General features: G+C 34.8%; 11 protein-coding genes across 19 annotated transcripts; 7 read left to right on the plus strand and 4 right to left on the minus strand.

Annotated features, from left to right (window-relative positions):
• Positions 1-15,117: 15,117 nt before the first annotated feature.
• LOC115952946 lies at positions 15,118-16,117 on the minus strand. The gene is made up of 3 exons (XM_031070318.1): positions 15,687-16,117; positions 15,477-15,598; positions 15,118-15,367 (listed from the first exon to the last, which is right to left on the minus strand). The coding sequence occupies exons 1-3, from the start codon at positions 16,015-16,017 to the stop codon at positions 15,305-15,307; spliced, it is 516 nt and encodes a 171-aa protein (XP_030926178.1). The 5' UTR covers positions 16,018-16,117; the 3' UTR covers positions 15,118-15,304.
• A 499-nt stretch (positions 16,118-16,616) lies between these two features.
• LOC115952945 (2-Cys peroxiredoxin BAS1, chloroplastic) lies at positions 16,617-21,308 on the minus strand. Its single transcript, XM_031070317.1, has 7 exons — positions 20,943-21,308; positions 20,094-20,168; positions 19,601-19,682; positions 19,423-19,502; positions 18,886-19,011; positions 17,219-17,332; positions 16,617-17,076 (listed from the first exon to the last, which is right to left on the minus strand). Exons 1-7 carry the CDS (start codon positions 21,153-21,155, stop codon positions 16,960-16,962), a joined length of 807 nt encoding a protein of 268 aa, XP_030926177.1. The 5' UTR covers positions 21,156-21,308; the 3' UTR covers positions 16,617-16,959.
• Positions 21,309-23,966: 2,658 nt separating this feature from the next.
• On the plus strand, positions 23,967-26,229 carry LOC115954230 (transcription termination factor MTEF1, chloroplastic). The gene is made up of 2 exons (XM_031072141.1): positions 23,967-25,057; positions 25,782-26,229. Exons 1-2 carry the CDS (start codon positions 24,104-24,106, stop codon positions 25,800-25,802), a joined length of 975 nt encoding a protein of 324 aa, XP_030928001.1. The 5' UTR covers positions 23,967-24,103; the 3' UTR covers positions 25,803-26,229.
• Positions 26,230-48,946: 22,717 nt separating this feature from the next.
• Positions 48,947-54,585, plus strand: LOC115953809 (transcription factor E2FA). The gene is made up of 14 exons (XM_031071607.1): positions 48,947-49,260; positions 51,159-51,351; positions 51,636-51,686; positions 51,803-51,888; positions 51,962-52,050; positions 52,171-52,225; positions 52,516-52,568; positions 52,655-52,705; positions 52,797-52,845; positions 52,962-53,027; positions 53,115-53,191; positions 53,311-53,545; positions 53,687-53,753; positions 53,847-54,585. The coding sequence occupies exons 1-14, from the start codon at positions 49,054-49,056 to the stop codon at positions 53,981-53,983; spliced, it is 1,416 nt and encodes a 471-aa protein (XP_030927467.1). The 5' UTR covers positions 48,947-49,053; the 3' UTR covers positions 53,984-54,585.
• A 2,567-nt stretch (positions 54,586-57,152) lies between these two features.
• Positions 57,153-61,668, plus strand: LOC115953839 (zinc finger HIT domain-containing protein 3). Of its 2 annotated transcripts, XM_031071648.1 has the most exons (8): positions 57,153-57,303; positions 57,401-57,432; positions 58,150-58,191; positions 58,559-58,603; positions 58,696-58,782; positions 60,884-60,972; positions 61,115-61,165; positions 61,302-61,668. In XM_031071648.1, the coding sequence occupies exons 1-8, from the start codon at positions 57,230-57,232 to the stop codon at positions 61,335-61,337; spliced, it is 456 nt and encodes a 151-aa protein (XP_030927508.1). In that variant the 5' UTR covers positions 57,153-57,229; the 3' UTR covers positions 61,338-61,668. The 2 variants fall into 2 exon arrangements, with proteins under 2 accessions (XP_030927508.1, XP_030927509.1); XM_031071649.1 differs by lacking the exon at positions 58,559-58,603.
• Positions 61,669-68,986: 7,318 nt separating this feature from the next.
• On the plus strand, positions 68,987-71,095 carry LOC115953841. 2 transcript variants are annotated; one of them, XM_031071652.1, is made up of 2 exons: positions 68,987-69,713; positions 71,001-71,095. In XM_031071652.1, exons 1-2 carry the CDS (start codon positions 69,174-69,176, stop codon positions 71,088-71,090), a joined length of 630 nt encoding a protein of 209 aa, XP_030927512.1. In that variant the 5' UTR covers positions 68,987-69,173; the 3' UTR covers positions 71,091-71,095. The 2 variants fall into 2 exon arrangements, with proteins under 2 accessions (XP_030927512.1, XP_030927513.1); XM_031071653.1 differs by lacking the exon at positions 71,001-71,095 and adding an exon at positions 70,036-70,126 and having other exon boundaries at positions 68,990-69,713.
• Positions 69,645-73,113, minus strand: LOC115953840 (HVA22-like protein j). 2 transcript variants are annotated; one of them, XM_031071651.1, is made up of 8 exons: positions 73,006-73,113; positions 72,769-72,883; positions 72,555-72,622; positions 72,341-72,439; positions 71,537-71,593; positions 71,356-71,419; positions 71,057-71,269; positions 69,645-69,730 (listed from the first exon to the last, which is right to left on the minus strand). In XM_031071651.1, exons 3-8 carry the CDS (start codon positions 72,584-72,586, stop codon positions 69,698-69,700), a joined length of 498 nt encoding a protein of 165 aa, XP_030927511.1. In that variant the 5' UTR covers positions 72,587-72,622; positions 72,769-72,883; positions 73,006-73,113; the 3' UTR covers positions 69,645-69,697. The 2 variants fall into 2 exon arrangements, with proteins under 2 accessions (XP_030927511.1, XP_030927510.1); XM_031071650.1 differs by lacking the exon at positions 69,645-69,730 and adding an exon at positions 69,833-70,297.
• Positions 73,114-83,021: 9,908 nt separating this feature from the next.
• LOC115953842 (lipid droplet-associated hydrolase-like) lies at positions 83,022-90,413 on the plus strand. Its single transcript, XM_031071654.1, has 13 exons — positions 83,022-83,125; positions 83,310-83,411; positions 83,523-83,596; positions 83,689-83,760; positions 83,869-83,897; positions 85,036-85,086; positions 85,495-85,545; positions 86,760-86,819; positions 86,927-87,009; positions 87,364-87,511; positions 87,993-88,043; positions 88,795-88,899; positions 90,024-90,413. Exons 1-13 carry the CDS (start codon positions 83,064-83,066, stop codon positions 90,165-90,167), a joined length of 1,032 nt encoding a protein of 343 aa, XP_030927514.1. The 5' UTR covers positions 83,022-83,063; the 3' UTR covers positions 90,168-90,413.
• An 8,446-nt stretch (positions 90,414-98,859) lies between these two features.
• On the plus strand, positions 98,860-108,181 carry LOC115953843 (lipid droplet-associated hydrolase-like). 6 transcript variants are annotated; one of them, XM_031071657.1, is made up of 13 exons: positions 98,864-99,088; positions 99,181-99,254; positions 99,357-99,428; positions 99,538-99,566; positions 101,518-101,568; positions 101,902-101,952; positions 102,910-102,969; positions 103,079-103,161; positions 103,816-103,963; positions 104,292-104,342; positions 105,825-105,929; positions 106,803-106,935; positions 107,823-108,181. In XM_031071657.1, the coding sequence occupies exons 1-12, from the start codon at positions 99,021-99,023 to the stop codon at positions 106,932-106,934; spliced, it is 924 nt and encodes a 307-aa protein (XP_030927517.1). In that variant the 5' UTR covers positions 98,864-99,020; the 3' UTR covers position 106,935; positions 107,823-108,181. The 6 variants fall into 6 exon arrangements, with proteins under 6 accessions (XP_030927520.1, XP_030927517.1, XP_030927518.1 ...); XM_031071655.1 differs by having other exon boundaries at positions 98,867-99,088; positions 106,791-106,935; XM_031071658.1 differs by lacking the exon at positions 105,825-105,929 and having other exon boundaries at positions 106,791-106,935.
• A 1,656-nt stretch (positions 108,182-109,837) lies between these two features.
• Positions 109,838-110,685, plus strand: LOC115953756 (transcription repressor OFP6). Its single transcript, XM_031071528.1, has one exon. It carries the CDS (start codon positions 109,932-109,934, stop codon positions 110,457-110,459), a length of 528 nt encoding a protein of 175 aa, XP_030927388.1. The 5' UTR covers positions 109,838-109,931; the 3' UTR covers positions 110,460-110,685.
• Positions 110,686-121,927: 11,242 nt separating this feature from the next.
• Positions 121,928-123,142, minus strand: LOC115953557 (transcription repressor OFP13). Its single transcript, XM_031071289.1, has one exon. It carries the CDS (start codon positions 122,872-122,874, stop codon positions 122,086-122,088), a length of 789 nt encoding a protein of 262 aa, XP_030927149.1. The 5' UTR covers positions 122,875-123,142; the 3' UTR covers positions 121,928-122,085.
• Positions 123,143-144,179: the final 21,037 nt, after the last annotated feature.

Consider the following 144,179-nt stretch of genomic DNA (forward strand, 5'->3'; position numbering starts at 1 on the left):
GAGGCTTTGGAGCTTGATTCTGGCAAAACTTCTAGACTTCTAAATATGTTCATGTAGACTGAGGAAGGCCTCTATTTAATTATAGGAGTTTTGAGGGGGTGTGATGACACATGATTGGCTATCATTGATAACATGTGTCATAATTTAAATGGATGGACTTTACTCCTTGTTCTCCAAGAGACATATGACATTATTTATTTAGCCAAAGTGTTCTAATTTAAAATAACACATAATAGTATTTAATTTGACTACTTATGTCATCTATATCTATATAAATATATATATATAAATATATATATATATATATATATATATATCTATCTAAAAGTTAAAGTATAGCATTTATTATTGATACGCTCCAGTTGAACCACATCAGCGTCCATGTCATTATCTTTTTTATTTTCAATTTTCCTATAATATTTTTTTAACATTACTCATTTTTTTTTAATATTTACACTTTCTCAAACCTTTCTCCCTCTCTTACCTTTTCATCTCCCCACTACCCTCTACCTTAATTTCACTCTTACTCTTTCACTTTATCTTCCTTTATTTTGTCTATTCTTATTCTCTCTATCTTATTATAAATTTGTCATTTTCTCTTCCATTCTATGCATAGTTTCCTCTCACAAAAATTTCTCTCTCTCTCAATTTTTTGGTAGATTTTGTTTTTGTTAATTTCTGAGCCTTTATGATTATTGTTGAGGCCCATTTTGACAAAAATAGAAAAAGCCCAACAGCAAGAAGAAGCCCAACAATATAACAAGGGGCCGGGTGAAAAAAGAAGAATTAGCAAAGTAAGAAAAAGGACAAAGTTTAGCTACAAAACTAGTTGTAGCCTAAGGCTACAAACTGCTCTAATAAACTGACATGTGTAAAACATGGCATGTGCATTGCACATGATTTCCTAAGTAAACTTAACCCAACTAACATTACTTAACTACACCACCTATTAAGAAAATAAAAAATAAAAACTAAAAAACCAAAACGTATAATCTCTTTCTCTCTCTCTCATCAAAGAAACCCATCTCCCACCAGTCCCAAACCCTCCTATCTCCACCACTGACCAACCTCAATAGAGAGTACCAATAATATCATCGACTGTCACCTCTACCCTTGTGTGGCCTAAATTTATTGTTTCACTCTTGTACACAGGCAACTAGCCAGCAACAATTTGCTCATGTTGCAATGTGATATCAAGGATGAAGCAGATTTACTTGCAAAAGAAAATGATGAAGCAGAATTTGAGATGCATTTAATGATGAGGAAAATTACAATTCCAATCATAGAAGGGCTTTTGTCCAAACAAGAGCACCACAATTTATGAAATATGTAAAAAGCTTCATCTGCCATAGTTGTTGACGACAACAATGGGACCAGCAAAAAGTAACCTTACAAATAAAGAAAAGCATATTCTTGTCAAATATCAGAAACCTTATCCAAATTCCTGAAGAAGTTAAAGCCACAAGAAATGATTCCATGTATTCTCATTATCTTCTCACTACGAGCCTAAAGTTTTTCATTTATCAAAAATTCAATGGCACCTATTTTGTTGAATCCACCAAATCAGCTCTCCTTCGAATCAAATGTAGCACAAACAATCTCTGCTTGAAAGATGTACACCAAAACAACTAAATATAACATCACAAAAACAACACTAAAACCACAGTACAGGAAGGCAAAACCACAGTATAGCAGTACTGGGAGGATTTGAGGTGGGCTGGCAATGGGTGGGCAGGCGGTGGAGACAGAGGAGGATTTGAGGTGGTGAGCTGACGGTGGAGACAGTACAGGATTTGAGGTGGTGGGCCTTCAGTGGAAACAGTACTGGATTTGAGGTTGGCCGGTGGTGGAGACAGAGGGTTTGAGTTGGCCAACCAACGGTGGAGATAGGAGGGTTTGGGACCAGTGGGAGATGGGTTTCTTCGATGAGAGAGAGCGAGAAAGATTACACGTTTTGGTTTTTTAGGTTTTTAGCTTTTATTTTTTATTTTTTTTAATAGGTGGTGTAGTTAACTAGGGTTAGTTGGGTTAAGTTTACTTTAGAAATCATGTGCAATGCACAGGCTATTTTTTACACATGTCAGTTTATTAGAGCAGTTTGTAGCTTTAGGCTACAACTAATTTTGTAGCTAAACTTTGTCTTAAGAAAAATCATTAGGCTCGAATGGCAGGAATAATGGTACACAGGCCCACCAAATAGTAAAAGAACCCCAAAGAAAGCAAATGGGCCCAAGGAAGCCCCAAAGAAGAAAGTAGTAAGGCCATGAGAATTGTAAGAAGTAAAAAACAAGCAAAGATGGGCTGGAGGAGCCCAAAGAAAAGAATTAGTAAATGAGGTTGGTTCAAAAGCTAATAAACCCAAAAGTAAAGGATATGGTAATTGGGCCGGGGAAGCAAGAAAGGTTTAGCAAAAGCCCATAGGATGTAAGAAGTAGGAAAGAATGAAACGGGCAAGGATGCCTAAAGGAATGAAACGGGTCGAGGTTGCCCAAAGGAATAGAATGGGTCGAGGAAGTACAAGATGATGTGAAAACTGACCCAGCAAAAATACTGGGTAACGTAAACTGAGTAGGGATGGCAATTTTTCCCTACCTCGTTTAACCCGCCTCTCCCCGCTTCGCCTTGCGCGGGTTTTCCCTGCTCCACAAAGGTGGTGGGGCGGGGATAGGGCAAGATTTTAGCCCCGCACCACGAGGCAAGGCGGGGATGGGTTTAGACTTTTTAGACCCACCCCGCCTTGCCCCACGTTACTAAGGGAATTGTAAATTTTTCATACCCTCAAACCGTACTATTTAAACAAAAATATTAATATTATCATATTTTATTCTACCCAATGTGGTTCTATGTCTTTATTTTGTTTTGTGTTATACTATGATATTTTTTTTTTAATGATTTTCTTGTTAAACACTTAGATATATTGTTCAAATTTTTCTAAAAATTGGTTTGATTTGATGAGATAAATTTAATAGTAATTTCAAGTATATTTTTATTAATGAAATAGATTTCATTAAAAAAATTGTACTAGTTGTAGGGCAAATTAACAAAAAGTAGAGTTTTAAGGGGTGGGGCGGGGCTTCGCAGGGCTCCAAGGGGCGGGGATGGGCTAAGAAAGTTTTCTCTGTCATGCAGAGCGGGGCGAGGCGGGGATGGGGCAAGACAAAACCATGCGAGGCGGGGACGAAGAACCCATCCTTCAGCCCCGCCCTGCCCTACCCCATTGCCATCCCTAAAACTGAGGGAAGAAATAATACATGGCAGGCTCGGAGGAAGCCCAGCAAACAAAAGTTAAACAATGTCATGGTAGGAACAATGCAGTGGCATAGCAGGAGTACTAGTCAACCTACAAACTAAGGGTGAAAAGAGATAGGGCCGAATTGAAAGAAACAAAGGCCCATATCCAAGAAATACCCAACCCAAAGAAGAAACAAGATGCAAGGAATAAAGACCCAATGACTCACCCACGTCACAAATGGTTAAACAAATGGCAGAACACACAGCAATACCAAAAAAACCCATAGGCAATAGCAAACGCATGAACACCAGACAAATAATGGACTCACATGAGAGTGGAGCACGCACAAGACTTAGGCTCCACCAACCTGTACCCAGCCATTACTAGGGTGGTGGGCCATGGGTCAAAGGTAAGAGAGGGTGTGGTCTAGCAATGGGGAGAAGGGGAAAGCCTATTCTGAGGTTTCCGCTCAAGCTTTTTTGGGGGAAATGTCTTATTGGGATAACATATCACTTAAAAGAGGCAAAGATGAGCTGGAATCACTAGGTGCATGCCATAGGAGTTAGTATAAGAGAATGTCCAGCCCTTATCCGGATAGGAATGCCACAAATAGCAAGAAATTAAGACAAAACTCCCTTTGTTTAGGAATGGAACGTGGCACAGCCAACACAAGGTAGTGGTGGTGGCTGGACAGCTAGCAGACCAATGGGTAGTTCGGGAAGGACACCCACAACAGGCCAGAAGTGGTTGAGGGGTACAACGAAAAATCTAACCATGGCAGGTAGTATAAAATGGCCTTACCCGTGCACAGTGAAACAACAACGAGGAAGAACGGCAAGATACATAGAAACAAAGAGAGAAATAGAAAGCAAAGAAAAACAGAAAGGAAAAGCAAAAAGAAAGAAAAGAGAGTAGCAAGGAACAAGAGTGTGAGGAGTGATAGAGCATGCACCAATAGGCTACTCACTTCTCTCCCTCTCAATAGCCCATTCTCTAGCAAGTTAAGAGTTTGAGATTAAGCCATTTAGGCCTATTTTCCAAAGTAGACAATTTTTGTGGCAGAATCTCCCTGTGAGATTTCCTACGTTGGAAATTGGTTCCCTTTTTGGACTTAAATTTGCCAAGGGGCCAAGTTTAGCAAACCAACCCCTTCCCTTCTTTTATCATAGTTGTTCAAGTACTAATGTTTTTTCCTTCTGTTGCTTATTCATTCCTGCCATACTCATATTGTCGTTTATTTTTCCTGTTGCAAAATCGTTTAAACATCATCTTTGGTACTTTAGTTAGAATATTGTAACTATATTGCCATATTATGTTTCTCCTGCCATAACTTATTTGTGAAAATATCTTTTGTCGTGGGCACGTGACCAAGATCTTTGCCAAAGGTCTTAGCTTGCGCACAAGCTAGCTTAAGGTGAGTTTCAGCTGAGCCATTCCCAACTCTCTTACCCTAGAATCATTAGGCCATAGTATGGCAAGAGTAGTCCAGCCTAGGATACAAAAAAGGCCCACCACAATTATTTAGTGTAATTTTTGGTCCAATTTACAAATGGTTTGATAATTTATGCACAATACAAGCTTAAAATGATAATTTCTATCTTTTTTGTTTGTTGCAATATGGTGTCTCCAATGCAAAACTGATGAATATTAAAATTTCAGGTTCATGGGGGCTCAAGTAGTATTGGTACATTTGCAATTTGGATAGCTAAATACTACGGAGCAAGATTTTTTTATTGCAAGTCCAATATCACTTTTCTTCTGAAGTATAAGTTTGGTTTCGAAGTATTCGTATAGTTTTAGAATGTGATTGGCAAGAAGTGATGAAAAATTAGTTGTTTGAAGGATCTTGGAGCTGATGTGTGCATCAATTACAAGACGAAAGACTTTGTTAAAAGGGTGAAGGAATAAACAATTAGTCTGATGGCAGGAATAAACAAGTGGAATAAACAATTAGTTTTCCTCCATGTTTGTAGAGATTGATGTTTTTCATTATTCTTTTTGCAATGATTATTAGGTGATAAACAAAAGAACAACTAACTAAATGTTTAATGGCAGGAGTTGATATTATTCTAGATCATATTGGAGCATCCTACTTAAAATTTTATGGAGATTGATGTTTTTCATTATTCTTTTTGCAATGATTCATTAGGTGATATAAAAGAACAACTAACTAAATGTTCAATGGCAAGAGTTTATGTTATTCTAGACCATATTGAAGCATCCAACTTAATGCAAAACCTTAAGAGTTTAAAATTTGATGGGAGGCTTTTTATTATTGGAACTATGAGTGGCTTTGTTACAATATTTCTATCATGATCATTCAACCATGATCATGACAAAAATATATTGATATATGGAAAGTAAAACATGACATCTAAAAAGTAACTCTTTGTGTTGAAATGTACTATCAATGTAAACCGAGCTGTATAATATAGATATTAAGTAAACTAGACCAACAATGCTTTTTTTTTCTTTTTCTTTTCCTTCTTTTTGCAAATTAATATTTTCCCAATTATCACTCCATCACATAATAAATAAATAAAATTACTCCTTCAAACCTAATTTGTGAACATCAATAATTCTTCTCCCTCTCTCTCTCTCTCTCTCTCTCTCTCTCAATTAACATTTCTTAACTTTTCAACTCTCCATTTTGTTAATGCTCATTTTGGAAAAGCCCAACAGCAGGAAGAAGCCCAACAATACGGGCAGGAAGGAGTTAGCAGGATTGAGAGAAAACCCCACTAAGCTAGAATGGCAAAAATAATGGATTATAGGCCTATGAAATAAACAAGTGGGTCTTGAGGAAAGCAAATGGGCCTAAAGGAGCCTAGAAAAGGAAGTAGCAAACTCATGGGCATTATGTGATGTAGAAAAGTAAAAATGGACCACAGCAGGCCCAAAGTAAGAAAGTAAGGGGTTGATAGAAGGCCCATGAACCCAAGGATGAAGGATGTGGTAATTGAGACGGGGAAACCCAAAAGAGTTAGTAAAAACCCATGGGAATATAGAGTTAGAAAGTGGGCCAAGGATGCCCAAGGAAAGTAAACAGGCTGAGGATGCCCAAGGAGAAAGAAATTGTCCAAAGGAGCCCACAAGCAATGTAATGGGTCAAGAAAGCCCAAAGTAGCATGAGTATAAACTCAATGACCATACTAGGCCATTGTAACCAATTGAGAAAAGAGTATACAGTAAGCCCGAAAGAAGTCCAACAAGTATAGATCAAATAGCGCCACAGTAGAAATAACAGAATGGCATGGTAGGAATACTAGCAAGCCCACGGAAGGAGCAAACAGTGGGCTAAAAGGGAGAAAGGCCCACAATCAAGAAATGCCTAGCCCTTGGAGGAAGCAAGCCAGAAAGAATGGAGGATCAGAAAAAAATTCACGCCACAAGGGACCAAAAATGAACTGCAGAACGCGCAGACGAACCTCCAGTCCATGGCAAACGCATGAGCAGCAAACAAGCTTTGGACATACACGGAAGTAGAGCACGCATAAGACCCAGACACTACTAACCTATACCTAGCCAATATAGGAGTGGTGGATCATGGGTCAGAGGTAAGAGAGAGTATGGTCTGGCGGTGGGGAGAAGGGAAAGCCTATTCTAGGGTTCTCACTCAAACTCTTTTGAGGGAAATGTCTTGCTGGGATGACATACCACTCAAAAGAGAGAAGGATGAGTTGGAACTACTAGATGCATGCCATGAGGGATAGCAAGAGAGAATACCCACACTATGGTGGATAAGAATGCCACGATGAACAAGCAAACAAAACAGTTTTCTTTGTCTGGTAATGGGAAGTGGCACAGCCAACACAGGTAAGTGGTGGTGGTTGGGCAGCTGACAAACCAGAGGGTGGTCAAGAAGGACACTCTAATCCATACAAAAGTAGTTAAAAGTTAAAATGGTAAAAACCAGTCACGGCAAGTAATATATGAAAGGCCCTCGCCATGCACAGTAACATCATCGCAACAGTAGTAACCACTAAGAGAGAATTACAACACCACCATCACACTACACGAGTAAGCACTAAGAAAGAAAGAAAAGAGCGGGAAAGAATTAAAGTAATAAAACAGAGAAAAAAGAAGAAGAGGATCAGGAAGAGAAATAGAAAGTGTGGAATGGCAGGCACACACCAATAGGCTAATCCCTTCTAAAGCCTACCATCTGTTGGGGATAAAGATTCGTTTGGAGCATAAGTTATTCAGACCCGTTCCCTCAAAGTGGATAATTTCTACAGCAGGACCCTCTTGCGAGGTTACCCATGTTTAGGGGTGTACACAGTTTGGTTCGGTCGGTTTTAAAAATGGTTTTTGCACCACACCTATAGGGTGCGGTTTCAACCTATGCTTGACCGCACCTCATTTTTGGAATGTAAGAACCGACCTACACAAGGTGCAGTTAATCTTAGAGGCTCAGTGCGGTTCGTTCAGTTATTTGGGCTAGACTTTTAAAAATTACTATTCTAAGTTTTGGGCCTTTAAGCCTTTAAAAAATAGCATTTTGAGCCCATTTTGACTTCTTTTTAACTGAGCCTTTCTTTATCAAGTTTCAACCACAAGAACACAAAATCTCAACCTGTCACAAGACTCACAACATTCCAAATCAAATACACAATTATAGAGTATAGTCTCAACTATAATATGACTTAACTCTTAACCTGTCAAATTAAACATGTGTTTATTAAACACATTAACACATATTAATAAATCTAAACTTGTCACAACATTCCAAATCAAACACACAAGTATAAAGTATCAAGTCTCAACCATAACAAGAGAAAATAACCCTTAAAACAAAATCAAACAGCATAGGAAAAAAAAAAAATCAAACATTAGTGAACTCAAAAAAATATTATAAATAGTATGAGAAAATACCTAGGAACTCTTTAAGCCTTTTGAGATTTAGTCCTTTACTAAGCTGAAAGCTGAATCTCTTAAATTACCCTAAAATTACAAGAAAATAACCCAAACAAAAAAAAAAAAAAACAGACAAACAAACAAACATTAGAATCAACAAGAAACATTCAGTGAACTCAAAATAAAACCAAAAAAATTAGGGGTTAGGGTTATCAAAGACAGAACTACATAGTGGCAGAGCCACGATGGAGAACGGAGATGAGAAGGAGACTGACTGAGGGCAAAAGATTAGAGAAAAATGGTTAGGTGGGAGCCTGAGAATCTGAGATTGAGAGGGAAACTTTAATATTTGTTTGGCAGGATTAGGGTTTGGAAGAAAATGAAGGTAAGTTGGTGACTGAGCTAAGTGACTGAGTGAGTTGAGTATGAGAGCAAAAGTCTAAAAAAGAAAGAAAGAGACAAGTTAGACAACTCAATCTCAGGGTAACGGGTACGTGTGTGGCTGAGAGTAAATAAGAAAAAAAAAATCTTACACACAGTGACTTTAACACTAACCAAACGGCATTTTTTTTCTTTTTTCTTTTTTTAAGTGCTAGACAACTTAGACAAGACAACTATTCAAACTTTTATTTATTGATGATAGGCACACTAACGTTATTTTTTTTTTTACTTCACACGCGGGTGAGAAACTAAGAGTCCTCATAAAAATAAAAAATAAAAATAAAAAAGAGAGAAAAAAGAGAAAAAAAAAAAAACTGAGATAATAGAGCACGGCGTGCTCAGTTTAAACTGAGAAACAGAGAGCATGGTGTGCTCACTGCTCAGCACACCATATATTTAAAAAAAAAAAACAAACAAACAAAAACAAAATTAAATAGATATTAAACATACTCGGTGCGGTTTGGTTCTTGGTGGTGTGCACGTCTCGGCGTCGATGGCCGCACTGGTCCGAAATCAGTACTGAAGAAATGCCACCGACCACCATGCTGGAAACCTTCGGTGGAGCCCTGAGAGGGGCGGATCGATGCGGTCAGACTGGTTTAAGTCGATGCCGGTAGATCAACGAACAAGCCTACCCACGTTGAGGAAGTGGTTCCCTCCTTGGTATTAGTCCTATAACACAACTGAACATTGCAGACTAACCTATTCCTTCTTTGATTTCATTACTTATCATTATTATTTCCTTTCTTGTCTTTTGCAATTTCACTTATAATGTGTTCCTCGTTGCTATATCGTTTTTCTTCTTATTTTGATTTAAGATCCCTTATTTGTTTTGCCTGGCAGTAAGCACATTTCTTCTATAATTGTTTTATTATATTTATCTGTCGTAACTCTTTTGCAATAGTTTTGTTTCATCTGACAGTAAGTGTGTTGTCTTTATTATTATCCCATTGTATCTGTCTGCTATAACTCTTTGTAACAATTTCGCCTGCCATGAGCATGTGACCAAAGTTTTAGCAAAAGGGGGCATAGTTTGTGCATAAGCCGGACCAAGGTGAGTTGCAATTAGACCGGTCCTGACTCTCTTACCTAGAATACTTGGGCCACAGTGTAGCAGAAGGCAGCCCAGCCCAAAGGTGCAAAAAGGCCCACCACACATTTATTATTCCATCAAACTCAAATCTGATAATAATTCAAACTCCCTTCAACTCTATGACTCTCCTTCTCCCTAATCAAGCAGCTATGAAAACCGTTCAATTGCCATCCTATTAGAATTCCCAAAAAAAGAAAAAACCTATTGATTATATATATATATACACTTTTGCAAATTTAGGAAGTCCCTCTAAAGTGAGTTTTTTTCCCCTCCATATTCTTCAAGTATTTTCAATAAATTTTGTTGGTGATGTGCCATTGAAGATCTCAAGTGCCAACAACATTGGTTCCCATAAACTAACCAAAAAAATCTCAAAGTCATAGTGAAGAATAGAGCAAAAGAATTGCAATGAGTTTTGACTTCTATAGTTTTTGTGGTCGTTAATCAATGTTTAGAAAGTGGTGTCTCAGATAGAAATGTATATTAAGTTTTCCAATAAATTGTAGATGGATGAGTTTTTTTCCACTAATGGATACCTCTTATGTGCATTTGTGTGATGTATTCTTCATTATGGATAAAGTATTCTCTTTGTATATGCGCAGCATAAATCAGTTTTGTTGTATGTGCATATTAGTTGTGACATGGATGTAGATGCATAACTTAGTACAAGTTATGCTACTCTTTTTTTGGTTTTGTGTTGTAACAAATTTAGATATTATTATGGGATGCCTTTGCTAGAAGACTTTGCAAAACTGCAGAATTTGATTCAATGGAAAGAAAATCAAATCAAAGGAGATGTAAAAAACTAGATAATGTAGCAATAGACAACCAAAAAAATGTCAGGGTGAAAGATTATCCAAGTTTGGACAAAGCCTCAAAATCTATGAAGACCAATTGGATGTGAGAAATGCCAAGAAGATGTATGCTTGGCTATCTAAAGAAAGTGAAGTTGGATAAAATATGAAGAGGACCAATGAATTGAATTGAGTTCCCTATCACAAGTCATCTCTCTCCCTCTTATAGTTTTGATTTTTTTTTTTTTTTTGAGTTAAAATTTAGTCATTTTGAAAGTGAGAATTTTAATTTATATCAAAACACAATCTTGGCTATGTTTTTGAATATGTCTATTGGTTATTTGAGTAATATCAAGTGTATTTTTGTGATGAGTTTTGATTATTATGATAAAATCCTTTAAGGGAATGAGAAATTTGAAATATATATTTGAAACTTAAAAAGTTTAGTTTTTAAAGAAAAAAAAAAAGGAAAACATAACGTACTATGATATAATTTAAAAGAATATGAACCACCCACAAAATGGATAAACAAAAATAATAGAATTATATATTTGTAGAGATAGAGAAATGGAAAATGGTTTTAGAAATTTTTTAATTTTTAGGGAGAGTAAACTATCTTCAACAAATTTTGGAGAACAAAAAATACATAATATCACAATTACAAAATAATTATATATTCCCACGCATTGCATGGGTCTGAGACTAGTTTAAATGAAAATATTAACCCTTGTCAACATGTGATTATTTCTTAAGTATTCTTTGTAATTTTTATTTGGTGACACTTGGAAACTTCCCGTTAGTAGCACATGATGTCTTGTAATTGGTTGGAATTTTCACTCTCTACAGATACATTCTTAGAAAATGCGTAACATAGCTTTGATAGTACAATGAAGTATTTGAAAAATAACGAAGGTAGAGGGAAAGAAAGAGAACCCAGTGAGTTCAAATGGTTTAACCTTACAAGCCTACATTCCTAACAAAAATCCCCTTATAGCTTCATCGGCACTATTAAGTTCTATGTTACAATGAACTAATTGAAGAGTATTTATAATAGGAGAAATCCTATACAAACTAGGATTACAACACTTGAAATACAAGTAGGCTTAAAATTACCTGTATTCCAAATAAGATTAAAAGTACTTTACTTGCCCTCTAGGTAGGATTAGATGCAATGAAGTATAAAGACAACAGACCTGGGACTCGATATCTTTTAAGCTTTAACATCTTCAATTCTTAACCCTCACCCCACCTGACTCCTCCATGTAGTAGAGTGATTAAAGACTGAATTGAGTGAGATCCAGATAGGTAAATACGTTGTCATCATAAAATTAGTAGAAGTCTCTTCACTGTATTGTTTCTTATCATTCTTTTCTATACTCTTTATCCTTTGTCAATAGAATCTTATTACAAATATAAAAAAATCCCATCATCCTTTTGTTGAACACTGCGAATATGAAATTATGACACCCCTAGCTTATTTTAGAAAAGAATTTGACAAAATAGTGTTTCATTGTCATGAACATTAGTTCTCTGATCTTGAAGCAAGAGGAACAAGGGGTTACTGAACATAATCAAGTTTTCTTAATTGTCAGCGATCGTGAATAAATGGTTAAGAATAGTGGCATTTTCTGTGCAGAAAACTTTGTTCATCTGTAGCAGAGTATGCAAAATAAGAACTTGGCTAAATTCTTAGGAAAAACACTTTCTTTTGTTTCCGCGTTTCCAGGTTTATGGATCGGATTTTGGCGGCTTATGGTTTCCTTTTATTTAAAATAAATGTCATAATTCTCAGCCTACCTGCCTAAGAATTATTTACAACTCACAATATTAATAATCCATCTTCTGCATGACATGGAGAATCAGCAGGAGTACTAAATCGTTGAACAGCAAGGATTTGAATTCAGCCTAATTATTATTTGTTGCTAAGCATAAACCAACAACTCCAAGGTGGTCTATGGATGTAATTTTTACTGAGTGCAAAAACGTTGTGAAAGCTAGTCCTGCTTTACTAAAGATGTTGACAAGGGAATGAGAAGGTGGCAACGAGTACGTCCATAGAAATCAAAATCCAAGCGTAATGAGATATGAGAAATACCGAAAAAGGCCAACAGCAATGAATAGATGATAATGTGGAGTTTGAAAGGATGAGCAGCCAAGCAGGGCCTTACAATATGCTTTCATGAAGGTCAAAATGCAAAGTGTAAAAAGAAAATGGAAAAGAAAGTTCTTATTATTGTAGAATCTGTAATTGGATATTTAATGCACGATATTGGAGCCTCAAAGAAATGTGAGAAAGCCCATGTGATGAATATATGGAATCCTTTGATCGTCTAGTAGAGATCATATTCACTTACAACCCCCCCTCCCCCCTTCTGCCGAAAAAAAAAAGGTTCCTTGCATTAGCTCACTGCTAGTCTAAAGGGATTTCCTCGGTTCCAGAAGTTGGGTATATGCTGCTTTGCCAGTGACACACAAGTAATATTGGTGTTTATACCCAAGGATAGATGCCTGCAAGATTTAAGCTTTGCTTCAGCGAACCTTACTGAACTGGAAGCAGGGTTCAGTTCAATGGCTCGGTGAACACTTTAGTAAGTCACTACCAGGAATGCCTTGGAGAAATGTGAACTGGAAAGACCGAGTGAAGGCTCATCATGTAAGGCCTTCCCATGGCACCATTGTATGAGAAGATCAGAACATTTCTCAAGTGACCCTCCATTGCCCAATGACATCAGAATAAGGAAACCTGTCATAAAGCTCCATGAATCATGCTTGAATGCACAAAAGGACACTCAAATTCCTCTAAAAATACTCCTGCACCATACTCAGAACCCAAAGACCTTTTGGCAAGGCCTGTGCAGGCCAGAAATTTCCTTGTCCTGAACTCCCTTTCTTTGAGACGCTCTAGAAATTCCCAAACTGCCATATCTGGTAGTCATACAAGAGAATTCACTTTCCCCTCCTGGCCTCCTCTTATTCCATTCCTTAAGTCCATTTTACAGTTGATTCACCTTCATCTGATTTTCTGAACTCTCTTATAAACAACTTGTTATATGTTTCAGCAGTTGCACTTTGACATTCTTTCCTCCTCTAGCATCCATAGAAAAATAAAAGCTGCAAAGATTCTTCACTTTGGAAGAATCGGGCAATGCCATTCAGCTACAAGGCTCTTGGCTCAACTATTTCTCAAATTTTTTACCTTCAGCTAGCTATTTACAAGGCGCTATAAGCAACAGCCTTATAGTACATTAGAGAATGAAGTTGCTGTTGCAATGAAGAAACTTCCTTTACAGGTTCACAGCTAAACTTAGTTAAACTTTGTAACGCTCTCCTCTGCTAACCCTAAAGCGTTTCCATCAGATGGAAAACAGGCAACTAATACAATTGAAGTTATAGGTTGCCACACCCTACCTACGTCTATTGAATTGTGTAGAAATTCCACAGATCTCTCTAACACACTCACACACAAACAGACATTCTAGACAAATTTCTGAAGGAGTGGGGAACAAAAGTTTTTGTAAAATTAATGAATCTCTAAACAAGTTTACCATATACAAGAGGTGGAGAATATATATAATAACTCATTTATTCTTCATGCACCCATCTTTGGGTACGCATTCCTTCTTCACATGCTGTCAAATTACATCTATCTATCGAAACTCCTGCATTACACCAATACATTTGCAATGCCTTTTAAGCTTAAAAATTATGTGTGATTTTCAATTTTCCTTTTTGTTAAATTATTAATTGTCTCAAAAGCTTTAACTTTTAGGAAATTGTGAATTTTTAATCATTTAAACATCCCTAAAGGACATATGTTCCACAGGTTTGGCTAGAAAGCAATTTATGATGCAGCAAGTTCTTATGATGCTACAGTTTCTAGTACACCGAGGAACAGTAATTGGTTTTGGAATCATGCTAGGTCAGATGATCTTGTTACCATTCAAAGTAAACTGTGTCTGATTGAACTGCAAGATGAGGATAAGCCAATCTGGTTCCTTGAAAATCTGGTACGTAGACTTGTGCAAATGCATAGAATTGTAATAGATCTAAACACCTGAGGTGAAATGGTGGAGGATGCTTTGGTTTCCCTAAGAAATTCCTAGACACTCTATTATTGGTTGGTTGGTGAAATAGGCTTACCACTAAAATTTAGTTGATGCAGTGTGGTATTAAGAATAAGATAGAGACACAATATGCAATCTGTAAGCTGAGAGTTGGATGTAGAGAGCATTTGTTTTTTGAATACCCATTCTCAAGAAGTACCTAGAGATCTATCATAAATTGGTACCTCATCAAGCATACCAAATTCTGCTGGGGTGACATATTAGAATGGGGAGAAAATCATCTCAAAGGGAAAAGCTTGAAATCTATTGTATGCATACTTGTGGTGTGGGCTGCCATTTATCATATATGGTAGCATAGAAATGTAATAATAATTATCGTGGGAAAATTAGGGCATTGCGAGATAGATTAGATGAGAGATAAAGGGTAGAATTGAATTTCAAGGAGATTTATGAAACTCTGTTCAAAATAGAGTGCGTTGTAGTTTGTGATGTATGGCTTATCTGATAAAGTGTATCTTCTGTGTTGTATCATGTAGCTTGCTATAGCTAGTTGACTGAGTTTCATCAGTAATTCTTTTTGTTGAAACAAAAGCCTCATTCATCTTTAAAAAAAGTCATTTAACCATAATTCTAACATTTCTCAATATGTCAATAAAACAAGTCATCCATTGATGCACGATTATTATTCGAATTTTGTTTTAATAAAAATATCTACATGTTATTGCTCTTCCATTTTGCATTCTCATCCATGGAAATGCCAGAACAATTTTCTAAAAGGACAATGTGGCTGAAAAAAAAAAAAAAAAGTAGCCGCTAGTATACCTCAAAAGTTTTGAGGACTATCATCCAACTGTTTCTCATCTTCTATATCCACCTCCAAGATTTCCTGAGAGAAAAAACAAGCGCATGCTATTACCAAAAGAGCAAATAATTTAATTCAGCTAACATTTCTCAGTTATAAAATAAACAAAACAATCAAAAGTGAAATGACTCACAGGGATCCTCTGCTTCAGATAATTACCGACTCTAGCAACTACAGTACTACGTTTGTGCCAAAACCGACCTTTGAGACTAATCTTCACGAAAGGTCCATCTAACTCCGCAAGTTCAACTTGTCCTAAACACAAAATTTCAACACTTTAATTCAAATCTTAGAATTAATGAAAAAAGAGTAGTGTAAGTGTAAACATATGGAGTAAACTAACCTGTCATGCCAACAGAAGTGTCGAAAATCTGAGCCAACTCGACACGAGCATCGACTAAAACCTTTCTAATGTTGTCTTCTGTCAGATCGAGTGGTGGTGGTAATGAACCTGAAAGAGATGTTGCTGAAACCCGTAATCTCATACGGCTTGTTGAAGATGATGTTAGAGGTGGTACTGATACCATTAGCATATTCTTACTGTTAAGCCGTGGCCTTTGCAGAACAATTGGGGTTCGGATATTTGAGATGGAAAAAGCATTACAGGTTGGTATGGATAATATTGTTGTGTGATTATGGTAGCTACGGTGGAGAACAGCCGCCTCCAGCGACATCCCTTTTCTCTTTTCTTCTATTAAAGTCTTTCTATTTTTGTATCTGGTGAAGGGAACCACAGTACTCCAAAATGAAGAGATATAGATTATACACACAGAACAGAAGTGGATAGAATAGTGGGACCCTTTATAGGTGGCATATGTAGCATCACTAATCTGAAATATAATTCCGACAAGCCATTGTTTTAGCACGCCGAATGATTCCAGTATGAACTATGAAGTGGGAGTTTTGTTTTTTGGATGACATTTTTTTAAGGTATAATTTGCTCCTTTAAAAAGAAATGCTGATAAATAAGAAATCTGATATTGAATTGATCTCATTACCCACACAAAGGGGGAAAAAATAGTATTTTCATAGAACAGACATTACAGGTTCAAACCTTATCATATGTATTCAAAACCAAAAAGGAGTTGAGAAGGAAGAGAAAAAAAGAAGTATCCCGGTCACCCTTCCCATCTCTTCTTACAAGATGCAACATGACACCATCCCACAGGAGGATAATTTCAAAATTCACACTCACATAATCACATAATTCGATCAACTAGACAGGATCGGGTTTATATTAACGAAGATTCATCCAAATTGCTAGACCCACCAGTACACATCCAAATCAAGTTTCTTCTCTTAGCTATAATCCTGAGACATGCCTAATCCTGGCACCCAAGTTTCAATGCTTGGAGGACTAACATAATTGGATTATGATTGAAACTCTAATAATAATGGATGTAATTCATCAATTATACATAGCTACAACAATAAATTCCAAAAAAAAAAAAAAACAGGATTTGTCCCGTCAATAACGCATTTATTCCCACAAACTGCAGCTCAAAATTCATGAAAACTGAAAATACATTACATGAAAAACAAAACTCGATTACACCTCACTAATTTAAATAAACATGCAACTGGGGTCATGATGGTAGAGACCCGATCGTCCCACTCTATATTGCTGAGAAGTACTCTTTGCTGAGCTTGGGGTCTGGCTTCATGGATTTCTCCCCAGGCTTCCATCCAGCAGGGCAAACTTCATCTGGGTTATCCTGCACATACTGCAAAGCCTGCAGGACATAAAGTGACAATGATCAATTTAGAAGGTGATAAAGAACAACAAGAAAGTAATGCTATTCTAAACAATAAAATAAATCAACGGAAAAGTCTTAAAATTATATAATCAGTCATTGACTTGTCCTTATTGAATACCTGGAGTGTTCTCTTCGTCTCATCAACACTCCGCCCAATGGCAAGATTGTTAATGGTGGAGTGTTGTATAACTCCTTCCTTGTCAATAATGAAAAGTCCCCTCAATGCAATGCCCTAAAAAAGATTGAAAGGAAACTTGTAAGACAGAAAATAAATGCAAGATATAATGCAAACCAAGTTGTAGCTAATGGAGAAAACTGTAATTTAAATAAGAAAGCATCTACCCACATTCTACAAGCACTACGTTGTAAACTTTTGAAAGCAAAACGTAGACTTTTATCAGAATTTTTTAATTTTTCCAAACAAAAAATAATTACCAAATCGAAATCTAAAAACTCTCATCAATGTTTGCCAATTTCCATGGCTAAAACTCTTAAGTAATGGCACATGTTGTTTCAATTATACAAAGGAAACCTTCAAGGTTTTCAGAAATACATAGGTTAGAAAAACCACTATGCTTTTTGTCACGATAAATTAAAACTTCACAGCCACCCCCCACCCCCAACAAAACTTGTCAGCAACCATGGAAACACAAAGAATTCTTTTGATATCCTTCTTTTTTCTCCCTGAATCTTGTTAATCGAAAAAATAAACATAAAAATTAAACCAGAGGGAGAGAGTTTGTTAAGAAAATTGGATGATATATGACACTAAATTGAAAAGATAAAGAAAACCAACTCTTGTGAAGAAAATAAAATAGATAGACAACTGATGAAACACAAAGGATATAAGAGTCAGAAAAGCAGTGACTACTGTAGAATAAGAAGCAGAAAACACTAAAATTATGGACCCACTTTCTAGACCTGAGTCCTTACCATCCAACCATAGACTTTATCAATTGAAGAACAAAAGTTGCTGGTCAAATTACAAAACCAAAGAAACAAAAACATGTGCAGAATTAAGCACAACAGGTTTTGAAGCCAAGACATATAATACAGCTATTCTGAGATAGGCATATATCCATATGTGGAGATCATTTTAAAAAAAGAAAACCATAAACATTATAATAGAAAGCAACACACTAATAGCCATTTCAAGAACAAATTCATTATTTTTGCCTCGTGTGCCACCTTTTCTGATAAAAATTTTAGAAGTCATCATATTTTATCAAGGTTAGATAATTTTTATTTTTTTTTACAGCAATGAGTTGGCAAAGATTATCCAGAGTCCACACGCCTCTCTATGAATAAGATCATACCACTTCATAATGTTACAGAACAGTTTTTGAAACTACATGAATAACCTGTTTTGGCTTCAGTACATGTAGCAGCATATCATCATATCATAATGGTATTATTCAACACAATACAGATAAAAATGGCATGGTCAAAACTCATTGGTATCATTTTATATTTTATAGGTAAGAAAAATTTTATTGATAAAAAGGACTACTTTATGTAGAAGGATGAAGCAGCCAACAAAGATGAAAAAAAAATTAAAAAAAAATTATGTACAAGAAAAGAGAGAATCTATAAACTTCTGAATGGAATCACTGGTATCCTGTGTCCACTACAGAACTTAGCATACCATGTTCTTATTAACTCACCCATTATGATTTGGTTCTATTATTAAAAAAAAAAAATATATATATATATATATATATTAAGAAAATCCTCTCCTATATGCTATTTTAGGATGAGGCTCTAGCCAAAACAATTTATTCATACCTGATCTGGGATTAGCACACCAAAGGATTTTGAGATTGATTTGGTGACATCAGAAATCAGGGGGTACTTCAGATCACCAAGCCCACCAGATTTTCTGTCTGTTTGTACCCACGCAAGGTGCGAGAACTACACCAAAGATAACATAAGACCATCAAGATAACCAATAATTTCCAAATTAAGGCAAAGCAGTAAGCTAATAAAAAAACTTATAGTAAGAAAATATAAGAAAACATAAATGGCCACACTTCATCCAGACAAAAAGCCTATAAAACGGCAGCCATCAGTTGACTCAAAATTTTTCATTGATAAGAAAATAAGAATTCAGTTTCACAATCTAAACCCCATATTGCAATACACAAACTAAGCCTGCTGATCTAGCAGACAACACAATATAATAATTTTTGTTGAACTGAAATATAAACAATATACACCAACTTATCAAATTCAAATACACTCATTAAGCAGGGAAAAAAAAAAAAGAGTTTTGCTAGCCACTAGCTTTAAGAGTGTTCAAGATAAATGGAGGAAACAACTTACCACACTGTCTACTGAAACACCCAATATTTCTGTATTTAGCTGCTCAAATTCTGCATGGCGATCGCTGAAAGCAGTGATCTCTGCAAACAAAGGAGAAGTGAGGCGAGAATAAAGGAAAGCTATAGCATCAACTAATATCTAAACTTCAAATTTTAGATTTAGTTAGTGTCAAACAAACCTGTGGGACAGACAAATGTGAAGTCCAATGGGTAGAAAAAGAGAACCACATATTTCTTCCCAATGTATTCAGAGAGTTTAACCTGAAATTAAGATGCTTTAGTTGAATGAAGATTTGAATTATAATTATCCATGCCAGCAAAACAACATCAATCAGATAACGTTTTAACAAGCATGAAAAGTGAATTTGGGTCCATGAAGCTATCGCTCAATTAAGCAAGCTACCTATTTCTCTCCCACAAAACATGCTATACATTTTCTTCAGATAATTATCTATGAAAAGTGATGCTACAGATACTATAACTTTTACTACGAAATTAATTTATAATGTTGTTTATGTGACACCAAATGACATTCATTGCCACCTGAATTTGCAAGCCTTTTTGTAGACAAATTGGCTAAAAATCCACTTAATCAATTATATATAAATTTGAAATCACAAGAATCAACCATTACTATTACCAGGATTCTCAACATTATTTTTTATAAACTACCTTGATGAACTCCTGATCAAAAACAGCCTCCGCCTCAAAATCTGGTGCAATATTTCCAACCAGTGGAAGTTCGTTCTGCAAAAAAGAACAACGAAAGCAAAACATACCTCAGAAATTAAAACAGAACAGAAGGAAATATTTATCTTCAATAGCATTTCATCACTGCCGTTAATAGATGGCATAAGTACTCAAATTCCCATTTGGCATTGTTGTAAAAAGTAGAACTTTAACCAAGAAAGCTCAAGCGAGCTTTTTGCTTTTTAGCTTTTATGTTCAGCTTTTTAAAAGCTCAATTTTTCTTACTTTTTCTCACATTTTCAAAATACAAGTATAATTTAGCACACTTTTAGCAAAAAGCTAAATAAATTGTTCCTAATCGGACGTTCTAATATGTTTGGCAAAATACAGTGAATAGTGGTTTAAAGGTTTTTTTTCTAAAGCATGAACAGTGAACTGTAGAGATTTTTCCTAAAAGCTCTAAATTTCAGCTTTCCCTACATTTGTTTTCAGCTTTTAAAGACCCCATAAAAAGCTCTTTAGGAAAATTGCCAAAAGTTTCCAGATTTTGGCTAATTGAGCTTTTTAAGGCTGGTAAACAATGTCACTAACTGCATAAAACCCTTGTAATAATATCAAATCTTTGAAATTTCCCAGTAGTGGAGCAGAAAATCAATAGCTTATTCAAATTCAATATTCTCCACAACGCAATTGTCATTCAATGAAGCAAATTCTTGGCATGTAAACATTGCACATTACGAACCCCAAAAAATTGAAAGAATCTAGAACAGAACGCAGCGCATAATTAACAAACAGAATGTACAAGAAAATGGATTTAAAAAAGTGACATACAGACACAGAGGCCTTGACAACGAAGCTGGTGGTGCGTCGCGAGTGAGAGCGAGAAGTGAGGGAAATGGAGCGAGAGGGTTGGGATTTGAGGGGTTTGCGGAGGCCATTGAAGGATTTGGGAATGGTTAGGGTTTGAGAGATGGGGTTGGTAGAAGAGAGAGCCTTTGGTGTTGAGGATAAGAGAGTGGCGGAGGTGGCTGAACAAGAAGCCATTTTTTTTTTTGTGTTTCTCTACCAAAGCAAAAGCTTCACTCACTATAACTCACTCTCACAGTCTCTGTGGGTTTGGGTTTGGGAAGTGTTGTCTAAATGGTAGGTGAGACTTGTGCGTTGAGAAGATAAAGAAAGAAAGACGGGTGGAGTTGGTGGCACTCTACTCGATTAACCGGTTCCATACATTTTGGGAAACAGGTAATCTAGGTAATTTTTCGCTGGCATATGATCTACACCTTATTTTGTGTGTGTTTTTTTTATTTTTTTTTTTTTTTTTTTTTTTTTTTTTTTGTGGGGTTAAAATTGTATCCAATAAATTGGTTGCACTAGACACGTTAGAATGAATACACGTGTCTAGTTTTAGACACATGTCCATATTTCAATGTATATGCACTGAACATAAGTCATTTTTTTTTTTAATGTATATGAATTTTAAAAATCTAACCATTGAATGACATGTTCTTTATATTTTAAACATCTATGTCAAATTTCTTTTCAATCGAATGTTATTTACTATAAAATCAATTAACTTAATTTTTATTCATAATTTTAGACCAAAAAACTTGAAATTTAAACACTAAATTTATGACATAATTATTGATATTTGATTTTCTTAAAATTTGCAAGTATAGGGGATATAATAAGAATATTTAATCCAATGGTTAGATTTTTAAAATTCATATTTCAATACAATAAGAGAAATGTTATGTCCACGATATTTTCACAACAAATCTTATGTGGCAGGTTGTTACTTGCTATTACTAGTGGGTAAGAAAGTAATTTCAGTGGTGGATTTAAATTTAAAACTTGTAACAATCGGCCAACTAGGATTTTTTGTGAAAATGTTGTGAATATAGTACCTCTCAATAAAAAAAGAGTAAAATACTATTTTAATAACAAAAGTTTGTTTTTGTCCCTAAACTAAAAATTAAAATAAAAAATAAAAAATCATCCCTAAAATTTGTAAAAAGCATTTTCAATATTTTAGAGACAAAAATAGGGATAAAAAAAAAACTTTTTTCAATAGTTTAGAGATGAAAAACAAACTTTTAGTAAAATTGAAGAATATAAATAAAACATTTTTAATAGTTTAAGGGTGAAAGATTCAATAGTTTAAAGGAACGAAAAATAAACTTCTTAAAGTTTAGTAATGAACAACAAACTTTTGGTAAAGTTTAGGAGCCAAATAGTATTTCATTCAAAAAAAAATTGCATGAGGAGTTTGATTTTTTTGTGTTTTGCAATTGCAAACCCTTTCTTTTGGGGGGGGGGGGGTGTCAGGAACCTTTAGCTTCGACCCATTGGGCTTTTTCTGTCCTTTTTTATTTTTTGGTATTTTATGTTGTAGGAATTAGGATTTGAAGACCCAACTTAGGAAGAGAACTAAAAAGACACGCATACGTGTGGGTTCCAGTCAGCTCAACTAGTAAAAATTCTAATAATTGTATAAGAGATTTAGGGTTTAATCCCTACCTACACCAAAAAACTGATTGGTATCTTGGTCTAGTAATAATAAAGTTATCATCAGAAATGGATGCCATAAGTTGAAACTCTCTAAAAAAAAGACATGCACATGTTAGACTCAGCTTATGAAATTGATTAGAGGAAGGTACCAGTTGATTGATGCGGGTTTGAGTTGAAAACTAGAAATGAAAAGCAATGGTTTGAAAAGTAAAGCTTACGAAAATAAGATTGATTTCTTCTCTTGTACTGTTGTACTTGTACCTCATTAGAAAAATTCAAAGTTACGGGGCGTGTATAGGTGGGGATACGAGATTTTTTTCAATCAAACTCAGGGCACATGAATCGAGTTAAACTAATAGATTAGCCCTTTTTTTTATAATAAAAAAAAAACATTAAAAAAGAAAATTTTTAAAATTTTTAACACAAGTAATAGCAAATTTACTAATCAAACTTAAACATAGTACTAAACTAACCAAACTATTTGATTAGTGCATTAAACCAACACAAATAACAGTAGATTTAGGGTCTGTTTGGAAACTAAAAACTAAAAACACTGTAGCAAAATAATTTTTAAATGTGTGAATAGTACCATGGGACCCATTTTTAATTTTTTTTTTTTTCTGAATAAAGTGGTTGTGGGTCTCGTGAACAGTGCACTTTGTCTCCTAAAAACTAAAATGCGTGCATCAAAAAAAAAAAAAAAAAAAGAAGAGGAAAACGCAAAACGTCAGAGATAGGAAAATAATTCCTATCCAAATGTATACTTATAATCTTATAAATCTATTGGTAGTTTATCAAACTAAAAAAGTAAATATAATATATATTCTAAATACAAATCTATCTAACCCAAACGGCTGTAAATAAAAAAAAATTGGCAACCCAACCCAACCCACTAACTCTTCAAAACTGATCTAACCTGCCAAGTGTATTGGATTGGGTCGGTTTTAATAGATCAGTGTATGGGCTGTACACTCTTAATTGTTGGTAGCTCATCAACTATTTTTTCCCTTTAAAGAATATGGACGAGATTAATTTTACCCAAATAGAGAATGTACAACTCTAAAAAAATTTATTTTTAAAAATATAAAAATACTTTTACACAATATACAAAATAAACAAATAAAAACATGCTCCTTCAAAACACACTAACTCATCCCCTTTTTTGGTTAGGAACTTATACCATATGGCCTTATGGGCTCATAGGCAATAACTAAGCCTGTTAATAGTCTTTGGGCCCAATTTTTTTACTTCTCTCTTGAACAGTGGGCACCCTTATCACCTATTTCCCAAACTTTGTTGGTACTCACTTTAGCAATTAGGATTTCAGATAGCACATAATCTTCAAAATCATAATTTTTGGAGCCTTATCCACTTCCCCCACACAGCCTTCTACATCCCTCCCATCCAAAGGAAAATAAAACAAAGAACTTCCCACTCTTCACACTCCTCACCAATCAGCCATGTAGCAACCAACCCCCAAAATAATGCAGCAAAAACACACAATCCATTTCCTCTCCACCACCACCACCACCAAACCCCATTTCCTTTCTTCCCTCCACCACCACCATGACTATTCTCAAAGGAACCTCCACTTCCCTCCTATCTTTTCCCTCAAAGCCACCACCACAACAACAACAACAACAACACTCTCTCTCCCTCTTAAACCCCCCAAAACCCCTGAAATCCCAACCATATCCCCACCTCCTAAAACCCACTCTCACTCTCACTTTCAAGAAAAAATGCTCTACCTCGACTCAATAGGCCTCGACTTCTTATCCTTAATCGACCACCACCCTCCGATCATATCCGTCTCTCTCCCAGACCTCAAATCCACCGTCGATTTAATCACCTCCACGCTCTCCCTCACCTCCGTCGAGTTCCGCCGCATCATCAACATGTGCCCAGAAATCCTCACCTCCCGGGTCACCGACATAGTCCCCATCTTCACCTTCCTCCTCCGCGAGGCCCGCGTCAACGGCTCTGATCTCAAGCGCGTCATCAACCGACGGCCTAGATTGCTCGTCTGCAGCGTCCAGCTCCGGCTCCGCCCCACCTTATATTTCCTCCAGAGCATCGGAATATCCGAGGTTCACAGACACACGTACTTGCTCTCTTGTAGCGTCGAAGACAAGCTCATTCCCAGAATCGAATACTTCGAAAAAATCGGCTTTTCGCGCCGAGACGCGGTCACAATGTTTCGGAGATTCCCGCAGCTGTTCAATTACAGTGTGAAACAGAACTTCGAGCTGAAATTCGACTACTTTGTGGTGGAAATGGGGAGGGATTTGAAGGAGCTGAAAGAGTTTCCTCAGTACTTTTCGTTTAGCTTAGAGAATAGGATTAAGCCTAGGCACCAGTGTTGTGTAGAGAAAGGTGTGTGCTTTCCTCTACCTGTGTTGTTAAAGACGAGCGAGGAGCAATTCCGTGATAGATTGGAGGTATGTTGTAATTCTTCGATACCATTCAGACATTCTCCTTTGTGGTGTACAAATTGTGATACTATTATTCAATCCAATATTATAGAGTAAATTTGGGTTCATTTTTGTTTGCCCATGTTTTAATTGTTGGGTTTGGTTTGTCATTGTTTTTATTTAGCTCTAGCTATGGTTTTTGATAAATGGGTTGTGAGTTATTGGGGTTTTGGGTTTGGCTTATGTTTGAGAAAGTCAGAGAAACGCCAACTAGGAAGTGAAAATTTAGGCCCAGGTGCTTGGAAATTCGGCTCAACTCTCAAAATCTATTTGAATTATTATGATCAACCTTGTGGATTACCCGTAATTCAAAAGTTTAAGATCATTGAAGTGATAGACTCATAGTATTCCCGGGGACTGAATTTGTGGGCGCTTATACATGTACATACTTTTATGTTGTCTAAAACCTCATGTCTTAAACGAGGCGAAAAACTATTTTGATGTGATGTTGATGGTTCTATTTCCAACCAGGTAGAAAAGAATTGCTATCTATGTGATACAAGAATATGAACGGCGTCTGTCATTTCTGTGCTTTATAGAATATGAACCAATATCCATCTATCTTGTACTATATGCGATTTAGGAATGAGAGATTAGAAATGTTGCTTTCGGATTAGGTCCAGTCATACTAGTTGAGTGCCAAGTTCTTAGATCTGAATATCTGATATTTTGACATATTTTAATATCACAGGTACTTGAACCTCACCTGTAACAATACTAAGATTGGTTGCATAGTGTCTTTGTAAGGATGAATTTGAGGCCAGGGAGATTGCCTTGGCGACTAGAGTTCCAACAGTTTGGGGACACCCAATAAAATTGGAACAATATGAAGAAATTACACAACTCTATCCCATATTTTTAGCTTTTCTCAACTGATGGAATACGGATATGGTGACAGTGAAGGCCGAAAGTTAGGTAGTATAAAGGTTATTGAAAAGGAATCGGAGTTTGCCATGTTTCAATATGTAGGCTTGTGTTTTTAGGATGGAAATTTTGGGGGGAGTGTGTGTGTGTTGCCAAATTTTATTTGGAAGTTTGGCTGCATATTGATTAGCCTAAAATTTGAAGGTTAAGATCACTATAATTATATTCTTCCCGTGGACTGAATTTGTGGGTGTTGGAGAATCTAAAAGATTCACACAAGTTTAAACTATTCTAATATGATGATGTTAATGGTTCTTCTATAAACCAGGTAAAAAAAAGATTGGAATCTATGTGTCAATCCAAGTACTATGTAGAATATTAGATAATGTTCGTCTGTTCTATCCTTTATCTATGTGACTTCGGAATTTGAGACAGTCTGAGATGTTTGTTTGCAGATAGGGTCCATGCAGGATCCATCATATTGTATATAGTATACTGGTTGAGTGTCAAGTCCTAGAATCTGAGATAAGATCACTTTTATTCCTATAATCATTTGGCAGTGGAGCCAAGTAATGCCAACAAGACTTTTGGCAGTGGAACACTTACTAGCGTTGTGCTCTATATGTTGTGAGAGGAAAGAGTGCATCTATTCAATGCATAAGATACCTTCTCAAATCTCAATGCAAAGGGCCTTAATTGGTTTTGACTGTGTGCTTATTCATGCAAAGATATGATGTTTCTTACTTGCCTTCACAATTGAGTATATCTCCGCCTTGAGGAAGGTGGTTTATGTTGGAGATGAAAGGAGTTCTGGTTTTACATGAAATAATTTTTACATTGCCGGGGACAAAAATGTTTACGTTGTGTTTCATGCTCATCTAACACAAATGGATCTTACAATAGTGTATTAGTGTGTTTAGATGAATGGTATGTGAAGTGTTTAATTAAACTTGTTTGAATCTTACCCCTCCAAACCAAACCTGTCATTTTTACTGTGTGTTTCTGGATGAAGCGGGGTGACTAGGGAGTTGGATGCATGGTGGCGTTTCATTAACTTTGTTTTGCTGTTTTTTCAAGGGGAAGGGGAAAAGGATTTAAGGGAATTGAAGGGGTAAAAGATGTCCTTCCAAAGTCCAAACCCATCACTTTTGGAAAAATGATCCTCTCCATTCAAGTTTTGTCTATTTGTCAATTCCATGGTTCAAATAAAAATTTTAAAAATTCAAAGGTGTGCGGATTGTCATATCCTTTAAAATTATAATTGACATGACAATCTTTTGATCAAAAATAAATAAATAAAAGAACCTTGAAATAGATAAAATGGTCGGGCCTTGAAATGAAGAGGATCTTGTTCATTTTTTTGTCAAGGCATGCCTTATTTGTGATATTTTTGCTTATTTGATGCTAATTTAGTGTGATATAATTAACCATAAAAAGTTGGAGTGATACAAAATAAATCATATGGAGCTTCATATCTTAAATGCAAGTCATGAGGGAAATAAATGTAATTTCTATGCACTTAAACATAATGTAATTGTTTAATGAAAGTAATTTTAGAGATATTACAATTTCTACTACATAATTTTATAAACTGATATGTTAATTTTTAAATATGTCACAAAAAAATTAATTAAGAAATTTTTTTTGTTATAATAATAATATGATATCAATCGAATCATTGTCACAAGCATTTTCCTTAATAATTTTTTTGGACACGTTCAAAATTTTGCATTATCCTTAATAAGTTTTTTTTTGGCATATTCAAAATTTCATATTTACTTTTAGAGTACAATTGATGTACAATCCCTTAAATGTTGTATATTATGATCCCTTAAGAATAGTATATTATGTACAATACTTTAAGTGCATTATATTATGTTTTATCGGTCAATTTAACTATATATTTAAATTAAATTCAGAGGCGGCTCTAGGAATTTTGTTTAGGGAGATCATTAAAAAAATTTAATAAAAAAAAAAATTAATACATGAAGTTTTATAATTTTTTTTCTACAAGTTTTCAAATTTTGAATTGTTATATGGTAGTTCATTATAAGTATCTATTGCCAATGTGGGTAGTTATGGATAAATTATACAGTTTTCTGGTAGACCGCGTCACTTGTCCACTATTCCACTAAAAGACTCTCATTTGTTTAAAATTGATAGGTCAATAATCAGTTTCTGTTTTTTTTTTTTTTTTAAATTAACTCAACAATTTTAAACAAGTGTAAGTTTTTTAGTGAAATGGAGGACTACATCACTTATCCACCATACGGACCTTATAATTTCTCGTGGCTATGAGCCTATGACCATTTTATTTTTTTAAGTTCATCTAACATTTTTATTTTTATGCAATTATTATTATCTATTTATTATTGTTTTTATTAAAATATTTTAAACTAAACTCATTGGTTTTGTATTAATTATTGACGCATACAATCACACTTGTTCATATATATTTTGTAAGGACTCGATTTGTAACGACCCAAAACGATACTGGGTTCGCACGTAAATAGGTCCAAACAATATAATTTGTAGAGCTTGGGTGTTTAGAACTAAGTTAACTTTTTTGTAATGAAAAGATTCACTCTCACGTATATTGGAGGCACAGAGCTAATACAACGATCGTTTGGTTTTGATAATCGATACAGTTCTTTTGCTTTTTACGTTCTTGTTGACACCCTGTTTTGCAACCCGTATTTAACCTCACATGGAGGGTAAAAGGGTAATTTCACATTGGAAATATGCATCTTAATTCTGGTCATTAGATCCTTAATCTCATTTCACCAAAATGATCTTGATGTTGTAACGATCAAATCGACTGGTCATGAGCCCTAATCGGACCATTAGATTGAAAGTTATCATCAAATTAAGTTTTAATGATTGAGATACACTATTACAAATTGAGTCTGACTATATGTGATTATGAACAATTGATTTCAATTGGTTATAAATATAATCAATTTGAGATCGATGATATGTCATAATTTGATTGGTTAGGACTACATTTTATGGTAGAGTTGCATACACCTAATTAACTAGATAGTTAAACATTAATTATTCAATGAGTAATTTGTGCAATTATCTTTTAATTAGAGTAAATTTAGAGCCAATTAAGTCTAAAATGAGAGTGATTGGAGCCATTTAATGTTAATTAGGAGCTAATTTGGGGACCTATTAATGTTAATTGTGCTGAAACCATTTTCCAACAAATGACCTCTGCTTACCATTTCATTTATATCTCTCAGAATATTTTGAATCTGTGAATAAGGTTATTTTTCCCAGAAACTAGACATCCGGGGCTTCAATTTGAGCACAAGAATGAGACAATTCCGATCAGAATTGAGGCAGATATGATTTTTCAAAGTTGGCTCTATAGGCTGTGACAGCAACTACGGGAAAACCGAATTTTGGCTTGCTCCTCACTTCCACCAATCTTTCCATTTAATGCACCAGATTTCTCCAAAGGCTAAAATGAGGTCTAGGTTCATGATTCCTTGTCAACTCTCATTAAATGGCCTTCCATTCATATTTCCTCCACCACTACTATATAAACCCCCCTCTCCTTCATTCCAAGACACAAAAAAAAATCCCCCTCTCTTCTCTTCTCTTGAGTTATAGTGAAGGAGAGTGAGTCTTGTCATATCTTGGTCTTCTTGAGACTCAAGGTATTGAGTGAGACTCACTCTCCCTCTCCTAGTTCTTCTTTTTCTCCACCCTTAGGACCTCCATCAAGAATCCCCTCCTCCATTACATGAATCTTGCATGAAGGTATAATCCCCTTCCATAACTGTTTGTTTATATTATCATGATGAGAATTTAAGATTAAAGCATGATAATTCTCTTGAATATATTTGAATGTTCTTAATTGTTCTTATATGTTCTTCACATGTTCTTAATTGTTCATCACATGTTCATGCATATCACTAGATTTAATCTTAAATCCATATAAAAAAATATGAAAAACATGTTTGTTTAGTAATTCTTTCAAATCCTTGAATCTAGGTTATCACTATCCACACACATTCACTAGAATTTATTTTTCAATCCAAATGCCATGCTTAATAAATTGAATTAGGGTTTATCGCATGCACACACTTTAAATTCAACATACAAATTGATTGACATATTGGATGATGTGATATGAATGTTGGCCACCATAGTCTAGAAGACCGGTTTCACCGGGCAAGGTGGGTGCCTAACACCTTCCCATCTTGTAATATAGCCTCCGAGTTTAGATCAAGGGTTAGTAGATCAAATACTTATCCATGTAATTTTTCATTTTTAGATTGTAACTAGGAAATAAAGCCATGTACTTTATCTTAGATTGTATCTAGGACCAAAGCCATGTAATTTTCCTATGATCAATGTAAATTCAATTTCAAATTAATAAAATGAGGAATTTTCATTCATGGTTTTCTTATTTTTCCAATAATTAAATAAGTGGCGACTCCATTGTAAAACCCTTAATCTAAAGGGAAAAATATAACTAGTCAAACCTCCATTTTGAAAGGCAATAACACGACTCCACCCATTCACGTGGGTTTGGCCCAACATCATCATAAAACGGGCCGGGGGCGCGGTCTCTCACAGTTCTCCTTCTTCAGTCTATGCTTTTCTTTCTTTTCTTTTTTTGTTCTCATCCCCTTTTTGCATGTTCTTCTTTCAGTTTATATAACACCCTCTGTGTTCCATTCTCACCACACACGTGTAGGTTGGGTTCGGGGGATTTCTTTCCGTCTCATCTAACACCTCTTGGAACTTCCTATGGGCAGCTGTAAGGCTGCCTCCTTACTGTTCAGGTATCACCTCCACATTAATGCGGTCAGAGAGTTGGTTGAGAGATAATTAATGCGAAGGCAGCTGTAGTTATAGATATTTGTTTGCCTTTTCTTTCTTACTCTTGGTTTGTTATCCCATCTTTAGTGGTGACGTAATTCTGAGATCCGGTTGTAATAAGACCGCGTCCTGGTCGTCCTCGGACACATACTGCCGAGGAGTATGGCGTCCTCGAACGAACACGGAACTCTACTTTCGTGATATTGACCATCACCCTCCCTCAGTAATTAACCTTATGACCTGACCCGGCCTCCTCGGACGGATGTGCATCCTCGGATGGGCCGCAGGCCCAACGATCCTGACCTTAATGGGCCTGTTGATTGGCTGGCCCCCACAATAGCCCCTCAAAATCCTACTTTTCGACCCTTCGGGAGAGAAGGTGGATTTTGACGTCATAAGCCCGTACCTATGCGTGTTTTGGGGCATGCCCTTGACGCATCAGCATCCCGATTTTAGCAGCATTAAATTTTGGCAACACCCTTGTCTCCCACGTTCGACAGTGAGATTTAAATCAAACAGCAGAGGGCCTCCTTTGTTTTGTGAGCGGGAACTTTTACCGCTCACAATCCTCATATGACTACAAAAGCGTTCTCAAATTAACCCTGTACCTTACCTTCGAAGATTACGTGGTTCCAGAGTTCATACATTGAACCTGCCTTTCTTTATTTTCGTTATTTTCCTAGCGACTACAAATAATCATGCTTTGTCCGAGGTCCTCCCTTTGAGCCTGTAAGTCTTCTCGAAATTTTTACCACTTTTATTTCAAACCCAACAGTCTTTTCTGCTAAGTTTTTTAGAAAAATGGGGAAATAAAAGAATCCATTTCGATGTCTCGTTGAATCCGAGGAAGGTATTAGAAACTTTCGCTCTAAGTATAAAATCCCCTCAACGGTAGGGATGAGGTACGCAGCCCAAGGGGAATGGGTTGATGCCAGACAAACTGGGGAAGTAGTTATTCCCATAATTGCCTTTATAGAGGGCGGGATGACTATCCCCATGGGTAGTATCACCAGGAGTTACCTCAATTTCTTTAGGCTATCCCCCACCCAGTGTGCTCCAAACATGTTTAGGGTCCTGGGAAGTATAGACGCTCTGAATAAAAGAATGGACTTAAAGCTAACCCATCATGATGTGAATTGGGTGTACAACCTCCATCACTTAACTAGCCAGGGATATTATCTCAAGTCGAGATATCCTGAGGTGAGGCTAATTCAGTGCATTCCCACTTCAAACAAGAACCTAAAGGAGGATTTCCTTATTCTCTCTGGGGAATTGCACGATGGTTTGCCTTGCCCGACAGTAGAGGAAACACCAAGTAGGCGCGTAGTCATAGATCTATACTATTTAGTCCGCGAATACATTTCGTTTACTTTTTTCTTTTTCATTATTTTTGTCTTCTATAATTTTCACTATCGACTCAACGGTTTTGCAGATAGACACTACACAAAGCCCAATCTTAGGTTAGTCAATAAGGCGAGCCTGGATAAGTTATTGAAAGCGGAAATATACGTGAATGAGGCTGATGGTCAGCTCCGGGCAGCACACTTAATTCTCGGCTATACCCCCATTTCTTTTGCTTTTCAGGCGCCGAAGTGCGTGATTAGAGCATGCGATCCTCGGCTTCACCGTATCAGTATTGCCTACGAAGGGTTCATTGTTCCAGAGGGTATTCCGCTTCCCCAGTACACACCTCGCACAGAGCCTCTTTTCGTAACCAGCGTCTCAGCAAGAACTTCTTCATTCTTACCTTCCCTCAGGGAAAAGGAAATAAAAGGGAGAAAGAACAAGGAGAAAGGCGAGGAAACGGTTGTAGCAGTATCTGAGTCCTCGGACGATTTCGGGATTTTTGATCAACCCACAAGCCCCGAGGAAGATCCTGACGAGATGGGGAAACAAAGAAAACCCCAGAAAAGCTTGCTGGAGCTGATGGAAGGTCAGCCGGGAAAGAGTGCGCCTACAAAAACAATACCATCCCAGGCTTCATCTCTTCCAGCTAGGTCTCCTCCTCCTGCTCCTCGCCAACCTCCTCGGCCATCACCACAATCAGCGCTTCCTAACGCTGCCGAGCAGAAAAGGCGTAGGGAACAGAAGGGCAAGGATGTGGCAGACACGAGCAAGTCTCGTCCAACTCGAGAGGAGGATGCCCAACGAGCTGTAAAGCAGCAGAAAACCAAGCACTAAACCGCGCAGGGCCAGGAGAAATCTGACTCCCAACATCCTGAACCACAAGCATGGTTGCCAGCACCTATGCATGGTGGGGAGCCCCTATGCTGGTGGGGAGCCCTGCGAGATGATGCGTCTATAAGGGACTTTTAACGGCGGCATAGGGTGTCATGTAGCCTCGGCCATAGAGGAAGCCTTATCGCTCCCAAAAGATATGGCTGAAATAAAGAATATGAGGAAGAATGAACTTGTCCTCGACAACAAACGATATTTAGGCATGGTAAGGAGCTAACTTTTATCTTTCTCATTCTGTGACTGTTACTCACCAATATGCACTTTTTATTGACTATAGTGTTAACCTTTTTCCTATAGATCATCCAAAATACTTTCAAGCTAGATGAGATGCTCAACGCTTGTTCCGATCAGCTAGACGATAAGAGAAAAAGACGGACAACGGCTGTACAGACCTTGTCCAAATTCGAACAGGACCTGGCCGATGCAAAGAAAAAGTTATAGGCCGAAGAGCAAGCTCGCAAGAGTGTCGAGTCAGCATTAGAAGGCTACCAAAAGCAGGCCAAGAACCAAGGGAAACTTCTGCAGGAGGCAAATGCCGAGCTAAAGAAGACTCAAGAGCAAGTCCTAGTTCTCAGAAAGCACCTGAAGGAAACTCAGAAGCTAAGGGAGCGAGCTGAAAAGTCCAAGGAGCAAGCGGAGAAAGCAAAGATCGATGCCGAACAGGCAATGAACGAAGCTAAGCAGAGAGGCTACGAGGTTGGTATAGCTGAAACAGAGAAGGTTTTGCGAGCCGAGGTTCCGGAGGTATGCCGTATCTACTGCGCAAGAATTTGGAGCGAGGCTCTTAACCGTGCTGGGGTTGAAGCCTCATCTGAGTTACGTAAGCCAGAGAACGTATTCTATCCTGAGGCGATCCGCCCCTCAGTTCTTCTACCCCATCAGGCTGATACTCCCTCTTCAGTTATCAACCTCAATGAGGAGGTTTCGCCTCACAGTTTTCCTCCCCGTAGCCAGCCGGAATTAACTAAAGAGGGACTTGCCCCTCCAGGAGCTTCCCCAAACAAGACCACCACCGCTTCGGAGGCAGAAACGGCCTCCCAAGGTTTTCAACGGGATTTGGACTCCACAGTTCTACCAACTGGGGGCGTTACCAAGGCCAAAGAGGGAATCACCCCTTCGGAGGCAGACATACCGGTCAGTCAGAACCCAAAGATCCAATTGAAATTGAAAAAGTAGAACTTGTTTTGTAGCTTAACTAGACATTTAGTAGGGAACTTCCTTACTCATTTTCTTACCGCTTTTACTACTTTATGTTATTTTTGTACTCGTTCACTTTGTTATTGCAATTTGGATAGGTTTATTTCAACTACCTTTTGCTTGTGTGGGACAATTTTACTCACACACATCGTCAATCGATAATCAGCAATAGGCAATAAGCATTAATACAACAGGGTCTTAGGGAGACGTTTTTGATATGCGCGTATTCTTTTCAATCAATTGCAATTCAGTACCTTGATTGTATACCAACTTACGTCCTAAGATCTCTCTTTGATTCCCCAATGAGTGTTACAGGGCGTTATTTCCCGTTAAGTTTGTGATTAGAAGATCTATCACAACTCAGCTACTGTTTAACACTTCAATACACAACATGGGACGTTAATTTCCACCAAGTTTGCGATCTGAGGACCTGGCATAACTTAGTTTCTGTTTAACATTTCAACATACATCATGGGACGTTAATTTCCACCAAGTTTGCGATCTGAGGACCTGGCATAACTTAGTTTCTGTTTAACATTTCAATATACATCATAGGACGTTAATTTCCACCAAGTTTGCGATTCGAGGACCTGGCATAACTTAGTTTCTGTTTAACATTTCAACATACATCATAGGGACCTCGCATAACTTAGTTTCTATTTAACATTTCAACATACATCATAGGACGTTAATTTCCACAAAGTTTGCGATCCGAGGACCTGACATAACTTAGTTTCTGTTTAACACTTCAATATACATCATAGGTCGTTAATTTCCACCAAGTTTGTGATCCGAGGACCTGACATAACTTAGTTTCTGTTTAACATTTCAATATACATCATAGGACGCTAATTTCCACCAAGTCTGCGATCCGAGGACCTGGCATAACTTAGTTTCTGTTTAACATTTTAACATACATCATAGGACGTTAATTTCCACCAAGTTTGCGATCCGAGGACCTGGCATAACTTAGTTTCTGTTTAACACTTCAATATACATCATAGGACGTTAATTTCCACCAAGTTTGCGATCCGAGGACCTGGCATAACTTAGTTTCTGTTTAACACTTCAATATACATCATAGGACGTTAATTTCCACAAAGTTTGCGATCCGAGGACCTGGCATAACTTAGTTTCTGTTTAACATTTCAATATACATCATAGGACGCTAATTTCCACCAAGTTTGTGATCCGAGGACCTGGCATAACTTAATTTCTGTTTAACATTTCAAAATACATCATAGGACGTTAATTTCCACCAAGTTTGCGATCAGAGGACCTGGCATAACTTAGTTTCTGTTTAACATTTCAATATACATCATAGGACGTTAATTTCCACAAAGTTTGCGATCCGAGGACCTGACATAACTTAGTTTCTGTTTAACACTTCAATATACATCATAGGTCGTTAATTTCCACCAAGTTTGCGATCCGAGGACCTAGCATAACTTAGTTTCTATTTAACATTTCAATATACATCATAGGATGCTAATTTCCACAAAGTTTGCGATCCGAGGACCTGACATAACTTAGTTTCTGTTTAACATTTCAATATACATCATAGGACGTTAATTTCCACCAAATTTGCGATCCGAGGACCTGGCATAACTTAGTTTCTGTTTAACATTTCAACCTACATCATAGGACGTTAATTTCCACCAAGTTTACGATCCGAGGACCTGGCATAACTTAATTTCTATTTAACATTTCAATATACGTCATAGGACGTAGGAGCACAGGGTGTACGGTTGACATAAATCAAAAGAAATACTTGAATTGAAATACTTTTATTAATAATAATACCTCTTGAGGTTATTTACATTCCAAGGATGAAGTACAGCTTTTTCATCTAGGTTTTCGAGATAATAGGCTCCTATTCCCGCTACAGAAGTGATCCAAGGTTTTGAAACCCGGACCGGACCGTACGGTCCGACCGGAAAAACCTCGAACCGTTCATCTTGGCGGTTCTTTTAGCTGCAAAAACCGCTCTATGAGATAAAAGCAGGGACCCGTGCGAACCGCGGTCAGACCTCACGGTTTTGAGAACCGTGATCAAACCGCTTCTCACGGTTCCTTGCATCCATTTAAATCTGAACCTTAAAAAAAAAATACTCACACAGAAAAACAAAAGAAAAATAAACACAATTGTTGCGACACGGCGACGCTCCTCCGACGCACTGACTCGCCGTTCTTTTCTTTTTTTTTTCGATCCTCAAAGCCACTGTCTCTAATTTAGCTTTATCCTTGTCTCTGAAAGTTTCTGGAAAAGAGATTATGATTATGATTAGTCTTTCGGTGATGAGGAGTGGAGTCCATGCGAGGCCAACGGGGTTTTTTGAAGAAGAGCTTGGGTTTGGAAGAAGAGAAAAAAGAATAGTGGGAATAAGAAGAGTACTCGGCCTGGGTAGAGGAATAAGAGCACTAGACAAGCCTCATCTCTATTCTCATAGAGAGAGAGAGAGAGAGAAAGAAAGGACAGGCTGGTGTCGCTCTCCTCTTGCTGAGCTGTGTGTACTCTAACCCTGGCCTGTACATGTACATCTGCTCCCTCTCTCTCTCTCTCTCTCTCAAAATCAGAATGCCATTTCAAATTTTTTTAGATTTTCCCTGTCCTTACGTCCTGTGGGATGAACAAATGGAACTGTCAACTAAGTTAAAGGTGTGGTGTAGATCAAACCTTGGGAAATGGAAGGCTTTGGGAAATAAAATAAATAAATAAAAAAAGTTAAAGTTGATGTCCCATCGTGATGTTGCTGTAGAGTGGCAGGCGAAGAAGGGTATCCAAATTCCAAACGTGATGTGTTTGCTTTGGAGTGGTAGGTGAATGGAGGGAATAAATAGAAAAAGAATTTAAATTTGTAGTGGGTTAGGAATAGAAAGATTATGTCTCTCATATTTTCACAATAAATTTTAAGTAGTAGGTTATTATTGATCGTTATTATTAGAACAAAAAAGTAATCTCAATGATACGTTTAAATTTGAACCAACTTACAATTTGTTGTAAAAATATTGTGGACGTAGATATTTTAGATTAGAAATTAACGTAATGATATTTTTACTTAATATTTTTATAATATTTATACAATAAATTCTTGTATTAGATTAATATTTAAAGTAATGTTAATTCTCTAAATGAATTAGACTATTTTAGTTAATTTTTCTATTTTTTATTAATTTAATGTTTTTATATATATTTAAAATAATTATTAAATTAATTATGACGTCATCACGGTTCGACCTCGATTCGACCTCGGTTCAACCTCAAAAACCTTGAACCTCTCCCTTTACGGTTCAATAAACGGTCCGGGTTTAAAAACCTTGAAGTGATCCGATATGGCCCTTCCCAATTAGGTCCCAGTTTTCCCCAATTTGGATTCTTGGTGGCCCCCAGAACTTTCCTCAGCACCAAATCTCCTACGGCTAATGGCCTCATCTTCACATTACTATCATAGCCCTACTTGAGTTTATGTTGGTAGTAAACTAGCTGAACCATCGCGCTCTCTCTTCGTTCTTCAATCAGGTCCAAACTTTTCTCCAACCTCGCATCATTACTATCCGAAGAGAATGTACTGGTCCTTAATGTTGGGAATCCAGTTTCTAGGGGAATGACGGCCTTGGCCCCATAGGTCATGGAAAAGGGAGTTTCCCCCGTTGAATGTCGGGGAGTTGTCCGATACGTCTAGAGCACATGTGGCAATTCTTTCACCCACTTTCCTTTCGCGTCATCTAGTCTCTTCTTAAGCCCATTGACTATTACTTTGTTAATAGCTTTAGCCTGCCCATTACCTTGTGGATAAGCCGGAGTGGAATATCTGTTTTTTATACCCAGTTCTGAACAATATTCCCTAAAGGCATTGCTATCAAATTGGAGTCCATTATCTGAGACAATGGTGCGGGGAATTCCAAATCGCGTAACAATGTTCCTCCATATAAACTTCTTCACATCTACATCTCTGATGTTCGCCAAGGGTTTAGCTTCGACCCATTTAGTAAAGTAGTCTGTGCTGACCAGTAGGTACTTCTTGTTTCCTATGGCTTTGGGAAAAGGGCCGACAATGTCCAGCCCCCATTGGGCAAAAAGCCAAGGGCTAGAGAGAGGGTTAAGAACTCCTCCCGGTTGATGGATATTTGGAGCATATCTTTGACACTGATCGCATTTCCTAACGTACTCTTGCGCTTCCTTCCGCATTTTTGGCCACCAATATCCTTGTGTGAGGGCTCGACATGATAGAGACATTCCCCCTGTATGGCTTCCACAAATGCCCTCATGCAATTCTTCCAGGATTGACTCTGCTGTCTTAGGAGGCACACAGAGCAGGTATGGCCCAGAGAAGGACCGTTTGTATAACTTTTTATCCTCAGATAACCAGTACCGAGGAGCTTTCCTTCATATTTTCTCAGCTTCCACCTTATCTTCGGGAAATATGTCACTTTCAAGAAATTTTAATATGTGATCCATCCAGTTTGGCGACAGACTGGTTTGATTGATTTGGCAAACCTCATTTTCTGGTGAGGTGGGGGTACACAGGTCTTCGACGATAATCACCCGAGGAAAATTTCATACTGAGGAGGTGGCAAGGGTTGCCAAGGAATCAGCGTGGGTATTTTCACCTCGAGGAATATATAATACGTCGAAAGACTCAAACTTCGTTCGCATACGCCTAACCCGGTCCAAATACCCTTGCATCCTTGGGACTCGGGCCTCCAACTCTCCTCTCACCTGGCCGACTACCAACCTTGAGTCTGAGAATAATTTCACCGCCTTTCCACCCATTTTTCGGACCATACTCATTCCCATTATCAAAGCTTCATATTCTGATTCGTTGTTAGTAGCCGAGAACCCTAATCTTAACGATTTCTCGATGATGACCTCTTCAGGGGATATCAACACCAATCCCAATCCTGCTCCCCGTTGGTTTGCGGCCCCATCCACGTACACCCTCCAAAAGGTCCCACCTTGTACGGATATTAGGCCAACCGATTTTTCATCCATGTGACCTTGATTCACATTAACTTCTTATGGGCATTCGGCGAACTCAGCCACCAGGTCGGCAAGGACTTGACCTTTCACAGAGGTGCGAGGCATGTATTTGATATCGAAAGCGCCCAGAATCGTACCCCACTTAGCAATTCTCCCAGTGTAGTCGGCACTTCTAAGTATAGACTTAAGAGGCAGTTGGGTCAAGATAACCACGGTATGAGCCTGAAAGTAGTGCGGAAGTTTGCGTGTTGCATGGACCACCACCAATATGGCCTTTTCTAATGACAAATATCTCACTTCGGGGTTATGGAGGGATTTACTTACATAATAAACTGGCCTTTAGACGCCATTGTCTTCTCGTATCAAGACGAAACTAACTGCATGAGGGGCTACCGCCAAATAAGCAAACAACACCTCATCCACCTCGGGGCTAGACATGATAGGTGGCCTGGACAGGTATTCTTTCAACTGCTGGAACGCTTCAGCACACTCCACGGTCCATTCAAATCCTTGCCACTTATGTAATAGGCGGAAAAAAGGACGACACCTCTCAGCCGACCTGGAGATGAACCGATTCAACACAGCAGTCATCCCAGTCAGTTTCTGCACTTCTTTTGGATTCCGAGGTGCTTGCAAATCGTTAATGGCCTTAATCTGGTCTGGGTTCACCTCAATTCCTCTATGGGTCACCATGTACCCCAAGAACTTCCCGGAACCGACACCAAATAAGCACTTTGAAGCATTCAAGCGTAACTTATGTTTTCTCAGTATCCCGAAGATACTCGTGAGGCCTTCCACATGTTCAGACGCCACTTTACTTTTCACAACCATATCATTGATGTAAACTTCAATATTTCTACCCAGTTGCGGCTCAAACATCTTCGTCATCATGCGTTGGTAGGTAGATCCAGCGTTTTTCAAGCCGAAGGGCATCACCTTGTAATGGTAATTCCCAATCGGGGTGGTCGCAAAAGCAGTCTTTTCCTGATCGTCGGCGGCCAACGGTATTTGGTGATACCCCTGGAAGGCATCCAAGAAACTCATCCTAGGGTGTCCCACGGTCGCATCCACCAACTAGTCGATCTTCGGCATGGGAAATGGATCCTTGGGGCAAGCCTTATTGAGATCCGTGAAGTCGACGTACACCCGCCATTTTCCCGTCTTCTTTTTTACCACCACCGTATTGACCAACCATTGAGGATAGAAAACTTTCTTGATAGCCCTAGCCTGTTTGAGCTTGGCAACTTCACATCTGACCGCCTCGGCGTGTTCCTTCGATGGTCGCCGAGGAGGTTGCCTCTTGGGCATAACGGCGGGATTCACATTGAGTCGATGACAAATGAAATTCGGGTCCACCCCTGGGGCTTCATACGGGTTCCATGCAAAAACGTCCACATTGGCTCGGAGGAATTTCAGCAACCTCGCCTTCTCTGGCAAAGGCAATTTGGCCCCAACCTGGAAGAATTTTTCCGGATCGCCAGCAACAATTACCTTCTCCAAATCTTCACACTCTCCCCTATCGGCTGATACGTCCAAGCCTGATACTGGAGACTTTAACTGCTATAACTCATTGTCAGCCGTAGTCGAGGTTTCTGCTTCTGGCCGATGCTGTATAGCCGCTTCTAGGCATTGCCGAGCAGCCGCCTGATTCCCTACTATTTCCAACACTTGGTCTCCGGATGGGTACTTCACCTTCTGATGCAGAATAGACGAGACCGCCTTAAGGGTGTAAAGCCAAGGTCTGCCCATAATAGCCGTGTACGGAGAAAAAACATCTACGACAATAAAGTCTACCTCCACCACATCCGTACTTGATTGCACGGGCAGCCTGATCAGTCCTTTGGGAGTGACCAACCTTCCCTCAAAACTTACTAGAGGAGAGTTATAGGTTGTTAAGTCCTCCGGCTTCAAACCTAGCCCTCTGTACAAGTCTGGATACATCACATCCACAACGCTACCCTGATCAACCATCACTCTTCTGACATCGTACCCGCCAATCCTCAACGTTACCACCAAAGCATCCTCATGGGGCTGTATGGTCCCAACCATATCCTCATCTGAAAAGCCTAGAATCAGGGGGACACGCATCTTGGCTCTCTTCAATGCTTGGGAATGATCCTCGGTCAGAGATCGGGACACCGACAATACTCTGGAAGGGCAAGATCCAGTCCTTCCCGGAGCCGCAAAGATAATGTTAATCGTACCAAGGGGGAGTCTTGATAAAGCGTCCCCGCGCACCTCTGAACCTGCTTGGCTCGCCCTTCCACTAGAGTGATGCAAAAGTTGTTTTAATTTCCCTTCACGGACCAACTGTTCCAAGTGGTCCCATAAATTCCTGCAGTTATCCGTCGTATGCCCATGATTCTGATGATAATGGCAGTACAAGTTCGGGTTGCATTTCCTAGGCTCTCCCGTCATTTTATTCGGCCATTTGAAGAATGGCTCGTTCTTTATCTTATCCAAAACCTGCTGAACTGGCTCTCGAAATACTGCATTAACAACCTGGGCGTCCGCCGAACCTGACTGTCCAACAAAATCCCTCCGTGGTCGGCTGTTATTATAACAGTCCGACCTGAAATCCCTCCTCTCCTGAGAGATCACCTTGGCCTTTCCTTTTCCCTGAAGTTGATCTTCCTCTACCCTTCTGTACTTATCTATTCGGTCCATCAGTTGGCGCACACTGGTGACAGGTTTACCCGTCAGGGATTTCCTCAAATCGTGATCAGCTGGGAGACCAGCTTTGAAAGTGGTTATAGCCATAGCATCGTTCTTTCCCTCTATCTCATTAAACATTTCTTAGTACCTATCCAAGTAATTCTTGAGAGTCTCGCCCTCTCGCATAGACAGAGTCAGCAGAGATCCCAAAGGCTGAGGAGTCCTACTGCATGTAATAAAGCGAGCACCAAAAGCCCGAGTCAGTGTTTTGAAAGATCCAACAGAATTAGCCCTTACGCCGTTGAACCACCTCATCACCGTCGGACCCAAACTCGATGGAAAAACTTTGCACATCAAAGCCTCGTCTCTGGAATAGATAGCCATCTTCTGGCTGAAATAGCTTACATGTTCCACCGGATCTGAATGACCATCATATAGAGAGAACGTAGGCTGATGGAATCGCCGAGGATGAATCGCATCGTCTATGTTTCTCATAAAGGGCGACTTGGAAATTTGACTCAAGGCTTTGTTCATGCCATCGTTTCCCAAGCCCCTGCCAGGTGGACTTCTACGCTTACGTCGATGGCGATGCTCCTCTTCATAGGAGAAAGTCTCGCTTGGCGGAGTTCTCGATCTCCGCCTATAACTAGCTCCATTCGACTCCTCAGATGATGGTTCGGAGCAAGGTGGGGAGCGTTCCCGCCGTGCATGGCGCAACTCTCTCTTTAAATCTGCAATCTCACGTTGCAGATTCCCATCATGCTTCGCGTGGGAGACGTGACTCTTCCCCCGAGAGTGGCTCCTGGTGGTATGAGTTGTACGTACACTCCCCTCATGGCCTTCTCTCAGTTCGGGACTCCTTCGAGGATCACCCTATTGGGAGCCCCTTGACTCTGCCTGGTGCAGGTTGACATCCTCCTGATGCGGTCCCGCCGCGGAGTGATGTGGACCCACTTCCTCCATCAGAAACGTTGCACCAGAAGTCCTTTAAGCTAACACAAGCTCTCCCCACAGACGACGCCAATTGTAAGGACTCAATTTGTAACGACCCAAAACGATACTGGGTTCTCATGTAAATAGGCCCAAACAATATAATGTGTAGAGCGTGGGTGTTTAGAACTAGGTTAACTTTTTTGTAATGAAAAGATTCACTCTCACGTATATTGGAGGCACAGAGCTGATACAACGATCGTTTTGTTTTGGTAATCGATACAGTTCTTTTGCTTTTTACATTCTCCTTCTTCAGTCTATGCTTTTCTTTCTTTTCTTTTTTTGTTCCCATCCCTTTTTTGCATGTTCTTCTTTTAGTTTATATACCACCCTCTGTGTTCCATCCTCACCACACACGTATAGGTTGGGTTCGGGGGATTTCTTTCTGTTCCATCTAGCACCTCCTGGAACTTCCTATGGGCAGCTGTAAGGTTGCCTCCTTACTGTTCATGTATCACCTCCACATTAATGCGGTCAGAGAGTTGGTTGAGAGATAATTAATGCGGAGGCAGCTGTAGTTATAGATATTTGTTTGCCTTTTCTTTCTTACTCTTGGTCTGTTATCCCATCTTTAGTGGTGACGTAATTCCGAGATCCGGTTGTAATAAGACCGCATCCTGATCGTCCTCGGACGCATAGTGCCGAGGAGTATGGCGTCCTCGGACAAACACGAAACTCTACTTTCGTGATATTGACCATCACCCTCCCTCGGTAATTAACCTTATGACCCGACCCGGCCTCCTCGGACGGATGTGCATCCTCGAATGGGCCGCAGGCCCAACGATCCTGACCTTAATGGGCCTGTTGATTGGCTGGCCCCCACAATAATTATACACTATGTGTCTACTTAACCAATCAAATGCTTGGACAATTACTAACTTTACAATTTTTTTTTTCTTGAATTTTACTAACTTTATAACAAAAAATTATTATAACATGATAACAATACACACAAATGTAACAAATCATTTTTATTTCCTAATTATTAAATTATATAAATTTAAATTTAAGACACAAACATTCACACACATCATAATTCACACAAATAACATTATAATAAAAAATATGCACACAATTAGTATTAGATATACTCACACACATAATATAAATTTATAAAAAATAGTGATACTTACAATTCACAGACACTTACTCTTTACTCTTAGAATTGGAAATACTTGTAATAAGGATGTGCAAAATTTAAGTCAGAGTGTACAGAAATATTTTTAAGAATAAATTAAAGTATTAAACTAACAAAAAAAATATTTTATATATAAATATATATATATATATATATATTTAAGTCAAGGGGTTCATTTGAACCCCCTGAATATAGTGTATCGCCGCCCCTGATTAAATTTGGGAATGATAAAGCGTACGAAATCAAGCATAATCTCAATTTTCAATGAAATATGACAATTTGTATAACATATATATATATATATATATATATAGAAAGAAAGAATATGAAAATTTTAATTGAACGTGCTCTTCCTCACTAACGTTATTATTATTATTATTAGGATCAAGTTAACAACCGTTTTTAAGACAATAATTAATAAACCATATTAGGAAAGTTTTGACGCTGCTTTCATGAGAAATATAAAAAATTATAAACAAAATTAATTAATTAATTATTTTCCCATAAAATGATTCCAAAAATAATTCTTAAACCTATGCTCTTAAAATATTTATTAACATTTCCCACCAAACCAACGATCCATCTTTTATCCATGTGCAATGTATTTATCAACGTGCAACCTAAACCTTAAATAAATGGGAATTTTTTTTTTTTTTAGAAATAATTTCAACCTATGGCGTCCGTTTCTAATGATAACTCTTTGTCATCAGACTAAGACACCAATCAGTTTTTGGTGTAGGCAGAAATTGAACCCCAGATCTCTTATTTAACCATTAGAGACTTTACCAATTGAGTTAACTGAACCCACAATAAATTGGAAAAGTTAAATGCATTTATGTAAATATGTTTTACCATGATTCATGTCTTATCACCGCTTGTTACATCTAAATTTATAATGCAACTTTATTAACCTTTATAATCCACGCATTTACCATAATTCATGTCTTATCACCGCTCATCACATCTCATGTAAATGCGTGGATTATAAAGGTTAATGAAGTTGCATTATAAATTTATAATGTACCATTTTCAACACTGCAAAATTTTCTGAGCTTATCCATTGAAGCCGAAATAATTGCTTACTCCACTCATATGATGACTTGGTACAGTTGACAAATCACTCATGAAAAAAAAAAAAAAAATATCACTCATGAAAAAAAAAATATATATATATATATATATATATATAAAGGCAAAAAAAGGTTTGTGATGTTTGTCATCTATCATTAGTGGGTTCTAGTTGGCTTAACTGGTAAAGTCTCTATGATTTGGGGTTTAATCTCCGCTTACACAAAAAATTAATTAGTGTCTTAATCTGATGATAAAAAGCTATAGGTTGAAACTTTATTAAAAACAAATCTATCATTAAAATAAGCAATAAGTTTAATAACAAACAAGAACTCTTTTATTCTTTGTTTTTTTTTATTATTATTATTTTTTAAAATAACTGTTTAAGGTTATATATTGTAAACCGTAAAGTGTACAATAAAAATAATATTTATAATGTGTACTTATAAACATTATATTGTACCAATCATAAATTATAAAATTCATAAACGTAATATTGTACTAATCATGAATTATAAAATTTGTTCAAGTTTGTTGTATCTCTAATCATTGTTCCGAAATAAAAGCAATTGCACGAATTTATGTTTGCTTTGGTGTGGATGCAACAAGGGTGATGAAAATTAAAAAATGAGTGCCAAATAATTGATTTCCATTTAAGACAAATAAAGGCGTGTGTATTTTTTAATTTATTATATTTTATTTTTCCTAGTTATCAATTTTATACAAATGCCCCATAAAGTTTTAGAAATTTCAAAGTACATCTTTTAACTATTATTATTACTATCCAGAATCTCATCTGATTATTTTTAATTCGTTCACTTAAGCTCCCACACAAAACCTTTCTTATTCAGCAATTTAAAAAATAATAATTTTCTTATAAGTAAAGAGTTTCTTCCAATATTCTAATGATGAATACTTATTTGCAAAGCCATTAATTTGATATTTGTATGTTTTTAACAACTTTACACTCAATTGAATTAGGTTCTTTATACTTATACCACAATGTTCATGTCAAAATCATCAAATATTATCCATGTTATTGGTATGTTAAATGCATTTCATGCAAAAATATGGCCACATTGTTATGAAGATTTTTTATATGCATAGGGTATTTTAAATATAATTTTTTTTTAATTGTAAATTATAAATGGTATCATTTTTGTTAAATATCTGCTCAGATTTGCAGCCTGCAATAATATGTTTAAAAAGCATTTTTATTCATTCAATTTTTGTGCCTTAATTAAAATATTTATGTAGTGATATAGATAGATAAAACATTCTATTGCCCAATAGAGTGGTTTTTTTTCCTAGGCGAGAGAAATTTTGTTTGCAATACAATTAATAGAGATAATGTATTATATTTTATGAGGAATTGCCTAAATAGCCTAATGGTTGATCCGCCTTCAATATCATGTTAATGGACACAAAGTTCACTATCATGCCATTTTATTCATTTGTGAGTGAAAGATTTGGGTTTTGTATTATGTTAATGGACACAAAGTTCACTTTCATTCATTTGAGAGTGAAGGATTTGGATTTTGAATAAAAATTATACCACTTAACCTCACAAAAAAATAGCGAGTAAAGAATTTTATTATTTATTTATTTTTATCCATGTAAATATGATATCTTGCTTATGAGTATTCAAAGACATGAAGATATATTAATCTAATAAACAAATAAATTGACAAAACACACATGCTTGGGGATAGAAGAGCTGCTTAATTATGGATGACTGGATGAGCATACCAATATCATACATATTTTTATTTAGGACAAAATTTAGGTACAGTGCTTTAGGTGCTGTTCCCAGAATGCCCCATCTTAAGATTCAGGCATGTGATTACTTAATTAAAAAATACATTTCCATTCCATGAGAAAAAAATTCACATGAAAAAATCTTAAGAAATAAACCTAAGGGACAACACTTAAGTACTGTCCCTAAATCTTACCTTTTTCATTATTAGTAAAAACTAGAACACAACTCTTGCGGCAAATAAAACATATTGATGAGATCATAATCTTTTGGAAGAAATGAGGACTCATAACCCACTGTAGTACTGGTCATAAAAGACAATGTTTTTAGGGTTGGAATTCCAAACGTACAAGCACATGTCAAAATGTCACCTAACAAATTAAAAAGTATAAAGGGTTTAGAAATCTTGAAATATAGGTCATAGAAAAAAAAAAGGAAATAAAAGATGGTTGGACTAGTGATTCCTAATTTTATGTGATCCATGAAATCCTAACCTTGTGTATGTCTCATTACCAACACATTCGGATTACTACTAATGGTTCTTTAAGGCAATTATTTGTTTTAACCTTTTATATATTTTTTAAAATAAAGATAATTACTCAAAAATGAATCCTCCTTGTTGTACCAGTGCCACACCATTAAAAATTTTAAATTATGTGGCACTTTGTCCATTGTTGGATTTGAAAATAAAATCTCAATTGTGAAGTCTATCTCCATTATCTCCATTATCTCCATTTCAATACAGGTTTTTGAAGTGTTCATTTGGAAAAAATCAAAAACATTTTTTTCTATTGTTTCAACTAAAAAAAAAAAATTTTAACAAAATTATTATTTTTAATAAAAAAATTATCTAACTTTATCATTTTGTCATATATTGCATAAAAAATTATCAAAACCCACATATTTTTGTCTCATACTTAGCAAATAAGCTCTTTTAGAAACCACGGGACACTCAAAGGAATGCTAAGAAAGTTGTCATACCATCCTGGAACGAACATCCCTTGAAACATATGGGATGAAACATAACACGTACAAATTTATTTATTTATTTTTCTTTTTCAGGGTGTATGGCTACTACAAGGAGACAAAATAAAAAGGGATTTTCTTAAAACAAAAATAAAAAGGGATTATAAACATGTTATTTGGCTAATATATTAAACTAATGTACTTGAACTTATAACATACGAAGATTTTTAACTTTTTAGAGTATATATTAATAATTTATTTTAAGAAATTTTTTTATAAGAAATTAAAAAAATTGAAAAAAATGTCAATTATTTTTTCCCCATAAAAAATTTATTAAAATGGTTTACTAAACATATACTCTAAGGACATCCACAGCAGATGTGCCAAATGCCAAATATTTGGCATATTTGGCACACCAAACACAAAAAGTCCCCTTTATGAGATGTTCTAAATTTCATAATTTTTGCTACATTTGAACAGTACTGTTCCATTTTGGAATAGTACGGACAAGAATGCTAAAAAAAAAAAAAAAATTTTTTTTATTAATTTCTTTCCCATCCTTTTTGACTTTGTTGTTGTTGTGCTTGATAATGATGATGGTGTGAGGAGTTAATATATTATTTTAATGTATAGAATTGAATGATAAAATATCTGATAAATGAAATGTTATAAAATAATGTAGTAAAATAATAAAGTAGGCTTTTAGTGTGTCAAAATGATATTTTTTATAGAACATTTGCTATGAATACTCTAAGAGTATATATTATTTTTGACAGATTTTTTAAAATTTTTTATTAAAAATTTATAAAAGGGATGATTAATATATGTCTTTAGGACATATATGCCCTAGACGCAATAACCTTTAAAATAAAATAAATAAAGTAGACAGATTTTTGGGATAAAGATATATAACCCTTAAACATAAGGGTAAAATAAAAAAAAAAAGGAGAGAAAAGAAAAAGAAAAGCCCGTTGATAAAATTAGAAATCCGCCGTGTTCCCTCCACATCTATATCCGAAACTAAAAATTCCCTCCTTCCCTCGTTTTCTGCTCTCTCCTCTTTCACTCTCACTTTCCCCCAAACCCCTCTTTCCCCTCTCTCTCTCTCTAACCCACAGATCCCATTTTCCACTCTCTCTCTCTCTCTCTAAACCTCTTGCACTCTCACCTCTCTCTCCATCTCCGATCCTCTCTCTCCGCTTCTTCCAATTCCTCAAAACCTCTCTCTCTCTCTCTCTCACAACCTAAGTTTCGACCGCTTTGCTACTATATCCATGTCCGGCGGCGCTCGAGCTCCGAACCGCCCTGCGCCGCCTCCGCCGACCGTCGCGTCACAGATCCTCCCTCCGCCGCCGCCGATGAAGCGGAACCTCGCCGCGCTCGCCTCCACCAAGCCGCCGTTCGTCCCTCCCGACGATTACCACCGCTTCTCCTCCGTCGCCGCCGATCGTGAAGCCGAAGCTCTTGTGGTTAGATCTCCCGTAAGTTTGTTACAGTATTATTTATTATTATTATTTTTAATTTTTTTCCTCTTTTATTTGAGTTTGTGTTTAGGCACTTCGCTTGTCATATAATAGCGTAATTATTGGATAATAATCTGAACTAAATTAATAGTAAAATTGCTTTGATTTTGATTTCGATTTTGATTCTGATTTTTGGTGGCTGATAATGATTGCAACAAATTCAAGCTTGTTTGGCGCGTTTCTCGCTCTATGAGACACTGTCAAATTTTTAGAGCGACACTTGATTTTTTTTTTTTTTTTTAATTTAATTTTAATTTTGGCTATGATGTAGTGCTATATGGAAAAATTGAATTTGGAGTGGACTATTGTAGTTGAATTTAGCTTTGCAGCTTGAAGGGTTTGCTATTAATTCTTCAGCAATTTAGTCAAATTTTATGGTGATTATTTGTCAATAGGGGATTGTAAAGCTCTCTTTAGACTATGTTGGAGAATTTGTTTGAATATGTAATTCAAACAAAGGGAAGGTTTAAAAATATATTTCTAATAGAATTGACGGGTACACGAAGTACTGTCTTTTTTAACATCACGGCGTGTAACTAAAGGCTCAGATTGAATGTAAGCGTTTGCCGTGGAAGATAATGGGACTGCTGTTTTTAAGAAGCTGCTAATATTGTCACATTTTGTGAAACCTGTAATTTGTGAAAAGCTTTAAGGTGGATGAATAAATGGAAAATTAAGTAGCATATGGCGGTGACTGCATGTACGTGTGTATTGCTATTAAGTATGTGGTGTTTTAGATTGATTCTGATGACTGCATCCTTGTTGTTTGGCATGAGGCGACTGGCTGCCTGTTTGTGTTGGGCGGGCGGTTGGTTCAAGCAAAAGTTGCTACTGACCTCTAGAAGTTGTTGTGGATATATTGTTTTCACTTGTCAACAATATGAAGAAAGCTCCAATTTTCATGATAGTTCTATATTGTCCACTACAGATGTATATACATTGTTTTTGCTGCAGCAACTACAGTAACCTTAGAAGTCCTCGTGCATGAACATGAAGAGAAGTTTAGTCATCTGAAGAAGCTTATTGGAATTTTTTTTTTGTGCTTTGTTTTGGTTAATTTTGATTCATCTGCATTAATGATATCAGAATGGGATCACCACTTGGATGTGGATTGTTTGGAGGTGATATTGTGGATTGACCTTATGTCCCTATTAGTGAACTTTTCTGTGATCATTTTGAAAAGCTGACAGTGGACTAGACAATGGTCTTTAGACTAAATTGAATCTCCTTCCCCCCATAATTAAGGGGCAAAGGCTGAGGACATGTTTTCAATTCATAATAATATAGGTGTGAAGGTTGAATTTTCCTATAAAGAAGAAGAAGAAGAAGAAGAAGAAGAAAAGAAGAAGAACGAAAGAAAAATAAAAATTAGTGGACTTCATTTTAATTTTTTCCAGCAGCCAGCATAGGGTTCAATATCAGTGATTGAGTTTGTGAACTAGCTTAGTTTATACATGTGTGTGCGTTAAATTATTTTATCTCAATCTTTTATTGCTTTGCTGCCTGTAACAAAAAAATAGTTAGAAATCTTAATTGGTTCTTTATTTCTGGTATGTAATGGATACACATGATATCATGAACTTAACTATACTCATGATGAATTGAACAATTAGAAGGGCTTGCAGTTTCTTCAAAGGGTTGTATTATCTAGCCTTCTGCAGACTAAAATTCAAGTGCAATATGTATCTCACTTTAGTTGTTTCCATCATGGAATCAATCATAAACCCACCATAAACGTATGTATCTAGTAGTATCACAGTATGACTAGCTAAAGGATACATATGGAATAGTATAGTAGTTGGTTAGTCATGTAACTGTCATTGAAATAATTTCACAAAGCTGCTGGTGATTCTCAGCTATTAAAGCGGAAGAATGGAACAGATGACAATGAAGTTCAGTCTATTGACTGGACTAACAGTCCTGGATACACTAGTGTAGTAAACAGCCCCCTCAAGACACCTGTGTCTGCAAAAGGGGGAAGGATATACAACAGGTCAAAGGGTACAAAGGGCAACAGATCTGGGCCTCAGACACCTGTGTCAAATGCTGGTGAGACATTTTTCCCACATTCCCTTTGTTAATTTAGACTGTCTAATATCAGCTTTAATGATTGTTATTGAAACAAATTATGTTGGATTGTATAGCTTTGGTGCATTCCCTTTGTTAATTTAGACTGTCTAATATCAGCTTTTGATTGAAACAAATTATGTTGGATTGTATAGGTACTAAATTTGCTTCTCATCCTAGATGGATTTGGTCATAATATGGTCGGTACTTTGCCTGGTGTTGTTAGAAAAATAAGATCTAATAAGATAGTTTTTATTATCATGCAGGTTCCCCATCTCCTCTTACTCCCGGCAGTTGTCGTTATGACAGTTCCCTAGGTAATGTTGAAAGTGTTGGGGTCTAAATGATTTCTTCGTATGTAATAATGTCTGCGTTATATAGCTTTTGAAGCTGTCATATGTGTAAAGAGTGACAAAGTGCCAGAACTTTACAGGATTGTTGACAAAAAAGTTCATCAATTTGCTCAAGCAAGCGGAGGATGGTAATCTTGACCTAAACAAAGCGGCAGAAACTTTGGAGGTGATCATTAAGCTATCTGCTTGTATGCATTTTTCTATATTAAATGCTAATTTGAGGGTTTCTAATGATACAGGTGCAAAAGAGGCGAATATATGACATAACAAATGTCTTGGAAGGCATTGGACTCATTGAAAAGAAACTCAAGAACAGAATACATTGGAAGTAATACTTGTTACTTTTGTTCTTAAAACATATGATTTTGCTCTGCTTTTGATTTGAGATTCATTTTAGCATTTGAAGAACATGATTACTTATGCGAAGGTTGGTTAAATGACTGATTAGGGGATTAGATGCTTTAAGGCCAGGGGAGGTTGAAGATGACGCCTCTGCACTACAGGTATGCAGATCTGGATACTGCTTTCTTGTGATGCATACACAGGAAAATATGTTTTTTACAAGTATCAGCGGCTAGGATGTTTCCATTTACTTTTTTCATGATTTGTAAATGTCCATGAGGTATTGAAGAATTGCTGAATTTACAACCTCTGATGTCCCTTCAGTGACATCCAATAAGTATAGAATGATAACCATACCGTGAATCCAAGAAAGGATGAAAAGAAAGGAAAGAAAGGCAAACAATTCAATAATTTTGTCATTGAAGATGAAAATTTGTGTCTTTTTCTGCAGGCAGAAGTTGAAAACCTTACCATGCAAGAGCGAACATTAGATGATCAGATAAGGTTATCTAGCCAATTTCCTTGTCAAAGTAATAAATGATGCTGTCTTCAAATGGTTGAATTTGGCTGATGCTCTAAAGCTGTTGCAGGGAAATGCAGGAAAGATTGAGGGATTTGAGTGAAGATGAAAACAAGAAAAAGTAAATCTTTTCCAGTTATTTTTTTATAGGGGAAAAAAACTCAAATGGTATATAAAAACGCAACCTAATGACTTTTAATTCATCATATTAGGTGGCTTTTTGTAACCAAAGAAGATATTAAGGGCTTACCCTGCCTCCAGGTCAGTTCATTTGGTGTTATACTGATTTAGAGTAAATGTAATTGTGTCCCACTTTTCTACCTATCTTAATGGTGTTTCAGCTATTTAGTTAATCTGGTTAGCGCTTTCTCTGGCAGAACGAAACCCTGTTAGCAATTAAAGCTCCACATGGAACCACACTGGAAGTCCCAGATCCAGATGAGGTAAGTCCAGATCATAAAAATTGAAGGAAGGTACATGTTATATTTAACATATGATATGATGGATGACAGTGCTTCTATATACATCAGGCTGTTGACTATCCACAGAGAAGATATAGGGTTATTCTTAGAAGTGCAATGGGCCCTATCGATGTCTACCTTGTCAGGTGCTAATCTTGCATGTGTTGGAAATTCCTTGTTTTAAATTTTCTTCTCTTTCCCTTCTTTTTTTAAAATAAAAAATTTCTTTTAATTTCCTCTGAAACTCCCCTTGATTGTTTTATAGTCAATTTGAGGAGAAGTTTGAGGAGATGAATAGTGTTGAGCCACCTGTGAGCTTCCCAATGGTTTCAAGCTCAGGGTCTAATGATAACCCAGCCATTGACGAAGTGGTCAATGCCAATAGCACCATGAAGGAAGTTATGCCTCAGGCACAACACAGTCATCAAATGTGCTCTGATCTTAATGCTTCACAGGAGTTTGCTGGGGGCATGATGAAAATTGTTCCCTCAGATGTTGATGTAAGTGTAGATATTCAGAGTAATTTGTTCCTATATCGAATTTTTACTGAGATATGATAGATTTCTGAAGACAGAGTTAACTAAGGTAAGGTATATGAATGATTTGGTTGATAGTTAATTTGTTACTTGTTATTATCGCAGAATGATGCAGATTACTGGCTTCTGTCAGATGCTGAAGTTAGCATAACAGATATGTGGAAAACAGATGGTATATACCACTTTAACGCTTGTTTTTTTTTTTTTTTTTGGGAACATAATTTTACATGACTGGATGTTCAATTCCTTTTGATTCCAACTACAGCCGGTATTGAATGGAGTGGGATGGATATGCTTCACCCTGACTTTGGGATACCTGATGTTAGTACTCCAAGGTCACAAACTCCATTATCTGGAATGGCTGAAGTGCCATCTACAGCTTTTGACTCTACCCGAAGATGAATGGATATTAATTTGCTAATGAGCTAAATTGAAAAATTATGTCTGTATGCCAGTAGCCTTTATGTCTTTAAATCATTGCTGAAAGATGCCAAAAGGTTGCTTGGTGAATGAATGCTAGGGAAGCTTTTGGATGAAGCTAATGGATGGCAAGCTGGGGGTAATTCTTACACTGTACAGTTTAGGGGCCCCCGTGGCATGAATAAAATGCGTATGCCTTGGACTTAGAAAAAAAGGACACTCTTGGAATTAAGGTGGTGGATCTTTAGCATGGAAGGTAGAATGGTTACATTTAGTATGGGTGGGTTGGACAAAGTTAGGGCAAACGCAAGAAACAAACAAGGATATAGTTTACAAGCATAATCTCATTATATGCGTATTTATTTTTTGTATGCAGCACCTTGGTGTCTTTTGCAAAGTTGAGGCAACTCTGTAAATGTTGCGAATGTAAAAACATGCTGCAGAGGCTTGTATACCAGATGTAGGGCAGCAGCTAGATCTCCTGCCCCAGATTGATAATTGTATGGTCCTAATCTGTGGTATAAACTATGGTTGTAAGCATTTGACATGCCATTATGGTGATAAAGTTGTCTTGTTTTATTCCTCGTGCATTTTTTTTGGGGGGTGGGAGTAAGTAATTATTTCCTACGTCACTTCCTCCAGTTTATCTTGTCATTTAGATTTGATTTTTAAATATTGACATTGAATCTTACTTGGAAATTTTGATTTTGATAGTATTCTTTTGGATTAAACTTCAGCTATGGTATTCTTTCCATCTTAAGTTTCTGCTTCCTTTTTTTATGTTCTCCCTCTATTTTTCACGTTAGTGGTTCCTACTTGGTCAGAAATACTTGTATATGCTATAAGCAACACTTTATTCTTCTGGTGGATCTATTAGCTGCATATGATAGAGCTAAAAGCCATGGGCTTTGGAGCCTAGTGGCATGTGCGGTTCTTCCCATTGGTAGAGAACTTGGTTTCAAATGTGTGTTTCACATGCTGAAAGAAAAAAGAAAAAGAAGAAAAGAAAAAAAGCAAACAACTTGCTTCTGGAATGCAATCAAGCTTAAAAATATTACACAACTCAGCAACATTTGTGACTGCATAAACTTTTTTGGGGAGGAGTGATTTGATTCTTTGATGTTTTTGGGGAAATATTTAAAGAGGTGTCAGTTGAAGTATAAAAATCTTACTTGTATAGTGGACAAACTACTGACCGTTATATCTTTAGTGGCAAATCGACCTAAAAGTTGAATACTCTGATGTCAATTGCATCTATTTTTGGTGGCAGCCGGCCATATCATGGTTAGAATAGGCACTCATTAGACATCCACATTGTAGGCTCATGTGCGTGCAACTTTTGTGGCTGATGAGAGACTTGAGAGTGAATGACTATATAATGCTTACAATCCCTTGTCTCAAATGTAGGTTCGGACAAAGGATGGTTGCGCATGCTCAAGAGCCACAAAACTAAAAAAGTATAAATGAGAATGAGACCCCCAAAAGAAAAAGGGCCACAAAACCAAAAGCAGCAATATATAATAAAAAGTTTCTAGTTTGGTTTTGCTAATTTACCAATGAGAAATCGTTTTCATGAAATATACTTTTTTGAGACATGCACAAACAAATTCGTCCACCTAAATGAGTAGAAAAGTTGGAGCGGGGATTGGGTATTCAAACATTTTGGAGCAAGTAGTGTAATACTACAAACACAGCTGCTGCTTCTTTTTTTGGTATGAATCATCAATGGCATTGCTTTATCATTTATCATTAATAATTTTTACATTTGTGAAATATTTTATAAAAATTATTGTGACGTAAGATTTATTGTTTTGGATTTACTTATAGCATCCAAATGCTGTCATGTTCATTTTAATAAAAAAAGCTTATATCTGTTTCAATTTTCAAAGGGATACTAATATCATAAGTGCTTAAATTATCCTATTTGATAATTCACTAAGTTTGAGTGTGATTCTTATATTTTTCATTTTGATATTAATTTTTTTCATCGATAAAAGTGAATATATATAAAATTTATATTTTATGAAAAAAACAATTGCACTTGAAAATAATAACAATAATATAAAATAATAGAATGAGGTTGCAACATTAGGTGGTGCTAAAATAGTAAAATGTTATATAATGCACATGGTTTATGTACAAGCATTAGGTCGGGCCCAGCCCACTAGCTTTCGTATGGTTAAGAGGTTGGGGCCCAGTAGTAGGTCGGCGCACAACCCATTAGCCTTCGTATGGTTATGAGGTTGGGACCCAATATCTGGTTGGTACCAGCCTGTTATCCCTTGATGGGTCGGAGACCAAATCCGGTCCGAATAGATGAGAACGATAGTGCCTTGGGGGGAAATCACCAGTCGAGCACCATCCGGTGTCAGGTGCAAGTTTTAAGAAAATCCTCGAAAGGCCCCACTTGATTAGGAATCTTGAACAGAATTGGGGTCTATGTGACAAGATGGATGAAACATCATCATTGGGACCCCACTTGGACGGCGTTATAAAAGGGAAAGTGGGCTAGAGAATAGGGGGGTTGGCATTTTTTGGGGAGAGATACATGAGAGAAGAGTGAGGAATGACCAAAGAGGGAGAAAAGGTTTCAGCCCAATATAACTTGGGTCTTCTTGAGAAGCATACATAGGAGGGAAAAAAAGGATAGAGTGGGCTCAAGAACCTTCCCTTGGGATATTGGGTTGGCTCTAAGAGGTTTTCCCATTATAGGAAATTTCATACCCATCCAAACAAATAAATTGGGAGTTTGATCCAAAAATCATCGAGCATTTTGGGTTGAGGCACCACAGTTTATTTTTTATTTCATTTTTGTTTTGAAATAATAATAGTGTATTTCTGTTTTTTTTTTTTTTTTTCCCTGTTGGGGGGGGGGGGGGTGGGGGTTGTTGAATAGTGTATGTTTAGCTATGCTCATAGTAAGTTCTTGGCCGTCATCTAAAAAAAATTTGCATGTCTGATTTTTTTTTAATGGTTAGACTTGTTTCAGGGGAAAAAAAAACACAGGTGTGGCGGTGGGGGTAAATAAGTAAATAACGCCTTATTTTTCAGGGAGGGAAAAAAAGGAGGAGTATAACGTCTTATTATGTGTGGGATTAAGTAAAACGGTGCGCTTCACAATAAAAAAAAAAAAGGGAAAAAAAAAAAAAAAAAAAAAACAGAGAGAGAAGTGATTCCGACCTAGCTGAAGAGAATCGCGGGCGGCACCGTGTCCGTGTGTGTGAAAAAATGGGTCCTCGAAAGTGTGAAGTCTGCAATGAAGCCCTTTCTAAGTACAAGTGTCCCTCATGTCTTGTTCCTTAGTAAGTCTAACTCACTATCAAACCCTCTCTCTCTCTCTCTCTAACAAAATTGAAAAAAAAAGACTTTCAATGACATATTTTCTTGTTCCAATTGCAGTTGTTCCCTTGTCTGTTTCAAGAAACACAAAGGTATGCCAATGCCCACTTTTCTCTTTACTGCTTTATGTACAAACTCAAACTAAGAATAAAAAAAAAAAAAAAAAAAAAAAAAAAAAAAAAAAAAAAAAGAGAAGAAGAAAGAAATAAAGAATAGTATAGAATGGATTTTGCTCAATTAAAATTCTCAATTATGTATCTATATCTTTTAGTTTCAGTCTTTTATAGGATTCACTCCTTTTCCTTTCTATTAGAACAAAACAAACCCATTGATAGTTTTGGGTTGGATTATTGGTGTTGCCTTTTTGGGATGTCCAAATAAACAGTAACTCTAGGACAGCATTTTTAACCTGTGGTGTCCGCTACATGATGATTGCTCTTTTTATCATCAAACCAAAATATCAATAAGTTTCTTTTGGTGTAGGAGTGATTTAATTGCAGGTTCCTTATACAATGAATATAGGCTTTACTAGTTGTAGCTGAGCTAACTGAAACCCACTTTGATACTTAGGTAATCATGTGAATGCAATTTTTGATATAATGCCCCCACGCACCAATTGTTTGAAGAAATGCCAAATTTTTAACGCCTTGACACTATACTAACTTGTGTTATCTTATTCTAAAATTATTCTTTACGTTCCTTTACCTCCTCCTAAACAAGCTGCAAGACTAAACAACCGCTAATTAACAAGGAATATTGTGAATTGTTTTGGTAATGAGAACTAATGTGGGCTTACATGAATGATGCAGAAATCCCTTGTGCTAAGCCAGTATCATCTGAGGGAAAACCAAGTAAGAATTATACTACCTTAGTTTCATGTTAATTGCTAATGTTTTAGAACTATTTTAATACTGTACTTGTCCTTTTATCTTTGGTTCCTGATGATGGCTATTAGATATAATCATGTGGTACCATTTCATAAGCAAGTGGAAATTGTACAGACATGTTGCTGGTAGGCTTTTCACTCCTAATAAAGGACAGTAGCCTATGCCACTAAGCTACAAGGCTCTTGGCTCCTTCCTTGTTAACTTGTTATCCTTTCACGATGTACTACCATGTATTTATATTTTATTTATATTTTTCCTTCAATTCAAATGCCTTGTTGAGAACCTGAAGTTCAAAAAGTTCAGTCAATCTTATGCTCACCTTGCATTACAGGGATTTCAGGCTTACCTCTGATGAGCCAAGTAACAGGGGATCTCTGTAGGGTCAATAACTCAACATCTAGCCGCATCAGATTAACTTTGTTTATTTAAATTTTTTATAATCAACTTTGCTTTTGTCATGTTCTGCAGCTCCTGTTCTGGAATCACTTGTAGAGAGACCATTGACTGCTGAACAACCCGGGGATGTGCTGCAAAAGTTGCAACTAGAGGCTATAGGTATGGGTTTTCAAATAGCTCAGGAGTATAAGTATAACCATTGAATATTCTTTTATACAAATACTTGAGGTGTGCTACTTGGAAAAAGTGTTGCATTCTATTGCATACTTATTGTATGCCAGGTTTTGAATCTTATCATGTAGATTACCCCAAGGTAGCACATTATGCCTCAAGAAGCAGAGGTCACTAGTTGGAATCTCCCCTTCTCCCTCCCCTTGGGGTCTAAACTTCTTTAAAATATATATACATGTTATCATGTAGATTTCAACAGACAATATAGAGAACTTAAAATGTGACAAATTACGATGGGCAAGCCTAGTTGTTGTATAGATTGTGAGAAAAGCATTGAAGTTGTAATGGTAAATTTGCGGTTAGTGGTCTTATAATTTTGTAAGAGAATCTTGTGGTCGGGCCTTTGGAATAGCAAAAATGGAGTTTGTAACTATTTCAGCATATATTAAGTTTGAAATTGATGATTGTAGTTGGTTTGTTTTCTCTGCATAATGTATGGTTCTGGAGACTGGAGAGCTTGCTTCAAAAACTTGTTTGGTGATTGTTTTTTTTCTTTTTGCTGAGGATAAGGATGCGTATGTGCTTCATATCTAGGTATTTCAAGTAGACTTGATACTAGAATCTCAAGTTTGTGAGATAGGTTGGGCCTCTTTTTAATTTATTACAATCAAATTAGGATAGACAGAACTTGCTGGAGGTTAAATATGAATGGTTTGTCTGGTGCCCGCATGGGTATTGCGTTCAGTATTTGCTGTATGAAGGAACCTATGTAGGAGAGGATAGAATTTGCTGAAGGTTAATGAGGAATGGTATATATAATGCCTGCGTTTGTATGACATACGTTGGGTGGGTCTTTCTTTAGGTATTGTGTTCCATATTTGTACTAATGCACCTATGAAAACTATGTATTGGTGGTCTGAGTGAAGTTAGCGATAGGGCAGTTGAACATCATTTGTTGAACTGCTTAGTTGCAAGAGATTTTTAAGTCAGAAGTGTTCTCTCTTTGGGTTCCAGTGGATAATACCTAAGATAGTTTTGAAGTTTTTAGTGTGATGTAAATGCATGTTTGATCGGGCATAGAATTAGTATGATTATGGAAACCCTTTTTTGTGTAGTTGGATGATTTGGCAAGAGAGGAAAAACCAGGCTCTTTATGTGATTGAGTTATCTTGAAATAATCTTAAAATACAAATACAAATACAAATAAGAAATCTTTCTAATTCCAAAAATCAAGATCTAAGATAAACATCTATGAGAATATATATGAGTGCAGCAAGAACATACACAAGACATCTGGTTATGAAATCTTCCAACATTTATATTCCCTATACATTAAAACCCACTTAAAATTCCTGTAAAACATGCAATAAAATATCCAGCTTTCTTTGGGTATTTTTGTCCCCCCCCCCCCCCCCCTCTAACCTTATTAAAAAAAAAAAAAAAAATCTAAGTAACTAACTATGACTGTGTGCATTGTATAAGATATAGTGCGTTCAAATATGAAGAGATTGCCATGGGCAGGAGCAGTAAATCAACAATTTGATGAGATACATATTATCACATAACATCCTTCTTGAAATCAAGTTTAGCAAAGGGGAAAAATGTCTGGGACAAGGAAACTCTGAGAATGGATTAGTATTTATAAAGGTGAATCAATAGAGTTAAATAGGCTATTTCAAATCTGACCCGAAATATCTAGAGTGTAATTCTAAAAGCAAAACCAGAAAGAGGATAAACAACCTTTTATTTATTTTAATAAATAAAAGGATTTTCACCTTCTTCTTTTATTTATTTCAGGTACTCTTTTATAGTTGAGTAACTCTCACATTTATGTTTATGCTAGGTTCAGCTAGTAAAAATCTTGTTAGTGTGTCTGTAGGTGATTTGGATCTCTTGCCACATGGTATATTGACCTATTGTTGAATGTTATCCGGCTTAGAAATTTTATTTGAGGAGACTGACTGTTTCCTTATAATGAATCTGTGAATCGGTTGGTATAAAAGAAGTTATTTAGAAAGTTTCAGTCCTGAAATGATGTCTGGTTAGATAGTTCCCATTAGATGTAAATTCTTTGGGTTTCCTTGTGCAGCTTCTTCCAGTGAAATTCGAGATGCTTTGAAGGATGGAAACCTCCAGAAACTCATCTACAATATTGATGGTTCCCCAGATGCAGAGAATGTAAGCAGTTTAATCCTTCCTTAAATCAAGAGAAAGTCTTTCCCTTATTAAATACTTGTTTATAGCGATATCATTGATAACTTGAATTGTTGATTGAGCAAGCATGGATGACCGTCAGCTAAATCCTATTTTTACTTGTTAGGAACTTGATAAAGCTATGGGAGTGGAGGTGTTTCGCACATTCACTGAAAAGGTATTGTCTTCTGTTTCTGCTGTAGTGTGTAAATATAACATCTATAAGCATTCATGAAAGTAGGTTTTTATGCAAATTTCATGAGGAATTTGAATTTACCAGGGCGTTAAGCATTACTAGGTTTAACTGTTCTCAGATTCTATCTGCTGCAAGTGCAAGCAGTCAATTGTAACGTGAGGAAGAAGTAACATCTGTTGCATGAAGTTCAAAATTTTATTGAAGCAGCAGTTTGTGAAGTCAACATCGACTTTGACTTCAATAGAGCTCTTTCAATCTGGCTGGCACCTCTAACCTGTCTTGCATCCTGGTTAAGAAGTACGTTTAAATTGTAAGTGTTTAATATACAAGTAGTCAGTGAAATAGAGAGCATAATCATGTGTAAAATAATACTGACTATTTTTGGCTCTTCAATGGATAACCGAACTATTGAGTTTGGAAAGCAACTCACAAACATTATCCTAGGTTTCTAGGGCTATCAAATTTATCGGAAACTATGAAAGGAATACAATCACTTTGAGGGGATTCGATTAGAAATTATACTGTTCTCATGATAGATCACATTACTTATTCACCATTTCACTAAAAGATTCTAATTTATCAAAAATGGTTTAGTTAGTCTATGGTTTAAAAAAAAAATTAAACATGACTTGTTAAACTAAATCAACAATTTTAAACAGATGAAAGTCTTTTAGTGGAATGGTGGACAAACAATATGATCTATTATGAGGATCGTATAATTTCTTTGATCTGACCACCAAAACATAGTACAATTATTATGTGCTCCTCGGGTACAAGAATATAGTAACTGATACTTCACACCAATAAAAAAAGAGAAATGTTAACGAATACTGAGGAAAATGTTAACAAAAACATGGTAAAATTATTACGTGTTTCTAGAGTACAAGAATATAGTAACGTGATACTCCACACTAACAAAAAAAGGAGGAAATATTAATGAATATTTTAAGGGTATTGATTTAGAAAATATTTTTAGAAATTTTTTATAGAAAAAGAAAAAAGTAACTAATTTTTTTAACAATTTCTTATATTTTTCATGAAAGTGATATTAAAATTTTCTGAAATAGTCCATTAGCAAATGTCTAAATGGCATTTGTTAATTGGACACATAAAATAAATAAAAAGCAATCCATGTTGGTCAGCAAAACACAACCAAAGGCTATGCTTCTGTTGCATGAACAGTAAGGACACAAGACCATACTTTTTGGTGCATCAGTTCTCAACAACCTGTCGGATTAGTTTAAATTAATCAGATGTGAAATGGCTTCTCAAATTAATTTAACAAAAGACAAGACACGTGGCACTTTGTGATTGGTTGAACATAAAGTTAAGATGATATATATATATATATATATATATATATATATATATTGGGAATTGGGGTACCTAAACAAAGTGAGCAAAGTCACCTAGCAGCTCGCAAATTAGATAATGCACCTTTTAAATTCAACCAAATGAGCATAAACTCAACTTTATGCATGTGCTTAAGAGACATGCATGCACTAAGATAGAGCCAAATTATCGAAGTGGACCAGGATTCCGATAGAGAAACTTGCTTCATACTCACTAATAACTTATAGATATAAAACACATATAATGTCTCACACGTGAAAATGTGTACCAAATGGAGGAAGTATATGACTGTTTGGTTTGGTCTGTGTTGGCCTCTTTCCAGAAAAGGATAGAAACACTGGCTTTTCTATTGTCTATCACACTATCAAAGGTTAACCCATTTACCACTGTGGACACAAGTGACGGAAAGTTTGCTGTAAATATTTTGCAAGACACTTTTTTGGTTGAATAAGAATTAAACTCATAACCAAGATCACATGATGCTTAGTGGTAAAAATGAACTAGAAAAAAGTTTGGCTATAAATTTTATTATAATCTAAGATTATAATTCTCACTAAAAAAAATTAACATGACTATATATTTTGAAATTTTAACGGTTGAATTGCATTTTTTTTTTTTTAACACACATGTCAAGTTTCGTGTAAATTGAATGTTATTTACTATTTGATTTATAAACTAATTTTTAATGCACAATTTTAAACTACAAAAACTTGAAATTTAAATATTTGATTGATAATATAGTTATTGATCTTTGATCTTTTAGAAATTTTACAATCAATAAGTATATAAGAAAATATAATCCAATGGTGGATTTGTTAAAATTGACCTCCAACCTAATTTGTTGCAGTTTCACCACTTTCTTGTATTCTATTCTATCTTTTTTTTTTCGAACTGATCCAAATGTTTCACAAATATAGTAATCGACATCCATCAAGCACTAGTATATGAATAATCAACTTGACATTATTGATAAATAAAGTGAATAGCTTTCATTTATTAAAAGAAAAAAGAAAAAAAAAAAGGTTATAGGTGACAATGTTTTGAACGAACAATAGTGATCACTCAGTACTTGAAGTGGGTCACCAATTTTTTTTTATAAAGTAGGCATGGAGTCAATACTCGATAATGCCATTACCTACAGCACCAGAAATCAGAAATTGAATTCAAACCAACCATTTCTACTTCCTAGTCAATGCACTCATGCTTAATATCAGAGTGACAAGAACTAAAGGTATGAGCTCATTAATTACAGTAGTCATACTAATAAAGTGGATGATGAAAAGATATATATATACATATATAACGGCCAAGACAAATGATATTTGCGATTATTCAACATAATGAAAAAAATTTGTCTCGTGAGTGGGTGATTTTTTGAGTCTTGCATGATAATCATAACATGTCTAATTTATGAATTGAAAATAATCATCTACAATATGTTATTAAAATGTGTCTTATCATGTAAATAATCGTAATAAGTAGATAAGGCTCCACTTGTGTGAGGTTTGAGAAAATTGGTAAGCAAATGGAGTTATGATGTTATCTCTAATTTTCGTAAAGTGGATTCCAAACTTGAACATTAAAAGTCATTATTTGGATAAAAGGCACATGCCAGTAGGCCAAAATCCTTTCTTATAACAAACAAACCATAAATTAAAATCAACGAAATTATATAAAATCTAAAGCCTACTACATAAACAATTTGAAAGTGGGAATGAATGATTTAAATTGAAATACTTCCCTTACAAATATTTGAAAGCGTTAATCAATGAAACTGCAAAGCTCTTGTATTATTACTACAATTTTATTTTTCAATGTTATTTTTCACAATAAATCTTAGGTGATAAGTTGTTATGAGTGGTTGCTGGTTGGTAAAAAAGTAATTTCAGTAGTAAATTCAGTGTGAAAATATTGTGAACTTGGCTTTTTTTTTTTTTTTTTTTTTTTTTAGTTTGAGTAAATTTCCAAAGTCATAGAGGCAGATAAGGATTATCAGAAAAAACAAATGATCAGAAATAGAGGCAGATAAGGAATCTAAAAATAAAAAACAGGGAGACAAAGGTGCACACTCAGCACAGATAAAAATGAAACTGAAACTCATGGTCATAGTCATAGACAATGTACTCCAAGTATTGCAAAATAGCAAAATAGGTAGCCGCCGGAGCCAAAAAAAGCCTGTTTTTTCTCATCATCATCATCACTACAGTAACCACAACACCGACCCATTATATAATATCTCGCCACAACAAAACTCAAACTCTCTCTCTCTCTCTCTCTCTCTGAAAATCTTGTTGATTGAGCGAGCATGGATGACTGTCAGCTAAATCCTGTTGTTACTTGTTAGGAACTTGATAAAACTATGGGATTGGAGGTGTTTCGCACATTCACTGAAAAGGTATTGTCTTCTGTAAATATGACATCTATAAGCATTCATGAGAGTAGGTTTTTATGCAAATTTCATGAGGAATTTGAATTTACCAGGGTGTTAAGCATTACTAGGTTTAACTGTTCTCAGATTCTCTATCTGCTGCAACTAAAAGCAGTCAATTGTAACGTGAGGAAGAAGTAACATCTGTTGCATGAAGTTCAAAATTTTATTGAAGCAGCAATTGGGGAAGTCAACATCTACTTTGACTTCAATAGAGCTCTTTCAATCTGGCTGGCACCTCTAACATGTATCCTGGTTAAGAAGTACGTTTTAAATGTAAGTGTTTAATGTACAAGTAGTCAGTGAAATAGAGAGCATAATCATGTGTAAAGTAATAGTCTATTTTTGGCTCTTCAATGGATAACCGAACTATTGGGTTAGGAACAAACATTATCCTAGGTTTCTAGGGCTATCAAATTTATCTACGGAAACTACGAAAGGAAAATAATCACTTTGAAAGGATCCAATGAGAAATTATACCATTCTCATGATGGATCACATTACTTGTTCAACATTTCTAGGGGTGCGGTGCTATCTTAAGGATAGGGTGGTCCCAAGACCAACTTGACTTTAATTTTTAATTTTTTTATATATAATAATTTAAAATTTTTTATTTGTCTACCCTTCAAAAAAAATTTGGGAACAACCTCAGGTTTTTTATTTTTTTTATTTTTTAATACCAATAAAATTAAATTTTGCTCCATAATTTATTCTACATTTAGTGGATGAATGATTGCTTGAATGTGTACATTGAAAGAGATGTAGTTTGTAGCATTAATAATGAAACTATCATGCACCGATTTCAAAATATGAAAACTCGTAGAAGACAATTGTAAATTTTATGTATTTTCGTGTTTTTTTTATTGTTGTTGTTGTCAATATATGAATTTCTTTTTTTATTAGATTGTATAATTTATGTTTTTTAAGGAACAACTTGAGAAAAATTCCTGGAGCCCTCACTGATCATTCCACAAAAAGACTCCAACCTATTTAAAATTGTTTAGTCAGTTTATGATTAAAATAAATTTTAAACATGACTTGTTAAACTAAATCAACAATTTTAAATAGGTGGAACTCTTTTAGTGGAATGATGGACAAATAAAATAGTTTACCATGAGGATCATATAATTTCTCAGATCATACCTCCAAAACATAGTACAATTATTACATGCTCCTCAGATACAAGAATATAGTAACATCATGTTACTAACATGATACTCTACACTAATAAAGAAAGGAAAATTGTTAACGAAAACATGATACAATTATTATGTGCTCCTAAGGTATAAGAATATAGTAACATGAGACTCCACACCAATAAAAAAAAAGGGAAATGTTAACGAATATTTTAAGGGTAGATTTAGAAAATATTTTTAGAAACTTTTTATGAAAAATGAAAAAATAACTGATTTTTTAAATAATTTTTTATATTTCTCAAGAAAGTAGTATCAAATTTTTTTTGAAATGGTCCATTAATAAATTAACAAATGTCCTAACGGCCTTGTTAATTGGACCATAAAATAAAAAACAATCTATATTGGTCAGCAAAACACAACCAAAGGCTAATGCTTCTATTCCATGAACAGTAAGGACACAAGACCATATACTTTCTGGTGAATCAGTTCTCAACAACCTGTCGGATTAGTTTAAATTAATAAGATGTGAAATGGCTTCTCAATTTAATTTAACAAAAGGTTAAATACGTGGCAATTTGTGATTGGTTGAACATAAAGTTCAGAGCATATATTGGGAATTGGGGTACCTACTACCTAATACAAACAAATTGAGAAAAGTCACCTAGCAGCTCGCAAATTAGATTAATGCACCTATTAAACTCAATCAAATGAGCATAAACTCAACTCTATGCATGTGCTTAAGAGACATGCACTAAGACAGCGCCAAATTATCGAAGTGGACCAGGATTCCGATAGAGAAACTTGTTTAATACTCACTAAAATAAGTTATAAATATAAAACATATATAATGTCTCACACGTGAAAATGTGTACCCAATGGAGGAAGTATGTGACTGTTTGGTTTGGTCTGTGTGGGCCTCTTTCAAGAAAAGGATAGAAACACTGGCTTTTCTATTGTCTATCACACTTTCAAAGGTTACATTTCTGTCAACCCATTTACCACCGTGGACACAAGTGATGGAAAGTTTGCTGTAAATATTTTGCAAGAAACTTTTTTTGTTGAGAAGAATTCACACCACACATGATGCTTAGTGGTAAAAATAAAATAGAAAAAAGTTTGGTTATAAATTTTATTGTAATCTAAGATTATAATTCTCACTAAAATAATTAATATGGTTATAATTTTGAAATTCTAACAGTTGAATTACACGTTTTGTTTTTTTTTAAGTTTTTAACACAAATGTCAAGTTTTATGTAAATCGAATGTTATTTACTATTTGATTCGTAAACTTATTTTTAATGCACAATTTTAAACTACAAAAACTTGAAATTTAAATATTTGATTGATAAAATAGCTATTAATCTTTGATTTTTTGAAAAATTTTACAAGCAAGAAAGATATAAAAAGAAAATATAATCCAATGGTGGATTTGTCAAAATTGACCTCCAACCTAATTTGCTGCAGTTTCACCACTTTCTTGTACTCTATTCTATCTTTTTATTCGAACTGATCCAAACGTTTCACAAATATAGTAATCGATATCCATCAAGCACTAGTATATCATTTGGAACATGGTCCCGGCATGTTTAATGTGGTTAGTATGGCAGGAACGTAATGCCCGCATTTCTGAAGACAAGGCGAGAACTTTAGAACATCTAAAATGTTTACTTTTTCGTACTCTGTTTCTTTGGGCTCGTATTTGGGGGTGTACGAATTGTACTGTTGTAGCTGATTTTTTAGCTTCTATTTCTTTTAGCTCTTGATCTTCTTGTATTTGTTTCATTGTTCAAAGTGTTCACCATCGTGAACATGATGTTCAATTTTTTTTAATAAAAGTCTTATTACCTATCAAAAAAAAGCACTAGTATATGAATAATCAACTTGACATTATTGATAAATAAAGTGAATAGCTTTCATTTATTAAAAAAAGAAAAAAAGAAAAAAAGAAAAAAGGTTATAAGTGACAACATTAATGTTTTGAACGAACAATAGTGATCACTCAGTACTTGAAGTGGGTCACCGATTTTTTTTATAAAGTAGGCATGGAGTCAATACTCGATAATGCCATTACCAACAGCACCAGAAATCAGAAATTGAATACAAACCAACCTTCTCTACTTCCTAGTCAATGCAAGACTAAAAAAATCACCCACTCACGAGACAAAAAATTTTCCATCATGTTGATTAGTCTCAAATATCATTTATTTTGGACGTTATATATATCTTTTCATCATCCACATTATAAGTATGACTATTGTAATTAATGGGCTTCATACCTTTAGTTATAGTCACTCTGATATTAAGCATGACTATGAGATAATCATAACATGTTTAATTTATGAATTGAAAATAATCATCTACAATATTTCATTCAAATGTGTCTTATCACGTAAATAATTGTAATAAGTAGCTAGATAGGCCTCTACTTGTCTGAGGTTTGAAAAAATTGGTAAGCAAATAGTGTTATGATGTTGTCTGACTCCAAACTTTGAACATTAAAAGTACTTATCATTACATCAAAATCCAATCCTATTTGTTTCATATCACACAAAAACCATAAATCAAAATCAAAGAAATTATATAAAATCTAAACATATTACATAAACAATTTGATACTTAGATGAGAGTAAAAAAGAAAAAGAAATTAACTATAAAGTATAAAGTGGCATTACCCAATTTATAACACTTTAGATTAATACATGACAATATATTTAAGATTTTTTAATTTGATATTTAAGATTTTTTAATTTGATAGTTGGGAATGAAGTGTTAATCAGCTAAGTCATATCGATTGTGGATAAGGATTATCAGAAAAAAAAAAAAAAAAGATCAGAAATAGAGGCAGATAAGGAATCTAAAAATAAAAAACAGAGAGATAAAAGGTACACACTCATCGCAGATAAAACAGAAACTGAAAGTCACAGTCAAAGTCATGGACAATTATTGCAAAATAGGAAGCCGCCGGAGCCAAAAAAAAAGCCTAACCACAACACCGATCCATTATAAAATATCTCGCCACAACAAAATTCAATCTCTCTCTCTCTGAAGATCTCTATACAATTTACTCAAAACCATGGACGACCCCGCCGCCACAAATTCAGACCCACCGCAGCCCTCGCCGCCGCAACAAACTCAATCGAAACTATCATCAACTCGCCGCCGCAGGCACTCGATCGCCACCTCCGTAGTTGTCCCCACAAGACTCTCCTTCTCCGCCGCCGCCGCCGCCGCAACAACGACGAAACCGCTCCAAAGCTTCAACACCTTCCCCCACCACCAAAACGGCACCGTATCGCGTCCGCCGCCGTTGGATTACGACGAGATACTCTCGCTCAAGTGCTCTCCTCCTGAAACCTACACTTCCTTAAAAGACATCCTCCCCGTCTCGGCCGCCGTGAGCTCCCCCACCACCGCCTCCGCCGCCGCCGTGTCGTCCGGGTACGAGATCTCAATCCGCAACCGCCTCGTCAAGCAGGCCGCTTGGGCCTACCTCCAGCCCATGTCGTCCTCGCCGGGCTCCTCCGGCCCACACTTCCTCCACCGCCTCTGGCTCTCGTTCCTCTCTTTCTTCAAACGACACGTCGTTCCCGGCTTCTCCTATCTCCTCCACCAGGTACTCCGCGCCTGTGACTGCAGATAACGGTCCTTTCTTTCTTAACCAAACACTTCTTTTTTTCTTTTTTCATTGTCTCAATGACCCAAAACGAAAAAATAAAACGAAAACAAAACGACTTGTCGTAAAGTACAAGGCTTTTTTAGCATAGGAAATATGTGTAATTAATGTGTGTATGTTACAATGGTAGGGAAAGAATGAAATGAATTGAATTTGAATTTTTACATATGTATAAATATTTTTATATGTTACAAATTTGTACAATGCTTTTGCCTCTCTCTTTCTCAATTGTGTGGTTTTGAGCGCCTAAACTTTAGGCCAGCTTGGTGTTGCCTTGGGCTAGTAGGGGAGGTGGCACGGCCGGGCTCCAATTGTTGATCTCTTTGCTTTTGTTGGTGGAGGAGGACTTGTATCAGGTTGGATTTCGGTGGCTCGGCCACGTTGCGGTTTATTGTGGTGCCAGGCAATGGCGGGGCACTTGGGATCGGAGGCCACTTCTCGCCATTGCCGTTGGCTGTGCCATCGAATGTTGGCACATTTGGGGGTGGATGTTGTGTGCTTGAATTATTGTTATCGCCCTTTTTCTGCAAAAAGGTTTTTTGGTTATGAGTTTTGAGTGCTAACACTTATTGTGAGTGATGTAATTAAAATGTGTAATGCAAATGGGAATCATTGTAATTCTTATCTATCGGAGGAATACATTGTTGTTGTTAAATTTACATTTCTGTATGTTTTGAATGAATGTGGGTGATTAGCAAGATGTTCCCAGTATTGTAATAAGTTATTTACTGAGAAGATATCTCATGCATCCTATATATGTATCTATCTTAGGATCACATGTCTGTTTAGTATGCTAATTACTAGTAATGTACTGCAACGACAGGTTAAAGATTCTAGCTTTGGTTTTTCAAATTCATGGATGACATTTCCAGAGGCATTTGGAATGTTGTTTATTGAAGAAAGGGATGTTATCATGTTACTTACCAAAAATAAAATGATAAGGGATATTAGGCACTGTCTGAATCTTTATAGTACAAGGGTACAAGGGAAAGGAACAGAGATTTCCTAACATTTCTTCTCTCTATTGATAAGTATAATTTGATCATGTTCTTTTCCTCTGCCTCAAATTGTTCGAGATTCAAAAATTTGAAATGGGGGGCCTTGACATGGAATTATTACATTAATCTCCGTACCAATAAATCTGTGTGATCTGATTTTGATTATGTGGGTGGGAAGCTAATAAAGCTCTAGGGACTCATGAACTAAGCCTGGTTAAAATATGCACAGGGGAATGAAGATATGCACAGGGGAATGAGGGGACAAGATGGAATAAGAGAACCTACCTCTGTGCGAGAGTGTTTGAACCTTGCAGACTGACCCATCAAGTACTCAACGACTTGGAAGAATGCTGACTGTCCTAATTCGGAGCAGTTTTGATAATAGAAAATGGCCAAATCCCAGGCCCTTAACCTCCACTCCTGCATCTTCCTGTCAATGTCTGGTTCGCGCTTAGACACGAAAGGCCGCAACACGGTTTCATAGACATAGCCGCTTCCCTACATGATGCACAAAAAATGTTTCGTAAATCAGACACAAACATGGTGATATATGAAATTATGATTTCTACTATTGCTTTTTTTACCTTGGTTTTGGGATACCATAGATAGATAAAGAGTGCCAGCTTCAGCTCACCATACATGGGCACCCTTCACAAAAAGATAAGCATAAATTAAATTTCCAGTTAAATAAACAGTGCATATATAAACAAATAGTCAAATACTCGTTGTTGTTGTTGTTGTATACATACAAAGACCTACACATACCATGAAATGAATATATCCCCAATCCTCTCAAGAATTGTGAGCATAGCCACAATGATCCTGCAAAAATTGATGACAAATTGAGATTTAATTCATGTGCTATAAAACATAATAAAAAATATTAGATTGGGTTTGGTTGACATCTAATGCATACGAGTACTAGAGGGAAGACTTAAGACTTATTAGATCAATATTTTTAGACAAACATTGATGAAGTTTGTACTGAAATGATGAGATGGTCATAAAATTCAAGGGTTTCAGGTATCATTCTTCAATAACATACAACCTATCATCTAGTACCGATTACCAAACTACACGGCTATGCCATAAATCAAAATTAATTACATGATCCTGATGCCCAACTAAAAGACTTGCGGCTCGTAAACTCTCATAAATTCCTTCCCTGTCTTGTTTTTATTTCATTTACAGTAATTTGCTATCATTGGATAATAACCGAAAGCAACAACCAACAAGGCAGAGACATTAATAGGTTCGATAATATGTTGACCTTGGGACATTGTGGGTCATTTCACCTAACCCATTTACTAATTTGTTTCTAGGCGGCAATACATTCCTATATTTTATTTGTATTTCTCCTATGAACCTGTAAGAGATCAAACTGAACTGGGGAAGGTCTTCTAATGATAAGACTTCAATTTGAAAAAACAATTACAACCCATTAATTCTATCAATCTCAACCTCAAGGTCATGGATCAGAACACATTTAAGGCCACCAATTAAAACACTCTAAAAATGGTATTATATTACAAAGCCTCTATTTTTTAAAGCGAAGAAAATGCTTGTTACCAATATTGACACCAAAACCGGAGTTCTTCAATATCGACCCTGTTCTTCTCCATCGTTTTGTAACACTCCAATGCAGGATATGCATACCCCAGAATCAGCCTGGTACACAAAAAGTAAAAAAGCACAAAAATAAAAAAAAAAACAAAAAAAAAAACATTCTAATTCCAAAAATCAAGATCTAAGATAAACATCTATGAGTGCAGCAAGAACTTACACAAGACATCTGGTTATGAAATCTCCCAGCATTTCAATTCCTTATACGTTAACAACCGCCAAAAATTCCTGCAAAACATGCAATAAAAATTCCGTCTTGATTAACCAAATTCACTTGAGACAAAAGAAATTCATCAAAGAACATAATGGAACAAAGACAAAAGAATTCATCATTAGTAAAAAACTTAAACAAGTTTGTGATCAGAACTAATTACCTTCTATCTAAACCAAAAGAGAAACTACAAAACTGGACCTTTTTTGTATCTGAAAGATTAAAACCCACCAAAGATCATATACAGTAGACTGGTTCAAAGTTCGAACACTGCTCTCCTATGAAAAAAAGAAAACTACTGTATAAAAAAAGCATTCACAAATATTGAAATGAAAGGTTATTCAAACGTGTTATATGTGATTAGAGATGCTTTATTAGAAGGAAAAATGGAAGTTCGTACCTTTGGATGAAGGATCTCTGTGATTCTTTGAACCGAATGTCTCTCTCTTGGGGTGAAAGAGAGAGAGAGAGAGAATTTGAGAAGGAAAACAAAAAAAACTGGCAAGAAAGCTTGAATTAGAGGAAAAAAGAAAGTTCCTAGTATTTATAGTAAACAAAGATTGGGCAGTTATTAAAGGTAAAAAGAAAAAAAGAAAGAATAGAGTATACTTATTATTGAAGATTTCTTGCCACGTACGCTTCTGTGTCATTTTACACGCAACAACGTTGTGTGATTTTCCGGGATTCTTCAAAAAACGAATTTACCGTTTGGCGGTTGGGTTCTGTGAAGGGTGTTTTCGTCATTTTATGGAAAATTTTGTTATACGGTGTGGGAGTCCTCATTTTGCTTGTGATGAGTGAGCTATTGCGGCGACTTTTTCCACGTGACTCATTGCTTTTGGAAGTCCTGTATCAGTTCACAGTAACTTAGTTTAGTTTAGTTTATTTTATTTATTTTTTTTTTTTTTGGGGTCAGCATGGGTTAGGTTATGAACTTAAATTAAGGATTTATGAGTTAAGGTTTAGCTGTTGGGATGGAATTGGAGTTTGATTTGTGAATTTTGTACCCAGGTGACCAAGTCTTCAATGCGTGGTCCACGTTGTAGTTTGGTTCCATAAAAATGGCTCTTACTATTCCACAATAGTTTTTAAATCGAAATCAAATAACCATGTGAGAGAATTTGGTCCCCATAAACCCAACAAATGGTAACAAAGTGCTAATCCTTACCTAATAGCCTAACCTTTTGATTTTGGAGATAAATCTTGTTTGTTTTTAGAGATAAATCTTCTTCGATTTTGTTTTTGCCTAACTAGGCAGTGTTATTCAATTTTCAGAAATAGAAATATTATGTCCACAACATTTTCAAAATAAATCTTAAATGGAAGGTTATTATTGATTGTTACGGGTGGACAAATAAAGTAATTTAAGTTGTAAATTCATATTAAAATCAATAACAACTTATTACTTAAGGATTTTTTTGGGTGGCATTTAAATTCAAATTAGTCTCTTCCCAAATATATATATATATATATATATATAAAATAAAATTAAACTTTTATTTAAAACTAAAATATAATAAAACTCAAGTACAATTCTTTAAGGATTTATTTAGATTCTCCAATTAAATTTAATCATGTGGTTATATTAGATCAATAAACCATATGATTAATTTAATTGTTGTTGATAAAAATGACAACATTATTTGTGCTCAGTGCTCATGGTTAAATTAAATTGAGGAATGTAAAATATAACATTTAAGAAATTGTACCAAACTAAAAAATAGTAAATAAATATATAGGCAAAAGATTAAGAGGAAATAATTCCCATACAATTTCAATGTATATTTAAACCTATTTTTTTGATATAAAATAGAAATTATACTTTAGCTTAATCTAAGTGCATATGTGTATAAAGTTTCCTCTTGAAAGCTTGAACTTCTGCCTTTATCCATTACACCACACTAGAACTTTGTAATGTTTACTCAAACCTATTAATTATAGGTTCTAGTGATCTTATCCAAGAATCACTCTCTTCAATTTAAAATTAGGAATAAATATGTCTACCATTTATATCTCCCAGTCCTCATAAAAACATAAGTCTTGAGAACTGAGTAAGTAAGGACTTTGACCTTGCTAATATGTAAATCTCAAATATTTAACTTATAGGTTTTAGACTTTTAGTATTTGTTTTTGTTACTTAATGGATGTTAATGAAATCGTTCTGTAACCCCCAAAAAAAAAAAAAAAAAAAAAAAATCTTTACTTGGGAAGAAGGCAAAGTTTAATTTGAATTGGATCTGTGAGGGCTTAGACCCTTGACCTAATTTTTTCAATTTTTTGCCTAATGATGCAAAAATTTTATAATCAGAATAATGTATCACGTAACTTGGTTCATCTCTCCATGACGACATGGCTTAGGCTGTGGTCAATTACTGAGAATTTGAGTAGTATGAAAGCATCATGCATGACAAAAAGATCAATAAATTTATTTATCAGTGACCTAAGGTCTTTGGCCTTAAGTTTAATACTGACACGCTTAATAGACCAATCTAATGATAATGATAATCTTCTAAAAAAAATTAATGATAATGATAAATAAATATAAATACTAAAAAAAAAAAAATCAAATTAGGTTGATCTTCCTGCTTTTTTCCCAAATTCAAATATGAAATGTATAAGAAGCTACCTTTTCAAGTTTGACAAATTCATTGGCATCATTGCATAGGTAAAATTTTAATATCTGTAGAAGTTCTAAAATTTTCTCAATTTTAACTTTAAGTCAAAATGCAAAAACATGATGACACTCATTGGAGTTTCAATTCTTCTGTATAACTCTTGGAGGTTTCTATATTCGTCAAAATTGGCCATAAAACTAACTTTTGTTAGTTCTTATGGATAGAAAATCATGTAGCTATCACATGACTGTATTAAAAAGACTCATCAATTGATTCACGTCACTAGTTACTTAATGGTCATGTGATTTTTTCGCTTATAAAAGCTAACAAAAGTTAGTTCCATTGGTCAGTTTGGCAGATATAAAAGAAATCTCAGTGAGTTATAAGAAAGAACTAAAACAACATGGGGTGTTTTTACACTTAACCCAAACCCTAGAGGGTGTACTTGCATTTAGGTCTTAATTTGATTGACCGAACCTTTTCTTTTTGTTTTTAATACATATTTCGTTTAAACGGTTCCAACAATTTTATTTTATTTTTTTAAAATTGTAATCCAACAAAAAGGTAATCAATCATTATTTTAGGGCAATCAAAATATGGAAAACACCGTCTTATTCAATTTCAACAATTTTTCCTTTTCATCTCCTAATTTTTGCCATCTTTTTTCATCTAAAAATAAGATTAGTCAACAAATTTAAATGACATGGTATTTTATATTTTTTAAAATTTTATAATACTTAATATGAACTAAAAAGTAAATCTACTTTAAATAAAGAATCATTTCCCAACCAAAAATAAAGTTGCAAATATGAAGACCAATTAGAAAGTAAGAAGCAAAGGGCATCTTATGGAATGATTTGCCTCTCTTAGCACTTCTAAACAATTTGAGGTTTCTTCCTTTAGTTTCACTCATATTTTACTTGGGAATAAAACGAAGGATAAACCAAGATAAAGGATCACGTTTTCATGCCCTCAAATAAATAAAAGAGGCTCTGATCTTTGGCAAATTTGTAACTATGACTTGGTCTATTAAACAATGAAGGATATTGGTTTAAATTGTTGGAAACTTGGACTCCAAGGCTTAGTAGGAGCCACCCATGTGGAAGCATTAGTATTATAAGTTAGAATAGTAGGTTCTAAAGTAACTAAATTTATAAAGTTTTTATTGTCAAATAAAAAACTTGGCTTTAAATCTTGCTTACATTAAATCAATTATTATTATCTTAATACAATTATAAAAATTAATCATCATAAAGCGGATATTATTATGTTCTAATATCCTATTCTATTTATAAACTAAAGGAAACCCAAATAAAGAATACCATCATAGGTGCTCTTAGACAAATAGGAACGACAAATATATTCTACTACAAAATTAAACAAATATATCTTGTAAAATTTTGTTTACAAAATAAATGGTAGTCATTGTTAATGCACCTCCTAGCGTCAAATGTCATTATCTGCGATTATAGAGCCTTCAACTTGACTACAGAATTACAAATATAGTATACAAATGAATTAAACTTTAAATAACAAATCTCTCTCTAATTACGTGGTTTCTGGTGAATTAGGGTCATTTGATAAAAGATTTCTAGTAATGTTATTTGTATTTTTTGAAAATTCGTGTAAGTGAAAAAATATGTGAAAATAGGTGTAATATTGTTTAAACACTAAAAACTGTTATTTAAATAACAGTAACAAACAGACCCTTAATAATTCTACATCCATCTTGTAAAATCCAAATTCCCCTTTTTATTATTTTTGCCTAAAATTAACATTTTCTTCAGGCATCATCGAATATTCAAATCACAAAGGCTAAATGCTATTCTATCTTATCTTTTCTTTGAAAGAGTTGCATCTGTTTTATCATAATTTATTTGCTTATTTTATGATTATGGGGTTTAACTCTCTGGGGGCGCAAAATGAGAATTAGAGATCATACTGCCAATTGTTTTAATTATTTTTTTATTTTAAATATTTGCATCTTCAACGTAATTTTAGGTAAATTGAAGACCTCATTAACATGTTAGATTATTATTAATATTCTTTTATTTCACAAATTGCTTATAATAATATACCCTTGATTGAATTTTCTTTTGTAATCTTCCGGAATATACCTATTGGTTTGTTTTTTTATGTACCCAAAATTATTGTCATGTTAGCCTGTTAGGTGAACATTTAACCAAATAATGACCAAATTGTACGAAAATATATTTAAAATATGCCTGGGTTTTTGCTTTCTGGTGTCTAAACCAACCTTTTGGCAATATTATTAACTACTACCAAGTCAAAATAAAAGTCAAATTGAGCATATATAATGTTAAGTTTGGTTGGAGTTGGTTTAACTCATATAGGGTTGAGCTGATCCACTTAATTCATGTACATGAGACCCACTTTCTGAGTCGTAAAAAATGCCCAGGTCCTGTTGAAACCATTAACCACGTCTAAGCAATTTCATCGAACTTTCAATTTCGAAGTACAATAATTTTCTTTGTCCAATGTGTCTAGTTCCATTGGTTGCCAATTCCTTCGTAATAAATGCTTTCTAGAAGCTAATTACTTTTCAAATTTGTGGGATACTTATCAAAATTGATAATGCATAATTAGAAAGGATGATAGCAATTCAACTCAATTTTTCTTCTTCTTTTTTTTTTTTTTTTAATTATTTTTATTTTAAATTTGTTAGATTGAAAGGTTTTTGTAATCGAACAAGTGACAATCATTCTAGAAAAGAAAAAGAATAAACGATTAAATCTCAAAATTATTAATCAGTATCTTGATTTGATAATAATTAAACAATTATCATATGTCTAAGATCTTCCTATACCAAGGAACCAACCCAATAGGCCAAAATCTCTTTCTAAAATTTTTAGTCTAACATGTGCTAAACCAAGAGGAAAGTTGGTGGAAATTTGTTTTTGATAACGAACCCAAATATGGACAATATGAGAGTTGGTCGAATTGATTAGTAACAACTAATTAGTTGACAATAGTTTGCAACTGTTGCGATCCTCTTGTTGTTGACAAGTTCTATTTTGTGGTTCAAGTAATTCACACTGTCCATTGAATCGAGCTTTCTCTTTTGACGGTATTGCTAGTTGCAGAATAAACTCAGTCATCAACAGGGTTTGGCATGTTCGGTCAACCCGCAAGTGAGTCAAGTCCCTATCCGTGGCCAATATATTAAATATGCATACGTATATTTTGGGAACTGAACTGAGTTAATGCTTATTAACAATTTGCCTTTTTTAAATAACTTATTCACAATATAATTTAACACGATAAATACTAAATGGATCATGTTAATAGATGTCATATTTGTTAATAAGTTATATTTTAATAAAGTTTTAATATCATTCTCATAAGAAATATAAAAAGATAAAAAAAAAAGTTATTAAAAAAATTAAATATAAATCCTTCGTATCACTTTTTCTATTTCATTTTATGTTTTATTAATCATAATTTTTTTTTTCTTTTCATAAAAGGTTTTTAAATAAATTAATGCCATTAGAGCATTAATTAACTTTTCCATTGTAAATATACAGAACATTTTTTCTATAGCATCATTTAAAAAAAAGTAATTTCATGAATAATTTTAAGTTTTGTTGGGGTTAGTTTAGCTTGACGGCTTGGGTTTGTCCACTTGACGGCTTGGGTTTGTCCACTTGACTGACTTTTTCGCCTTATCCACAGTATTGAGTCATACATTTATCATTTATGGAATTAAAAAGTGGGGTTAGATAATTGGAGTCATTGGACACAAGAAAGCACGTCCAGCAATTCCATGCATTTAATTAATAATGAATCCAGCGTCCACTGCACGTCTTTAGTTTTAGTGTTTTACACTTATTTCTTTGATGGGTTTTGCTAATGTGTGTCATAAGGGCACATAATAATTAATTATTTTTTAAAATATTTTTTTTAGGAATTGAAAAAATATTGACAACTTTTTCAATTTTTCAGAAAATGTTTCAAAAAATGAATGGTTTAATGTGTGTCCTTAAAGGCACACATTAACTGGACCCTTCTCTGATTTCCAATTCCCCCAAAATCTCAGTGATAACAGAAGCTTTGTTGATTACCAATTGTTCCCAAGTAACATGCTGTTCAAAATTGCTGAGCCGCAGAATTGCATGTGCTTGATTCTACTACAAAACATAGTATTAAATTATTAGTAAGTCTTTTCATTGAAGAGGATTAGAGTTGTAATGACTAGTTAGTGTAGTCACTCTCTATATACTTTTCTATTTAGCTCTTTTTCTTCAGCAATAGATTAGGAGACCAAAACTGACCAAGAGATTCGAATCAAGCCCACAAAGTCTTAAAATTAGTTAATATACACACATCAATCCAGATGAAATTATGTGATGATTGTCACCTCCAAAAAGAGTTTGACATATATTCCAAGAGTCCCAAAGAAAGAAAAATCCAATAATTTTGGTTGCTCAATCATTATTAAGCATTTCAATGCAATAATTTCTTCCTATTCTTTTTTTTTTTTTTTTTTGAGAAGCATCCTATTCTATTTTACTATCTCAAAAAACTATTTTATCAATTATACAATACCATTTTACAATATACTCAACATCTCAACTTTTATTTTACCATATTATACATTAAAATAATATATCTACACGATAAAATAATACATCTACATAATAGAAAATATATATTATGAAGAGAGAGAGAAAATGAGACAGTTGAGAGAGGAGGCAGATTTTGGTAGGTAGAATAAAATAATAATTTTTGGATTTAGAATGTTGCTCCAATACCATTGCAAATTTGCGATGGTACTATAGCAGTATTGCAAATTTTTTTAGGATACTAGACCAATACAAGGCCAAATGCTGGAGCCTTTTAGTACTTTAATGCTAAAATTTGCTTACATATGCCATTCACAAGGCCAATTGTGAATGCTCTAAAAGTCTCTTAAATCTAAAACCTTTTTTCCCATGGAATAGTAGCCGAGTATTTTCTGAAAATAAAAAAGGAGAAAAATAAATGGGCTTATTATTATAGGGATTGATTGGGCTAAGTGACCTGCTGTGTAGCTCACAATAAAGCAGGCCGGTTCATTCAAGTGGCCTGCCTCGGCTGAGATTGCATCATTTGAGAATGATTTGGGTGAGAGAGGCAAAGCCTAAAACTAAATCCAATGACCAATATAGCAAATTAGCAATAGAAGCTGTTTTCAATTTCCCTTATTGCTATTGGGACTTTGGGAGTATGCTAATTATTTGCCTATTTTTAGACTCATTTGATTTTTGTTTTTTTTAGGAGAAAATGAGCCCAACTTATACAACATTTCTCTCACTAACATATGAGTCTCATATGTCAGTAAGAAATGTTTTATAGGGCAGACGCAGGAGATACTATCCTATTTTTTTAAAAACTTAAAATGTGTCCGCCTATGTGATATGACATAAAAAGCAGTTAATTTATGTGAAATAATGAAATATCATAACAACTAATCTTTCTGTTTTTTTCTATTTCAATCTAGTATCTATATGCATTACTTAATCTTTTTTTTCTTTAGTTCTTATCTACTGGCTTGTCTTTGTGCATTTCTATTTTACTATATAAGAGATGCAATTCTTTGAAGAACCAATAAAATCTAAACAACTTTTCTTCCATAAAAGAGTCATTTTTTGGTTTTTTTTTTTTTTTTTGTTTTGTTATTACTTGCTATAATATAAATTTTAATGCATATGAGTTGTATATTGGCATGGTTGTGAACCTTCCAATAATATTCCTGATTTGCCTCTACGACCCACGTGTGAGAAGTCCACATAGCAAAAAGAGTGAGAAGACATGCTTTAGGCATTGCTAATTTTTCTGTTTGGGTTGAAGAGGTGCCTTATTTCTTAGAACAAGCTCTTACCCACGATGTAATCGTTGCTTTTCAAAGTTAATAATAGTTTGACAGTCTTTCCTATCAAAATAATAATAATAAAAAAATAATATTCCTGATTTTTGTTTATGCCATTCATATTCATTTATCAGCCTACTAATAAGATCTTCTCCATTATATACCTTTATTGTTAGAGATATCTGTTATTGTTCATTGTATTACAATATACTAAGCTTTTATCCTGAACTGCACCTTCCTCTGCCTCCTTTATACTTCAATTCTCATGTCACGGATCAAAAACTCACCTCCTCCCTCCCCTTTCCAACAGAAGCAAAAAAAAAAAGAAAAAAGAAAAAAAAAAGAGTATTACTAATACTACAATACTTGTATATATATATATACACACACACACACTTATACTACAAACCTAACTTGTATCATATTTTAGGAGTTAGTCCAATGTTAATTTCTCTATATTTATTCTTGATGGGCTCCTTAAAACAAATATAATTCAACATATCTCATTCGCAGCTGATTTGACAATTGAATAAACAACATTCTATTAAACGTTGACCATAATTGTGAAATTGGACACATATATTATTGGATTGGACAATGGATACCATACATTATCTTTAACATAATTAAGTAATAACTTTCCCAATCATCAAGATTTTCAAGATTTAGCAGCATTGCTTGGTCTTTCCATAAAGATAACCTAGATTTGAATCTCTCAATCCCTATTTGTTGTGAATAAAATAACAAAATCAATTTATAATCAAATGGTAATACAATTTGTGTTACATTTAACACAGCTCGCAATTTTAAGCCTAATGACAAGCATGTGTGCTATTTCATTTGTGATGGAAAACCTTAAGAAGTTCCAGAAAATGCAAGTCAATATCACAATTTGATAAAGCAATCAAGCTACAGAATCAATGATCTGCTTGCACAGGACACCGGAGAAGGATCTTCAATTGGACCGAGTGAATTTATCAACTTATGCATTTAACAATTGTCAACAAAACATTGACTAAGAGTTAAAATTACAAAACTGTGACCTTTCCATATGCAAAAGTACTAGCTATTTACATGTCTCACATGCTTTAACAGAAACAAATACAATACACTATTCACTATTGACTATTCCAAGTTGAGATTTAGCACTGATAAGCATGCTTAAGGTAACACTGGTAACTGTAGTGACAGAAGAGAGACCTCCAAAACAAACACAACTGCACACTGGAAAAGAATGAAATTACCACAAGAAACTCATGAATTAGATCTGAAGACACAGAGAGACAAATACACATTGAGTACAAGCATACTTAAGCGGTGGAGTACATAAGTTGCAAGACCAAGCAACATCAGAGGTGATAGTCCATCTAATCAAATGCCTAAATTGACCCCCTAATTCAGGTAAGCCACAAAGACTAATCCACAAGAAATTAATTCTCACAAGAACTGGGAATCACAACTACACGCCTTTGAGGAGTTTTAAATGTTTCTTTCAAAAACAGCACATGTTCATTGGAAACAACTACACCATTTAAAAAGAAAGTAGTTATTCCAAGATGACTTTATAAGCATTACATATCTGCACAAAAATCATATTAAATATATTTTTTTAAATTTAAATATATATTAAATATAGGTAAGTCGGGTTAGGTTAAGCGGATTTATGAATCTTATGGCCCATATCTAACCCAACCTGTTGTGAAAAATATCATAACCCAATCCAACTCACCAACACCTAAAAATCAACTCAACCTGATGGATTAAGTTGGATCAGATCAATTTTAGTGAGTTGGCGAGTTTGCAGCACATCCTTGATAAACAGGCTCCAGTATTTAGCTAGAGGTGGCCCAATTTAACTTAAATAATTGCTTCTGTACAAGTCCCAGGCCCAGCCCCAGCCCCAAGCATCCAATCATATCCTACCACAATGCTAAAAACCCAAAAAAACAAAAACAAAAAACAAAGAGAAGTGAAATGCTTCTTCGGCCCAGTGCCCGACCCCTCTGTCTTTCACTCTCCTTCCAGTTTAATGCCAGGTACTATATATATCTATAATCTATTGCTACATAAATTTCGTGTCAAATTCAAAGTTTCAGTTGGATTGCTCATATCTTTTAGCACGTACACAAAATTTTGTACAGTGTTTAGTAGTGTGATCCATATTCCTAACCGATTCTAATGTCAATGCACTCCACACTTTTTTCCTATCTCTGAATTTAGGAGGAGCTATAGACCAAAGTGCTTAAGCAAAGACATGGGCCGGGTCGAATTGGATTCCAAAGCTAAAAGGCAAGCTGATTTTCGATTATGCAGTGTCTCCAGGTACATATTATTGGGTCACCTATGTTTTTGTCTATGCAGTCTTATAGTTATCAAAGATTTTAAGGGTTTTTTTTTTTTTTTTTTTTTTTGTGATGTTGTTTTTTTGGTTAGTCACATGACTGAGTTGCTGGAGATTCGTGCTGATGATCCTAAAATGCATGTTTTATTAATCCCTGGAAATCCAGGCAAGTTGGATTTTTTATTCTTTTGTTGTTGGTTTTGTTGATATAGTTTTGAGAACTAGGATCAGGGTTTTGTTTGTTTATTGTTACTATAGGTGTTGTTACAATTTATAAAGACTTTGTGGAATCATTGTACGAGCTTCTCGAAGGAGATGCATCTATAACAGGCAAGACTTGGTTGCTTTCTTGTTCTGGTTAATTTTCTAATTTTTGAGCTTTGATCTGTGAGCTAATTTGATTGCACATTTTGTGTGCGTTAATTTGTTAATCAACAGCTATCAATCATTTATCCCACACGAAAAAGGTACTTATGCTTAGCTATTATGAGATTAAGCAATGGCTGTTTTTGTTCCTTGCATTATTATGGCTGTTTAAGCCTTCATTTGTGGTGTTTTAGAATTACGCTGTTCGACATATCAGGTCCAAGCCTAGAGAATGGAGGCTCATGTTGTCAAAAAATCTGTAATGAACAAATTTTTTGCAAAGTGAAACTTGACCAATGCCTGATTTTGAAAAATGGTGTTCCTTAAATCAACTAACAAAGTGTTCTTTCTTTAGTAGCTGAGAATGGTCTTCCTTTGTAAAATGTCAAGAATTACATGAGTAATAGAAGAAATTTCATTTGGATTGGAAGATTATTATTTGTTTTGAAAGAACAACAGGGTGCCAAATACTATTTTTTATGGTGAGGTTTTTGAATACTACTAGATTTGCAAATTCAATTATTAAGAAAATTAGTAATTGATGTGGCTTGGCCACTGTTCGCACACACAATAGTATTAATAGGCTGGTTTGTGTAGTTATGTTTACATTTGTACTGAAAATACCTTCTCTTGAAATCTAAGCAATAGATGGCAGTTGTAGTTTGGGAGTTAAAACCAACTCAAGCTATCTTTGAACTTCTTGCTATGGGTGACAAACATTGGAGCCATGCTGTGACCTAGCTTGTCTTCCTCAAGATTGCAAATTAGTGAGCCTTAAGCCACCCAAATATGAGTTGTTTGTATGCTTTTGAATGTAAAGGTCCAATAAAGTTTGTAGTACTAAATTCTTTTTGACATTAATTTTCATAGAAAGATTGAAGTGGTTGAAGGAACCAGTTGATCAGTTGACCATGAAATTTTATACTTTAGCCTCTACTTATATTTATTTCATTATATGTGTGGTAAATGATTTTTGGAGTTGGGTTTCCATCCTTTCTGTGCAAGCATCTTTTTGTTTTTTCCTTTTTTCTCTTTCCCTTTAGATAAAATGTTCATTTTTCATCCTTTGGTATTACTACTTGTGGGCAATGCTTCAGACGATCAACATGTTCACTTTGATAATTTTCATAGCTTTATTTGTTCTGTAAGAGGATCTTTGCAACATAACTTGTTTTCTATCTTTTTCGTTTCAAAATTGGTAGAAAAGATGATTATGATGTGAAGTTCTCTTTTTGCTAGGACTGGGACCATGGAAGGTTGTTCTCATTAGAAGAACAAACAGATCATAAGGTAGCTATCTACTCACTTTCTTTGAGCAACATTTTGGCCTGGTAAAAGTGACCAGTGTTATGTTGGGATTTTTGAATAAATAAATGAAGTAAAACCTGTACCATACTGATGAAGAATCAGATTTAAGTCTTTGCTTTTGTGAAATTCTTGGAAACCTGTTGATTTATCTGTGTTAGTTTGAACGTTGCACTAATTCCGTAGTAGAATTTAGATACATTCCAATTTACTGAATGTTCCCCTGGAAATGATGTCAAATCAAATTGGTCTTTTGTACTATCAATTTTCCTTTTCTTCTAGAAATCCAACTTCGACATTCAGATTCAACCTCTATATTTCCTTTATTATCTATTAAGAGCACTTTAGCTACTGCATTTGACTATAATTTTCTCAGCCTCGTGTTTTTTGCAGATGGATTTCATCAAGCAGGAGCTAGAAAATATTGAAGTTCCTATTATACTGGTAAGTTCATTTTTTATGATTATGTTTTATACTTTCAATATGATACTGGCCTTTTGGAAGTGCCTTGTTATGGAAAGGTTCAATTAGTATCACAATAGAATGATGTATCAAATTATGGTTTTTATGACATATGAGTTCTATTTGACTGCTTATGAGCAATGCTGTGTGATGACTAACACTTTTTGTTTCTTACTAACTAGACTCTCTTTTATTTTTTATTTTTTTGCATAATTAAATAAAATTTTATTCCGAAAAGACTATCTTGTACACAGGATCTATATATAAGGTAACCGAAAGAATTACAGAGAATGAGAATTACAATCAAAATACAAAAGAATGCGTATCACTAAGACCCAAAACCTGAGATCAGTCAAACAATGACCTGATAAAAGCTGACTTAGATTTAGCCAGAAAGGCTTCCTCATCTTCTAAAGTGAGGAAAAGATCAACTACACACTGTTTAGTGTTTACTAAACCAATTCATTTGTTCAGATAAAAGATCAACTAAACTCCTTGACATAACCTTTTGAACCTCAAATGCCAAGAAGATAAAAGTCCACACTGCATATGCAAAGTCACATTGTAATACAAATTATCCATTGTCTCACCACTCTCCTACACATGCCAAGAGGATTAGTGTGTACTTGTTGGTCATCCATTCATGATTCGTTGGTGCATAAGCACGTCTAAGTATTAATATTTTGCTAATATGGGGGGAGTTTTTGTCTAAAGTTGTCCTTGTTTTAGGTTTTTCTTTTAATTTTATTTTTGACATATACTGTGATCCCAAATATTCTCAACAAAGATGTTAGAATTGTGAATGCCCTTTCTTTATCTGATTTTCAATTGTGGTGTTCTTCATTCTGTGCTTCAAATGAAGAAGAGTTTTGCACTTTGATAAAAATGCACTTTCCAACTAACAAAGTATTGCCTGACTTTGTTGAGTGACTTGGCGATGGAAACTGTCATTGAATTCCAATCCTTGAACTACAATGATTTGTGTAGTTTCATTGCTTTGTGTCCATATGTCATTTTCAGGCAGTGAACTCTATTATTGCTGTAATAAGTCAGTTGATTCCTCTAGCTTAGAGAAAAACGATTAAATCATTTGTGTTATTTCCTGTGATCCTAGGAAAGCATATAATATTGTGTGACTTGATTTCTTGTTTTTGTCCTGAAATTTGTAGTAGCTGACATTTAGTTTCTTTGTGAAGGTTGGACACTCTATTGGTTCATATATATCTATTGATATGTTCAGGAGATCCTCAGAGAAGGTGATGTCAACTTTTGCTAAAAATTAATTTGTTTGATATGATAATGCTGCCTCCTCATGTTCTCACTTTATAGATCCTTTTCGTTGACATTTCTGCTGGGTTTATAGGTGATATATTGCATTGGGCTATATCCATTTTTGGCCTTAAACCTGCAATCGACAGAGCAGTCTATTATTGGAAAAATTGCAGCGTAAAATTCTTTCTTTGTTATGCATAATGCCACTCCGCATCCTCTTACTTTATGATCTATCTGTGAAGATGCTGGGCTTTCAATGGATTGGGTGGCCTGCTGGTCCAACCTAGTGCACCCTGAAAATAGTTGGACAAGGTCCAAGGGGATATGGTAGATGTATTTCAATTTGTTGTATTATAGTGAAGATGTGTCAGAAAACAGCAATGGCTAATGATCGTTTAGTCATATAACGAGTTTGAGTTTTGGCATTCTCACTTGGTTGTAAATGTATATCACGGCATTTTGTTAAACTTTTGACAACTTACATTAAAGCAATTGTAGTGATTGATGGTATCTGTTTTGGAGTTTCAGGTCACGAGTTTTAAGTGTTGCACTTAGTCTCATTGTGGCATCATTGGGATTTTTACCACGAAGTGCTTTGAGATTGATTGTGACAAACTCTCTTGCAAAGTCATGGTCAGCTGTAGCGGTTGAGGCTACTTGCTCACACTTGGTACAGGTGAAGTTTTATCCCTGACAAATCTCTTGGGAAGTCATATGTTACCAATGAACTTTCTTGGAAAGTATTAAAAACCAATTTGAATGTTTAATTTTTCTTATGGTTAATCTATATCTGTACTAATGATGTACTGTTGAATGGTCTGGAAAAAAAAAAAAAACTCCTTCCTTATAAACAACAATTAGTTTGGATATGATTTTCACATGTGCACTACAGAAGGTGACTCAGTGCCCATTTGGTATAGCTTATTTTTTTCAGCCTTTTGAAAATGGGCTTTTAGAAAAAGCTCTACCTAGAAAAAATTGAGGTTTGTAAAAATTGTACTTTGAAAAGGTGCAGTTTCAACATGGGATGCCAAACAGGTACTCAATTGGTTAAGATTCAAAGTTTGTGAAAGTTCAGTTATTTTTGTGACTATAGGGTATGTATGTCTTCTGATTTTTAAATCTCTCAGTTAACTTCTGTATTTATTTATCTACAGTACCATACAATGCGGAATGCACTATTCATGGCAATGACAGAATTCAGAAAGGTAAGATATATATTGTGAAAATTTATCATCAATTCTCCAAAGAGGCCACAATTACAGTAATCAAACATATTTATAGAAGAATTGCATTTCTACCAATACTTATAGTTGCTATACTTCCTGTCTTAGCCTGGTTGAGCTCTTCAGGTTCTGATGATGTGGTTCTTTCAACGCAGTCATTATTTTTATCCTTTTATATAAGTTATACAGCCTTCTTATTCTCAAGACCATTCTTCCATTAAATTTTTCATCCTCTCCCCCAAAACCCCTTGCCTCCACACTTTTTTACAATTGTTATGTAAAAGCAGTTTTAACTTCTATTTCAGGTCTGTATATTCAAAATGTGCACCCTATAAGTCGTTAATAACCTCATCTGTACTTGATTTCACATTACATAATTTCATTGGCCATGCATTCCTCTATACATTAGGAAAGATTGTCTGAATAATGTATTTTTTTTGTCCTCCTTCCTCTCTCTCTCTCTCTCTCTCTCTCTTTTGTTGGGGGGTGGGTGGGGGAGGGAGGGGGGATTTTCTTAGCTTATTACTTAAGTTGATCATATTTGCATATGGGTTTTATGTTAGCAGTGTCCTTACTCCATACGTTATAATTTATTTGTAAATGTTTGTTACAATTAAGTAAATATGCATTGACTGCCTTTTACTCCAACAAAAGATTCAATTGTAGCATTGCTCATATAGGAGTAGTAAACTATATTCACAAACTTGTGCTGACTAAATGCAATTTATGGTAGCTTACAGCAACACCAGATTGGGCGTTTATGAGAGAAAAGAAGGAGAAACTTGCATTTTTGTTTGGTGGTGATGATCACTGGGGTCCACTTCAAATGTTTGAAGAGGTATACGATGGATGCTGTATGTTTAAACATGTTTGTTGTCTATTTATGTGTGTAAAGGGGGTTTACTATTTTCCTGAAAGGCTTCGAAGGGATATGTGTTTAGAATGTGCAATATTTGAACGGGACAAGCACATGTTTTAGTTTGTATCTTGGAAGACATGCTTAACCACAACCCTCTAAATATTGCCTATCCCCTGCTCAGATTCTTCTTTCTTCCTCCTATCCCTCAAAACTATCTAGGTAAATCTTCAGACACTCCATTTTTCTTAATTCATGTTTAAATTACCCCTAACATTTGAAACAATACTTGACCCCTCAATTTTCAAAGCGGCATAGGTATCCTATAGAGTAATTATTCAGAAATTTTTACAACCATCTAATGTTAGAGAGAGTGGGTATAAGATAATTAAACAAGTGGGGCCTAGTTACTTTTGTAATTTAAGGGATAAAGCATTTGTACTCTGTTTGGTGGTTATGATTATCTCAACAATACATGTTCATGAGATTAATGGCAATAAGCTATAAATTACAATCACTTTCATTTGAGAGTAGTGATGGTTATTTGCCCAAGACAAATGGATGCCAGAGATGGCATATGTCTTAACTGAGGGTGCTCTCAAGTAGGCATGCAATAAGATGGAAATCCTTTATATATATATATTCAGTAGTTACAATTAGGGGGGGGGTTGATTTGAACACTTGATGTCTCTATTAGAGACGCTAGGAAGTGCCAATTGAATTATAAAGGCTCTTGGCCAATAAGATGGAAATTTTTAATGAACTGAGATGGTGGATCATGGTTAATGTGGCTGAGTGCCAATGAGCTCTAGCTCAAATGGCTCCTCCTCCCCTTACTGATGAACTCTAGTTCAAAACCCACTGGGTGTGTGTATAACTTAACAATTAAAATTTTTTAAATGTGGCTGAGTGAAATGATGTTGATGAAGAATGCTGCAACAATATTTATAGTAATGGTGATAACTGCTACAGTGAAAACTTCTATCATTGTGAATCTGCTTCATGATGTTGAGGTTGTCTAGAAATTATATTCTCTATTTTCCCCCATAACTTTGGCATTCTTTAGTCCGACTGTCCGCACTTATAACTATATTTTGCATTCACAGATTTCCAAGCAGGTCCCAGGCATTGCTCTATCAATTGAAAGGGGCCATAAACATGCTTTCTCATGCACTGAGGCTGGTGCATCATGTGTTGCAAAGTACGTTGCAAGCTTGATCAAGAATCAATTATTGCATTCAAGGCAGTAACTTTGGACTCATTTCTTGCTACCATTTCAGATTGTAGTAGTTCTATTTCGTATAGAACTATGTAGTGAAGATTGGAGAATAGATGGTATTGATAATCCCATTATGTTTAGATGACATTTGGAATGATTTAAATCTCATTTTTATAGTATTGTGACAACTAGTAGTATATGCTTAGTTAATACATTAAACAGGAAAATCCAAACCTGCTAGCAGAACTACTGGATCAATTGACAGAAGATTGGTTTCCTTTGGCTTGTATCACCACCTTCCCGTTAGTTTAAAATCTCCGTTTATAATTACACATACAGGTATAAGTTACATAAGACGACGAAGTGTTTAAATGGAATATTGAAGACGTGAACAAATTAATATGATTTTCAGAAATATATATATTAATATTGATATGTTTACGTAGAATGAATTCGATAGTTGCTACTTGCTACTAGGTTGATCACGTAACTTTGCAATGATATAATCATATATAAGAGTTACTATTAGATGATTCTCAGTTACTATTAGATTAGAGCATCAACAGCAGTGAAGCTAAAAATTTAGTTATTTGGCACTATAAAAAGTTACCTTATCTATTTTACTAACTCACTTTACAAAACATCCAGTAACATAGATCTATTTTAGATTTCAACACAATAAAATAATATAAACATTATAATAAAATAATATATCTACTATATTATTTTATTAATTTCTTTCTTTCACTTTCTCAAAAAAAAAATTCTCTCTATCTTTGTGCGTGCCGTGCCTCACTCTCCATTGTCAAAAAAAACTTCTCATTTCTCTCCTCTCCACTCTCACTTCTCTCTATCTCGTCGTCGCTCTCTCCTTCCCACCCATCACCATCTCGAAACCTTCCACGTCAGTGTCGGAGACGAAATTGTCGAAGCTCTCGAGGATCATGTGGTTTGTGGGTTGTGCCATGGGTTTGTGATCTCTCTCTACTCTAACCGATTTGCCATGGGTTTGTGATTTGTGATGTGGGTTTGTGTTTTGTGGTGGTTGTATGGAATTTGGACCGGCGTTACTTCGATCTTTCTCCCTACTCTATCTCTGTGGGTTTGTGTTTTGTATTTTGTGGTGTTTTGTGATGTGGGTTTGGTGGATTGGCGTTGCCTCGGTAGCAGTGGTCCGATTCAGTATTTTTCTAGTGGCTGGGTGTCTGATTCGATGGGTTTTTATATGGATTTTATGAGCACCATTGTCAGTGAGCTGGCTAGTGAAGCAGAGAGAGAGAGAGAGAGAGAGAGAGAGAATTTTTTTTAATGAGAGAAGAGAGAGAAGTTTAATAAAATATTATTATTATTTTTAGTTCCTTATTACATTGCACAACCATAGCTATGCACTGTAGTAAGAAGCAAAAAAATAATAATATTCTAAAAAATTTTAGCTATGACTCCACTATTGTAATATTCATTTTTGTGTTTTGGTGAAACTAAATAGCTATATAGTTATTTAGCTTCACTGCTGCAAATGCTCTTAATCTGCATTTTCGGAAAAATTCAATGCAAATGCTAAATCACCATTGCAACACAAGCAACTTTTGGAAAAATAAAGAGGTGAAGACGAAGTTTTTGGACATTATTTGCACTGTGTTAAGGCTAACTATAACATTCTCACCATGACCAGCCTTTTGCTTTATTCAAAGTATAGTGGCGTGATACTCTCACATGAATTTGTGTATTCTACCTTTACTCTCATTTTAATAAGAGCAATGGCTATTCCAAACATTGTATACTCGGTTGTTTTTAAATGAAAACGTGACCTAAAAATCAAACAAATGTACAGTATGTATGTTAGTGTGTGTAAGAGTTATTTCATTTTTAATAAAGGAATTTAATTGTTTAACATTCCCATTTACATGAACAACAAGTGTGGTGTGTCCAAATGGTGTGAAAGGACATAGATTTTCATACATCTATATCTATATTATATCTAAAAGCTGAAGCGTAGCATTTATTGTTACTACGCTCCAATTAAGCCACGTCGGCATCATGTCATCAATTATTTTCTTTCTTTCATTTATATTTTTCGATTTATCGATAGACATTTATTGAGCATCTCCTTAGATTTAGGTGTTACTCTATCTCCAATTCTACTGTGTGTCTCTCCATTAACCCAGACTCTTCAAATGCTTCTATTATATGGAATTCTAACAATCATCGACAAATTGCAGCCTCCTCACCTCCTCATCTCTCATTTCTTTCTTTATAAATTATCAGTTGTTCTCTCTCCACAAATTGATCGGTATGGCCTTCAATGGGATAGTTTCTTGAGTGTTTTAATCATTCTTTTTGTCATGACTCAAGTATGTTTGCCAAAACCAAATCAAATGAGTGCAAGAGACAAAGAATGACTCTAGAGCTTGCAGATGAAATTGCACATGAGAAACAAACATTAGCAGCCCAAGTCCAAAGGGTATGAACTCAAATTGAGTTTTGTTATTTTTATTATTCTAATTATTTATTTATTTCCATCTCATTACTTGAAAAAAAAAATAATGTAATTCAATTTTGGGATTTCATGGTGAATGAGTTTGAGTTTGAGTTTCGCGGCCTCAAAACTATTCAAATATAATTTTTCTTTTTCAAAATTGATTTGAGTTTGGCATTTGATCATGTTTGTTATAAATTGCTTTATGGTTTCCCTTCTCTAGGCTGCAAGAATGTTACTCTCAATATGTTTGCTATAATATATATATATATATATATATATTGAGAAACAAACACACACACAAGAGAGAGAGAAATGAGTTATAATATAAAGAGCCACCACAACTCCACTCAAAAGCCATGATTATTTTTCTATTTGATAATTAACTTCAATGTGATGTTTTCATTTTGGTCTTTGTTTTATAGTAAGAGTGTTATTTATTTTCACCAAAGAGAAATTGCTATTGTTCTCTTTTTCCCGTAATTTTATATGATGAACTAAATTTCTTTTTTATCTTTATTCCGTTTGTCCACTCACTGACAGATGTCAACAATCAAGCCTCACAATCATTGGAAGCTTTTGATTCTATTGAAGATCATACCAATCAATCGGTAACAATTCTTTTCTTAGAAACTTTTGAAGGGGAATAAATATTTTGTTTTTCTTGGGTCGTGTTGGATAATGTGCTTTTTATGGCTCAATATGCATAAGTTATATTAGATTTCCTTTTTCTTATATTAATAATTTGTTGTTTATTGTTTAATTGGACTGTTTGGTGACCCTAAAATTGTGAAAATGGAAGAGAAAAGAGAGTAGAGTTTGAATCAAAAATTGTTTTGTTGTATGGAATTGGGGGTTTAACAGTTTAAAAAAAATTTTATCTTAATTTTTTAAATGAAACTTAAATTCTTCAAAGTACATCAGTTTAAGTAGACTGTTTTGTTGTGGCTGGAATTTTTGTGTTTTGGACCTTAGTTGGCCTGTTTGGTTGATGAATAACTTTATGGATTGTTTAGCTTTTGAGAAATTGTTTGGGATTTTAAGAGTGATAGAATTCAAAGAACTGAATTCTTTTTAAATTCCATTAGTATCTAGCTTTAAGCTAATTGTTATGTGGATGGAAAAATTAATTGGTTCTTGATTATTGAATATCTATCTATGATATTTTGTACATGAACAATAGTTTGGTTTGTACGTAGTTTTAGATTTTGGATTATGTAATTTTTTTCAACAACTTGATTTTCTTTTTAGAATTTTCTCCTCTTAAATATCTAGAATACCGTGTACATGAGTATTAGACAAAACTTAACAATACTATTATACGCCAAGTTTTAAATTTTGAATTTTGCTATTTCTTTCATTATTAAACACAATATGATATAGCTGACGTGATCTAATGAAGGCAAAAACAATTACTATTTTGGGGGCATAGCAACTGATACAATTTGATAATTTTCCATAGCCATTTAAAGTTCATGAGTTGGAATGCTAATAGCCATCTTCTCCGAGTCAAGAACAATTGGCCAAGCTCAGCAAATATGCCACCAACCTTGACCACAACGAATTGGAAAAATTTTATAAAGTTATTATTATGGATCAAATGGTCATTTAAGTGGAAAGGTCAAATTAATTTATTTTTCATATCCTTTTCATTAGTTTTCTTTTTTATCAACTTTTGAGATTTGTAAATTACTTTCTATTTAACAATTAATTTCATATATCCTTCTCAAAAAAAAAAAAAAATCACATATATAGTGATATACCGCATGGTTTAATTTTTTTTACCACAAACTTAAAGGCTTAGGCTGAAGCTTTTTAAATCATAGAATTGATTGTCATGTGTTAACTACTTTTATGACAGAATTTTTGAATTCTTTAAATTCATAAACATTACCTATACAACTATGAAACAACATGTAGAAAAAGCTACAAGGCAATTAAAATATGGACTTAATTTAGTATGGCTACGTCTGACCACAATACTATATGGATGTACATGGTCAGGTTAGTAAGATATAATATATATGCCTATGTTCTTAACTCACTTACAATTTGTATATACACTATTTGCACTATTTTGATTCTTTGTGGGAATTTAGAATATTGATAAAATGAATGTAATGGCAAGTGGGTGATTTGTATATGGACACATTAATAAATGTGTGTGGTGGAGTGGACATGGGTGGAATCAAGGGCACATTATTGTTTAACAATTTGGTCTTTGATGGAAATTGGTACAAATGAGGGTCTATTAAATTTCATCATTTTGCTTAAATAAAGTTTGTTTAAAACATATTCTATTTATTTATTTTATTGTAAATAAAGTTTTGTACGTGATGATTCTAACATGTTAAACCTCACTTTAGGCTTTTTTTTTTTTTTTGGTGGTCTTATCATTTTCGGTTGGCAACTAATGTTCAATTTTTGAGGTGAACAGATTATCTTCAATTAATAGATTATGGATTATATCATATTACAAAATAATTACATATTCTCATACATCGCGTGGGTCTATGACTAGTTTTTTATAATAGACAAAAACACAATTTTGATCTTTACATTTTGGAGTTACAGTTAATTTGGTTCTTATATTTTGGTAGCAGTCAATTTGGTTCATGTTATTTTCAACTTACAGTTAATTTGGTCTTTACTATTAACTCACTAACAGAAAATATCTACGTTACAAATAATGTGCATAGTTGGCACACACTTGGATAATAATATAAAAAATATATATTTAATTGCTATGTAAGAAAATCACATCAGCAATTTTAGGAAAAAAAAAAAATGCACGTCAGAAAAACAAAAACAAAAAATTTGAAAAGATGAGTTTTTAAAAAAGTCCCCCAGATTTTCTTAGTGTTTCATAACAGCCAAACACAACCCAAAAAACAACCCCACATACAAAAATCAAACTCAGCATGGGGTTGGGTCAGGTTAGCTCAACATGCATTTTCTATTCATGTTTTGGCAATGAGGAGTTGCAGTTGCAAAGAATGAATTGAAGAAGTAGAAGGAGGATGTCATTTTGTTTTGAATTGAAGTCTGAACTTGGGAGTGGAGGTGTATATTGAGGTGGTATTGGAAAGTGATGCTAGCAAGGAACGTGGCTTATGCTGTTGGAATTTTTCTGAAAACCAATTCTTTTATGCAAATTCCATTCTTCAGCACCTCAACTAAAGTGTTCTCTCTTTCTCTCTCTCAGGTCCGTTTATTTTCTCTCTTTTAGATATGGGTTTGTACTTGCCTTGATCTGGGTTCAAGCTCCACCACCGAGATTGACATGCACTCGCTGAATTCAATGGTGTTGTTGGCTGCTAGAGTTTGCGGTGGTGTTGCTGTGTTTGTTGTAGTGGCTCAATGGCTTGGAGTTTGCGGAGAATTTTTTGGGTTGAATTTTATTTGTGTGTGTGGGTTGCTATGTTTGGCTACCAAGAAACTCTAAGAAAATCTTGGAATATATATATATATATATATATATTTTTTTTTTAACTCCTCCTTTTAAATTTTTTGTTTTGTTTTTCTAATATGAATTTTTTTATTCTTAAAATTGTTAGTGTGGTTTTTAGATAGAAATTAAGTATTTTTATTATTATTTTATTATCCATGTGTGTGCCAATTGTTTACACCATTTGCCACATAAGCATTTTTCGTAAGCGAGTTAACAGTAAGGACTAAATTGACTGTAAAAGGACCAATCTGACTGCTACCAAAATGTAGGGATCAAATTAAATGTGACTCAAAAATATAAAGACCAAAACACCTTTATAATATCATCATTAAAACAAAAAAAAGACTGCGAACAAGTATACATCAATGACTATTTATTGAGAGAACAATCACCATAAGACAAAGTAACACTCCACCTTGCATATTTTTTCAACACATGCCGTGCTCTCTCAAGGCCCGTTTGGTAATGGTGTTTAAATAATGAAAACTATTAGTTAAACACTATAACACGTATTTTCACACTTTTTTACCCACATGTATTTCCACAAAATTTAAACAACGCTACTAGAAATCTCTTATCAAACGGAGCGTTAATCTTTGTTTGTTGCAGTCTACATTCTACAGTCTACTACAACCCCTCAATCTCACTAGTGGCAAAGCCTCGTTGGGATCGAAGGGGGTCACAGCCCCCCAAATTTTTTTGAAAAAAGTCAAAATATATGGATTTGTAATGAGTTATCCTCATTTTTTTGAGAGAGAGAAAAAAAAAAAAAAACACTCAAGTTGATATGCTTTTGGCCCCCCTTCTTCGATTAGTAATTAGTGATAAATTTAAATATCAATAACTTAAATTAACTGGGTATTCATCAGCTTGTGATAAACAATAGCTTTTAACAATTATCTTAGGAAAAAATTTCAAAACTTTGCTCCTACCTTGTTAAAATAAAATAATTCCTCTTGCTTACTTTGGCTATGATGGCAGTGTTTCTCAAAAAATTATATCACCACAAAACAAGACACCACCAGTAAATCTACAACTGAATTGTTAAGCAACTCACCTTGAGCCCACAGGTGAGTCTTTGACCATTTTCTCAGTTTTAGTCCTCTCTCTCTTCCATACCATATTTTCTCAATTTTTCTCCTTCATCTTTCTTTGTCTCTGACTCTAACTTCCCTTTCCTTTATCTTATCTTCTTTTACTTCAAGCTCTTCTGAATCTAGTTTTTGAGTGCCTTTAAGTTGTTTCAATTTCAAGAAAATCTACTGTCCACGTGTATGATTAAAATCCATACACTTAGCAATGTTAATCTATATATTCTTAAAAGTTGAAGTGTAGCATTTATTGTTGCTACGCTTTTGTTGAGCCACATTAGCAGCTACGTCATTCATTTATTTTTTATATTTTCTTTTCTCTATTTAAACTTTTATTCCCCCTATTTTCAAAAAAAAAAAAAAAAAAAAAAAAAAAAACCTCTTCTTCTCCCTATTAATTCACACACCTACTGTTCCACTGCTTCTAACCTTTCCTTTTTCTTTTTGTCTCTTAATCTCCCCACTACTTTACTATTATACGTCATTCCTCTTTTTTATATTCTAACTCTTTTTCTACCAATTTTATTTTGTATAAATTTGATATCATTTTCCCATTCAATCCATATTTCTCCCACACAAAATTGTTAGTACTCTCTCTCTCTCTCTCGGTGAATTTTTGTTCTTTCTTATAACTCTAATTAAGATTGATGTTTTTTTTTTTTAATATGTGTTTTGGTTTTTTTTTTTTTTAATATCCCATCAGAAAGTCTTCTATTTCTCTTTTATAGCTTTGGTTGAATTTTAGTTTGGGTTAATACTTAGTTTTTTTGGAAAGAGGAATTTGAATATGCCTACCAATTGTTTGAGTAATAAATTATTATAAAACCTATTATTTATTCCTTTAGCTTCATTTTAATTTTGGCTAAGATAACATTGTAATTTTGTAATGAGTTTTGATTATTATGATAATTTCCTTATTCCTTAAGAGATGAGAAATTTGAATAATAAATTTGAAACTTATAAAGTTTAGTTGTATATTAAGCAAATATAATACACTACAAATAAAAGTTAAAAGAATATGGTTCACCTTAAAAAAATATTAATCAAACATAAAATAATAATAATAATAATAATAATAATAATAATAATAATAATAATAATAAAATGATATATTTGTAGAGATAAAAAGATAAAAAAAATACTTGTAGATTTTTTTTTTTTTTAAAAATAGACAATACTTGAAGTAATGATGACTTTTTATATATTATACCTCAATACATAATATTTATAATCTCACGCATCGCGTGAGTCTACAGCTAGTTAATATAATAACCACATCTCTCTTTCTCTCTGAGCTAACTGATTGCACTTTTTTTCGGGTGGGTGTGTTAATCACCAGCTATTGGGCACTGAAGCTGTGCTCACCTCTAGTGTGAGTTTAGTTGTGTTTGTATTTCCTTTTAACCAAAAAAAAAAGATAAATAAATAAAATAATGGAAGATTTTATTTTATTATATTTTTTTACGTATTCAATGACTATTTGTTTAATTTTTTAGCAACCTTTAAACAATTAGTAAATTTTTATCTTAATTATAATACTAAATCTATGTCTATTGACAAATTAAAAAAAATTAAGTTATTAAGTACTTAACTATTGAAAATCTCTTATAAAAAAAATATTGAATTGAGCCCCAAGCATAAATTTCTGACTCCGCCGCTTATTTTCACCGCCATGTGCCAAGTCTTCCACCGTGGCCTATCATATATATTAATATAATTCTATATAAAACGCAGGCTCTATTCTCTCTTTGAATTTGTTGTGGTCATTTGAGTTGACTTGACCTGTTCTCTTTATTACGCCTGGGATTTGTATTTTTGTATAATGTCTCAGAACTCAGTAGGAGCTAAACTTGTTCAAGCAACGAAATGGGTCGAGACCAATTCGATTCCAAAGCTAAAAGGACTGCTCATTTTCGATCATGCAACGTGTCCAGGTATATATTATAGGGTCACATATGATATATTGTTGTCCGTGCAGTTTTAATAGTTATTATTTATATTAATGTTTTTTTTTTGGTTTGGTTAGTTACACCACTGAATTGCTGGAGATTCATGCTGATGATCCTAAAATGCATGTTTTATTTATCCCTGGAAATCCAGGCAAGTTTGGTTTTGCTCTTTTGTGTCTGCATGTACATGTGTGTTTTGTTGATTTAGTTTTGACAACTAGGATTAGGGTCTGTTTGTTAATTGTTACTGTAGGTGTTGTTGCATTTTACAAGGACTTTGTGGAATCACTGTACGAGTTTCTTGAAGGCCATGTATCTGTAACAGGCAAGACTTGATTGCTTCTTGTTCTTGTTAATTTAATTTTCTACTTTTAAGTTATATTTTGTGAGCTAACTGATTGCACTTTTTTTTGGGTGGGTGTGTTAATCACCAGCTATTGGGCACACTTCTCACACGAAAAAGGTACTTACACTTGGCTAATATAAACGATTAAGCAATGGCGGTTTTTAATTCTTTGCATTATCATTTGCTTCTTGACCCTTCATTTGCTAATATGCTATATTCAGTATTCAGTTGACCTCTTAGTTCTTATACTTGTTTGTTACTCAACGTAGGCTTTCAACTAAATATATAATCACGGATTCCGAGCCTTACTGCTTTCAGAAAGTGTGACAATACAATAATATGTTAAAATTCTTAATTTCTCCTATAAATATGCAAAACTTCAACTTCTTATGCTCATCTCCTTATGTCTTTATATTGATTCTTCTGCTTTCTCTTACTGATATGACTCATGCCTTTGCTAATACAGTGAAGTATTACTATATTCTGTAGATAGTAAAGAATCATTCACACCTATCTTGACTTAAGATATTCTAACGCTAATAAAAGATACAGTAATTGGTGATATGCATAGAGTTAGAAATTAGACAATGCCCAAGGTAGTGGTCCATGTTCTTTCTTAACTTTCTGAATTACAGTTTTTTTTTCTTCCTTAAAGCAATTCTGGAAGTTTAGTAGTATGTAATTGTAAATAGTCACATAATTGAGTGAAAATGCCTCTATGACTGGACCATCAGCACTCCTTTGTCCCATGGAATGCATAGGAAGTCATGACACAAGAATACAAATTTTGTATAATTATTTAATCTCGAAATAAATCTCTCTCTCTCTCTCTCTCTCTCTCTCTCTCTCTCTCTCTCTCTCTCTCTCTCTCTCACACACACACAAGGTGGCAAAGCCAAACATTTTATTTGTGGCTGTTTTGCGATACTTCTTAGATGATAGATTTCATAAAATTGTATAATGCATATGTTAATAAAAATTAAAATAGGGACCGAATGTTATCTTTAGAAAAGATATGTTTATTTCAATTTGTTTTGATGTATTCATATAGAATATAATGAGACAAAAAATTATTGAAGGCGATACTTGATATCAATAATTAAATATGAAGAAATAATTCTGTTATTTTTTTTTTTTTCCGAAGTGTACCTAATTGCTGGTCAGATACTCCAATATGTGCAGTGGTTAAAAGAAAGAATATTATCTGTTCATTTAGTTTAAGAGTATATGAAGGGATGCATAAAACACATTGAAATCCATTATGAAATATTTTACTGAAAATATTATATATAACATTGTATCCACTTAATTGTGGATTTCAGCCCTTTGTAATACATGTGGAGAATGAAGTGATTAATAGAATAAAATTAGTTTGGACTGGGGACCGTTATGTATTTTGACACAACACAACTGGGGAGTGGGGGTATGCCAGGATAGCCCCCCAGTCTCCACATGGCTTTGCCACTGTACATACACAATAATACTAAGATACTGGTTTTTATGGTTATGTTTACATTTATACTAAATACCCTTCTCATGAAATCTAAAGCAATGGATGGCAGTCAGAGTTTGTGTGTTAAAACCAACTCGAGCTATCTTAGAACTTCTGGCTATGTGTAAGTCATGCTGAGTTGTGAATTAGTGAGCCATAGCCACCCAAATGAGTTTGTATATGCTCTTGATGTGAAGTCCTATAAAATTTGTACTACAAAATGTTCTTTGGCATTAAGTTTCTTAGGAAGATTTAATGGGTCCAAGGAACCACTTGATCATGGAAATTTATCCTTTGGCCTCTACTTATATCACATGTGTGGTAGATGATACTTGGAAATGATGCCCATCCTTTCTGTGCCTTTTTGTTTTTATCTTTCTTCTCTTTCCCTCCAGATAATAACGATTATTTTTTATGTTCTTGCATTTTCATAGCCACCCTTTGGCAATGCTTGTGATGATCTATATGGTCACTTCAATAATTTTTATAGCTTGCAACACAAATTGTTTATATCTGTTTCTTTTCATTAATTGCTACAATTTGTACGATTATGATAAAAAGTTTTTTTCTTGCTAGAACTGGGACCATGGACGGTTGTTCTCATTAGAAGAACAAATAGACCATAAGGTAAATTTCTGCTCAATTTGTTTAGGAAAGTTTTTGGCCCGGTAAAAGTGACAGGTGTTCTGTTAGGATTTCTGAATTTATAAACAAATGTACATTTTGTACCATACAGATGAAGAATCATATTGAAATCATAGCATTTATGAAATTCTTGGAAACTTGTTGATTTATCTATGTGAGTGTGAACAATGCACATAATTGGTGACAGAATTTAGACATTCCAGTTTACTGAAATTTCCCCTGGAAATGTAATCAAGTCAGGTCTGTTGTACCATCAAGATTCTTTTCTTCTAGAAACCCAACTTTGACATCCAGATTGAACTTTCTGTTTTGCAGATGGATTTCATCAAGCAGGAGCTAGAAAACATTGAAGTTCCTATAATACTGGTAAGTTCATTTTTTTCTAATTATGTTTTATACTTTCAATATGATGCTGGCATTTTGAAAGTGCCTTATTATGGAAAGGGCTTCAAAATGAATGTTCATTCAATATCTCATTAGAATCATAAATTGAATGCTTATGAGTGACACTGTATGACTTACACTTCTTGTTTTTTACTAACTAGACAGACTTACTTTAGCCCATCAATTACATAATTTCCATTTATGTCTTTGTTAGTAAGAGGTAGGGCCTTGGGTGGAAAAAAAATTGAAAAAATAAAGAAAGAAAATTTAATATACAGATTTTGGATGCTTACATCTGAAGGTGTTTCAGAAAACTGTAAGTTTGACTCTTGTTAAAGCTAGTATCTAGCCTCCAGCCACTTTTGTGTATGCATGCCTGTCTGCCATTATTGTGCACTTGTTGGTCTTCCATTCATTAAGTTTAAGGCTTGGAATGATTTTCTTTTCAACATATGCTGTGTTCCCAAATATTCTCAACAAACATGTTAGAAATGTGGTGAAAAGCCCTTTATTTCTGTGATTTTCAATTATGGGGTTCTTCATATTGTGTTTTTCCCAGACTTAAAAATAGAAAATAAAAAATTACAGTGTTTCTCCTGTCAGAAGAGTCTGGACATTGATAAAAATGCACTTTCCAAGTATTGTATTATTGCCTTCCTTTGTTGGATGATTGGGTAGTGGAAACAGTCAACAAATTCCAGTTCTGGACTATCTTTACATAATGTTTTTGCTCTGTGTCCCTTTCATTTTCAGGCAGTGATCTCTTTTATTGCTGTGATCAGTCAATCAACTTTGACCTGGAGAAAATCATTAAATCATTTGGGTTTTATTTGATGTGATCCTAGATGTGATCCCAAGAAAGCACATAATATTCTGAAAGTTGATTTCTGGTTTTGTCCCTGAAATTCTTAGTAGCTGAAATGTAATTTCTCTGTGAAGGTTGGGCATTCTATTGGTTCATATATGGCTATTGATATATTTAGGAGATCCTTGGAGAAGGTGATGACAACTTTCCCCAAAATTAAATTTGTTCAGTAGCGTCATGTTACCTTCTCATGTTCTTCTCACCTTAAAGATCCTATTCATTTACATTTCTGTTGGTTTATAGGTGACATATTGCATTGGACTATATCCCTTTTTGGAAATAAACCCAGAATCGAAGATGCAGCCTATTATTCGGAAGATTGCAGCGTAAAATTCTTTCTTTGTTTTGAGTAACATTATTGTTGTAAGGTGTCTTGTATTTGCTTTTTACTTAGAGGACTTATGGCCTTCAGTTATATGTTTGGAGAAGTGTTGGGCCTAGATGGGCTTGATTGCATAGGGATTTGGAGTTGGCAGGTGGGGAGGGGAATGAAATTGATAGGTTGAGCATTGTAATCATTATTGAGTTTGATCTTTCTCACTGAGGACATAGGAAACTTGTAGAACCGCATAAATTCTTATGTTCTGTGTGTGTGTGCCTGTTGATTTATTTTTATTTACTGTTTTCTGGTTAAAATCCATGAGTTATCACACAATGCTGTTCTCTTTTCTCTTACTTTATATGTGCAAAGATGCTAGGGGTGTCAATGGACCAGGTGTACTTGCTGTACTTACCCAGTGCTGCCTAAACATAATTGGACTAGAGCCAAGGGGGAATGGTAGATGTATTTCAGTTGGTTCTTTTGTAATGAGAATGGATCATAAAAACAGCACTCGCAAATGAGCCTTTAGTCATATAATGAGTTTGAATTTATGCTTTCTCACTTGATTATAAATGTGATTTAATTGGTTCTGTTACACTTTTGACAATCTTACATTAAAGCACTTGTAGGGGCTAATGGTACTTGTTTTTGAGTTCAGGTCACAAGTTTTAAGTGTTGCAATTAGTCTTATAATAGCATCGTTGAAATTTTTACCAAGCTGGGCTTTGAGGTTGATTGTGACAAACTCTCTGGGGAAATCATGGTCAGCTGCTGCACTTGAGGCTACTTGCTCACACTTGGTGCAGGTGAAGATATCCATGAATCCGACACGGATTTGGCTTCATAAGTTGCAAATAAACTTTCAAGAAAGCAGTAAAAACCAATTTGAGTGTTTAATTTTTCCTTATGCTTTATCTATTTCTGTATTAATGGACATTCTTCTAATATTTCCGGAAAACATTAGCTTCTTTATAAACAATAATTAGTCTGCATATGTTGTTCATGTGTGCACTACATTGGTGATTCAATTAGTTGAGATTAAATCTTAGGTCAGTTTTATATTTTGAGTCTGTGGGTAGTTATGTGTTTTGATTTTTGAATATCCCAAGTAACTTCTAGCTTATTTATGTACAGTACCATACTATCCGGAATTCACTCTTTATGACAATGACAGAGTTCCAAAAGGTAAAATATTTTTTTTAAAAGAAAAAATATATTGTAAGAATTTGTCAACAATTAATTACAAATTTACAACAATCAAACATAATGTATTTCTTCCAATATTTGTAATTGATATGCTACCCTGCCATAGCCTTGCTGAGCACTTCAAGTCATCACATGTGTTTCTTTGAATATATCATTATTTTTAACTTGCTATATATGTAGGGAATTTAACCAAAATCCCAACTTGTGAGAAACAAAAAATAGAGAAAACACACGCCAAAGAAAACAATTACATGCACAAGACAATATTTTACATGGTTCGGTAATTTGCCTACGTCCACAGAGTTGCAGAGATTTCACTATTATCAGGAAAAAAATACAAAAGTGCGGTTACAGTTTTTTCTCTCTCTCAAAAACATGGCAACAACACCCACAATAAAACCCTAATTACAAAATTGCGCTTTTCTACACAAAACGGGCCAAAAAAAAATTTTCCCAGGGGCATTGCCCCCAGACAGCTTGGGCTTATCGGCCCAAGCCTCCGCTTCATGAACTAAGCTTCAGTAAATCCCCCATTAAAAAAACACGCAACATTATTCGGGTCGGATCGTCAACCAGATCAAACACAACTAGGCTCCACAAAGCCCAACAATATAAAGCTATACCCACCTTCTAATTCTTAAAGCTCTTCTTCCATTTGTAGTCCTCCTTTTCCCCAAAAAACTGCTAATAACTTCACATGCTTTGACAGTAATTGTGTAAAAGCAGTTCTAACTTCTATTTCAGGTTTGCATATTTCAAAATCTGGTTGCCCCAGCAACCAGCATATACAGTTTGAGAATTATGTTTTTACATGTAGCAAGTGCACCCTTAAAGTAGTTAATAACCTCGTGTGATTGCTTCACATTATGTTACATTCAATTGGATGCATTCCTCTATACATTGAATAGGGAATTTGGACCTAGTATATGCTAATAGGTAATAACTACTAACCTTGACTCCATGTGATCATTTGAGTAATATGTTTTTTGTTTCCCTTTTATTTGGGGCCCTGTGCGCCCTGAGAGGAGGGATTTATTATTTTGTGTTAAAACTGCATGCAACTTTCTTCTCACATGAGGACCCCACAAGTGTGGGACCCACTTATGTGAGAGATATGTTGCATACAACTATTACACATAATATCACCTCCTGCATAGGGGGGAAGGGGGGGGGGGGTGGGTTAGTAGAAAGTTATACTCTAGGACTCAAACCTAGGAAGAATATGAATTTTTTTACATATTGCTTAAATTGGTCGTGTGTGCATGTGAGGGTTTATATTTCCCTGATATTGATGGACCATATTCCTTACATTATAATTTATTTGTAATCTGCTTGTTAAAACTAAGTTAATGTGCATTCATTGCTCTTACTCTAACAAAAGATTAAATTGCTGCATTGCTTGTATAGGAGTACTAAACTATATTCACAAACTTGTGCTGACTGAATGCATTTTATGGTTAGCTTACTGAAACACCAGATTGGGCATTTATGAGAGAAAATCGGGAGAAACTTGCATTTTTGTTTGGTGTTGATGATCACTGGGCTCCACTTCAAATGTTCGAAGAGGTGTGAATGGATTTCAAGTGTTACATATAAACATGTATATGAAAGGGTTTATTGTTTTCTTGAAAGAGTCAAAGGAATATTGTGCTAAGTATGTGCAATGTTTGCAAGGGAAACGCATGTGTTTATATCTTGGAATACATGCTCAACCATGACCCTTGAAATATTGCCTATCCCCCTCCTCCTCTCCCACAAGACCTTTGGGTAAATCCTCAGGCACTCCTCATTGCTTCAAATTCATGCTTAAATTGTCCCTAATATTTGAGACAATACTTGACCCCTCAAATTTCAAAAGTGGCTTAAACATTCTGTAGTTTAATTATTTATAATTTTTCACAAGCATATAATCTTAGAAAGAGGGGTTTTATAAGATATAAGATAATTAAACATGTCGGCATAGTTGTTACTTTTGAAACTTAAGGAGTAAAACATTTATACTCTTTGTTTGGTGTTTATTTTTACTTCAATGATACATGTCCATGATGTTAATGGCAATAATCTATAAATGAAAATCACTTTTTTTTTAAGAATAGAGTTGGTTATTTGTGTCAGACAAGTAGGTGCTTGATAAGTTATGTGGCTTAACTGAGGCTGCTCTCAAGTAGGCCGGCAATTCAACAAGAATCCTTAATAACATATGATGGTATATCATTATTAATGTGGCTAATATTAACATAATTAAAGAGTGAAATGATTTTGGTGAAGAATTCCACAGCAATACTTATGGTAATGATGACAACTACAATCATTTTTAATATGCTTCATGATGCCGAACTTGTGTGGAGTTTTATATTTTTTCCCATAGCTTTGGCATTCTTCATCTTGACTCTATGTGCTTTTTTATACCCATCTTTTCACTCGCAGATTTCCAATCAGGTCCCAGGTATTGCTCTATCAACTGAAAGCAACCATACTCACACTTTCTCATGCACTGAGGCTGGTTCATCATTTGTTGCAAAGTATGTAGCAAGCTTGATCAAGAATCAATTATTGTGTTCAGGGCTCTGAGGTCAGACTCCTTTCTTGCTACCTTTTTGGATCTTAATAGTTTTTTGTATATACTATTGATCATCCCATTATGTTTAAATGTCAATTGGAATGATTTAAATTTTATTTTGTAGCATTATACCAACTCTGTTTTCTTTACCATATTTAAAAGATCCTTCATTTTACTTTTGATTAGTTTGCAATGCAGTGGTATTACTGAACACAAATAGTTAATCTGCAACTGCCATTAATTACTGAACACAAATAAGTCCCTTGAAATATTGGTATCTAAATACTCTACTAGTATGCTTATCATAAAAGCTGGAATAAACTTTAAATGGTAACCTTGATTTTATTATCTTACACCAAAACCAAGACCTTTCCCAACCTAGCCATCATTTTCTATGTCAAGACACACAGTAGAATTAATGATTGTGGGGGAAGTTTATGATTTAATCAAAAGACTTCAGTATGATTTTCTGTTTGTGATTGAAGCAACAAATGTAATTGAGCTGTTCTTTTGCAAAGACATTTATTTTGCTGCCCCTAGAACAGAAAATCACCGACCAAATGCCATTGAGTGTCTCATGGAGAGTCAAACATGATGAGATGTGCACAACAGCACACTGCTGTTGGCGTATTGATCTTGTTTCACGCCTATGTAATTCCTTTTTCAATATGCATTCCTTCATGAAGTCATAGCTTGTCATTTTTCCTATGTAGAGAAGGCAATTTGTCTGTTTGGTTAGGAAAGTCAAATAGATAGTTTGGTGTTGATTTCATTGTTATGGTCAACAATCAGATCCATCATTATTGAATTAAATACTATTATCGTTCTCATTGTTGGTGATAATGTTGCTGTCTAATACAGAGCCATTCCACTAATAGTATCCTTAATTCTTTACACAGGAAAATCAAAACCTGCTAGTAGAACTACAGTATCATTAACGGAAGATTGGCTTCCTCTGGCTTGTATCGACCCTTTGACTCTTTGATCTCTGGACCAGCACCTTGACCGCATATAATTATACTTAAGGTGTAAGTTCCCTGCTACAAGACCAACAATTGAAGACATAGAACATAATTGATGTGATGTGCTTACTTGGAATGTGGATGATACCGATGTCATCACGTAACTTGCAGTGACATAAGAGTTACTTTTATTTTCATTTTTATTTTAGGCGAAGGTTAATGTAAATAGTAAATAACCATTGGATCACTTGCAACTCTTTAAAATCGAGAGCCTTGTTCTTGTTCTCCTATTGCAGGAAGATGGAAATTGTGTTGGTCAAACCAAGAAAGGTATGGGAGTACATGCCTCTTTGGGCATTACAATGCCCCAAGTACCCACCCCCCCTTCAAAAAGAAAAAAGAAAAAAAGAAACACATAGGCATAGCAATATGTAATATGGGATTGTGTGTGTTGGAGAGAGAGAGAGAGTATATTAGAAAATGCACATAATCATGCATGATAAGTCTATTGTTTAAACCCATCATTCACAGCTGCAAAATTCAACTAGCCACAAAATAGATAAAGATAAGAATAGGACTTTTCTTTTTTATGGGGAAAGTTAGGACTCAAAATGTTCCATGGATTAGTTGCCACAGAGCTCATATGAAGGTGATCTGAATTTCTTTCTTTGTGGGAGATTCATGTCATGAAATTATTTCTAAATTAGCCACACTCCTCAGCCACCCCAGTTAAAAGATAGAGATTAGATAAGCTTATGTTTACTAGCATTAAATTTTGGAAAAGGAAAAGGAGTTGTGTAGGATAAAATCTCTTCATATAAAACACCTGTCCTCCTTGTAACAAAATTTTGAGCACAAATTAATATTAGCAACTGTTGTCATGGCATATTTTGTGTAAGGTATATTAGTTGCATCTTCTGGTTATGCAAGTAGCATTTGCACATGACTTGTGTAATTCCTCTTTCTGGATGGATTTTCAAGTTGCTGTCTTACTGAACAACCTGCTAACAACTACTATTTCTTAGTGATGAAGTAAGAGAAAGGATCCCCTTCAATTGAACCCTCTAATTTTCTTCCATTTTTGGCCGGATGTGCAACACGTGACGTTTATTTGAATTTTAAATGCTGCATGTCTTGCATCATCTAAATTGGAGGGAATTGGAGGATTTAATGAGAGTTGACCTTATTTTATGAAATTATCTAAATTATCCACTTATTACTTTTATTGAAGGTGAGTTAACTTGTTGTATTTATAATAAATACGATTGAACATGAATGTGTTTGTTTGCTACTTTCACATTTTTTACAAGTCCTTAAGTTAACCAAGGAAACAAGTGCTCAAACTTTTTTTCTTTTTTTCTGATAATGACAAGCGCTTAAGCTAACCCAAGGAGATCATTTAAGAGGTATTGATTAGAGTTTGTCGGTATATACATTGTAGGATATACTTATATGGGCTGGGCACATAGGCTTTTGCAATGTAGGTAGCCCCAATGAAAACGATCTGGACCGTTGGCATCAAATAAAAAGTGGCTTAATTTTTTTTTCTTTTTTTCTTTTTTGGATCCCTAGATCATCATTCTCACTGTCAAGCCAGTTTCCTAATTCTATATTCTAAAAAATTCCTAGGTTTTCTTAATCATGTTTGACATACAAGTGCATTATCTTATAATCTATAAACTTTGTCCATACTGAAACCATATTCAATTATCTTAATTCCTAGATATTCATCAAAAAATATTCCTAGATAGACTCTGAATCTCATACCAAGATTTGACAGTCAAACAAGGATAAATCTTTAAAAAAACAAGTTTTTTCTCATCAAAATATGCAGTTATGATCATGTTGTCATTAGGTGAAAAATAACAGACCTGTCACAATATCATACAATGGACCCACTTGAGCTCACATGTAGAATTTATAGAGCACTAAATCGAATGCCTCATCTCACAGGTCACTCACTCACTTCCTAAAGTCACACTTTGTAGAGAAAGTCTCTCTCTCTCAGACTCTCACTTTCTCTATCTTTCTCTTCAGCTTGCTCCAATGCCTACCAGCAAAAGAAAACTCCTCATCAACAAAGTTTCAGTCAACATAGGGTGTAGCTGCAGAAAATCAAAGCTATGTCACATATTCAATCCAAAGCCAAAACCCAAAACCCCCACATACCAAAAACACAAAAGCTACCCCTCTTCTTCTTCAAGTTCATGGGACAAAGACAACACAAACACAAACACAGTGTCTCCAAGCGTTGACTACACAGAGAGTGATGATATAAAGGGCTCAAGGACAGTCAGAGGGTTTGGCAAAATAGATAGTGAGAGTGTTGCAGTTGAGAAAGAATCAGATGACCCATATTTGGATTTTCGACAGTCAATGCTCCAAATGATATTGGAGAATGAAATATACTCCAAAGAAGACCTTAGGGAGCTCCTGACTTGTTTTTTGCAGCTGAACTCGCCGTACCACCATGGAATCATTGTTAGAGCTTTCACTGAGATATGGAATGGAGTGTTTTCTGTGAGGTCTAGCTCTCCTAATCTTTACTTTGGATGCAAGTCACGTGAGATTTAGGTGATGATGATGATGATAATGATGCACTTGGGCACTGATGGTGTTTCATGTGCATGCGCGTGGCTTTGTGTCAACTTTGTATTTAATGATGCAATCTTGTGATGTCCAATTGTCCATGTATCATGTATCATGTATCATTATCATGTATCTTTGCAAGATGTGCAAAAACTAGGATGTGAATCAAATAAATAGCAAAAAAATTGTAGAACTAAGTTCTAAGTTCTAACATCTCTTTTTCTTTTTCTTTTGGTTGGTGTTTATGTATGTTTTTCTAAGTGGAATTTGTTTATTGACGTTCTTTTGTTGGTGTTCTAAATATCTATTGTCCTTAAAAGACATATTACGTTTTTTATTTTGGGGTCAGTGGACCATATTGAAAAGCATGCACTGTGAGAGGAAGTGTTGTATGTAATAAGTGTAAAAGTGTATTTGATGTCTTTAATTTCTTAAGTTAACGAGTGGCAATTTCTTTCACAATTTTTTGTTATTGAAGCAACAAATTATGTCAAGACTCTTATAGTTTTGAATTGATTCCATGCATGTTGAAAGTCAGATCTAAAAAATAATAATTCAAGTTAGCAGTATATTAAAGAAGTTTAGACATAATTTTTATAAAAAATAGAAAAAATTGTTAAAACATTAAGCTCTCGTTTAGTAATATTGTTTTAGTATTATTGTTTGTATTTTGAAAATACATGTAGGTGAAAAGATATAAAAATACATATAATATTGTTTAAAAACTAAAAATGTTGTTTAAAATGTCATACCGATCGGAGCTTAATTATTTTTCTTTTCCTTTTTTTTATAAAAATTTTCTTTAAATAAATTATTAACTATTAAGAGCATTTTTGTTATAATTATCCCAAAAAAAAAGTTACAAATTATAATTAATATAACATTATTTTTATATACACTCACCGATAACTCAAAATTTTTTTTCCCTGAAATGGATCAATGACAATAAAACTATTTTTGTGTGTGACTAGGATTTGTCATAAAAATTGGATTCCATGGGCCGTACACGAGCGGAAGGCATGGTCAAAATCTTTCACCAGATTTCGAGAGGTGAATCGCCGGTGAATGGTGGTTTATAAAAGAAAGGCATTGGAATTTGAAGTGTAATAATTAGATTGATGTTAACGTGTGGGACAAATTTTTTTTTTTTTTTTTTTTTTTTGAGGAAAATGCATGGGACAGTTGGTTCAATGCTTTTTTAAAGAGAGAATAGAAATTTCGTGTCTGGCTTGCACTGTTTCCCATACTGTCATTACCCTTTAGTGCTCACTTTCTTTTGCAATTATGCTGCATAAATCTAGGGAAGTACCGAATGGCTGTATCTCGCCCAATTTTACAAAGTATTTTGTTAATGTGTATCCTAAAAGTATATATTAAATTTTTTATTTTTAAAAATATTTTTTTGAGAATTGAAAAAATATTGACAGTTTTTTCAGGTTTTAAAAAAATATTTCAAAAAATAAAAAGTTTAGAACACACATTAACCGGATCCTTTCACAAATAATACATGTTACAAAATTTCACTTTTTATAGAATTTATTGGGTTTGATTAACGATGCTGTCAAGACTTTTATTGACGATCTTAGCAAATTTTTTGCATCACTTTATGAAAATGAAAAGTATAAAAAAATTATTATTTTTTTTATATATAAAATTTAAAAAATATTTTTTAAACGTATGTAATTAAGACATTTTTTAACAAATCCAATTTATAATAAATTTAGATTGTGTTTAAAAACTTGGATTTGGATTTAAATTTGAATTTTAAATTAATAAATTTAACAAATCCAATTTATAATATATTTAGGTTGTATTTGGAGTTAGATTTGGATTTTAAATTAATAAATTTGACTTGATTCCAAATCCATTTGAATTTAGATTTTAAATTAATAAATTTGAATGCCTTGATTTCAAATCCAAATCCTTAAACTTTTTTTATATTAGGAGAGATAAACACTACAGAGGGTTTCCTTAAATAATTAATATAACTTATAAATTCACACTTTAATCCAAAAGTTCTAAGCCCAATGAGTATATGCTCAATAATGTTATATTATTTATTTATTTTTCTCATTATTATTTAATATAAAACTTCACTCACACGTATATACCCAACATATTTTTATTTTAATTACCCAAATCCAAATTTAAATACCCGTCATGTCATCCAAACACACAACATACTTTCCTTTCAAATCCTATTGAAGTAATCAATCATGAGTGGCACTGTACTAAAATTTTCAATTACTTTTCTCCCACACTCTCTCACTATGAACTCGTCACTAAACAATTCATCACTAAACATACGTACATAAATTGTAATGTGAAAAAGTTGGTGACAAATTTTGTGCCTCCAAGATTTTCTTATTAGCAAAAGGACATCTATCTCTCTCTCTCTCTCTGAGAGAGAAAATCACTTACAAAGAATTATGGAATAAGTTTTGATGGTTATGAGCCTAATCGTATATCATAGTCATGACTCATGACCATGAATTAGTTATTTCGAATTTGAAGATGTTTGGTAACAGATACGATTTTATCTATAGTCTAATTGAAAATCATATCGTTAAGGTACTTTTAAGATACTGCATATCTGTATTGAATTTAGAACGTACAAAAAGACTTGAAATGTAGAGCAAGTAGCACTTCCTAATCAAATCAGCCAAATAGGGAATGGAGTTTCCTTTTTTCATTGCAATGATCGATTTGGTTGTTCCATGTCATTCAACCGACAATGTTTGATCAATCACCTTTAATTGACATAGCAAAAAAAAAAAACCAACTTTAGTTGAAAACGATCAAATACTTCTAATAACATCATGACAAAAGTTCATTTCATTTGATTTAGAAAGAAACTAAACAATGAAATTGTGAGGAAACCCAATAGCTTATTAAAGTCAATACAACCTGAGCATGCATTGAAGTGACTTTATGAGAATGCATATATTAAAAAGAAACAACTCTCTCTCTCTCTCACACACACAAGCACACTCATTACTATTTCATAAATGACTGTCTGATCAATTAAAGAATTTAAATGTGGTCTACCTTCAAAAGTTAGTCATATCTAAGGCAGGAATCTTGATGCCAGTGGAAATGGAGAGGGGGGCCTTAATTTAAAAGAAGAAAAGAAGCAACCATTACTCTCTTGTGATGAGACTGTGACAAATCAACCGGGTGAGCAAGTCTGTCCAACTCTCTTTTATTGCTTTCTAGTTTCAATGAGCAAATATTTATATCATTTGTTTTACCCACAAATTAATAGTCATAACTTTGCAGAGATGTCCTTTATGATTTCTTTTAAACTACATAAAAGGGCTCATAATTTATACCATATGTTTTAGATTTAGTATCAAGTTGTTGTGGATTCCAGTTAGCTCAATTGGTAAAATCTCTTATGGTTGTATAAAAGATCTAGGGTTCAATCCTCACTTATACCAAAAACCGATTGGTGTCTTAATCTAATAATAAAGTACTATTATCAGGAGTGAACAAATCAAATGCTATTCATTTATGTTATTTTATGCATTGAGTAACAAATCAAATAAAAGTAGGAAACATTGATTTAACTATGCATTTTACTTAGGACTTGTTTATAAATTAATTTAGCAATCATTAAACAAAGAAGATAAAGAGAGAAATCTCTTTTTACTTAATTTATTGATGGAAAGAGAAAACTCTATTTAAAAAGTTTTTTAAGGAGAAAAAGTAATTGTCAAAAATTGAAATTGATTACTTAGGTGAAACACATTTAATCAACTGTTTCCCCATTGTTTTTTTTTTTTTTTTTTTTTTTTTTTTTTTTTTTTTTTTTTTTTTTTTTTTTTACTTCACTACTGCCCAAAATAATGTAAATGAAAAATGAACATGGACAAAAACTTCAAATTAAAACAGTTTCATAAGTCTAGGACTTTAATTGGCAAAATTAAAAACTTACGGCCTACTATGAAACAGAGCATAAGTCTTGGCCCTTTCACATATGCCCCTTAGAACTTAGTTGCAAATTGATGGACCAGCCAATGGTGCCCTTGTCAATTTATCAAATCAAAATCTCAGTTTCACAAGCAAAATCACAATCTTTATCTAATCCCTTATTACCTTTTCTCTGATAGTGGGGGACATGAACATCTATCTAGTTTTGTAGGCCAGCTAAAAAGATAAATAACATGGACGTGTTGCCTAAACTGAAAGCTAAGTTGGTAATTGGACTTACCAGGAAAGAGGTGGGGAAGAGAGAGTGAGAGGTGCATAGAAGTACACTGTATAAAGGAATTATGAAAATGAATAAACCAACTGAGAGTCAAAATAGACCCAAAGGGGAGCTCAACTAAGTGGAGGTCACTGGTGAAAAATTAACATTGTTTTGTTTAATTTGGTATGGTACTTTCATTGACGAAATGGAAGCATAAATAATGATAAAATATGGTTTTGAAGTCTAATACTGTATATCAACTTTGGAAAGTAATATTATCTGGTTTGACAAAGATCAGACAATGATATAAAGTTTAGAATATCAAACTTGCAAATATATTAGTTTAGTGAGAGGAAATTTCTAGATGTTTGGCCCTTTGATACTCTTTTTTCCCAAACACAAGAGAAGAAAGGGAAACAAAATGCAAACTAAAGCAGACAGTTATCAACAATGAGCGCAAGAAATGCCATTGCTTCATTTTCTTGTCCCTCTATGATATCTCTCTTTAAGTAGCTTTTTCCTTAAAAGATGTTTGCTTTTTGTTACACTAATGACTGTTTAAGCCAACTTTAAGGAACGCTGGGTTCCAACCCAGTTATCCTTGCAACCTAAGGACCCAGCAAAGCATTCAGTTTAAGCCAAGGATATGGGTCCTTGAGGCTCAATCACATGGACACCAAGTGTGGAGCAAGATATTAGCAATTAGATAAGTTCACTTCACTATGTCTAATATATATCCCATTGGTTTGGCAATGTTAACATTGTTAAGATACAAACCATTTAAAGTACAGGGGACAAGGCCTCATGAAAAAAGGGAAAAACAAAAGGTTCTTGATTCCAATTTTTGTCTCCCTTTATTTGGGGTTGAAGAGGACCAAATTTACACTTTGAAAGGGCAAAAAAGAGAGAATATACTTTATCCCATGTAGTAGTGTAGTTTAGTTTACCTCCCTAATTTTTAGAATGTTGTACTAAGCTCATTTATACTTATTCCTTAAATTAAACTGCAATTTTATATAGAGAGGGTGTGCATAAGTCAAATTAGGTTAAATTTGGAGTATTTTTCAACCTAAGGTAATCTTGATGGGTTGAGAAATATCCAAACTAACCCAACCCATCCCATAATAGCTCTAAAAATTAACCAAACCCAACTCAACTCTTAGATGTCGGGTTGGACAATTTTATCTGGCAAAAAAAGAAAAACCTACATTCAACTATTGAGGCATGAAAAATACTACGTTCACAATATTTTCATAACAAATCTTAGGCGGTTATTGACTGTTATTGGTAAGTAAAAAAGTAATTCAAGTAATGAATTTAAATTTGAACTAATAACAACTTACCATCTATGATTTGTTGTGAAAAAAATTGTAAAAATATTATGAACGTAACACTTCTCATTGAAATACATTATTCAATAAATAATTGATGTTTACACAATTAAGCCTAATATTTTAACTTCATCAAAATTAAGTCTCAAAATACTAAAATAAATCAAAATAACATATTTAAACTAAGTCTCATGATCCAAAATACATCAAACTAACAAAACAAAAAATCAACCCAATGCATGAGGTTTAAGTTTGTTGGGTTTATGGGTTTGATGGACAGCCCTCGTTAAATTTTCATCCAAATTGATTAAAAAAGATAAAAGAATTACAAAAAATACCACCTGTTTTTTAATAGAAGGTCCTTTTTTTAATGATTTTTTTTTTTTAATGTTATAAATGTTTCCTTCTGTACAATTTTCCCGCCCATTCAATGTTTTTTGTTTGATTAAATTAATGAGCATTGAACCTTCTTCTCAACTTAATGAGCATTGAAAAATAACTTGACCTCATGCATTGGGTTACGGGGAAGGGGTATCTATGGGTAACTAAACTATTTTTAATGCTCCTTAAAGTTAATCAAACAAAATATGCATTTAAAGTGTTTTATTTGAATTTTTCTTTTCTTTTTTTAATCAAGCTTTGAGTTCAGCCACTATCAACCATGGAAAATATGAAAACACAAAATGGAAGGGAAAATGGGTACTTTCGTCATTTTAAAATTATTTTCTATTAATTTGGATAGAACATATGACGTTACAATTTAGTCCAAGGTTAAGGGGGTATAGTGTAACATTCAAAAAATCAAAGGGGGCAAACTAATATTCACCATAACCACATGTACGAATTTTGTATTTTACCAAATTGTTTATAATTAAAAAAAAAAAAAAAAAAATTGATTGATATGAGTTTTTTAAAGTCAGCAGACTCAGCACTAGTTTTTGATGTTTGGGCCATTTTTGTTGTATTGGTTCATTTTTAGGCTCGATGGGCTTGAACATAGGTTTAGGTTCATCTTCAACTTCCAGCCTTTTGGGCCATATGTAAAACTAGACTACAAAGTGGTCTGAATTAGGATTAGCCGTATGCCCAATTTTCATAACTGTCCAAATATATCTAATAAATTGTTATAAACAAAACTAAAACCAAGGTCTATGTGAGGAGGTAGTATAATATAAATTAATTAAATGGTAATCACTAATCCTTAAAATCCCTAAAAACTAGTATCCAAAGTTAGACAAATGTCCATGACTAGACCTCTCATGACTCCTATGGCCACCAAAAACCCAGTAGAAATACATTTTTATCAATGTAATAAATGACACTCACATTTAATTATGTGACCACAAGTCTTAGGGCTAGTTATTTAGGTTGGAAAATGAGAGTCTAATTAATAGGTACCAAAGCAATTTCAAAACCGTGACCATACTTTCTTTTTCTTCTTTTTTCGGATTTTCCCCCAATTTCTTTGTGGAAAGTTTTGGGTCTACTTTCTCTGAAACCTTTTTTTTTTTTGCTTTGGCGTGTAGACTTCATCTAATTCAAATCCATCAAGATAACTGTGTCATAAATACGTAGAATTTGGAAAAATCCACAAGTAAACAATTAAAGACTCAACCTCTTTTCTCTTATTTAATAAAATATCAAATGCATTGTAACTTATGCCCTTCAAATTAAATTCAGAATGGAATCTATTATTCATGTAAAAAAAAAAAAATCACTTTGAGAATGTTAAATTTTCGTAGTTTCTATGAAAATTACTTCATGATTGAACACCATACAAATTTGGAAAAATCTTACATAAAATCTTAGAAGATTAAAGAAGCAAGCAAAGCAATTAAGGCAGTGCTCATTAATCGAAAAACAAAGAGTGAATTGTGGGATTGGGCGCATTGACCTATGCAGGGGCTATTAATGCAAAGCCAACAGTTTTGAAATTGGGACTGACACCAACTTCTATACTGTTTGGACATTATCTTCCTGGAAATTAATTTTTTTGGAAAATGCGGGAGGTCTTACTGTTGGGTCATTATCTCACAAATTACCATACTAACATTAAATGTCATCAAAGTAATAGTGTGTACTTTGTATTGGTTTCCTACAATCTTAATTTTTGACAAGTAAAAGCCTGCAGAGTGTTTGTTTGTTTGTCTGAAAAACACAGATTTAATCAAATGTGGCTCATTATTTGCTAATGCTGGTGGAGAACACTGATTAATTGTATTTGCTAATATCGTGGCCATCCATCTTGTTGACTCACTAATCAAGTACTGTAGAAAAACTTCTCAAATTAGTGAAAACCTTGCCAAATTGTTGCCACTGATTTTGATCAATTGGTGTCCTTGAAGCAATCTGATCAAATTCATAGTAAGAGCATTCTTCAGCAATGTTACAACATAAAATCATTTCCTTGGTCTGGTAAACTTTTCCTTGAGATTTCAGATTTCCAATTCCAAGAACTGTTTAGTGGAAACTTTGAAGAAAGAAAATTTACAATATAGCAAAAAATTTCCTGACCCTTGCTAGTAATTAATCACATTAGTATTTCATTTTCTTTTGAATTACTATACTTCGCACAAAAGCATTTTTATGGTACAAATATATTGCATTGATGGTGGATTGGTAGTAGTAAAAAGTGGCACCTGGAAATGGCAATTGTTAATGGACAAATAGTATATGCTAATCTTTCAAGTAACATAAATTAAAGTAATAACTTTGCATTGCTTACCGTGAAGTCAAGCTTAAAAAATCAGTGGCACGAGGTTTAGAAGCTTCGCCGCTCGGACAAGAATCTCGGCTCAGAGATTTAAGAGGCATCTATGCTAATTGCTAAACAAAAACAAGTCTCGAATGTGGAGCTTTGACATTTCCTTTGTTCTTATATCATATGTTTAATTTGTTTTATGGAGTATTGTGGTAACGCGGCCTTTAATGCTAAGTAACTGAACCGATATCTCTTCATATATAAGGTGCATGGAGGTCTAGAGGGAAAAATGTTTAAATTCAAATCAAATTCAAATTAGTTTCTAATTGTAGTCTAATTTTAAGTCAAGCATTTATTTTAATTTTTGTGTCAAGCGATTCATTATAATACTCATTAAAAAAATCGAGATGATCACCTCGTTTACCTAGGTAAGATCACCCCATCATATCATTACTATTAAATGATTCCGAGTATATATAGAGGATACAACCTAGTTACCAATAAAGATTAAAGAGAAAATCATGAGATCTAATTCGGTTAGAAACCAACTTAAACAAAAAAGGGTTTTTATGTATAAATTCAAATGCCCAATAAATTTCAATCAATTAAACAAATATAATGTATTAAAGTGTTGCATTCATTTTTTTTTTTTTTGGATAGGTTGTTGCATTCATGTTTATTCATGTAAGATGTTACATGTTGTAACGGATCAAAAAAATTAAAAGATACTATGAACTTGCAAACATGCACCACAATCCAAAGACAAGTACATAAAAGCTAAGATCATACATAATTTAATACTATTGAAGATATTCATCTTGGCGTGTCGTTCATGCCAGGCCTTGTGAATCTAGATTTAAAATTCAAACAACCTTAATGGCTTATAATGCAGTAAAGAATTAATTATACTTGAGTTATCAGCTTTATATTTATTGTGATTCTAAAAAAAAAAAAAATTATTTTTCTATCGGTATATTTTATTTATTGTGTAAAAGTACAATTATATTAATAAAAAGTTGTGCATTATGTTTGTTGGTAAAACAATATCATCCAAACAAAGCCGAAGAGGGAAAAATTTTAGTTTCATATACAAAGTCAAATGCTACAATCTGATAGGATATTTAGTTTTGATTTTACTAAAGTAGCTAAATCATACTTTAGTGTTATAAAAAAGATAGTATTTTTGCCGATCTCACGAGTCCAATGTCTTACTTATATAATCAATATATCAGTGAGACATTGGTCTCATGAGACCCGCAAATACAAGATTTTTTTTCATCAAAAACACGTGAGTCCTCCCTTGCACAAAAGGAAGGAAAAAAAGAGAAGATATTGCACCAAATTTGGGTGAAGATATGTTCTATCTTTTGGCAGTAATATTCTAGCTAAAGATCACATCAAATTTAATATTTCAACTATTCATCAGACCACCCACTACATATCTTCTTGTTATTTTCTCCTTACCTATACGTTCTCCTTTTGTTTTTTTCTCCAACATTTAGTTTGCTAGAGAGAGAAATTTAAATTCTTTTGTAGCCAGTATAAAGCTGAATAGCAGGCGGGGTTTAATTTGCATGCCAAATAAAACTTGTAGTTTCTTTTTTTACTCTCAAAACAATGAATTTATATTCCATATTCAAGTAGTCATCTAGAGATAAAGGACCTTTTTTTTTTTTTTTGGGTGTTTAAATAACGGACCTGTTTGAGTTCTTTTTCTTAAACCTTGCTTTCTATTTTAAAATTCAAACAATTTATAAAAAAAAAGTGTAAAAGTGTTATCAAACAAATTTCAACAAATGAAATTATTATTGAAAAAACATTGGTTAACTATAATTTTTTTTAACGAAAGGGGTTAACTGTGTTATGAAACACTGAAAAATTCATTGTTTTGTAAAATTATCTCTCGTGCTCAAAAAAAAAAAAAAAAATTATCGAGCTAAAAGATTCAACAAAATAATTAAATGCTTTTTTTTTAGGTTAAATAGAGTCGTTAAAAACAATATGTTTGTAAGTTTTTCTTGTTATTTTTAGCGAGCAAATTTCAAAAAAAAAAAAAAATATTGAAAATATAACCAAATGGACCCAATATTTGATTAATTTCAGCCCAAAAAATAAATATTTCACAATTTATAAAGGCAACGACGACATTGCAGCAGATTGGTGCAGATGCAAGGAAATGAGTGTTTGGACCACGCCAAAATTCTGCGCTGGATTTGTACCCATCATACGATAATGACTATCTAGTTTAAACACTTACCCAAAAAAACAAATAAAGGAATATCATGTTTTTAAATATTTACCCAAATAATAATGACTATCTTTCTAGTTTAAAATCAACGGTCCTTGATTCAAAAAAAATCATGATGTCAGAACTCGAGCACAAGACTATAGTTAGAGTTAGTACTATAATGCCGTGTGGTACATGATATTCCTCTTATGCACTAAGAATAAAATATACTCATGTGAGTCTGTGAAATGGTTTGCACTGGATCATTTTCTTTGTTTGCATATTCAATTACGCTAAGCAACTCATAATTGTAGACATGGAAACCAGTATTCCATTTATAACGGAAAGAATGCCGTTTAAGCAAAGCTCCTTTTTCCAAGCTTATTTTCTTTTTCTTTTTTTGGGTATCAACTTCATGTTTCTCAAGTATCATTATTGTACAAATACATGATAGTTATAAGAGTTTAAGAGAAGCGTTACATCACAAATTTTTTAAAAAACAAATCTTAAATGGCATTTTGTTTTTGGGTTTTAATCTAAAATTATCATTGAAATTCTTTTTAAAAAATATTAAAAAATGTCATGAACATAACATTTTTAAAATTTAAACTTTAAGTGATTAATGATTCAATATTAATCCTTAAAAACTTAAAATTTAATAATTTAGAGTGATTGGTTTTTTAATAATTTGAGTAATGACATTTCAATTTTTAGTTTAATCATATCATGTCACATCTAAGAAAGTAAAAAGTCACTACTTTAAACTTTAAGTGCTTAAAAATGCTCATGATTGAACTTTATTTATTTCACCCCTCATGAATAACGAATTTCTCAATTAATAATACTTTTAATTTGTCTTTTGCAATAATAGAGATTCTACTCACTATTTGTTTTCTATTTTTACTAGTCTTAGAGTATGAAATAGATTTCCTAAAATGGAACACCAAGCTTAAAACTAGGAATTTCCATGTCTCATTAGCTTTTTCTTATTATGCGCAATAGAAGGGGGAGTGTTTCCTTCATAGACCATCAATCTCTCTACACGTGTGTACTTTGTGCACGGAGAAAGAGAGAACTAATTTCTTCAATAACAAAAAAAGTTCCAGTCTCATTTCTCAAAAAAAAACTACAATGGTATACATACGTATCCTTACATTAAATCAAACATTTAAAGATGATGAAGAACTATCATCTTCATTGTCTTTGATCTCCTTCTCACATTCTAATAATGAAGATAAACAAGGAGTGCTATCACTATCTTCCTCAACTTCTAATGAGGAAACACAAGGAGTAGTAGAAGAAGAAAATGAAGAAGAAGTATAAAAAGATAAAGGAGAAGAAGGAGAATGAGAATGAGAACAACTACAAGTAGAAGATGAATTAGCAAACGCAAGACTAACCAACAAATCAACAAAAGCTCCAACAATATACCCATGGTTGCTCTTTTCATTTACTTTCAAATACCAACACAAAAGCTCTTCAAGGCCTTCCCAATCTTTCACTCCATGAGCCTCCACCATTTCTTCCATAGACTTTCGAAAATCCACAAAAGGGTCTTGGGAATCCATTGGCAATGCCACACTTTCCTTGAATGGAAACCCACTTTCCTTTGCCTCTTCCAATATAGAACTTGTCTCTTCTGGCTTGAAAAACAGCCTCTCTTGTGACCTTAACCCTCGAATCACTGTCTCTACCGGGTCCACTCCTGAGTCTTCAGAGGTGGTTGAAAAGCTAGGTGACTCTGATGAGTTAGTGAAGCAAGACTCGGTTGTGCCTACCACTTCAATGGCAGTGTCTAAGAAGATTGAGTTCATGGTCTTGTAAATGTTGTCATTGCAGTTGGTTCTGAAAGAAAGGGTTCTAGGTTGTTGGTGACAATACCAAGGCCATGGAGGCCTTGCAATATCTGTGCTTTTGAAAGGAAAGGGAAGCTTCATTTTCTTGCCCATATCTCTGGATTTTTTGGTGAGGAACGTGGGAGGTTTTTTTCTATTTTTTTCAAATGAGTTTTGAAGCTCTAGATGTGAGAGTGAGATGTGAGTTATTTATGTGGCAGTAATGGATAGTCAGAGAGGGTTAACAGGAAGATTTTTAAAGATTGGCAACACACATGTGGGAGAAGAAGTTGAAAACTTGAAATAAAGGAAAAGAAATGAGGCTGGTGGGGACTTTATCATGCGTATTAAATTATTAGCTTTGGATGGAAGTAAATGCCCAAGTGACCTTCAGCTGAGCACATTGAATAATATAGTACTGCCTACCACTTGTTTCAAAGTGACGTTTTTTATCACTTTACACCCTTTCTCTTGCAAATTGTTCATGTCATGTAGCTCACGTTAACAATTACTAACTTGTTGCCCTCACGAAAATTTGAAAAAGCTGGCATCCCTGCTGCACATCTTTAACTATCCCTTTCATTTTCTAATTTCTTTTAGTTTTAAGAATGATGAGCAGGAGACCCACAAAATTATCAACCCCCCTGGATTGTGATTTTATAATTAAAGATCGTAAGTCAATGAAATCTAGCATGCTTGTCTAGACTTGTTCCTAATGTATAAGAATTTCTTTTCTCAATGTGTGTATTCTAACCTATCAAATGTCTTTCTTCTTTCTTTTAAAATAATCAACATTTTATACCAGAACAAAAAAATGAGTATGATGATGCAGTTAATCGATGGCACAACGTTAATCACGTACAATTATAAGAAGGAATGAATGGCATTAGAGAATTGTTGAACATTGGTCAACAAGGAACTCTCTGTAGAGTAAAAAACGCTGCCTATAGACCCAGTTTTTTTGTAGTGCTAATGCCAAAGTTAAAATAAAAAAAAAAAAAACCCTTAGGCATCAGAGAGTTCTAAGTTAGTACAGGATTATTCCAATGAAAATGATTGTCATGGGGATATTTCGTAAGGTTAGACATCCATACCTTTTTCTAATGACTTTACTTCCCTTTTTATGCACATCAAGAGAGTGGATTATTCCACCATTGTAATCTAGGTTTCAAATTTGAAACATAACGTCCTCTTCTGTTTTTGAAAACATCTCATGACGGTAGGAAGTGTCCAAAATCTCAGTCGTTGTAGTTCGAATTTATAAATGTTGCCATATAATTAAGGAATTTGCGGACTTTGTTGTTTTCCTATTTAGGGGAGCTTAGGAGGAAAGTTCCAATTGCCTTGGTTGAGTTACCATGTCACATTCATTAGTGACACTAAGCTCGGTCTTGTCGAGATGACACATCATAATTTCTTCTATCAAGATAATGACATATATTGCAATTAATAGAATACAAATTGAAACATTCTTTAATAGAACAAAGGATTTCTATTAATTTATCATTCATTCATATTGTTAATTTCCTCATTCTATTCACTTTTTGAGAGTCAATAGGCAATTGTTGTGACTTCACCCTTCAGGTAACAATTTAAGAAGCCATAAGTGATTATTTTGTTATTAGCTTACTAGACAAGAAAATATTAGCAGTAACGAGGATATATGCAATGCCTCTCACATGGGGTTATCATGTGAAAGGCATTACACCTAATCTTATTACACATAAAAAATTTCCTTTATTAAACCATCCATACACTAGCCATGACTAATAATTTCCTCAATTCATCCACAAAAAAGTTAGTAAAGCCTAACCTTAAATTAATAGGGAAAGCTTATTTCTATTAAAATGGGTTTTTATTAATTTATTTTCATTATAAAAAAAAATTTAAAAAAAAAAATGTCAATGGTGAGATGGCCTAGAAAGTGACAACTATCCTGCAAGTACTTTCTATTTGATAGTTGGGAAAATTACTACAGGGAAAGAGTACCTTAAAGATGGGACTAATATGCTAATTGAAATGAAATTTGAACGGGTAACCGTTATTAAGCCTGATTTTTCAGTTAAACGTCAACGGTCACACAGCTTTGTGTTTTAGACGACTCAGCTCATTGTACTAATAAACCAATAAAACTGACTTTTTCTTTTGTATTATTCTTATGGAGAAACATTGTCCCCTCCTCCCAACAGATCTAATTTTTGGATTTTCTGAACACTGTGACCTGACCCACAAATTCATTAATCGCTTTTGAAAAAACAAGATTAAATGGGTTTGCAATGGGATCTTTGAAATTTAATGCTATTCAACAACAATATTTGAAATAGTAATCTGATAAAGCTAGAGACAGATTTATGAAATTACCAGTAACCAAACGAGGTGGGACCAACCAAAAAATAAAAGTAGTCACACATAGATATGAGTCTCTGTTCTGACCGTGACACTGACCATGTCTTAATTACCACCAAACTAAGATGAAAGGACGAGGAGGACTTGATTTGGTGAAGAAGAAGAAGAGAATTTTCAAAAAAAAATTGCATTGAATTGAAGAGGATAATAAAATTGGAGGGAAAAAGAAGAAATTCTCAAAAAATTATATGGGGATGAAACTGTTGTGGAAGTATCTATAAGACGTAACTCTCTTTCACGTGGTTCATCATGAATGCCAGAGGGAAGATGGAGACCCTTGCAAAGACCCATTTATTACTTATCCTATTCATGAACTGGTGGGATCTTCTGCAGCAAAGAGAAACAGAGAATCAACAATATATAAGAAGAGGGTTTTGCCATGGCTAGCTTTAGTTTTTGCAACCCCTTTACATTTAATGCTTGGTTGCATTGTTTCCCAAACTCTAAAACATAGGTCACATCCATCTATTGAAACTTGTCATTGAACTGCAAACTTGAATGCAACTTTCTGTTCAATCCTAAGGTTGAGATATCCGATCATGTCGGCCATATTTTTTTTTTTTTTTTTTTTAGAAATAAGGGTCGTTTGGTAATGTTATTCTAGCAATATTATTTGTATTTTTTGAAAATATACGTGGATGAGAAAGTGCGTGAAAATACGTGTAATGTTGTTTAAAACTTTGAAAACATGTGCTTAAACACGTGTGTGTGTGTGTTTTTTTTTATGGTTTGAGGGGGGGGAGGGGGGACGTGGTTTTGTCGCCATACTACAATACCATGTGCTTCTAGCTAGAATATCTGGCATTTCAAGAAACCTCATTAAAGATTTGTTGTAGTAAATTCACTAAAAAAGATTTATGTGGTTTCAAGAACAATTTAGAGCTACCACCGTGCACTCTTGGTGCAATAGTCACTTCATAAATATAAGTTGTGGGGCCCAAATGATTTACGGGCCAGGCCCATCTACCTGGGGAAAATCCGAAGGCCCAAGCCGAGGAGGGCTATGGCCCAAGCTCGACAAAATAGCCTATGGATATCGCCGAGGACGGCTCAGTCCTCGGCAGACCCAAAGTCCCCCCCCCCTGAAGGAAGGGTAAAAACGGTATAGGACCGAAATCAGGACGAAAGATCTAAAATATCCAGGGAAAGCTGCTCTCACTGCCATTCAATACTCTGAACCTGACAGAGCCGCAGTCTTTAGCTTTTACAACCATCCCCAACGACTTTGAATATGGACTGATGGGACAAGTATCAATTTTGGAAAGGTTGACCCTATACGTGGGCGAAGGACAGTGGACGCAGGCGAGTATAAAAGGAAAAATAAGTAACCTAAAGAAGGGGGTTAGGAAAAATGGCCAAAAACCAGAGCCTCCCAGCCCACCTCCAGGAGAAAAACTCCAAGGGTGTAGGAAAACTTAAACTGGTACGAACACCGCGAAAAACCCACCGCCTATCGATCAAGGCCTAACCTTCCAAACCCACGCTCTACAAATGATGTTGTTAGGGGCCTTTTCACGTGCGAACCCGACACTGTTACGGTCCGCCACGAATCGCGTCCTTACAATTGGCGCCGTCTGTGGGAAGGCTTGTGTGTTGGTATAGGAAGTGGATCGATAAAGTTTCTTCGTTATATCTAACCGTTGGTTATAGAGTTCTAGTACAAAGTTCTGTTACGGACTACGTTTCTTGACTAGGGGCTTGGTTGAGGAGCTAACTCCCTTAAAGTCAAGGTCCCCCGTAAAGAGCAAACTAGGCACGTGGTAACGTTAACCGTATGGATAAACTCTAGGGGCTTGGCTGATGAGCTAACTCCCCTAGAGCCAAGACCCCGCAAAAAGAGAAAACTAGGTTTTGGACAGAACCAAGGCATTGCATGGTCTACGGACTCAAGCCTCTGGGGAAACCAACTACCTGGATGTGGAAAACTAGGTTTTGGACAGAACCAAGGCATTGCATGGTCTACGGACTCAAGCCTCTGGGGAAACCAACTACCTGGATGTGGAAACTAGGTTTTGGACAGAACCAAGGCATTGCATGGTCTACGGACTCAAGCCTCTGGGGAAACCAACTACCTGGATGTGGAAAACTAGGTTTTGGACAGAACCAAGGCATTGCATGGTCTACAGACTCAAGCCTCTGGGGAAACCAACTACCTGGATGTGGAAAACTAGGTTTTGGACAGAACCGAGGCATTGCATGGTCTACGGACTCAAGCCTCTGGGGAAACCAATTACCTGGATGTGGAAAACTAGGTTTTGGACAGAACCGAGGCATTGCATAGTCCTCGGACTCAAGCCTCTGGGGAAACCGACTACCTGGATGAGGAAAACTAGGTTTTGGACAGAACCAAGGCATTGTATAGTCCTCGGACTCAAGCCTCTGGGGAAACCAACTACCTGGATGGGGAACCAACTATTTTAAAAAAAAAAAAAACTATGGCACATAAACCTCAAAATTCATCCGAAGAGAGCTCCGCGTTAACAGATGGGTTAATACCTTGATTGCGCGGATTCCTCGGTCCACCCTCTGATCCCCCAATATCAAAGGGGTTGATGCGATACGGCGTAACATATTATCCAAAAGCACAACCAAAGCCCCTCGCTACTCGGCTACCCTCTCGGACGAATTACTTAGAGTTTGTCGTACTCGGACATCGCTCTTGTATGCATCGCGTAGCACTCAGCCGTTATCCCGGTTAGTTCCAAGAGTTTAATTTATTTGATGACTAACCTTGTTATGTTTGATAATATTTGTAAGTCTAAACTAGTAGGAATCTGTGTTAAGGTCTTTCTCTGCCTAGAATATCATTAAGGGCAAACTCATATTTAATATTCATGCATAAAGTAGTGGTTACGGAGAAGAAAGATATGTATAGAGAAATAAACACATATTTTATTAAGACAAAGGAACAGTACAGTGTACAATGGAAAGCTGAAACAAAGCCTACATCGAAGCTAACTACGTAAGTAACGAAGAATACAAGAGAGTAAAGATAAAGCCGAGGAGGCAGTTCAGAGGAGAGGTTGGCTACTGCCTCGAGACCTTATCCCCCCTCCATGCTTTTGCACGCCCATAACTCAGGCAGCAAAAGAACCCAACTTGGGGCCTGCACCGGTACAGAAAAGGTGCAGGAAACCTGACCTCAGGCTAACACCATCTACAGAAAAGGTGCAGGGAGCCGGAAGTTGGGAAGCCCCCGTAAAAATTTGCCTGCTACAAGGCAGACGGCGCTGATGGCGGAAATTCCTTTTTCTGACATACCAAAAATCTGGCATGACCAGAACCTGCTTCGGATTTTGACTAAAAGAAGGAGGAATACCATCTTCCTCCTGTCAAGGCGGAGGACTGGCTTGAATCTGTGCCATCCTTGTCCATACCATATCACCTGGAGGATTCGGTGCCTCTGAAGCGCGCGGAGACCTTTCATCCCTATCCAAGCCTCAAACATCTTGCTTTGGGGCAGTGGCACTAGAAAGAGAGATCGCGGATATGGAAGAAATATAGTTCTGAAGGGAACGGGAGAGTTCATGTGCAAGTGAAGTGATCCCCTATCCCATTTATACCCAGAAGTAAACCGATGGCATTTAATTCGCGCAGCGTCCCAAGGAACGCTACAGACAAAATGTCTCTGGCTCGATTTCCAACGTCATCTGCAACCCTGAGGATAAAGGAGTCTCGAGAGGGTGCACCTCGAACACTGGGACGCCAAAAGGTACCGCGTGATCAAAGGTTATGGAAACACCTCTTAATTTGTGGGCCCAGTAAATTCGCGGCCCAAGCCCGTTCAGCATATGGGCCCAGGGACAGAACCAAGGCCTTGTATGGTCCTCGGACCCAAGCCTATGGGGAAACCAAGTACAAAAAATTATAAAAATTACAAGTTTGGGACAGAACCAAGGCCTTGTATGGTCCTCGGACCCAAGCCTATGGGGAAACCAAGTACGAAAAATTATAAAAATTACAAGTTTTGGACAGAACCAAGGCCTTGTATGGTCCTCGGACCCAAGCCAATGGGGAAACCAAATACTTGGATAAGAAAAGGTTTGAATCCCGTAAGATGGGTTACTTGATAAAAATGTCAGGTCACTTCATCCACGGCTTAAACACCATAAAAGGTTAAGGCCAATAAAGGTGTAAGGAAGGGGGTGGAAAGCCCCAGCACTTAGTCATATAAGAAGGCCGCTCATTTGGTGGGTGCTATGTCTTCAAATGGTTATTCCTTACATGACATCAAGCCTTCGTTTCTCTCCTCGGCTAGCATGGGGTAAGTATTACTCTTCACTGATCGGCCTTATTATGTCAAGCATTTCTATTAAAATTATGGCGACGTCTTTTTATTATCAAATCTTTTGGTCTTAGCCGTCATTGATTTAGATGCTATATTAATATGCCGAGCAGCGTTTGTAGATCCAAAAGAAAAAAAAAAGCATAGAGACAAAACATGCGAAATAAAATAACAACGATTTTTATTAATACGAAAAATTATTACAATGTACAAAGAAGGGCTCGAACGAGCCTATACAAAATGCGAACTGCCTAAGCGATAGTTACATCCGTAGTACAGATAACTAAACTCCCAGGCGTCTTCTAAACTCGTTTTCAAAGTCTCTCCAATCTTTGTCTCGATACTGCTCATATAATGATAAGAACCTTCTTTGGGAAGAAATGGCGGAGAAGGAAATAGTAAGGAAGAAATCAATGAAGAAGATGGAGGAGATGAATGAAGAAGATGGAGGACATGAGTAAAGAAGGAGGAGAAGAAGAGAGAAGAGATGAAAAGAAAGAAAAAGGAGCAAAAGAGGGAGAAGTGAAAGCACCAGGATGGAACTGGTGCTGGGAAGACTAAGAAAGGGAGATGGAGAATAGCCCCAGTGAAGGAAGAGAGGAAGAAGTAGAGACGCTTAGTCCCTGCCTCGATCCTGACTCCCAACACACTGGAACCATACTAGGTATGCTCATAGGAGAGCGGTTGGTACTGATAATGGGTGTTCTCGACTCAGTCACGCCGAAAGTTTGACGTGACGAGTCCCTGCTTCGGATTTTGACTGAAAGAAGGGTGAGGTTGATTTTGAGTCTTCGCCATCCCTGTCCCGATCGAGCCATAATGAGCTTTATTGGAACATGGCGTCTATGGGAGGGGTTTGGCTCCTGCATCACTCGTTGTTATGATAAAGTGTATCACGATTTAGTTTGTGGACCAGTGGGTAAAATGAACCCTCGGGGAGGCCAAATATTTCAAATCTCAGAAAGATGAGAAGGAATTCTTTACAAAAACAATAACCTCCGCCTTTCCTTCTTATACTGAGGGTGGAGCGGGAGACATTTAATAGGTTCAGATATCCAAAGGAATCTGCCAACACGAACATGCCGGTTCCGTTTCTCCACCCCATCAAAACAAACCGCCGAATTAAAGCAGTCTCATAAATAGTGGTCATTAAAAGCACGTTTTGGGATACCCAAACGATAAGAGCGCATCAAGCGCAAAATCAAAAGGCTGCCTCATAGACCGGCGCGTTTCTTGGACAGATGAGGAGCCGCCAGCATTATTAAAATGCCAAATTGATTGGGCCGTAGGAAGAGGTTTGGCATCACCAAAACCCCCCTTTCCAACCAAGAGGTTGGACAGCCGGGTTTTGAGGGGCTATTGTGGGGCCCAAATGATTTACGGGCCAGGCCCATCTACCTGGGGAAAATCCGAAGGCCCAAGCCGAGGAGGGCTATGGCCCAAGCTCGACAAAATAGCCTATGGATATCGCCGAGGACGGCTCAATCCTCGGCAGACCCAAAGTCCCCCCCCTGAAGGAAGGGTAAAAACGGTATAGGACCGAAATCAGGACGAAAGATCTAAAATATCCAGGGAAAGCTGCTCTCACTGCCATTCAATGCTCTGAACCTGACAGAGCCGCAGTCTTTAGCTTTTACAACCACCCCCAACGACTTTGAATATGGGCTGATGGGACAAGTATCAATTTTGGAAAGGTTGACCCTATACGTGGGCGAAGGACAGTGGACGCAGGCGAGTATAAAAGGAAAAATAAGTAACCTAAAGAAGGGGGTTGGGAAAAATGGCCAAAAACCAGAGCCTCCCAGCCCACCTCCAGGAGAAAAACTCCAGGGGTGTAGGAAAACTTAAACTGGTACGAACACCGCGAAAAACCCACCGCCTATCGATCAAGGCCTAGCCTTCCAAACCCACGCTCTACAAATGATGTTGTTAGGGGCCTTTTCACGTGCGAACCCGACACTGTTACGGTCCGCCACGAATCGCGTCCTTACATAAGTGTTTATGGAGTATAGGGGCAACGGTCAAGATTCAAGTCTCTCGGAGGGAACTTCATACACATATACACTTAGATTAAATTAGAGTAGAATTTCTATCTTGTATAAAAAAAGAACAATTTAAAGCTCAAGGTGTATAGTGACATACAATGGTTTTTGTTGTTTTTGCTCTAGGCATGAGGATGATTTTTTTTTTCAATTTAAGCTCAAGAAAAAAAAATAAAGGATCAAAATCGGATCTAATTTGTTTTGATATAACCTCCTTTCTTGCCCCTAAAAGCATAAAATAACGTTAAACCTAGTAGAAACCCCTTTTTCAAACAAAAATTGGATCACATATTGTGGCGATTTAGCTCGAGCGAATTGTGTCATACTTGAGCTAAACTCTAACCAACAGCACAATTATCCAACTTCAAATGGTTATATTTCGCTCATTTCAAATTCAAATCATGTCAAATTTGTATCCATTTTGAAGTGATATAAACTTTCCAATGAGACAAGTCACTCAAAAATTCATTATGGTACAAAAGATATGGACAAGATGATATAAATTTTCCAATGAGACAAGTGTCACTTAAAAATTCCTTATGGTACAAAAGATATGGACAAGAATAATCGTCAAGTCTTCATTTTTTAGCAAATCGAAATCTTGTCATCTTAAGTGAATAGTTCCTAATGCAATCTTAACCGTAACACAATTTTATTGCTAGAATCCAGTTTTGACAATAAATTTGCCAACACATTTTTGAACCCTATTACCCTAACACATCCATCAATCTTTGAATGCAACTGTCCCCTAATCCTCTAAGGTTGAGATATTTGATCATGTTCACCTTGATGTTTGCTTGCCATACATAATATGGGGGTCCACTTTTGTAGAGAGAAAGAGATGTGGTTTCGTCTCAATAGTACCACAATACCATGCATGTTATACTGCATTTAGGGGACCATGGACCATGGTATTACAGATTGAAGGTGGTCCCTTAAAACAAAAGAGCATCCTACAAATTTAAGCAGGATGAATTTCATTTCAGCCCTATTATTTATTTTGATGAACTCAAAGATTTTGGGAATAAGATTCAGCTTCAATTGCAACCAGTCCATGGGACAACACAAAAATTGCAGTGGGTGTTATGCCCCACCATTACATGCACTTTTTTTTGTAGCTAATTGGCACTGTTTGAGATACCACTTTGCCTGGTCAAGAAACATGGGCTGCATAGAATGGCTAAACAATAAGCTGAAAAATTAGTGTCCTTTTTTCCTATATTGTAAACAATGTGAGTGTGGGGTAGGGTATCTTATATAGGTGCAAATTGCTTTGTAAATTTTCTGTGGACATAGTAATGGGGAGAAGGGTTCCTTATCTATAATCATTTTTGCTGAATCCTTATCTATAATCCTGATATCTAGGGGACCATTTTTTAGGATATAGAGTCTAGACGTAGGAGTTCCTTCTATACCTTAATCTGAAGGAGAATTTGCCATTTGAAACTTACACACATATAATGCCAATAAATTGTGGGTTTTTTTTTTTTTTTTGAAAAAAAGAAAAATGGGACTTGTCTAATCTGTTATTTGCTTCACTTATTGAATAATTGTTTCCATTTTGGGCCAGACAAATTTATGCCAATTCAAATCTACAAAATTGAACCAGGGTTCGACTTGATGTTGCCATTTGTCGCGAAATGAATATGAATGTCGGGATTTTCAAATTATTGCTTCGTTTCCTAGAATACAAGCCATAGAATCTTGCCTATGATGATGAGCACAAAGGGAAATCTATAGGGGCTGTTTGGTAATGTTATTTTAGTAACTTTGTTTATATTTTTTAAAAATACGTGTGGATAAAAAAATATGTGAAAATGCATGTAATATTGTTTAAAAATTGAAAACATGTTTTTAAACTCCTATACCAAAATTTGTATGTCTCATTTGGATAAAAGTAGTAGAAAGAGAAATATTTGGATATGAGTTTTTAGTTTAAATTATTGGAATAAAGAATTAAATGACAAATTTTATTTTGCTGATGAAATTTATGAATGAATTTACAAAGATTTGAAAAAAAAAATGTGGATTTGAAACAATTAAATGTTTCAAATCCATAACATCACTCAACCAATTGTGGCCCCAATAATTGGTCTTTAGTTGGAACAACCAAGAAGGATGAACTGTCCCTTTAAATTTTAATTAGGCAACGTCTTATTAAAATTTTTCCCTTTGTATGTTTTTTAAAATCTTAGGTCATTACATGGTACCCCGTATTCATGAAACTAAAAGTGGTTGTATTTCCATCATTTATGATAAAGATTGATTGTCCATGTTGATTACTGAGTAACTAACGAATTATTATTATTACTATTTTTATTATTTTTTAGAATCAAGGGTTTTTTTTTTTTTTAAATAATTTAATAAACCTATCTATTGGTATGCAATTGCTTGCAAGTTGCATACCAATAGATACCACAACAATCACAACGCCCCTGGCCAATAAACACTCCGATGATTTAGTTAAGTTACTTGAAAAATGGTTGGAATGTAAAGTGGTTTGGATTAAAATTGCCTACCTATATAAGGAGATTAGTAGAAAATTTATACTTGTAATTCCTACATTTTCTTGTTAGTTTCATAAGCATCTTCCCACCATGCTTTTGGCAGATATGACACGATCCTGCCTGATATGTAGGACTTAAATACATGCCGACATGGGCTATCGGAATTTCAACTTGGAAGACATGCCACATCCCATTTAATGTAAGGCAAGATTGTTGGAGGCGCAATTAATGCATCTGTGATTCTATTTGACAACCCGGTCCACCTTTTGAGGAGGGTTACAGAGATCAAATTTTCTATAATAGAGAATGTAAGACCGATAATCAAATACAATATTTGTCTAGCTATACCAAGATTTAGTGTATTTGTTGGGTATTATTTTCGTTTCGTTTTTCTCAGTTGTTCTAACCCCCACACATGGTATATATATTATAGGAAAGGTAACTTGATCTTTTTTCCCCATAATCCACGCACATAGGAATCAGTTTTCTTTGATGGCAATTTACAACCGTTCTCGTTGATGAGAGTTAAAAATACCTACTAATGATGTAAAAAATTGTTAGTATGAACTTCTTGCCAATACAGATAGATGAAGGTGTTGGATTCGTTCAAAGACAAACATGTTGGTGTTGTTTTTCTCTCGTCAATACGGATGGACGAAGGCGTTGAATTCGTCTAGAGACAAACTTGCAATAAGATATGAAATAGAGAAATGTGGACACACCAGTGTGGTGTTTACCAAACACCCTTTGATGATTAAGCTAGAATAAGATTCAATTGAAGTACATTGCAAAAGAATTCAACTTGAGAATAGTTTTTGGGGTGAGATTTGTGTGTACATTTGCCTTTGGTTTGTGTGGATTTTTATAGTCCTTGTCTTCATTGTCTAAATGAATATCTGCATTCATAAGATATGAGTTGTTTGTATTAATGGCTGGCTTTTATTGTCTGCCAACAGGCAACGGTTATTTTTACGTTGGTGCCCGTACGTTACTCCTTAGCTGTCTTAGGCATTGAATGTATTTTATGGCTTCATCCGTCATTAATGTCCGTACGTTATGCCTTGCATTGAATAGCGTTTAATTCGTCCATCGAGAGATGAACAATCTTAATAATTCATCAGTAATGAATGCGAAGATGTAATAGACTTCAATAGTTTTCTGTCCGTTAGTCCATCAGTTACACTTTTTCCTGTTTGGTGCGTTAACCGTTACTCATTTCATTTATGAGGAACTCATTTAATTTATGTTGTAGTCATTCATCATATGGACAATGCTAGCTTGATGGACGAAGTTGGCTTAATAGACGAAATTGGCTCTCTCCTTTTAGACGAGGGTGATTTTTCTCCTCATCACCTACTTTTATGTTAAGAACAAAACTATGAAAGTAGTTTCCAACGTTCAATCAATCAAAGGGTTTTCTCATGTGTTTTATTTGCAATTTGCGACTTGTTATAAGTGGAAGGATATCTCTACGTCACTGTTCTTGATTCCCATTCTATTTTAGGCATTTGGGTATTGGTTGATTTGCGGACAAGACATGGTACAAACAACACAAGGTATGTCATTGATTGGCAGGCCCTATCTAATTGGGAAGCTAACAGTTCATTTGAGCCCATAATTGTTAATAGATTGTGACAGTATCTTGACCATATTATCTTGAAAGGCTAGGTGCATTTTGGCTGTGCATTTACACACCAAAAATGTAAAAACTGCTGCCATTTTTTTAACATAAAAGTTATTGAAATGACGTAACAATAGATATAACTGGTCGGTTTTTTTTTTTTTTTTTGACAAAGAATTAAGGTTTACTTCAGCGCATTAGTTAAGATTGAGTTTTTTATTATAATCGATCAATTTTGTTGAGAGTCGCATAATATTTAGCTAAAAAGTATTTGTTTATTTATTTTTGTTGCTTCTCAGTACAATAAGACCTATTAAATTCTTTCTTAACATGTACATTTACACACACTCACTAACAAAACCCATAGATGAATGTTTAAATTCTTTTGTAGTGATTGAAGATACGTCAGTTTAAAATCTTTATATTATAAACTTTATAGTATCCTTAAGAGCACTCTTTACCCACAAGATTGTAGAAAGCTCAAGATCATCATTGGTTCTGGTATTCCCTCGCTAACCCCTTTAATTCATACCCACCTAGCCTGGTTGGTTGGTTATTTCACTAATTTGAGATTGATCATTGGATTTGGATATGGGGGGATGGACATTACACCCCCAAAAAACATGTAAATGTTCTTGTCTTGCTTCGACTTTTAAGCATTCATGTACGGAGAGATTGTTGTGATTCACTTGGTTCTCTCTGCCAAACATTTAAAATCTTGCAAAATTAAGGATATGACCGTTATGATGCTGGTGGGCTTCAATAAAGTCTCACTTCATTCATTCATCTATGGCATATCTTTTTCTGGATTAAATACTCCAACGGCATGTTATGCAATTCAACTAGGGTTATTTTCATTCAAAATATAAGGGGGGAAGTAATTTTTCAACCGGACCCATTTTTTAAAATTAAAAATACCTTCAATCCAACTTATCTCATTTATGGCTCTAAACCAACCAAATCTACCCAATATAATCTAACTAGATTTTGTCATCTGGACAGTTCTCATTCTCTTTGTTTCTTTGTTTTCTACTGTATCGTTTCAGCGATTGTTGTTAATTATTCAGAATCTCATGAACAATTCAGAGTTCGACCAAATGATTACAAGTATTAAATCATACCTAACAATCAAAATTTCAAATTAAATAGAGAGGTGCGACGTCTACGATATTTTTACAACAAATTATAAGTGGTAAGATATTATTGATTCTAATTTAAATCCATAACTTAAATTACTTTTTTACCCACCTATAACAACCAATAACAACTTGCCACTTAAAATTTATTTAGAAAGTATCATGAAAATATTGTATACATCGCATTTCTCAGTTAAATATGTTTCATTATAACTATCATGGGTGAGAAAAAGTAGGATAAAACCTATAACACCTGGGAGACAATTCACAGTATGAGTTTTCATCCAAACATTGTGTTGGTATGGGGTAATTCATATTGTTGAATAACAATGTCAAAAAATTGACCATAAATCTAACTCAAGTGAGCAGAAGTTCAGATACATGTCAGCCTAATCTGATGAAACCTCACACCAGCTGTCAGACTTTCTGTATAACACATCTGGATAGAACAAGGACCAGCCCACCAGTTGCATTGACCATGACTCAAATAATAAGAGAAGAGTAGGTCGGCAAATCTTTTAACCACTGTTTCCATACCAGGGACCTTATAGGCATGAGTAACACCAGTCACCAAACTTTCTTCATACCATAACATATATGCACACAAACACACAAGGACGACTCTGAAACCAAATTAAAACTAAAAAGCAAACAATTCATAACTCAGAAGAGTCATGCTAAAACAGATACTGGTCACTAATTACGGTAGCATTATGAACATTCCTAAGGAACTATATGATTTTCAGATACAATGATCAGCAGTTGCTGGGAAGAAGCAGATTACCTTGACACCCTTAAGGAATCTGTCTGCTAAATAACAAGCACTGGAAGTCATTTTGGTTCATTAGCATGAATCAATTTAACACCCCACCCCATCTCCCTCAACCCAAATATATACACATCTCAGAGCCAACATAGAGGTCAAGCTGAAAGACCAAATATTAATACAGATTCTAAACCCAATACTTACAGGGTCAAATTTACATTACAAAAGAAAATAAAAAATAACACAAGCAGAAATGGTAGTGTAATGCATTGAATGCAAGACAAAATGGTCAGATGTAGAAGATGTACAGGTAATAGAGGAAGACTACAAGTCTACCAACATCTGTTGCTCTATCGAATGGTTCTGAGACCATTTGAACCAGCAAGAACAGGGCAAAGTTCTCAACTTCTTGCTCAAGTTCATGTTTTTAATCTACCTCTGCAAGAAAATTGGTTTCATTGCTTTTTTTTTTTTTTATGAAGGATCCATATAAGGGGCCAAAAAAATGTGGATTGAAATAGTAAGTCGAGTTTGGGATGGAGAAAGCCTTCTCAAACCCAAACCTGTTAAATTTTCAGATCCCAAACTTGTCCTAAACCCTATTTAAAATTTTAAAAATCTATCCCAAAAAAATCCTTTGTATTTAAAATATCCAAACCCACTAGTTTATCTTACCATGAGTAAAGTTGAACATGTTGCACTAACCCTAAATTGAACATCTAAAAAATTATTTGACCAAATTCAAGCATTAATCAGCATTTTACCACTAAATTAAATAATATTTATCATCTAATACATAGCATAATCAAATACTATAACTGAGGGTAAGGCTAGGTGGATGAAGAGAAGTTAGAACTGGATTCATGCATGATTGTGCACATATTGCTCATGATAGTGTTCTTATGTTGTGCTTCATGAGAAGGTATTTGGTATCAAATGATACCATGTCAGCGATATTAAAATCTAATAAGTGTGAGACATGTCAGCAAAAAATAACTACCCCACTAAAATGTCTTTGGAGTAGTTATTTTTATACACATCTTTCATTTATTGAATTTTGATACCGCTGATAAGGTATCATTTGATACAAAATACTTTTTCGTACTTCACATGTTCCCAAAATATTTGGATATTGTCTAAACACCTAATACAATTGATAAAAATGAAAAATTAAATGGTTATCAAAGAATAGAGAGAGAAAAAAAAATCAAGTAAACCAAAATTTACTAACAGTTTAACCTTCTCAGCCAAATTCTTAAGTTTGTCACACACACACAGACCAATATAAAAAATTAAAAAAAAAACAAAAAAAAAACTAGTTCTATAGATTTTTTAAAGAAAAAGGACACATACTTTTAGTATAGAAATCCTTTTTTTACAATAAATTAATAATAAGGGTATTTTAAAAAGCTAAATGGATATTCAAGTCAAATTCGAGTCCTATTGTATAAAACTCAAACCCTTATCAAACCTGATCAGGTTTAAAAGTTTGAACCTAAACCTATCCCATATACAATTAAAAAATTGGCGAAAACCACCTTTTAGTCCTTACATTTTCAAGCGAATCCCATTTTAGTCCCTAAATTTTATTTTTACCTTAGTTCCTATCCTGAAAAACGCTTCCGTTTTAGTCCCTGCCGTTACATCAAAAACGGAAAAAGCTGACGTGACAAACGGTAGGAATAAATAATACTAAATTAAAGCTGACGTGGCCTAAATTAATAATAAAAAGTGTTTTTTGGCATTAAAAAATGCCATGTCAGCATTTAAATTAAAAAAATTAATTTATTAATTTTAACTAAATAAAAAAAATTAAAAACAGAATTAAAAAATAAAAATTATATGAATTGAGATCTAAGTGTGTATTGAACAAGAAAAACAAGAACACAAACCTAGATTCAAGAAAAAAAAAAATTAAAGCAAAAAACACTGAAATAAAAAAACCAAACAAGCTAAACTCTAAGAAGCATACTTGTGAACAGTCTCTTTCAACTTTTCCTCATCTAGAAACTGTAAGATCAAGAACACGAGCTCTCTACCAAGCGACGACATAGTAGCCGCCCACCTCTTGTTCGATTCCCACCAAACTAAAATCACCAAAAACACCACTAGATTTGCAAAAATAAAAATAAAAACTCAAAAGGGTTAATTTCTAACTACCTTTATTATTATTATTTTTTTTTTTTAAAAAAAAAACATCACATAGATTCAATGAAATCTAGGATTTTTTTCTTCTTTTTAAATTTTCACTTAAGAGGATCACAAAAACAAAAGAAAGTTGCTTTAGACCATGTGGGTATCAAAGATGCAAAAGCCAGTGAGGGTGAGATGAGAGCAAAGCGACGGCGAAAATCAAAGCTCGACAACGAGGCGAGCTCGATTGGGTCGTCACAGTGGCGATGGCATCATCGACGGTGTCCTTGATGGCGTCCTCGACGGCCTCGACGGCGACAGAGATCAGTAGGACGTCGTCGTCCTTAATGGCGTCCCTGACGGCAACAGAGATCAGTGCAAAGAGAGAGGGAGAGACTAGAGTTTAGCTTGTTTGGTTTTTTCTATCTGTATGTTTTTGTTTGTTTGTTTGTTTGTTTGTTTTTTGTTTTTTTTTTTTTAATTTCTGGGTTTGTGTTATCTGGGTTTGTGCACTTGTTGTTCTTGTTCAAGACACACTTTAATCTCAATTCATATAATTTTTAGTTTTTAATTCTGTTTTTAATTTTTTTTATTTAATTAAAATTAATAAATTAATTTTTTAATTTAAATACTGACGTGGCATTTTTTAATGTCAAAAAACATTTTTTTATTATTAATTTAGGACACGTCAGCTTTAATTTAGTATTATTTATTCTTACCGTTTGCTATGTCAACTTTTTCCGTTTTTGATGTAACGGCAAGGACTAAAACGGAAGCGTTTTTCAGGATATGGACTAAAAACGGTAAAAATAAAATTTAGGGACTAAAATGGGATTCGCTTAAAAATGTAAAGACTAAAAGGTGGTTTTTCGCCTAAAAAATTTTCAAATCCATCCTATTAGGGTTGGGTCACATCAGAGAACCTGTTAAATCTGATCCACTACCGTCCCTATGGATGGAGAACAAAAGAAAAAGATTGAGCCATAAATAGTTCCTGGAGCCCATTAACTCTTATTGATTAAAAAGAAACCGAGAGGATTCAAAACCCCAGGCATTCTTTTTGTGTAAGACAGTAAGAAGATGATTTGCTTTTCTTAATTGATTATTTATTAGGAAGAAATAACAAGGTTGGTAAAGAGAACAAAAGTTACAGGCATACCATGTGCAATAAGAATGACCAAACTCACCAAGACAGGCTAATATTCTGGAGGTGAATGAGTGTCCCCAATCCAACATCAATTAGGCAAGAAAAGCAGCCTAGGCATTTGCCAATCCATGCAACCAGAAAAAGCTAACCAATATTGTACACAATATTCAAAATCTCTCAAAAACTAAAGGTTCATACAGAAATTTAACAATGATATAGTTAGGATGCCAGACTCCAGTCCCTTCTGCACCATTTGATCAAGCAATCAGAGACAAAGCATTCCCTCGCTCATTGCAATACTGAAAGCTAAACCAAATATATCCACAAGACTTCCAATTCTACTTCACAAAATCGAGGTTCAAGATGGCTAACAAGATCCCATATTCCTATTCGATTGTGACCAACAAAGAAATATAAACCAGGGCATATTACTCAATGTAAACTGTGCCACCTATTTAGTCAGGTGGAAAAATTATTCTAAGACTTCTTTATCATTTTGGGATAAAGTATTAACAGAGACTATTGATTATGAATTTATCTCTTCAAGAAAGCTTTACTTGGTAGGTGCTGCCTATTCGCTTGGACAATGCTCTTGAACACAGATGCGTTCCAGAGAATATTAGAGACTATTTATAATGGGTAGAGAACCTTGTTTAAGCTTGCCAGTCAGCAATGGTGTTCACAAACACTTCAACCCAGTAATAATTAACACTAATAAGAGAATAGAAATTACTTGTTTTTAGGAAGATCACAGTCAAGTTTCATCTCACTTCATCTACAATACCTTCAATTTCATTCACAAAAACAGCACTCTTCCAAAGCATCCTCTTAAAAGTACAATGACGTTCAGTAACTTAAGGTACCATTTGAACTAAGGAAAGTAAAGCATGTAAAAATGGATTTTTTTTTTTTTTAATTTATTTATTTGTTTGGGGGGGGGGGGGGGGGGGGGGGGATGTTTCTTATCTTCATACACGAACAAGAAAGTCAATGTTGATGACAAATTTCCCTCTGATCGTTACATAATGTGAGTGTCGTGAGACATGCATAACAACTATTCTTTATCAACAAAAAAGCATATGTTTTTATCTTTCAATAGCATAGCCCTCCAACTTATAGAATTTGGGGAAAACTATGCTCCTGGGCATGAGCATAGACTCTTCTTTACCAATTGTCCAGCATGAGAATTTTTTTTATAAAAAATGAGATTACTTGAACAACTAAGGGCGGATTGCAGTTCTTATTTCTCCCCCTATTTCCTATTGTCTTAATGAAGGCAGAAAGCTCCTGTCATGATGAATCCTGCAATGTATTGGTGATGCATATATAACGCAGCTACTTTTATCCACAAAGGCTTAAATCTTGCCAGCTTTGGCTACATAATATCTAATAAGAGCAATCAATCCAAAGCGCTTAACACAAACAGAAAAAATTATGGTATCAACAGATGCATGACAATATCGCAAAATAACAGTGAACTGAGTTGGTTACATTTTTAAGGACTTAACTGTTACTGATGTCTCCATGAATGTAACAAACACGAAAACTATGAGCTTGACTGATAATAGACAACATAACCATAATTTTCTCAACTGCCAATGCCAACCAACTAGAATCCTATAATTCCTTTGTCTGCCAAAAAACTTCCAAGAATACCACAAACAAAAAGAATCTGAACCATGATAAGGTTACACTCTATTGATAAAACAAAAGGACAGTGAACCAAAGATACCTTAACAAGTTAAAATTAAAAAGTTAGGCTATGGCTTGGAGCAATTCTTGGTTCAATGATGATATCATAACAAGAGCTACACAAGTAAACTCGAAGAATTTGTCCCAACTATCTAGAGTCGAATATATGAATACAAAATAATATGAAGTACTTCACAGTGATCTTTATAGCTAACTTTCCCCTGCAACAAGCATAGGCATATCAGCATATAATTTACTAAAGGACATGGCTTCTACACAAACCATGCAAAAACTACAGTCATTAAGAATCAAGTGAGAAATACAATTATATAAACGCCTAAATGTAAAGTTAATGGTCATTAGTTTTACAAATAAATGGTCAGTAAGTGATGATTTTCTTTCTAGGAATATGCATCCAAGACTCACAGTATAGACAAAAATATAACTTTTCTGCCAGACATAATTAAGCTTCTCATACCAACAGCACCATATTCAGAAAGCAAATTTGCTAGTAACAGAAAAATACTAGTCAAATTTGAAGTACTTACCTGTGAAATGCAAACCCCATACCTGAGTAAGACCAACTTATCCTAATGCCATTACCTGATGTTCCTGGATAAAAATTCCTATTATGAATACATCACAATTATAACACAGCTGTCATAAAAATGATTGAAGGAACTAGTTTAGTCATTATTAAACAAAAAAGAGACCTATGTTCAATAGTTTTGAACTTTGAAGACCAGTCATCATGCCGTCTGTATTTACCACATTGATTGTGAACAGTTGCACAACTCAATTCAAAAACTGGCCCTTGTCTCCCCAGTGAAGCACAAACAGCAACTGCCTGACCATAGATTCCACACACAGAACTACATAAGAACCCCATATTGAAGTTGCCACAAGGACCAGCTCTTATTACAAAACATCCAACTAGCATTGAACAAATTCCGACAATGCTATAAACAATGGATATCAAATTAAATAATTGAATTCCCTGTTCATTAAAAAAAATGTAGTTTGGGCGATTTGCACCAGTCCAAGATTCATCTTTTCTTAGAGCACATCTGCTACATAGGAAAAGAACCAGTAATGGAATAATTATTTCTTTTGTATAGCTGTTCAATTATCTGATTGCATTTTGATTAAAGGAACAGCTATTCAATAAACCAATTGCATATTAATTACGAGGAACAGCTATTCAATTATCCAGTTGCATTTTAATTACAAGGAATAGCTATCCGTTAAACTGAAGAATTGTTCTTCCTACTCATGCTCAGGTCTCTCTCTCTCTCTCTCTCTCTCTCTCACACACACACACACACAATTTCCCCATACTCCAAAGACCAACAGCCAACAAAACCTCGTTATCAACACCCAGAACCCAGAACATTCCCTTTCAGACCAACTTATGGTCTAACCTTCGTCACCAATGACATTCAACAATAAGCTGCCAATATTCTCAACTTAGTCACAGTCAATGCCAGAACCTGACTTCAGAGACACGTCACCAGTTAAACACTAGAGATGGTGATATTGACTCCATCAAAAATGCCAAAGAGAGTAATACCAGTGTTACAAGACCTCCAGACAACAACGCTAGTATAAGTATGGACATGTATGGTTTGTAGACCGCCAGTACAAGGTTATAGAGATCCAATGGTGGTACAATCTTCCTTTGTGG

This window comes from Quercus lobata, chromosome 7, assembly GCF_001633185.2.
Source record: "Quercus lobata isolate SW786 chromosome 7, ValleyOak3.0 Primary Assembly, whole genome shotgun sequence".
Lineage (NCBI taxonomy): Eukaryota > Viridiplantae > Streptophyta > Magnoliopsida > Fagales > Fagaceae > Quercus > Quercus lobata.

Coding starts and splice junctions, on each gene's coding strand:
- LOC115952946 (XM_031070318.1), bottom strand. CDS start 16,017: ATGTCGCTGGAGGCGGCTGTTCTCCACCGTAGCTACCATAATCACACA. Junction 15,599..15,686: donor CACTTCTGTTGGCATGACAG/GTTAGTTTACTC, acceptor TTTTGTGTTTAG/GACAAGTTGAACTTGCGGAG. Junction 15,368..15,476: donor ATCTGAAGCAGAGGATCCCT/GTGAGTCATTTC, acceptor TTTTTCTCTCAG/GAAATCTTGGAGGTGGATAT.
- LOC115952945 (XM_031070317.1), bottom strand. CDS start 21,155: ATGGCTTCTTGTTCAGCCACCTCCGCCACTCTCTTATCCTCAACACCA. Junction 19,683..20,093: donor TTGATCAGGAGTTCATCAAG/GTAGTTTATAAA, acceptor TCTTAATTTCAG/GTTAAACTCTCTGAATACAT. Junction 19,503..19,600: donor CACATTTGTCTGTCCCACAG/GTTTGTTTGACA, acceptor CTTTGTTTGCAG/AGATCACTGCTTTCAGCGAT.
- LOC115954230 (XM_031072141.1), top strand. CDS start 24,104: ATGCAGCAAAAACACACAATCCATTTCCTCTCCACCACCACCACCACC. Junction 25,058..25,781: donor AATTCCGTGATAGATTGGAG/GTATGTTGTAAT, acceptor TTAATATCACAG/GTACTTGAACCTCACCTGTA.
- LOC115953809 (XM_031071607.1), top strand. CDS start 49,054: ATGTCCGGCGGCGCTCGAGCTCCGAACCGCCCTGCGCCGCCTCCGCCG. Junction 51,352..51,635: donor GACACCTGTGTCAAATGCTG/GTGAGACATTTT, acceptor ATTATCATGCAG/GTTCCCCATCTCCTCTTACT. Junction 51,889..51,961: donor AAGCGGCAGAAACTTTGGAG/GTGATCATTAAG, acceptor CTAATGATACAG/GTGCAAAAGAGGCGAATATA.
- LOC115953839 (XM_031071648.1), top strand. CDS start 57,230: ATGGGTCCTCGAAAGTGTGAAGTCTGCAATGAAGCCCTTTCTAAGTAC. Junction 57,304..57,400: donor CCCTCATGTCTTGTTCCTTA/GTAAGTCTAACT, acceptor TTCCAATTGCAG/TTGTTCCCTTGTCTGTTTCA. Junction 61,166..61,301: donor TTCGCACATTCACTGAAAAG/GTATTGTCTTCT, acceptor AACTGTTCTCAG/ATTCTATCTGCTGCAAGTGC.
- LOC115953841 (XM_031071652.1), top strand. CDS start 69,174: ATGGACGACCCCGCCGCCACAAATTCAGACCCACCGCAGCCCTCGCCG. Junction 69,714..71,000: donor TCTCCTATCTCCTCCACCAG/GTACTCCGCGCC, acceptor AAATATGCACAG/GGGAATGAAGATATGCACAG.
- LOC115953840 (XM_031071650.1), bottom strand. CDS start 72,586: ATGCTGGGAGATTTCATAACCAGATGTCTTGT. Junction 72,440..72,554: donor TTCATAACCAGATGTCTTGT/GTAAGTTCTTGC, acceptor TTTGTGTACCAG/GCTGATTCTGGGGTATGCAT. Junction 70,298..71,056: donor TCAAACACTCTCGCACAGAG/GTAGGTTCTCTT, acceptor ACCTTTTTGCAG/AAAAAGGGCGATAACAATAA.
- LOC115953842 (XM_031071654.1), top strand. CDS start 83,064: ATGCTTCTTCGGCCCAGTGCCCGACCCCTCTGTCTTTCACTCTCCTTC. Junction 83,761..83,868: donor AGGAGATGCATCTATAACAG/GCAAGACTTGGT, acceptor GTTAATCAACAG/CTATCAATCATTTATCCCAC. Junction 85,546..86,759: donor TTGAAGTTCCTATTATACTG/GTAAGTTCATTT, acceptor TTCTTTGTGAAG/GTTGGACACTCTATTGGTTC.
- LOC115953843 (XM_031071656.1), top strand. CDS start 99,021: ATGGGTCGAGACCAATTCGATTCCAAAGCTAAAAGGACTGCTCATTTT. Junction 101,569..101,901: donor AAGAACAAATAGACCATAAG/GTAAATTTCTGC, acceptor TCTGTTTTGCAG/ATGGATTTCATCAAGCAGGA. Junction 105,930..106,790: donor CACTTCAAATGTTCGAAGAG/GTGTGAATGGAT, acceptor TTTCACTCGCAG/ATTTCCAATCAGGTCCCAGG.
- LOC115953756 (XM_031071528.1), top strand. CDS start 109,932: ATGCCTACCAGCAAAAGAAAACTCCTCATCAACAAAGTTTCAGTCAAC.
- LOC115953557 (XM_031071289.1), bottom strand. CDS start 122,874: ATGGGCAAGAAAATGAAGCTTCCCTTTCCTTTCAAAAGCACAGATATT.